The sequence below is a fragment of the Lethenteron reissneri genome, chromosome 26 (genome assembly GCF_015708825.2).
Source record: "Lethenteron reissneri isolate LAM-NWPU_2019-01 chromosome 26, ASM1570882v1, whole genome shotgun sequence".
Classification (NCBI taxonomy): Eukaryota; Metazoa; Chordata; class Hyperoartia; order Petromyzontiformes; family Petromyzontidae; genus Lethenteron; species Lethenteron reissneri.
Window position 1 is genome coordinate 686,491 of NC_083804.1, and position 120,429 is coordinate 806,919.

General features: G+C 50.4%; 1 protein-coding gene, 1 long non-coding RNA gene and 2 other non-coding genes across 9 annotated transcripts; 1 reads left to right on the plus strand and 3 right to left on the minus strand.

The window, feature by feature from the left end:
• Positions 1–270: 270 nt before the first annotated feature.
• Positions 271–6,356, minus strand: LOC133347439 (uncharacterized). Its single transcript, XR_009755718.1, has 3 exons — positions 6,270–6,356; positions 4,613–4,709; positions 271–2,749 (listed from the first exon to the last, which is right to left on the minus strand). It is a non-coding gene; the product is annotated as an uncharacterized LOC133347439 (long non-coding RNA).
• A 3,505-nt stretch (positions 6,357–9,861) lies between these two features.
• On the plus strand, positions 9,862–106,862 carry LOC133347438 (eyes absent homolog 1-like). 6 transcript variants are annotated; one of them, XM_061559683.1, is made up of 17 exons: positions 9,862–10,150; positions 32,188–32,305; positions 44,341–44,468; positions 55,667–55,733; positions 58,467–58,609; positions 60,956–61,096; positions 68,522–68,607; positions 70,366–70,546; positions 70,900–71,036; positions 71,700–71,783; positions 80,593–80,682; positions 95,405–95,463; positions 95,771–95,934; positions 97,176–97,290; positions 98,610–98,731; positions 99,854–100,146; positions 106,116–106,862. In XM_061559683.1, the coding sequence occupies exons 3-17, from the start codon at positions 44,345–44,347 to the stop codon at positions 106,194–106,196; spliced, it is 1,887 nt and encodes a 628-aa protein (XP_061415667.1). In that variant the 5' UTR covers positions 9,862–10,150; positions 32,188–32,305; positions 44,341–44,344; the 3' UTR covers positions 106,197–106,862. The 6 variants fall into 6 exon arrangements, with proteins under 6 accessions (XP_061415667.1, XP_061415666.1, XP_061415670.1 ...); XM_061559682.1 differs by lacking the exons at positions 9,862–10,150; positions 32,188–32,305 and adding an exon at positions 32,490–32,641; XM_061559686.1 differs by lacking the exons at positions 9,862–10,150; positions 32,188–32,305 and adding an exon at positions 32,491–32,641 and having other exon boundaries at positions 60,956–61,108; positions 99,854–99,954.
• Positions 106,863–113,017: 6,155 nt separating this feature from the next.
• Positions 113,018–113,090, minus strand: TRNAV-CAC (transfer RNA valine (anticodon CAC)). Its single transcript has one exon. It is a non-coding gene; the product is annotated as a tRNA-Val (tRNA).
• A 145-nt stretch (positions 113,091–113,235) lies between these two features.
• On the minus strand, positions 113,236–113,308 carry TRNAV-UAC (transfer RNA valine (anticodon UAC)). Its single transcript has one exon. It is a non-coding gene; the product is annotated as a tRNA-Val (tRNA).
• Positions 113,309–120,429: the final 7,121 nt, after the last annotated feature.

Genomic DNA, 120,429 nt, shown 5'->3' on the forward strand with positions numbered 1-120,429 from the left:
AAAGCCCAGTTCGCTATTTTGTATTCAAAGTGGTATCCCGCTCCAATGAGCACCGACGCAGCGCTTATTTACTGTTTTACAGCCCTGAGTCAGTGATGGAAATTCCTCATTCCTATGACAGGGCCGAGTCTACCCTTATAACTATTTTGTATTATACGCAGCGATATACGAATTCGTACGTGTATTTAATTCTACACATGTGCAAGTGAGGAAGCACTAATGAAATAACCTCGGTATTGCATTCACGTGAGTAAACAAACACAGCACGTGCACAGAAAATACTTGTATTGCATCCAAGTGAGTAAACAAACACCGCACGTGCACAGCTTCTACTCGTGGACGCGATGCGCAGGCTCGGTGTGCACACGACGCGAAACGTCGGCTGGACACGGGGAGGCTTTCGCGACCGATATCATCCGTATATATTGTGTGAGTGTAACGCGTATTGTAACGTGTGAGTGTAACGTGGAGTGTGTGAGTGTAACGTGGAGTGTGTGAGTGTAACGTGTGAGTGTGTGAGTGTGTGAGTGTAACGTGTATTGTAACGTGGAGTGTGTGAGTGTAACGTGTGAGTGAGTGAGTGTAACGTGGAGTGTGTGAGTGTAACGTGTGAGTATGTGAGTGTGTGAGTGTAACGTGGAGTGTGTGAATGTAACGTGGAGTGTGTGAGTGTAACGTGTGAGTGTGTGAGTGTAACGTGTGAGTGTGAGAGTGTGTGAGTGTAACGTGGAGTGTGTGAGTGTAACGTGTGAGTGTGTCAGTGTAACGGCACTTTGTCCTGCACATCGTTGCACCCTCCGCGGTTGCCGGGACAAGAGGAGGAGGCTCACGTCGCTGCGTAAGTGAAGTGCGTGAAACCGCGCGGGAGAACTGCGGGGAGGGGCAGGGGGGGAGGGGCAGGGGGGGAGGGGCAGGGGGGGCTGCAGACGAAGCGTCTGGGGAGAGAGAGAGATGGGAGATGGGAGAGAGTGTCTCTGCTGACAGCTCAAGCATCGGTGATGGATGACACATCAGCATGCGCGAGTTTTTCAACCTCTCCTTAGACTTGCACGCACGCACATTGTGTCAACACTGGCGCGCGCGACGGCCTGCCAGAGCAGAGAGGAGGCGAGTTGACCTCGATAATAATAATATTTTGTTTTTCGCGTCGGGGTCGCTCCCTGTCCATAGCCGCCTCTCGCGAGTAAACGGCGCTGACGAGTCTGGCGACCCACGCTGATCCCGTATTCGTCATCTGGTTCTGGAGGCACGGTTCTCAATCACCCGCTCGCTCGCTCGCTCGCAGGCTGACTGGCAGCCCGTCTTCATGCACTAATCGTGTCTGAACGTCACGCGCCTCGGTTTTAGTCGTTCTATTTCTAATGGACATTAGCGGCTGCCGACGTGCGCTTGTGCAGAAGCGTTTAAGCAAAAGACGACGCGTCAAGTGCGTGCGTGATGCGTCGCACCTGAAGTCGCGAGCCGCGTCTTCAGGCTCCGGCGGGTGTGGGCCAGTGCTCGTGCTTGCTGGCAGCCCGCAGCTTACGGAAATTCCACAGTCCAATGTGGAAATTCCACATTCCCATTGTGCGAGACAATATCTCTGCAGGACGCTTGGCTTCTCACAGAGTGGTACTCATTTGATCAACTCCAGGCAGATGATGGGCTGAGTCGACCCCCAAGTAGGATTTGAACTCCCAAAATTATCATTGTCATGCCCTTGTTAATCAATCGGTGCTCGCAGATTTGTTCAGGAGGACTGAACATTCATAGGACAGAATCAACCCCTGCTTACAGAGATGCCATTTCCAGAAAATTTCAGCGGAATAATGAATAGCCCTGTCAGTAGAGAATAACAGATATTTTCTCATGGACAATTACCATAGCAAAGTGCCCTTCTAAAAACACGTGAACCCATTGGCCCATTTCACTATTAAAGTGCGGTGGAGAGCAGAGGCACAGCGGTTAGCGCATGGCACCACAGGGAAGGCGACCGGGCTATGATCCCTGTCCATGGGCAGTGTGGCCAGGTGAAAGGTATCTGAACCCGTCTTGGGCATCTAACTCGGTGTGTGAACACAAGGCGCGGTGCTGCCCAAATTGCTGTGCGCCATGCTGCACATGTGCTCGCTCACAGCATCCGCACCTGAGCAGAGTGTCTTTGAGTGTGTGCGTGCATGCGTGTGTGACCAGGGCTGTGTGAATGTACAATCGTCTGTTTCCAGATGCTATAAATAAAGTGGTGGAAGGACAGGTGTGTTTGCGAACAAGACACACTTACAGTGTGTTACTCCGCGCTTCGTACTTGGAAACGAGCAGTGTTATGACAGCACCAGCACATTACAAACAGGATTTACCCGTATACTCCGACATACTCCTACTTGAAAGAACTGCATGTTTACCCTCAAGACCACCATATATTTCCGGCCCTTCCGTTTTTTTTCAAATAAAGTAGCATTCCCCGCAGGTATAGAGAGCGGCACACGACAGATTCCCAATGCACGCCTGGCCTTTTACAGAGCAGAACGATGAGGGGAGCTGAGAGGCCAGGGAGAGGTCACGGACAATGTCATTTTCTGAGCCGTCAAGAAGCTTGAATGACAGCCTGGGCCTGCGATTGGACAAATCTTCTGCAGCCAGAGGCTGGCTTGACCTCATCCACGCAGTCCGTCCACACGTTGCGCAAGAGCATCCGATACTTGCTCGCAGCCCTACTTGCCCTGGCAGAAGTCTCGGATTTAACGCCTCCGTACACCGCCGTCGCCATCCCCTGCAACACAAAAAACGCCCACCTCCTGGGAGACCAGGCCTCTTTGATTCCTGCGTTGGGAATCCCGCTCAGCTTGCCCATTGGTCGATGCTGTGGCGCCAAGCAGCGATGCGGTGCGATGGGGCTCTCCGTGAAGTGACCGGGAGGCACGGTCACCTCGTGTTGGCAGGCACGCACCTGGATAGCGCACTCATCGTGCTTGCGGGCCCTTTAGCCGTAGTGTTGGAGAGCTCCCGAGACATCGAGTGGGCTACACTCGCACATTACAGCAGCGCCAGGTGACCATGTCATCTCCCAACTTCCAAACAAACACATTTGACTGATTAGCAGGCACCTGTGTAAGAGTTTATCAAGCACTGTTTAAGGGCCAGAGAAGATGCCCGTTTTACTTTCTGAAACAACCATGAAAGTATAACCTACTTGTTCATCTGTAAGATTTGATTTTGGATTTATGGCAGTAGCGCATGTGCAAAGTGAAGTGGTTATTTGCCTGCATGGTACTCATCTTTCGTTCATAAATTAGATGAGAGCCAGCTATGACGGTGCTGAGCCAGTGGTGGCCAGCGTGCCCAGCTCTTCTGTTGCCACGGTGAGGTGGCCTGGCCTGTTCACGGGCGGGTTGAGAGCTTCTTGAGCCATCTGAACAGGTCGTCGCACTGTGATCAAAACGCTCGACTCACACAGAGTTGCAAGTTTAAATCCCAGTTGTGAATTGCCTCAGGCCATCTCCTGTATGGGGTCAATAAACTGTGTCGCTTAAAAAACCACATAGCCCACAGTCACGTGGTTCATACGCAATGACTTAGAGAACCGAACCCTGGAAAGACTTCCAATTAAAATTTGTGGTAATAGTTATCTGAATCATAATTATTACATTTTTTGTAAATGTCTTTCTGTCACGAGCAACCCTTGCAGCATTTAGTAACGTACCTGTTGTAGGGTTTATACGAGTCTCAGCATGTGCTTAGAATCAAATACGTTGACCCCTGCAAATTTGTCTGAGAAAAAAAATATAACGACGCCCTCAACAAACCGACGTAAAACGGTTACAACAATACGGTGTTAATTTGGGGCGACCGATTCAGGAAACCAGTTTTGCGTTAAAGCTGACGATGTGTGCGTGAGAAGAGTGCTCGCGGTTTCGTCTCGGAGAGGAGAAGTGAGTCGGGCTCGTAAACGGAGAAACCCTTCCGTGGCGACGTTGGCAGCGCGCGGCACGTGATGCTAACGCGATGAATTATTATCCACATGCGCAGTTTAGTGCTTTGGCTCAACACGTGCATTGTTTTTTCGAACACAAACGAGCCATTTTTTTTTCTGACGGCCAAAGGTTTTGAAAGAATGACTTTGCCTGGGGTCAGTGGACGCAATCCCCCGGCGTCTCAACCCGGTGGGCGGGCGGGCGGGCGGGCGGTTGTTTGCCTGCAGACACGTTCAGTGCGAACGACGGGGCCCAACATTGACACAACGACGACGGTGGTGCCGATAATGGTGGGCGATGATGGTGATAATGAGCTTCCTTGGGTAAGAATTTAATGGGGCACAGCCACATTTTTTAAAAGCCCCTCCTCCCCCATCGCACACGGGCCCCACGCTGCCACTGAGCGCGCTGGAGTGGCCGTGTTTGTGTTGTTTTATGCTGCCGTGGGTGGCGGCTGTGGGAGCGTAAGTGGGGTAGTTTTGTGTCCTTATCCCTGAGAGCTTTGGCGTTAGCCGCTGCCAAACACTTCCTCCCGCTAATGACCGTTCCCCAGCCTGCAGATAACATAATGATGGGCACTCCCACCCACAGGCAATTAAGATAAGCATCAGCTTCTGACGATGGCTTCCCAGCAGCTTAAACCACACATCTCTCCAACTTACCCACCGCTCTGCATGCAGAACTCCGCCAGCGCCATGTCTCTCAACCCTCTCAACCTTCACGTGTCCAGGCCATCTACTGCTGCTGTTGCTGCTGCTCCTGCGAAACAGAATTTTTTTTACTCAGAAGGAACTGCTCAACAATCTCAATGCACAATACTTTTGAAAGCACGTAGTCTAAAGATTACTTTTGTATTATTGAGTCGACTTTCATAATCTTCCGCTATTTTATCTCTTAGTGTAGGAAATGTTCATTCTGCTTTCTTATGACCCATGTCGAATGACCATGAGAGATTCGGCTGTAAGCGATTGAGCCATTCTTTCAACTCTCTCTCTCTGCGAGTTGGTGCACCCTCAGACCAACTTCGCATGTTTACTCGGGGCAGTGCATACTTGAGAGATTAATGTTCATTTTGTATTTCCTTTTGTTTTTATTTACTAATGATCCGCTCTGTTTGGTCAGAGAGGACCTTTACATATGACCAGGTAAGAGCCCCTTTTAAAGGGAGATTTGGGTTTACATAAGAACAGTGAAACAGAAACAATTGTTAATAACAAATACAGAAAGCATAATTTTAAATAATTTTTAACATAACTAAATTTAAATATTAATTACATTTTTACTTCTGAAAGTTACATTCGTAATTAATTGAAATCAAGACTGTGTATATATATAGGATGCTCATGAGCGCGGTGCTGGGCACCATTGTTGCTGCCCAGCGGGGCGAGGGCCGCTGGGCACCTCCCGCTCGCTGCTGGGGGGGGGGCTGCTGCTGCTGCCGGGGGGCTGCTACTGCTGCTGCTGCTGCTGCCGGGGGGCTGCTACTGCTGCTGCTGGGGGGCTGCTGCTGCTGCTGCCCGCTCGCTGCCGGGGGGCTGCTGCTACTGCTGCTGGGGGGCTGCTGCTGCTGCGCTGCCCTCTCGCTGCCGGGGGGCTGCTGCTACTGCTGCTGCTGCCCTCTCGCTGCCGGGGGGCTGCTGCTACTGCTGCTGCTGCTGCCCTCTCGCTGCCGGGGGGCTGCTGCTACTGCTGCTGCTGCCCTCTCGCTGCCGGGGGGCTGCTGCTGCTGCTGCTGCCCTCTCGCTGCCGGGGGGCTGCTGCTACTGCTGCTGCTGCCCTCTCGCTGCCGGGGGGCTGCTGCTACTGCTGCTGCTGCCCGCTCGCTGCCGGGGGGCTGCTGCTGCTGCTGCTGCCCTCTCGCTGCCGGGGGGCTGCTGCTACTGCTGCTGCTGCTGCCCTCTCGCTGCCGGGGGGCTGCTGCTACTGCTGCTGCTGCCCTCTCGCTGCCGGGGGGCTGCTGCTACTGCTGCTGCTGCTGCCCTCTCGCTGCCGGGGGGCTGCTGCTGCTGCTGCCCGCTCGCTCCGCGACGCCGCACCGCGCGCACGGCCGCTGGGGCGAGCAGCGTCGAGTTTCAGGCGCGCCGCCTCCCAGCCGCCCATTAAAGCGCCGGCCGCGGTGGCGAGCATATGGTGTCCCTGGAACATTTTGAAAAACGGGTCCGTGACAGAGGAGATGCTGTGCTCGGCTCGCTGCGGGGCTGTCACGGGGGGGGGGGGGGGGGGGGGGGGGCTCTGTGCTTTATTCGGGCCGACGCAAAGTGCAGAGCGGCGCAAGCCAAATTCCGGCCTGGCTCGCGAACGGATTCTCCTTCTCCCCACCTGAAAGAGGCCTCCGTGAAAGCCGCCTTTGTGGCGCTGCATTGTTCAAGGTGTAACCCGAGAGAGGCCGGCCGCTCCCCCTTCGCGTTTCCCTCGGCCGAGACGGGCCCTGCGCAGCACGTGTAGACGTGTAAACGTCACCATGGAGACATTTCGTGAAGGGACAGAAAAAAAGAGGCGGTCGCAGAGAGGAAAAAAACAGCAGCGGTGGGAAGTAAATTGCTGCGGCTGCCGGTCTCCTTACCTGGATGCACATAAGCTGCCCCTTTGTTCCCATTTGTTTTTAAACCTGGGCCCTCCTACATCGGACGCCGAATTGCACCCGCGGCAAAATGGCAAACTCTCGTCATGTCACTCACTCACGATGGTGGTGGTGGTGTTGGTGTTTAGCCTCCTCCACAAGTGGACACGAACACCGCACTGGCAGAGAAGAGGAAACGATGATTCTGCCTCGCTGTCACAAAGCGTCACGTTAAACGATGGCGTAGATCGTTACGTTATTTAAGCTCTTAAACGAATGCCACATATTATAATGATAATTATTATGATGGATATGTCTTGGTCATTGTGTTAAACAAAAAGTATTCGATGTGACCAAAAATGCGAAATTATATGATTTAGAATGACCACATTGGCACAGCTGTTAATGTTACTCATAATGTGACGTCTGTTTGAAAACCTGATGGCTACCGACGTGAGCGATGAGTAAAGCGGGTTTGTCTCGATCGGTGGCTTCTGACCCGTGGCCACTGGTGGTTGGCAGGGCCGTGGGAAGTCGTCCAAATAACTCTCGCAACTTCGATTTGTTTCCACAAAGCACCAGGTTTTGACTGCGTGCTACTCCGCAAACAATGTTGACGGTGACAGTGGCGCACGGGTCCAGCGAGGCCTCTCCGCTCAAGCTGCCGCGATCCGTCACGACGTGGCGTGCGTCTACGATGCCGTGCTGGGTGCTCACTCGGACACACGCCGGCTCGAGACAAGGTCCGCAAACAGAAGACGCCGGCACTTACAATGGTCAAAGAGTGCTTTTTCACTTTTCGGACACAGCTGAATATTTCAAAGTCACGGCGGGAATTTTGGCCAACTTTTTGTTTTATCAGAAGAAGAGAAAAAACGTCCGTAAGCAATGCGCACACAGGCAAGAGCCGTCAACCCACGGAACGTCTCGCTCCCAGTTCGTTTCGCTCGGCTGGTGAGAAGCGCCTCAAAGTCGGCACTCTCTCTCCCTTCTCTCTCTCCCTCTCGTTCTTTCTCAAAAAGCCACGTTTCGGAGGATTGAGTTACCCTTTTGCTTTAGCCAGTAAGAATTTTTTTAATGCCTAAAACTCCCCTCCCCCTTTGTTGTGGGTCCTCTCCAGAGTTGCTTTGCTGTTCCTTCTTGTTTGTTTTTTTAAAACTCCTTTAAAAAAAAACCTCTCTCAACATGACTGGTTTACAAAAATGCTGATTTTGTTTAAAGAGAGCACTTCAAAGCTCCGGCTTCTGGTGGCCCCGGCGAGGCCGCTCGCTGCGACGCCTGGGCGCAGAAATCCGCGTTGCTCCGTACAACAAGCCGCTCCGTACAACAAGCCGCTCCGTACAAGCCGCCGTGCCGATTTTGTCGTTGCCTCGCTCCTTCGCTTAATAAATGACACGCGCTTAAATCGGATTGTGGAAGAGCAACATTTCATTATTTTCTGCTGACACGACGACACGGCTTCCAGGAGGAAACGCGGCCCCCACGTCTGCTGAGCCATGTGACCACGAAGCACCGGAGGGAGAGACGTGGCCTGGGGCAGATCCCTTCACCTGGGTGCCGCTCCTCCACCTTCCGCTGGGGGCCCTGCTGGGGACCTGATGGCCTTCCATTCCACAGAAAATCACGGACTCGTCCACACGAGTTGCTCACAGCTGAAACTCTCAGGGTAACCGGCCCCCTGTAAGAGGAAAATGGCTCGCCACCGTAAACGAAGATAATTACCACCCAATGGTTGTGAGCAAAGAAACATGTTGGCTTGTTAAAGCCACTTTTGTGAAGATTAAGTGTGGGTCACAGTGTAAGGGGGGAGTGGTGGCGTAAAAGTGTTTAGTGCTGTGCACTATGAACCTGGAAACTTGAGTTTAATTCCTGGCCATGGCTAACATTAGTGGTGAGTAACATCTCAATTCAGTCCTCAGTCATCCCTTCACCAACCCACACTAACCGGTGTGGTGAAGGAAGGTCAAACAACCCCAAGGACTGTAAGTAGGCCCTCACTCAGCAGTGGCTGCACATTACAGTTCGTGCGTACACACATGAATACGCACATCCACTTATGAAACCACTACAAGCATTCACAAGTTTTCATTTGTGCTGGAGAAGGACTGACCCCCACCATAGGAGGGTGGAATTTACATCACTTGTTCAGGGCCACAAACAGAGGTGGGTACCATGGTGCCACGGTGGCGAGATGTTATCTCCATCGCCGGTATGCAGGAGGTCGTGGGTTCGATCCTGACGCCTGTATATTTGGAGTTTGCGTGTTCTCCACGTGGTCGCGTAGATTTTTATCCGGGTCCTCTGGGTTTTCCCTCCACATTTAGAAACGCGCGTTTAGAGTATTTGGCTGCAAAACATTTCCACGTGATGATAAGCCACTTCGTTGAGCTATCAATCGTGGCCAGGCCGCTTCTCAAAGAGGGCTATATAGCTCAGTGGGCCTTACCTAGTAAAATACTTTTTTTTATTTCCTTAATATTTCAGTCCAGAATGGAGCCACTGTTGTTATATGAGTGTTAAATAAAATATTTGCCACTGATTATTTTTATATTTGTCTCACTAACATCTGAACATACTATATATCCATGTATTTGGTACATTGTTAACGATTTGAAGATACTAGTGATGGGAATTAAATTGAGGTCCATGGCATATTGTGATGACAACAACAGGAGCCCAAATCCACCAACAGCCCTCAATAGGTTCCAGCATCCTCGCCAATGTCAGGCGTAATGTGGAACATTCTCATCGTTGTTGACAAAACATACAATCTCTTGCAATAAAAAACATATGCTTTATCTGAAAACACAGTTACATTAATAGTTTAACATGTTTTGGGGAAGTAAAAATCCATCAAAGATAATCCTTAATATAAAGAAGTGCGCAATGCCAACCGCGATTATCATTTGCAGCATCTGCGGAGAGAGATTATGTTCAGGAACCAGAGGCGCATTTCTATTGTCGCGAGTCCACGGTGCTGTGAGTGAGTGGGGTTTAATGCCCACTCCGTGGCAGCCTCTCTTGTTTTTCCACACAAGTGCAATTTTGCCACCTCGGTGTTTGTCAATGAGGCAATGAGGAGTGCGCCGTCGGTAGCTCCTCCAAGGGTCCTCTTGATAAGCACTGAGTGGCTCCAAGTGCCGCCGCCGCCGCTGCCGCTGCCGTGGACGCTTACGCAGCCACTCGTGACTACGATTGCTCCGGGAGGCTGCTGCTGTTGCATCGCCAGGAGGAATCTTAGAGACGGTGGGGGGGGAGGGGGGGCTGCCCTGTCTTGCAATGCATATTCATGCGCAAACGCCATGTAAGGAAGCCAGTGGGAGGCCCTTCGCCGAGCGATGCCAGGGTCGTCCGCCACACCCTCCTCTCGCCCTCCCGGCCGGCACTTCCAGTGTGGAAAGAATGGCATGAGGCTTGAAGTTCGTGAGAGACGCGTTGACGCTGCAGAGCATCCGAATACCGCATCTGGCGTGCGCGCGGGCCGACCTGAAATCCGCGGCAGGCTACTCGTGGTGTCGCCGTCTTTGGTGAAGGGTGAAAACCAACGAGTAGGAATACGTGGTGCATCTCGGTGATTTCTGCCACCCGCGGTGAAAAAAGAAGGAGCAAGAAATACCTGCAGTGCGGTGCCGTCGCCCACGTAAGTGAGAGCCCCCTCGGCCGCCTCTGCTTGACGGCTTCGCGTTCTGTCCCTTTGTAGGTGTATGCTCGCTGCCTTGCTGGTGGTGCTGGTGCCAGTCTGGTCATTGGCCAAACTAAATTATTTACGTTCGTGCGCGCGGTCTTGTAACGAATAGCCCACTGGCTTCTGGCCACACGCAGATGAAATTTCATATGGCTAAAAAAAAATGTTCAGAAAACGAGGGCCCCTCTGGTTTGTCTAGAAAGCTCCAGTGTCTGTTGACGCACGAGTCGGCGCTCCGTCTCGCTGGACACCGCTGCAATGGACTGTCTGAGCGTCACTTTGATGGCTCTCGCAGGATCGTCACGGCCTCGTTTGATATTCTAATGGTTAAAATAGAATGCAAAACACAAGCATCCCAGTCAAAGATGAAAGGCATTATGCATTCGTTGTTACGTCTCTCTTTTTTCATGTTACAACCTGAAATAGAGCTATTTAGCGAACCAGTTTAATACCTTTAATACCGTAGGGTTGTTTTCATTTGTCTAATGCATTTGCGTGCACAATCGATCATTACATAATCTCGTTATGTCTTCACTACATTCAAATGTATATGTTTTATTTAAATGTGTTGGTTACATTTGGATACACATTTTATTTGGAAATGAAAGTGAGGTTTTTCCGTTGTGTTTATTTTAATTTTGGGAATTTCTATGGCTGCTGTAATCAATCATTTCGTGGCTGTCAATGTTCATGCCTTTTTGACCTTGCCAAAGGTGCTTGCAACAAACACAGAGAGATGCGAGTTTCCCCTTCAGTGCAGATAATGCAAGACGCGTAGTCACGAGAATTATCAAGGAGTTGAGTCTACACTATCGTTAGACCATTGGATGTTTTCGTTGCTTTTGCTGTAAACAAATTGAAAAACTAAAAAAATATTTATGTCCCTATAATAATCATGTTTGTTTTATTGGTGTTATAATTCTACGAGTGTAGTTAATATTAGGATTTGTATACAAAAATACAGAGAATTTTTTTAAAATAAGATTTTAAGAAATATAAATGTTTCAATTGAAATTTAAATATTTTTAAGTTCATAAAATGTATATAAGGAAAAAGCAATTTTGTACGATTACATTTGACATCTCAAAATCAACTTCGTACAAAACCTTCCATACCGATGCAGTTTAGTTTAATTGTGGGGAGACATGGGAATGATTGTACAGTACTTCGAATGTTTATTTATTTTAAATGCCTTTCACTATTCTTATACACTGCATTTTATAGGTGTGTGAAATATTTTTAATAGTTTTATTTACATTATTAAAAAATATAATTATCTTAAAAATCTAATTATTATACATCCACACCAACGAGAGAGCGTAGAGAGTATTTTCATCAACTCTTTGGTTATTTCGGTAAAGTCACATATAAATAAATTAAATAATAATATAACACGACGTTTCGATTGCAACACAAGCAACCATCATCAGATACAAATGAATGAGAAAACAAACGTAGTAAACTTTGAAATATAATGCAATACAACGCTGAGAATCGGCCAACACAAAAGTCAACACCCCACCTGGTTGATTACGTTCTTCCAAAGATTGCTAAATTTGAGAGAGAGACAAAACATAGACACGGAGACACACAGAACAGACACACAAGCAGAGAGCGACTCACACAGAGACAAACAGAGAGAGACACACACATAGGCACACAACTTGGAGATTATTCGTGTTATATATTACAGCAATTAATTTTGTGGAACATTTAAATTTTGCTAAAATAATTAACATTTGTATTCATGCTCCTTGGAAAGGCAATACTCACAAAAATTCTCACCCAATTACGTGCTTGCTCAAACACGTTATTGCATTGAAACTGCAACAGACGCCGTAGTTGTTAACGGAAGGAGCATTGTTTTGTCTGGCTCTCCTCTGCACTGCCGCATGCCGCTGCACTTCAGTCAATATTACGCCGGAACGAATTGCCATTCTCTGTGGAGTAACAGAGCATTCATCGACAAATATAGTTTTGAATATTTACTCCCCGTTTAGTATTTAATACATTCATTGAGCATCAATCTTTAGCGACTCCAGGGTGCATCTTCGGCATCTCTCTCTGCGTGCTTCCCCCATTGATTAATTTGCGGTAATTATCCACACACCTATTTGCGTGCGTATTTGAGCGCCGACTTATCGGCGTATTTATTTAGTTGCAATTCGCTTGGGCTCTTTACTCCTCGGCCGCACGGAGTAAATTGGAGCCGGGCCTGCTGGTTTGCCGAGGACATTAGGGGCACGACGGTTGACAGCGGTGTGGCATTGTTGTGGGAGACCTCGGCTAAGTTGGTCCCAGCGGAAGGGAACGCGACTTGTTTATCCATGGCCCCCGAGGCTGCTGAGCGGCGTTAGCGGATTAGGCAGATCGGAAAAGCCAACAGCGGCCAGCGCGGCGGTGGTGGTGGTGGTGGCGGCTAATCGCGTTCCACGTGCGCCATCGCCGGGGCTGCCGCCGCAGCGCCGTGCCCCCACGGGCGCAGCGGCGCTCCTCGCGAGACGCGCCGCGTGAATCGCGCGGCTCGGGGCTGCGCGTCGCGCTCCGCTGCCATTCTAGAGCCTCGCGTGTCGCTCTCACCGCGGAGACGCGTGTCGCACGAGAGCCAAGCCGGTGGTAGTAGGCGGTGGTCGTAACGCGCACCACTCACACACCGCTCGGACATGGGGGAGTGGGTCGTGCACAGTTTTCTATCAATTTGAGTGTCACACTGTGTGGCAGGAAAATTAATAGTTTACTGATAATGGGGTTGGTTTATTTTTAGCACAAGACATGAAGCAATTACATATATTAATGCAACTTTGGGTCATACGTTTTGGGGGCTTAAATACATAAAATGTGCGTTGTGTATGTTTCTACTTACAAGCGGTGACGGCACAGTGGTTAACCCGGCAGGCCGAGTTCAATCCCCGGCCATGGCGAACATCGCTGGCGCGTGTTATCGGTGTGGCGTGACACCTCTGAACCGGTCTGCCCCCACTTCCCCTCAACCACTCACACTGACCAGCGTGGTGAAGTATGGTCATAAGTTATCATGGCCGACAGTGGGTTACCTTCATCAAACGGCTGAAAATTCTTATCGCGTCCCAAGATATACGTGACTATAAGTGTGTCAAATGTCAGCTTCCTAGCCCATTTGTACAATTATTAGAGTGTACATCAGTCTCTCATTAATCATGATAATTACCCATGTTCTATCCACTTCTGACTGAAGCCTTCCTCTTGTCATGATCATCCCTCACACTCATCTCATTCCTGCACGTGGCTAATCTCACCGCTGTTCTCTCTGCGGTGGTCTTCCTCTCAGGCACGTGTTGAGTTTGTTGTCCTTCCCCTGCACATTCGATTAGCACGGTTTGCTACGTGCGGTACGAAAGAAGTTCAACATGCACACTCCTCCTTTGTCATTCCATAACCAGCCTTGTCCTTCAGCCATGATGTCTTTGAGTGATGTCTTGCCCAAAGCCCACTTACTTTATCTTGACAGTCAATCTGATGTCCATGTGAATCCTGATGGTTTACAATCAGCCACGATCGCTCATTATTGCCTATGGACATCAGCTGCAATGTGTGTAACGAGATCAACGCTGGTGTGAAGCGACAAACTCGCTGACTGAAGGCTTTTCGCTAAATCTGTCATCTCCTCATTGAATTTTAGGTAAAATGCAACGACTCTTGTGTCCCTCTGTCTGCACACAACAACAACTGCTGCTGTTGGAGCGGTGTGGGGCTGCTTGCACGCAGCGACGCGGGCTGCTGCTGGGTCGGCAGTGCTGCGTCATTCACTCACGAGGATTGTTTACACTTCGCATTGGCTGCACGGCATCGTTATCAGCAGCAATGGTTCGATATTCAAGCAAACGTTGGAGCGGGTTCAACATCCAGCGTCTCATCAGCATAGTCAGCCTTGCTTGGACTCGTGTTGGACTGCCCAATGTTAGTAGGCAAATACCCTTTCTGTCAAGACTGAATCTGAGTTCTGTTCACGTTACTCTGGCGCCTTGTGCCGCTCTCTCAAACAAAAGTCCTGGTGTGCAGCTGGACTACTATTCACTCAGCCAAGTGAATGCACACAGCGATCAAGTGGAAACCAACGAAATTTGCAGCCTTGAGAAGTGCAGTTGTGCCCTGTCAATTGAAGCAAGGTGCAGGTAGCTGTGGATAGGGACTCGAATTCAGGCGTAATTCTTATCACCTGCCCACCTTTGTTTGCAAGCCTATCGTACAAATGTAAACACAACACTTCAGGCTCCCAACCATCCACTCATTCCCACAGAAACCTCCCCCCACCTATCCCTCCCATCTCCCAACAAGAGGCAGTCAAAGTGGTTTGAGATTAAGATAAAGTATTTCACCTAAGCACAGAACCATTCGCTGGTTTTAAACCTCGCTATCATTGTTAGCTAGTGAATTATCACATTACATTAACAATGATCACATCTCTCTACTATTAAGAAGGGTCGTTGCTCAAAACGTAACTTATTATATATCGTTCCCTTTTTAGGGCAGTATTATTGAGCAAAGTGTCGTGTTTTGTTATTCAACATTAGGAGACTTAAAAAAACCTCGATATCGCGTTGGTGATGCTTTCCGTCACCGTTTTCTAAGCGCACATCATCTTCTGCGTGCCTGCATCTGCCTATCCACCTCCTGAAGAAGGCCAGCCAGCCTCAACACCACGTTTTTATTTTCGGCATGAGAAAAAATATTGTTATTATGACTATTTATGAGGTATTATTTACGTCATATTTTACCATGATTATTGTATACTGAAGAGTATTTGAAACTAGGCATGATGACGAGGAAAACAAGATAACCCGATATATACAGTATTAATGTACCCTTTTCATATAATACATACACAATGTTGCTCGAGTGTTTCCGTCCGTACAATTACGTGCCATTTAATTCTGGATCATTTTTGATGACGTGCAATAATTAAACAACACTACTGCAGTGAGTTTAATACATTGTGCCATTCCCAGTAATGAGTGCGGATTGATTGGCGGCATTGTTTTAGCGAAGAGCCTCTACATTTCACATCCAGTGTCCACTCTAACACACGCAGCAGCAGCAGCAGCAGCAGAGCCATGCGCATTCTAGGATATAGGATGTGTCTGCCTGGGAGAGAGCAAGACCCTGATGTCTCAGCTGCCTGGGCTTCTTCAACCATTTGGCAAGCTAATCTTGAAGAAGGCCATTTGGCAAGGGATATAGAAATCTAACCCTACTTTCGTTGAGAGTAAAAACTCTGTTGTTCGTTTTAATTATTGTGATATTGCTTGTATTCGAACACTGAAGTAGCATCTCCATACTTGAACTTACTCAGGTAATTGCTATTAAAGTAGTGGGTTTTTTCTTTCAAGAATTTATATTTTTCCGTGGACTTTGGCAAGTATTGTGAATAATGCTTCACTGCTGTCAACATAAGCCTCCGTCAAAGGGAATTTTTTGTTTTGTGGAAGCTAGCCTGGTTATTCACTTCTTTAAATGATTAAGCAAATGTTTTATGTTTCTCTTACATGATTATCTTTTTATTACACGTCACAATATTTGTTTAGTTATTTTCTCTGCCTGCCTATTAATCACATATGACCTTAACTTATAAATAGGTGAGATGACATGAAGACTAAAACTCTCTTTTTCAATTGAGGCCTGGGTTAAGATTGCAGCGTATTTGATCAATCACAAAGCACCCAAACAATAATGCAACACAGCAGTGCGAAGAATGAAAACAATGATAATTTTTAAAGGTCAAATATAAAAATGTACAGATAAGTTGAACGTCTGAATATCTGTCTGTCTAAATGTGTGTGCGTATTTACTTACGAATGCAGCATGTGTGCAGATCAACAGCCGGAACGCTATTCGGGGAATTATCTGTGCCCGGCACATCCATCTTGCCTTATTTTGTCCTCAAGACACTTTATAAATATATTTTTTAATATATAAAAACCTGTTCATAGGGTTACAGGAATACAAAGGTACAATAATATAGGTATTATGGACAGGCGTTACGTTTCGCCTAGTGGTAGTGCCTTGTGCTGTCAACCCCGACTCTAAGCCAGTCCAAGCAGCGGTCCGGAGCATATCGAGTGAGAGATGAATCCCTGTGTCGATGTCCGCGCACGTGTGCATGTACGTTCACCCGTGCTGCACGGCAGCCAACATTGCTTCCTTCTCGGAACAAAAGTCTTCTCTGTGAAGCGACTACAGCGCAGGCTGCAGACTGCGTAACGCTGTAAGGGAGCCTCGGATGGCTTGGCAGCCGTGGGGAGTTTGATGTGGACACAACGCCGTGGCAGACCGACGTCTGTGTTGTGCGTCGGCTAGCAAGCACAAAGTGAACATATGCGTCTTCCGTTTCGGTGCTGTACGTGAGATTTGTAAGCGGATGTTCGAAATTAGATTTCCTCTCATATGTTGTCCATTACATTCCAGGCAGCTCTTGTACACGTGTGATGTAGTGCTGCTGAGAGAATATTCACAGCGCATCATAGACCACCTCATTAAATATATCAAATATACTTTCACATGCCACTGCCGAAGGACCTTAATATATGTCGTGAATATAGAATGTTACGTGTTAATTAAAATGTAGTTAGATATTTAATGTATTATGTGCAAACTATTGTTGTATGTTTGTGTTCGACAATTGCCATATATTTTATTTACGTTGTATTTACATTGGTTGATTTGGTCATGATGAACCCTTTATTTAGATGTCCTCGTTTCTCTACGTATGTCATATTTGTGCGACATTTCAGCTTTCAAGCCCATCTGTGACATCATTAGAATTCACATCTGTCACCCAATCAATCATCACCACCATCAACCATGGTCTATCCACTGTTAGATGAAGGCCTCTCCACTATGTATATGCATCTGTTTGTATGTATGTACATCTGTGTGTAAAATAATAATATTTAAAACAAGATCAGTACACCACTTTTAACACTGAACAATCTGATTGTGATGGACTGCTATGACTGATGATGGTTTTGTTTCATTACAACAGCAATAAGCACAAACATTATGATTAACAAACCCTAATGCTGACTGTGGTCGACACTGACGCATTCTTCCTTGTTCCAATGTGAACGCGCCCATCCACGTGGGTTGGTGTGCGCGTTCATTCTCGCGCTGGAAACCAGCGATAGGCCATCTTACGTCGCGTCTCAGATTCTGACTCCAGGCTACGATCAGTCACTGACAGATGACTCAATCTGCGGCCCAGTGGCTTAATGAAAATAATTTTGTGTCTCTTTAAAATTATGACCTTGGAGCCGTGTTTTCTCACTGCTGTTGGGACTTGAGAGGGAAATTCTACGTTGCGTATTTTGTTTTACCCTGAATTGTCCACAAAGAGTTGATAGTAGGAACTCACAGCAGCATGGGGTGTAAAATATCCGCATGACTAAATAAGTCATGCGTAATAAATAGTACACTTACAACTGTACCGTAATCTAAAAGCAATATTTATTTTATATGGGTTCCCAAAACATGGTACAAAAATAGATTTGTACTCACTCATGCCTCCATCATAGTTAAGCCTTTGCCCTCTGTTGGCTTTGCACGAGTCAAAATTGTGAAAATGACCCACACATCGCGCGCAAGAGTAATATTTGTCCTAACATAACGAGTCAACGAGTGTTGGCCAGATCAGCTGGAACCCCTTCCGAATGAGAGAGGATGTTTTAGTGGGCTCTGACCTGGCTAAATATAACATGTGATTTGACGAGTTTCTTCGTAGATTGTTTGAGTGACAACTCGGCATAAGATCTGTTGGGGAGTCACCCCGGGAACAACATCCCACAATGCACAGCGATCTCAGTCTGTGGGTTTCAATGGGGACCGACTCCTCATGCTTTACGAAGACGGACGGAGCGAGCGTTCTAAATGTGAGGGTACAGAGTCAATACTGGCACGGGTGTTTTTGTTGTTGTTGTTGCTTTGTTTTCTTGTTTTCCTTCAATGAAGCCATGTTTTTATTTACTTATTTACACATTCATTTTGGGGGGAAATTCTTTAAGAGGCAATAGACAAACATTGGCTTTAGGGCGCTGAATAGAAGGTGAGAGAGATTTGTATTATTGCACAGAGAGGGCCTTTCGATTGGCCCATTGTGCATGTGGTTAATAGGAAACAAAGGCCCTAATAGCTGCTCAATGTCCTGACGATGGACAAGGAAGTGCCTTTATTGCTGCCAGTGCTTAATTGATTCAAGCTGTCTTAGGAAAGAGATTTGCGCGAGATACCGGCCAGCGGCAGGGAGAGAGGCTGAGAGACGTCGAGAGGAGAGCGGAGCACAGAAAGAAAGAAAGATGGAGAGAGACGGGGGCGCTGATCCTTTTGTTTGCATTTCCACTGCTGAGAAGAGCCTCGAGTGTTGTTGTTTTTTTGCTGGCACGCCGGGTTCCTCCCAGCCCCCCCCCCCCCCCGCATCTCTCTCTCGATCCCGACAACTGCACGTCTGCAAAGCTGAGGGCTCTGGGAATGAGGCATCGAGTTGCGTGCAGCTGCGTGGATGATCGTTGGCGAAGGGAGCGCCTGCAAGAGCGGCCAAGGAGTTTCTCCGCCGTCCTTTATAGCCCCCCGATCCGCGTCTAAACGACGCCGTCTGTGCCACGCTCAGCCGCAGTGGAGCCGTTAAAAGGGACACAACGAGGGATCGCCTTCCCCGCGGAGAGCTTTCACATCGGATACAACTTTAAAAAATGTGCACGTACCGCGTGGTTTACCACTGTGGGGGAGACAGAAAAACGCAAGCTATTAAATGTGTTGACAGATATTACGAATGGCCAACTGCTCCAATGAGTTATACACATATATAAAAATATAAAAAAACTCAGCTTCATTAAAACGGTTGAACAAAGTCATACTTAAATAAAACTCGGTTTTATTTAAAACTCGGTTTTATTTAAGTGTATATGGTATACGTAAAATTATGTGCATTGACTTTCAGTCTAATTAAACACACAAAATATGCGTGATACATATATGTACTTCAAAACAATTATTCGCATTGCTTGCTGTGCAATATTTCTTCGAAACGGAATATGTGAAGAACACTGCTGGGGGCTGAACGCAAGCGTGTCCATTCTCCTTTTGAGTCCGCCGCTAAGGACGTGAAACTTCATCACGAGGCCAGACTCGGCGCGGATGATCGCGACTCCAGCAACAGCGGACATCGCGCACGAAGCGCCCGCGGCAACGTGCAACAAATGAGCGATGTTTTCACAAACGCTTTGGCTTACCCGATAGAATAAGGAGAGAAAAGACAAAAGCCCTTTCTGGGCACATTGGGTTCTAATGTGTTTGTTTGGGAAACCCAAACATTTGCACCCTGCAGAGAGAGAGAGGGAGCGGGCACAGGGAAGGAGGTGAAGCAGGGTGAGAGAGGGAGGGTGGGAGGGAGTGGTGGGTGGGTGGGAGTGGTGGGTGGGTGGGTGGGGGTGGGAGGGAGTGGTAGGTGGGTGGGAGTGGTGGGTGGGTGGGGGTGCGAGGCAGCCGAAACATACCGATTGCTTCCTAATTCATCCCGCGTGTCCAGATGCCCCACGCTCTCACGACAGAATCAGATTGTGAAGGCCATAGACGGTCGGAGGTTAATTTTTTCATCCTGCGAGTCTCCGCTCACCCACACCGCGTCGGGCTGCCTCTGCCACGACACAGTCCCGGCAACTTGTGCCGTGCCGCGGGGATTGGCGGCATCAACCACGCATCCCCTCCTCTCTCTCTCGTCGTGGATGGACGGCTGGAGAGGAATCCCAAGCCAAACGACACCAAATGTCCAAGGTTGTTGTTATAAATCAAGAACAAATGGCTTCATGTTCAGCATGAATGAATGTGCACGAACTATGCACAAAGCAGTAATGCCACATGAGTCAGAGTATCAGTCTAATGGCTATATCGTAGATATGTTGTATTGTGTGACTGTCACATAGACGTGTTGTTTAAAACGCACTCAACAATAGATCAAGCGTCTTGGATTCTTGTTCTCAAAATAGTTTTACAATCTTTCAAATACAGTCTATCTCTACAGCTGTGGATCTGTGAGAATACACAACAACAACATTCCCCGTGAATACTGCTTCATAATGAAAGAGGGGAGCGGTCACATGGTGGGTTGCGTGCTACGCTCTGAAACCGGCAACCTGAGTTTGATTCCCGACACGGTTTCGTTTTGAAAAGCACGCACGGCCACCGCGGTGTTCGAGTACAAGCGACGGAATGAAGCCACTCAAAAGGATCCACTGAGTCACCTTAAAGAGGTTCCAAAATTAAAACCGAGAGCGTGCGATACCGCGTTAGCCATGGTGCACAAGCAAACATCAGTAAAATTAAACACAATAGTCAAGAATACCACCCAAGCAAAAAATGCGTGTAAAGCTGACGTTTCAGGTAGTGGTCCTTCTCCTTAACAGCAGAGAGACAGTCTGTATGCTATTGAGGATAAGAAGAAGACGGTGGGCCAATGCTCGAAACGTCGCCTATCACATCGCTTACCTCACAGGGCAGTGTCTTTACAAATGTGTCGAGTTTACAGTACAGAGGCTGATCTCCCTTTGGAGAGAGTCCCGTTGAGTATGGTGGTGATAGTGGTGGTGAAGCTCCCTGTGCCACTGTGAGGAGTGATTCTGGTGAGTGTGGTGGTGGTGGTGGTGAAGCTGTCTGTATACCTACGAGGAGTGATTCTGGTGAGTGTGGTGGTGGTGGTGGAGCTGCCTGTATAACTGTGAGGAGTGATTCTGGTGAGTGTGGTGGTGGTGGTGGTGAAGCTGCCTGTATACCTACGAGGAGTGATTCTGGTGAGTGTGGTGGTGGTGGTGGAGCTGCCTGTATAACTGTGAGGAGTGATTCTGGTGAGTGTGATGGTGGTGGTGGAGCTGCCTGTATAACTACGAGGAGTGATTCTGGTAAGTGTGGTGGTGGTGGTGGTGAAGCTGCCTGTATACTACGAGGAGTGATGCTGGTGAGTGTGGTGGTTGTGGTGGTGGTGAAGCTGCATGTATAACTGTGAGGAGTGATTCTGGTGAGTGTGGTGGTGGTGAAGCTGCATGTATAACTGAAACGAAGCCTTGCTGTTAACCTTCTCGCACGAGAGGTCTGAGTAGTAACTAAGAGCCATTCCTCAAAATGTCACCTATTATATATATTTTTATATTTAAGGCAATGTTATTGTCGAATGTGTTGAGTTTTTGTTGTTGTTATTCATGCTTAGACATTTTCATTCCGAGGCCGCTCTTCGTTCTCACAGAGCCCATTAGGCCTATTGCACCTTGATGTGCAAATGAGTGTGAGAGATACTCAGGGGAGAGATACTCAGGGGAGAGATACTCAAGCCATCACGAGGCTTCCGATGTCACGAACACGCAGCTCTGACAATTTTCCAAAGGCTCCGCAGCGAACCAAATGAACCAAGCTGAAGAGGCTTCGTTAAAAAATCATGTGGACCCAATGTCAACATTTCCATACCCGGAGAGCGAGTAATGTATCCCGAGTGTCGTTTAGATCGCACGTGCTTTCAAGACAATTGTGTTTCTGCTATCTCCCGTGTTACGCGACGTCAACAGTGGTTGTATTGGGGAAACATTGACCCCGTCATAGGAATGTGGATTTTTCTGTTTTAGTTCCGGCCCGCAAATGGAGATGAGAGTCACCCACCACTCGCTTGAGAATGCAGACACCGTGGCATTTTACTTTGTTGACGTTACAAAATGAAAATACATTTTGCCATATAACCTCATGCAAATTACAAAAACAATGCAAGTGCTTAACACATTAGCCTTCAGAACCCTTATTGACATCAACTAAGGGCACGACGACTTTCAGAATCATAATCATAAGGGGAAGATGAACGAGAGCTTCAAGAAAACTCCATTGTGTGCATGTAGCTTGGGTGCATTAACTGTTTCAGCATTGCGCAGAAATTATAAATGACATTAACTGTGCAATGACCCAGCGACGGCAGTAGGTACACTCATGGCACCGGTGAACAATTCTTGTTTTCTCATTTCACGTAATGATCGCTTGGCTGCCACTCGCTGCATTCCGGGCCGTTGAGCATTTTACAGATAATTACATCGCGCAGAATCGCGAGGCGACTTGGCGGTGAGCTCTACAAGCTGACGGTGCCAAGGCCACTGGGCTGAAAGAACTGGAGGTGGGGTTTTTTTGTGTGTTTGGTTAAAATAAGTCTTGAACAAGTCAGCTGCTCTGGTGTCGGATGACTGGTGAAGGGACTGTAATTAAGATCGGTCGTGATAATCTTGGGAATGCGAGATGTGTGAAAAGTTCTTCATGCTGTGCTCACACAGGACGGGGAGGGGGTGTGGGGAGGGAGCGTTGGAGATTGGAGGGGGGGGGGCCTCTGCGTGTAAACTTGAATTTCCCCTCTCTTTGGGAATCATCGTGATTGATGTCTTCGATAGATTTGAATTTTCTTGCAGCTAGAATTCGAAAAAGGGTACGAGTCTATGACGATTTAAGTAAAAAAGTAGGGAGTTCTTGATTTAAAATTTTAGTTGGAGGTCAACTCAGCCCATCATTGTTGTATGGATGATAAAATGAGCGCCACCTTTGTGAGCTGACACGCTGACTATTGTCACTGTGTATAGATAGTATTGTAGTAAATTAAAATTGACAGTAGATGTAGATACGCAAGTAATAATACTCATTAATTGATATCTCTTTGTCAATATATTGGCGGGTGGTGGTGGTGCACGCTTGTAATCCAGAACGCGGAGGCAAAGCTTGGTGGATCGCACAAATGTTGCTAAACTCCCTGACTCGCCACGAAAAGGTGGTCAAGCAAAATGTGGACTAATATATCACATCGCTCTTGTGTGGGATACAGCGTTGCTCTCTCACATGCGTCGGATTTCTCCGGGTGCTCCGATTTCCTTCCACGTGCATGAATACTTATTAGCTGTCTGAAAACATCTCAATATATAGAAGAGCTCAGAGCGTAGCCAAATGTTGGCGTTGGCTAACTGCCTGGCTGCTGCCCTCAATCTTGCCTATGGTTCTTCAGCGTCTGTGAGATGCTATTTGCATGAACCACAGCGCGATATACCAAGCAATGTTATTCTTGGTGCCCGGCGTGTTGGTCAAGGGAGTGATTCTCGCGTACATGAGCACGTTGGTCCGTGCGAGTTGGTAAAGAGAGTGGGGTGCCAGATCAGTTCAGACACCACTCTCTTCTGACGTTAACCATGGTGCAGGCCATTTGGGTTCATGGTACAGTCTGCTAACCACTGTGTTATCCAGCCAGCCCAGGGGCTTTTGTGACTCCGTATATCACAACTGTGTGTGTGTGTGCACGCGCTCGTGGCTGGACAGCGGAATGCTGGGAAGCCCTTTCTTCTTAAGTAATTTAAACAGTGTCAGAATTTTGACGCTGGTAGCCACTTGCTAACATGTGTAAAGATTGAATGTAATAAGCCATTGGCTGTAAATCAGATGTTATAGAGTATGTGAAAACACATGTAAGAGTCGGCCATCATGCAATGATAAATTAATACTGTCTTTGCTCAGCTCTAGAGAGCTAACTTTAAACTGTAAAATCATCATATCAAAACTGAAGTTGTAGAGGGCTGCTTACAAATGATAAACACTTCAATACGGTTACGATCTAAAGAAAACAATGCTATTGAGATGTATGATGTAATGTTACATTGCAGAACTCAGAGATGGTGGCGATTTGGGGAGGGTTTCATCCAGCAGTGGATTGGTCAAGGCTGATGATGATGATTTACTTTAATGCTGATGTCAGTATATGTTAATTTCTCCGTGTGTATTTTGTCTGTGCTGTGCCAATATTAAAAAAGAGAAATGAAATCTACGTAACCTTGTAATGACTACATTGATTACATTACATAAATAAAATGTAAACAATTCAGTGAGTCCTAAATATGTTCACGAAAACATATATTTTTTGGAGTACACTAAATCTATCTCTTACAACAATTTTAATTTTTGAGAATGCTCAGAAAATATGAATGCGAAATAAGTTGTACTTATTGAAATGCAAAGTTACAGCAAAAAAACTGGTTCCGAAATATTTCAATGCCTTGTAATTGTATGCAAGGTAGATCACATTTCGCGTCGACTGCGTGTGCACATACTGTATAGACCCAAGGTGGCTGCCTGGGCAGCCATATCCAGTCCGACTTGCGCACGTAACTTTCCTTGTTGGGAGGAAAGGCAAGACGTGCTAGCACACACAGGAACATGTTACGAGTAATTGTTTCAGCAGCATGAAACAATTCCAAAAATTAATGTAATCACCAAATCGCCCTCTGCGGGTTTCACCATTAAAGAAATATCCTTTATACGACTGAGCTACTGTGAATTGATGTCATAGCCAAATTTCCACATTTGGAAAGGGCCTGTAACTAAATTGGGGGAAATAATAATAATGTAATAATGAATCTCCCTTACAAAATAGGTAATGGATCTGGGCGGGCTCGCTGCAGGTGAAGTAGAGGACGTTGGCTCATTGATCGTCTGACTCAGTGGCTCCTGGCGGGGCTTGCCTCAGAGGCCGCCGCCCGCCCGCCCGCTCTGCGCGCGTCTCGTGCCGCGTCTCGTGCCGCAGTTGGGCCGGCGACGGCAGCCCGTCTGGGCTCCGTGAACTTCTCTCTCCGTCTGCTGTGGATTCCCCTTCCTGGCCTGCCTCCTGGCTTTGTCTCCTCGCCAATCTTCTGTCCAGTCTCCTGACTCATCTTTAATCACACGTTCTAGCCTAACTCCTGGAACATCTTCTGACTAGTATTGTGCTTTCTCATCTGTTCCCACTCCTGGCCCTTCTTCTGATTAATCTGAGTCTCATGACCAATCGCTTGATCCATCTCCTGGTCTCTCTCCTGACCTATCTTCTAACCTGTCTCCTGACCCATTTAATGACCAATCTCTTCATGCATCTTCATGCATATTCTGGACAATCTCCTGGATCATCTCTGGTTGTAGTAATGGACCATCTGTGCATCGATCATTCCCTCCTCTGGAACCAAAATAAATTGACTTGAGGCGCACACACTCTCTCCACTTGTCCCTTTGATAAACTGGTTTGGCCAAATATTATTTTGTTATTATTTTATTCGATATAATATCAAATAATTTCCATTTGTATTTTTAGGAAAATAATTGATCCTTTATTTAGCATAAATTTGTTTGGCGTCAATTTTAAAACTACTCGGTCGGATGTATAAAATGGATTCGTTTTTATTATTTTAGAACTTCTCTATATATGTTGTATACATGTTTTTATATTTTGTGTCAATGGGTACGGCAAGTGAATTGTTATTTTTGCTCCAATAAAATATAAATTTGCTTAGCGTGCAATTTCGATACAGTATTTGGCGATTTTTGCTCGCGTGACAACAGTTGCCACACAACACTAATTCCATTTAGCGCCAGCACTGCCATCTGTAACATTTCACAAACAAAGAATATAGCTCACGGTCCCTTTGATTCCGAGCATCCTTTGTAGTTTTAATCAGAACGGTAATGTATAGCCACTTGTACAAATCAGTTCAGGTTACAATAGACATCATCAAATATTAAAGAGCCCAATTTCTGTGCGTGGCCCCAGGCCGTAACCTGCAGCAGGTTGCACGCCGGCCCCGCCGCTCTTTCACCGTGCCCCACACTCGGCCGGCCATCTATCAGCCCTGCCCGAGCCATCATGGCCCTGCTGCCTCCTCTTTCTTTCTCGCGCTCTCTTTCTTTCTTCCATTTCGTTGCTCCCTGGCTGTGAAATAGGGTGCTCATTGAGCTAGAACGGAGCTGTCGCTTTGATGTGCCTGGGAAAACAGATGACCGGCGTGCGTAGCATCACCCGCACAGCGCTCGGGGCTCCGCGTGCGTACGCTTTGTTTCTTTCTTTCTCTCTCCCCGTGTCGTCGTCTTCTCTGCAGAAGTACGTGTGCTTGTGTCGGCGCATGTCTTTGTGCGCGTGAGCGTGTGTGTGTGCGTGCGTGTGTGTGTGCGTGTGTGTGTGTGTGCGTGTGTGTGCGTGTGTGTGTGTGCGTGTGTGTGTGCGTGTGTGTGCGCGTGAGCGTGTGTGTGTGCGTGCGTGTGTGTGCGTGTGTGTGTGCGTGCGTGTGTGTGCGCGTGAGCGTGTGTGTGCGTGTGTGTGTGCGTGCGTGCGTGTGTGTGTGCGTGCGTGTGTGTGTGCGTGCGTGTGTGTGTGTGCGTGTGACAGTTCACTGGTAGCCACGGGCATTGGGGTACCGTGGAAAAGTCCTCTGCCAGTCACTCACCCTTCACCTAAACAATGCGATGCTTTTTTTAAAATAGACCATTGTGTGCGCCTGTTTCATTATATGGTTTAATGTACGCTATGTGTTGTAACATAACCAGAATTATGACATATTTCGAAATTCTATTCGGTGTTTAGGTATTCTTGGGTTTGTGCAGCGCCTCAACAGCAATACGACCCTTTTCCACAGACAGATTCACATCGAATTTGAAAGTTCTTTTGGAAACTTATTTGATGTGTATCATCATTTGCATTGACAGAAAACCTTTACTTTCACTGTAAAATATCTATGCGTTATAATTTTACAGCTATCACTCAGCTCCAAATGAAACTTTAGGTTATTTCTCAAAATATTTAGAAATGTTTAAAACCATTGCCAAGGATGGACCAGCTACAATGATATTACTAGTAGAAACTAACGATACATATCACGGACGTGAAAATACATCCACACCAGGGCAATACCATATAAACTAAAGAGGATATTTGCTAATATAAAACATATATATACATAAGTATAAATGTCGAAAGGGACAATTATCTCAGATTTGATTAGGGCATGCCCGTGATAACAACCAATGGAAATGAACTACAGAAAGTGATTGAAGAATTGAAAAAAGTCTATAAAGTTGGACTCAAGGTAAATATCAGCAAAACAAAAGTCAAACATAACCAGTTAATAAAACAAATGAGGAAACTTGTTGGAGAGACCCAACTGGGAAACACATCAGAGTATGTGTACCAAATGGAATTACTGAAGGCGGACCATGATGTTGTGTTATGAGACCTGTCAAGAATGGCGATGACTTGGGGAGGCTTTCATCCAGCAGTGAACAGAGCAGGGCCAATGTTGATGGTCAGTCATTTAAAACACTGGTAGACAGTTCTCAACGAGCTACAATTGATCACAACTCGCATTAGGGAATAAATGTTAGAAACTCAAGGGCATGGTTAATAGTCTTCTGCTGTTGCTTCCCATTAATCCCATTCACGACTCAAGTCATTTTAGCATCATGGTAGTGTAATGGCAGTGACACAGAACCGCAGCTTTTGTGAAGGTATATGTTTCGTACAGTTATATAATTTACATATTTCGTAGGTATATGAATATTCTTGCAGATGAGCATTGCAGCCAAAAGCATGATTTAAGGTAACATGCAAGTTGAAATGAACTTTCCTCAATCTCACTACATCGCAATTATCGGTTCATCGTCCACTTTACATTAATTCTGCTCCCGCTACAGCGAGCCTGAGCCTTGTTGCCTGATGCTGATCTGGCACAAACTCAGAATCTATTTAACAGCTGTGGAAAATGGGAAGAGGTGTAGCATTTCACAAAAATGTATACTTTAATTTTTATTCTGCATTGTGAAATGTAACGCAAGCATCTCCTGACCACAGGGTACTTTACTTGAATGCAGATGCTGGTTGGGGTGAGAGTCGCTGTCGGGTTCCGCCAATCATTCACGCAGGTGTCAAGGTGGTCCCTCAGTGGCGCCGACATCGTCCTATTACAGCACCAACCTCCCGACATTTTATTTCTTTTGCTGTCTTTCGCGTTGACAACACGGAAACGCAAAATGGCAGAAACTGAGAATGGGCCCGATGCATGGCTTTGTGCAAACTGCTATAACAATCTTTCTTTGGTTGTGGGTAAAATGACTAATTTCTTTGCAAAAATGCTTTCTTTACAAAGTTTGCAGATACCACTTTTATTTTAAGATATTTATTTCTGTTAACTTGTGATTGGGGTGGACTTAACTCAGAGTAGTGAATGCCATAGGACTCCGAGAAAGGTTGTGAAAGTTTCCATGGTGATATTTTTTATATATGTGCTGTGAATGTGACGTTGGCACTTGCTTTCTATAGTTTCCTGTTACAAGGCAGCAGGGTTGCTGAAGAAGGGGGTGGAATTTTTTTGCTTTATATTTCCATAGATGGTATTCTGCGTACTTCACATCGCATCTTATGAACACATACTTGAACGCATTTCCATTGTTGGTGAAATTTTCTGTGTCTACTCTTTGGTTCTTTCGGTAAAGTCACGTAGAAAATAAAATAATAATAGAATACGACGTTTTGGTTGCAACAAAAGCAGCCAGGGATTTGCTTAAAGATGGTTAGTCTCACCTCCCAGGTAAATGCAAAGGCTACGGAAGGCCTTGATTGACATTCAGCACTGGATTCATGCATTTGGAAGATCTTTGACCACTTTTTACGTAAGCTCGAGTTGTAGACGCAATATATAAGCAGTGTCTGGAGGCCCCAAAGCTGGTTCTAGTTCCCGCAGGGAGATACTAGGTCGCAGAGACCACCCTTGTAAGGAGGAATGGTGGAGTTTAACTCACGACTATCAGCATCTTACATGGAACGTTCCGAATGTTTAATCTCGCACCCGGCGGATTCATTTCAGCCGGGTCGGTCTGGGCCCGGAAAATATTTCCACACCCGGCACACCACATCCATGATGCGAGTGGTTGCTAATCCTGTGTCACCTACTCCAGTCTACCAATGATGTGGGAAATATTCAGTGGCTTAGAGTTAAACACTGCAGGTGGTCAGGCTCACCGTCAATGTATTTTAACACAGAATTAATGCGGTACTAATGAAAATACATTGCACCAGTATCATTCATTAGTTTGATATGCAATTACGTCATATTTTGGGCAGAGCATATTATGACTGTACATATTAAACTGTGCTATCAAATCAGATTGTGTAAATGTGTAAAATGGAATGTTTGTACTCATCACTTGTCATATCTCATTTGTATAGATTTGTTTTACCATTCTGCCACTATGGGAGGGCCCAGGACCACTGTGATATTTATATCAAAGGCCAAATTGAAGTGTCTCCCCACTGGACTAAATGTGGAATTGTGGTCATTTTTATTGGTGACTCTGAGCAAATTGTGAATATTCCACAATATTATGGTGGGGGCCAGTACATCCATATTACAATCACTGTGCACTCTTCCTTCAAATGTATATTTATGTAATTTTCCATATCACTGGGGCAGGCAGTGCCGCGGCCCAGTAGTGGCGCGCTCGCTGCTTGTTGCGTGTGAGGCTCGTGGTGCCGTGGTGTGTAACAGCAGTTAGCACACCACGTGCCGCCTGCTTCACAGTGGACACTGAAGGTCCCGTGACGTAATTCGCAGGAGTAGACAGTTCTGACAACGTTGTCTAGGCAAAATGGACGTCTTAATTCAAATCCAGATATGATCAAGAGAGCTAAGTGCTATTTGAAGGCGTAGAAACCGATAGGACGAGGGCTTCGAGTGTGCCAACTAAATTTTGACAACATAGTACACCACTGTAGTCTGCGCTCTCCTTCAATGGAGGAATAGCAAAACTGCACGAATCGTCTCCTGAGTAGCAGACCTCGATATTGGTGGTTAGCTCCTGAACATATTGCCATACACAAGAATAGAAGGAAAGGAATAGTCAAAATTTAACAAATTTGAACAATTACTTGCAAATGACCCAACAAAAATATACAGAACAACCATCGCCCCTGTCTGCGAAAACTTGGCAGGACCCTCCAGAAAGAGTATTGAGACTCACTGAGGCTTTCCTCGGTAAACAATAGTAATAATAATAATACCAGGCTGAGTCAAACCCAAACCGGTCTTGAACTCCGGGACCTTCTGCTGGTGAGTCAAACACTCACGCACAGCCCTGCCCCAGCAGATATTCTGTGGCGTTAACCCTGCCGCTGTGATGATAGCGCTGCTGCACCTGCCCTGTACCACCACGGCGCTAAGAATACCAATAACCCGGGGCAGTGCTCTGGCAAGCAGCAGCAGCTGGGTGCTTCTGCAGCCGTTTGATCCATTTAATGTGCTCTGTGATCTACCCTCGAATAAACTATAACCGATAAAAAACAAAGAGATAACACACAACACAGCCTTAGCATGTCATAGCAAAACCAGAATGAGTAATTGCTACAGCAGTTCTTGAAGTCGGTGGGTGTTTCTCAATTCAGGTCCCTCTGTAAGGCTTTCCGCGATTACCAACTATCAGGTGCGTGCAGCGTGTAGACGCTAAGTTTGCATATGAACAGCAAGAGTTTCTCATGGTAGGGTAGAGTTGTTTAAATCGATTTTTTTCGCATTGTGTTCAACCACATAAAAAACGGGGAAAAACAGAATTACCGGTTTGCCAGACATATAGAAAGGCTGCGCAATAAACATATATTGTGTAACAATACTGCCACCATCCTAGAATCTCCCCAGATCCGGAGAAACACTGCAAACGAACAGAGTGCAACAACGTGGACGTCCATCATAAACATCTCAGTCGAGACCCAAATAATGATCAACCGCATCAGAACATCAACAGGCCGAGGCCCACATCTTCTTCATAGATGCAAAGTCACAGGAGTGTCATTGTGGCCATGCAACCCAAACTATGGAACGGAGTAAATCGACCACCGTGGTCTGTACTCCTTCCATGGAGGAGCAGCAGCAAACCTCCGCCAACTCTCTCCTGAAGCCATCTCGTGGCGAGCAGACATCTCCACTGGTGTTTAGCTCCTGAGCGTATTGCCATACAAATAATACAATTCGTAAAACTCACTGGAAACGGTTACCTTGTTAATGACTTTCGCGACATCTATCCATTCTGAAAACGGTTAGGGGCCGTCCATAAATGACGTCACGCACCTAGGGGGGGGGGGGGGTCAGACATTTGTGACGATGTGTGACGGGGGGGGAGGGGTGAGAAATGTGACGTCACATCAAAATGCGCAACTTTAAATAAATATAGACAACACGTTCTACTTAATTAAATAGACTTTTTAATAAATGTTTCTCCTACAACATCAGAGTGCAGCGCCACATTAAATACGCACTACAATGACAATAGTTTAAAGCGATATGAAGCATGTTTTATTTTCAAAATGGAAATATGGTTTGGGGGGGAGGGGCAGAGCTTTGTGACGTCATATTTGAGGGGGGGGGGGTCTGACTTTTTGTGACGCCGTGTGACGAGGGGGGGGGGGGGTAAAAAATCGTCCAAAATCGCGTGACGTCATTTATGGACGGCCCCTTACCGGTTTAGCGGATACCGATAAAAGAAGACGCCCGATTGTGGCGAGGGGACCATGACAGCCTGGAGTGGAGGAACGGCGCTCTCTCACCGACTGCCCCTCCAGGTGCCTACGGAAGAGCGACTCAGTCAGCATACAGAGTGCACCATCCCCCCTCCCTCTCACGCGCGTGTGGATAAGAGAGTGGACACTGCCGGGAGGGACAGCTATCAAGAGTTGTGAAGAGCCACCACGAACCGAACAACATTCCTATCTTAGAGACAAAGTAGCTCGAACTAACACGGAGGCTTTCGCGACCAATATCATCATAATAAAGGTGTTTGGGTTAGATCGCGTAACCCCAACACCTTTATTATGGATTGACTCTAAACTGTCCGGCGAGTGGGCTGGAGGAGACGTCCTCACTATGATGGCCGGCGGTCGAGACTCGCTGCGGAGTGGCAGCCAAAGGCGGGAACGCGGCCTCGAGAACGTCCTCCACGGAGGTCTCGACATGATACCAGAGCCCGTGTGTGAATGCAAGATCGTTATGCTGCAGGACTGTCATAAATAGCGACCGCTTGTTAGAAGGCCTTCACCAAGCAGTGGACAGATCACCGCCTCGTGGTGGTGGTGATGATGACGACGAGTCTCTCACCTGTGCGCTGCTGGCGGTGCTTGTGTTGATTGACAGCTCCGAGGCCACGCCTCCTCCTCGCCTGCTCGGCCCACCCGCCCGCACTGCCCCCGCCCCCACCCCATCCATCCCGCCCCCTCGGCTCAGATGCGACCAATGGGAGACGAGGCCTGAGGTGAGTCACGCCCCCTTCTCCCCGAGCCCCCCCCCCCCCACTCTGCCCCCCCTCCCCCGCGTGCCGCGCGCGCGCTCTGCTGGGGGTCGCGTGGCGCTCGCCACTCGCTCAGAGCGCGAGCCGCTGCCGCTGCTGCTGCTGCCACTGCCTCTACCGCTGCTGCTGCTGCCACTGCTGCTGCCACTGCTGCTGCCACTGCTGCTGCCACTGTCGCTGCTGCTGCCACTGCCGCTGCTGCTGCTGCGGCTACCGCTGCCGCTGCTGCTGCTCCACGTGCGGCGCGGTGGGACTCACGGCGGCGGAGGCGCGCGCGCGGTCACAGCTGATCATGGTAAAGTAAGTAACTGTACCTCGTGCGGCGCTCCACGTGGGAACCGCGTGCGGTTGACACTCGAGCCCCCTCGCTTCATCATTCGAGGCTCGCCTCTGCCACACGCAGCCGCCGCTAGATTGTTTGAGACGTCGCGTTGGCAATGGCGAGTTAAGAAAGCTACGTTGCGGCTTGGACAGGGTCATCATCATCGCTCCATGGCTAGACGCGGTTGATGATGGTCGGTGGTCGAGACGAGCAACAGGAGAGAACGCGCACGAGAGGATGCCCGTCGCAGCGACGGAGCGATTGAATGAGAAGTTGTGCAGGATCCTGCACAGAAGAGACTCGCGCATTAGTTGAGAACCGCGCGCGTGTTGGTTTGGTATTGTGGTAGGGTCCGTCTTCATCCTCAGCGGCAGCAGCAGCAGCGGGTCAGATTGGAAGAGTGAGCCCCCGCCCATAGGAATGTGGAATTGACACCGCTGCGCTCAGCGCTGATAACGGACGTGAGCGTCGCACCTCTGCGCGTGCGAGCAGCGAGTGGCTGGCTGGGGGTGGGGCTGTGCTGCTGCTGATCCGTGCGCGCGCGGTGTTGTCAGCGCGATAAACGCGTGTTCCCTAGATGTGCAAGCATTTTTAGCCATACTTCGCCATGCTGGTCAATGCGGGTTGGTGAATGGGGTGCCCAAAACTGGTTCAGATGTCACCCGCTGCTGATGTTAGCCGTGGCCTGGAACCGAACTCAGATTAACGGGCGCATCGTGTAATGCGTTAACCACTGCGCCACCGCTCCTCCCAATGTATCACTGTCACGGTATGTTTGGAACAATGACGTACAGATGCAGTGTTGACTCATACTGCTAAGTATCAATACTGCATAGTAGACGTCGTATGCCTGCCCCTGCAATCTAAAATGAGGAAATTAAAGTGATTTGACACACTTCACCTCGAATTGTTTTGATACATTTCGCTGTTTGAGTCGTGCAGTTTTGAGTTATTTAGTTTTGCACGGGCAGTGTGTGTGCTTTATAATTGTTTATTGATTTATTTTCTCAGTTACTCCATGTATCACTGTGCTTGTGTTTTTTTTCGAACATACTCTCAACACAAAGATGTAAGTGTGGCGATTGCGTTGTTGAGCAAAGCTGTCAATACAGATCATGCTCAGCACATCACAGCGCAGTGCTGTCTCTAGCCAGCACACAGAATGCCCAACGCTCACAATCATCTCGATCCTACAATTGCCCAACTCCGATCCGTTTTATTTTCGTGTCATTTACTTGTGGCAAACGTTGCAATTTTCTTCATCAAGTTCTGCAATCATTCCGTGCAGTAAATTGCTCTATATAACGACTGCCATCAGCAAAGATTAGGTGGTTACTACACGTCTTTGTGTATGCTATTTCTGCTGTCCAATATTCATAAATACACATTTTCCCTTTGGATTGAGAATAACTTAGGCCAGAGCGATCTCCTTGGATTAACTCACTTTGTCAATACACTCTCAGTGCAGTTTCCCATCCTTAGAAAGGGTTTTATGTAGGCCTTGGCATTGCAGAGTTTTGGATGACTTAATGGGTTACCACTGAGTGAAATGCATTATTCTACCACCTCCGTGTATACTCTCCATCAGATAAGAGTATGAAACCAATGGATTTCAAATACCAGACATATATTACCTGTTGCATGACTATGTACTACACATATTGTAAACTTGTAAACTGTACTGTGTTAACTTGACGTTATGAACAGCATTGTGTCAACTAGACGTGAACACAATGCCGTTCATATACACAATATTTTGGAAATACAACAAACTTGTATACTCAGATGTGTACTTCAAAATGTAATTTTCATAGGTTTCATATAGTGCTTATATCACAGGCTATACTATTGCTATGAATGTAATTTTAAAATAGATAAATCACTCCGTTTGGAATTTTGGTTAGATGACGTGTACCCCAGATACGCTACTCGCGGATGGGTAGCATAGATACAGAATTGTGAATGTGATTGTTGTTGTTGTGGAGATCGCATTCGCCCTCTTCTTCAACACCATCTCTCGGCAGATGCACGTTATGCTCCTGGGGCCACGGCTTAGCATCGTCATTAACACATCCATTTAGCGCAGTGACCACTCACCCTCCGCTCGTATCGGCTTCCCCTCTTCTGCAAGATCGTGTCGAAGTGCTGTCGCATTTATTAATAGCAACTTGCAAAGCTGGTTTTAAAACTCTTTCCAATTGCTTGTTGCTTTCCCACATGCACCGTGAGTAATGTTACAGGAAGTGTTTCTATGGCAGTAGGTGCGTGAGTTCATGACAAAGTTATGTCCTGAGAGCACAACGCAATTGCTGATGTGAGGTTTACAGAGTTGGGTGACTTTATAATCTCGCATAACCCGCACAATGGACTGATTTTAATCGCGCCTTTATATAATTAGTTTCTTAATTTTAAAATAACGATTAAACCCCGCAAACTTACCGCCCAGTGGCATGGTGGTAAAATGCATAGCTTGCTTTGCGAAGGACTTCCGAAAGTACAGTCGTGTAAAATTGCAGTCGAGGTGATTATTTTTTCTGATGAGCGTCATCAGTCCAAAGTTTTTGGAAACTCATCACCGATTGAGGAATACATCCGCACAGGAGTGGTGGTCAGAATTTTTTTAGATTTCTTTTTTTAAAGACAAGTCTACCCTTGTTTATACGGTAAAGCATCATCATGGTCATATTGGGCCAAATCATGCCATGTGAGGAAATTCAGTGAATGTTTTGAAGGTATCGTGGCAATTGAAACAGAGCGATGAGTGTATGTGGCTGCCCTGTGTGTGTGTGTGGAGACAGGTATATGATGTGCATTTCAGCAGTCATACGCGGGTGACTTCGGCATAGGATTTCACTTCACCTGGCCTTTTAATCCACGGCTCTACAACCCACATAAAGGGAAGAATTATAATTAATCATCATAAGTTTTATTTTTATCCGTACCCATTTCCGTGAGTTAGACCACGAAGTAATGACGTAAATGAGCACATCAATGAGTTACACTTCACTTGCACTGAGGATTTAGGTATAGCTCAGGTTTTGGGAGTCACCCAAATATATCTGAAAATACAGATAATTTCCCAAAGTGACTCAGAGGCATAACTGTTCCTCAGAACCGGCGTGTATTGTTAATGCTGACTAACAAGACGTGAAGAGACGTCCCTCTGATGAAGTTGAGTCTTAACCACTGTACAAGTGTGTTGAAGTATGGCCAAACAACCAACAGGACCCGCACGCAATGGGGAGACCCTCATCCAGCGGTACTTTGACACAAGGGCTGTGCGTGTACACACGAGGGAGGGCATTGCTACAATGCAGGCACTATGGTGGTGGTCGTGGTGATGATGATGATGTGGTGGATGATTACAAGATGGGTGGGTGCCCGCCACTCACCTGGGGGGAGAGAGCACCTGGCTCACACTTGGGAAGTTGCAAGTTCAACACCCTGCGTTGGATGTGAGGGGGAGTCAGCCTGGTCGATCGGTTCTCTAGGGGTCGATTATTTTCGTACCACTTTGTGAGAAGTCAAGGGTGGCCGTCCTATAAATAGACCTGGGCCCCACCCTGAGAATGTGGAATTTCCACCATCATATTAATGCCACCAACGGAGATGAATGCCGTATAATTTCCCATTTTATTAGGCAGACACTCGCTTTTAAGTGACGGAGAGCAGTTACCTACAGTTTGTATTATTCAGTCCACCGAGGAAGCACTTGGAAAGTTTCTCCGATTACTTGTCTTTTATCAGCATTAACATTGCTTACTTAACGTAGTCCACTCTGTGAGTACGTGTTTACAAATGCATATTTCCTCTTACAGTATGACAATTCGTCATTTATCTTACACGATATTGAGCGTGAATGTCACGTAACGATGTGGAAGAGAGGGGCCGTGTGCACAGTGCTGTTAGTGTGGTGCGGATTAACAATTACCACCCCACCGCGGTGAGCGTGTTTGTAGAATGCATCAGCCCTCTCTTTCCTGCTTTCTTATTATAGTCATGATTACACAATGGGCAAAGACACCATTGTCTTTTGACCAAATAGAAAACCAGATAGTGTACAATATTTTGTGTGTGTACATGTCTTAGTCATCTGTTTCAGACACGGTAGAAACAGAACAGTTTTGTACGGAGTTAACTGCAAATGAGTTCATGTTAAATTCACGCAAACCACTTGAAAAATAATATGTCAATGTTCAGATTAGCTCGAGTGATGCTAAGAAATATTCCGTCGTAAGTCTTGCAGTAACAACCTCGTTCCTTCATGATAAGCGTGATATAAATAATTTAAATTATACGGTGCGTTTTTGATCTGTTCAAACATGCAGCAGCAGGAGCAGTTGCTGAAAGGATAATGCTTGCAAATTAAATTTGATTCATGTTGTGGGAAAAAAAGGATGTCATTCCAGTACTTCGCACACGTTTAAAGAGACCTGATGAGGCTTGGAATGAAGTGATTAACCCAAATTTTGAACTGCGAGTTTTGCGGTTCAGTGCAGCCGTAGAAGGTGGCTCTGTTCGAACCTCTCCTCTCTGCCGCTCACGCCGCCCGTGCCCCCGGGCCGTGGACGTGGTGGCACGCCGGGGGCGCCACCGTCGCTCGTTGCAGAGGTTCGCGGTTCGAATCCAAGACGCCGCCCTGGTTATTACTGCGGTCTGTGTATATAAACCCTAAAAATACTACGCGCCGTCTGCAACGCGGTGGACGTGAAAAGATCCCGTGACATCGTTGGCAAGAGTAGACCATTGTGTGCCGGTGTTGCGGTCCGAATTTGCAATTTTTGAAAAATATTAACCGGTAAATTTCTGAGTTGGAAACTGCATTGCAGTCATCGCCCACTACAAATAGTTGTAGACCCTCCTGAACAAGACTCATGGGACTCGGTGAGGCATTCCTGGGCAAACAATCGGAACAATAACAATAATAATAGCAACGTTCCTTACGTTAAGCATCGCAACCTCGATAACCGCACATTCTCTGCTGGCGACTCTGGCACGCACCGCAGCGCTTAAAATATGTGTACCAGCTTCTTCTTGGCGCTCATTAAGCGAGACCCTGTCACGTTTGGGCACGCGTTTTGCGCTGGATCTTATTGCGGTTTTCTTGCCAGCCTTACCCTGCTCGTCACGGCACAGGGCACACGGGGGGGGGAGGGGTGCTCAGAGGAATGGCGTGTTGGTGGTGGTGGTGGATGGCGGTAGCTGGATAATGTTGAAACCAGAGGAATATGTGCACAGCTGGGAGATGGAACCTGGCTTGGGATGGTGCGCTGTGGGGAGATGGAAAGAAGCTCGAGGCAAACGACGGCATTCGTAGAGCCCCCCCCCCCCCCAGAGCGATGTGCGAGGTGAGTGGGAGCACGACCGTTACCCGAGTCGGCGGCGCTTCTCCACGACAAGCGCGAACAAAACCAGTGGGACCGCGTGGGTCAGGAGAACACGCGCGCGCGTGTGCGCGTGTGTGTGGACGCGTGATTGTGTGCATGTGTGTTAAATTGTGTGCAGTTCCTGTGAGCCGTAGCGTTGTGGGGGTGGAGGGTGGGTGAGGCAGGTATTCGGTGTGTCGCGCTTGTCGGCAGGAAGGCAGAGTGTGCCTGTGTGTGTGTCTGTGTGTGTTTGTGTCTGTGTGTGTCTATGTGTGTCTGTGTGTGTCTGTGTGTGTGTGTGTCTGTGTGTGTCGGGCGTGGTGCTGGCCACCCACCCCCTCGTGTACCGTTCCGGCCTTCATAGGTGCTCGCTAACAGCACTTGCCCCTACAGTCTGTTCAGGCTATACGGGGGATCTTTGTCTTTGTGTGTCTGTGTGGGTGTGTGTGTGGGTGTGGGTGTGTGTCTTGTGTCTGTGTGTGTGTGTGTCTGTGTGTGTGTGTGTCTGTGTGTGTGTCTGTGTGTGTGTGTGTCTGTGCGTGTGTCTGTGTGTGTGTGTCTGTGTGTGTGTGTCTTGTGTCTGTGTGTGTGTCTGTGTGTGTGTCTGTGTGTGTGTGTGTGTCTGTGTGTGTGTCTGTATGTGTGTCTGTGTGTGTGTGTGTCTGTGTGTGTGTCTGTGTGTGTGTGTCTGTGTGTGTGTCTGTGTGTGTGTGTCTGTGTGTGTGTGTGCGAGCCGGTCGCAGCACTGACCCCGATGCCCCTACAGTGGCGAGCCGTGTGACTTGAGGGGCTCTGTGAGCCCCCCCCCACTCCATCCCTCCCTCTCTCCCCCCTCCCCCCACCACGCCACCCCCACACGCGCGCCGCACCAGCGCCGAGATGTGCAGCTGTCGTTTCGTGCAGAAGCTTCAGCGCCCGTGCCGTTCTCGATTGGAGCTGCGCTTTTTTATTTCCTCGTCCGCGAGTTCGCCGTCGGCTGCGAACATGTTTAGTGGTAAGTCCCCGCTACGTCGCTAAGGGTCCGAATGCTCTCGTGTCCACGTCGGGGGGGGGGGCATCTGCCATGGGGTTCTGCGGTTGCTGATGAGAGTGTCTTGCCGAAGGCTGCAACCACGGTTGTGTGTCACTTGTACGGACTTTGTTTCGGGCGATGATTTGTTGCGTCTGGGGGGAAGAGACTTTGTCACGTCCGTGTCTGCGATCCGCAGGTGACGGCGCATACACTGGTAATGTGATCGTCCGGAACTTCACGGAATTAGAGAACAGTTTGGTTAAGTTTAAGCGGCCGGCGAGGTAGCCCCATGTCTGGTAAAGTCATCAGCGCCGGCTAATAATACATCACGACGGCATGGCAAGGCTTGTCGTGAGACGTGCTTGTGTTTGCACGTGTTAATCTGTGGGGCCGTGTGTGTGTGTGCGGAGAGGGCTGAAGCGTGTCTTAAGGTTGTGGTTTTTCCGACGTGTTTTATTGTTTTATTAACTGCCAGGAACATTTTGATTTGTCGTTCACATTAAAACACCTTCCACGTTGAATAAGAACCGATTGCGCTGTATTTGCTGTGTGATCAGAGCTTGAGAGGAAGGCAACAATGTGAGTTCGCTTCGTTAATTTTTTGTTGCGAGTCTTAGTAAAGGTACGATGGGGTGTATTTTTAACATCCTTTCCTTAATTATATTACAGGAGCACAGAATGCAAAATGAGTTAGGCAGAAGAACCATATGTTCCAGATGTCTAATTCCATTCTCTGAAATTGTGATTTAATTTAAGAACAATAATCCATGGTGACCTAGAGAATGTACAGTTGTGATCAGTGTCTTTGGGGGGGGGTTGTGGCAGTGAATGGCCCTTCTAAATAAGCGGTTGTTGTGTGTTCTCCAGGCCCTCTGCTTTCTTCCCACTTGCAAAATGTACGGTAATAGCAATGACAGTCATTGCCTTATACCCAGGACACCCTTGCAAATGACATTTTCATCTCAAGGAAATGTCCAGGTAAACTATATGAAGACGTCAGTGAACTTAAAATAGCCTTAATTTACAGAGCATCTAAATGGGGAGTCGTGGTGCAGTGGTTAGCACGCTACATGATGGAACCAGTGATCTGGGTTCGAATCCGGGCCATGGCTAACATGAGTGGTGAGTAATATCTGATCCTGCGCAGGGTCCGCCACCCTTCATCAACCTGCAATGACCATTCTGTGTTGTATGGTCCGCAAACCCCATGACTGAAATTGCATGAAGAGACCTTATCCAGGGGTGATATTGACAAATGGCTGTAGATTTGTAAAGCAACTATAGCCGTGGCCGATTGTATTGGAGGCATTTATTGCTGAGGATAGTCTTGGGCAAGGGGATTGAGTCGGCAATCTTGGCATGGACACATCGCACCCACAGTGTGCGTCGTGTCCAGCCACTGGCGTCTGTAACAGTCTGGACGCTTATCGGCTTCTCCCAACGAGCGAATCGTGGTGAGTCTGAGTTGGTGTGGAGCGTGGTGAGTGTGAGTTGGTGTGGAGCGTGGTGAGGGTGAGTTGGTGTAGAGCGTGGTGAGTGTGAGTTGATGTGGAGCGTCGTGAGTGTGAGTTGGTGTGGAGCGTGGTGAGGGTGAGTTGGTGTGGAGCGTGGTGAGTGTGAGTTGGTGTGGAGCGTGGTGAGTGTGAGTTGGTGTGGAGCGTGGTGAGTGTGAGTTGGTGTGGAGCGTGGTGAGTGTGAGTTGATGTGGAGCGTGGTGAGTGTGAGTTGGTGTGGAGCGTGGTGAGTGTGAGTTGTTGTGGAGCGTGGTGAGTGTGAGTTGATGTGGAGCGTGGTGAGTGTGAGTTGTTGTGGAGCGTGGTGAGTGTGAGTTGGTGTGGAGCGTGGTGAGTGTGAGTTGTTGTGGAGCGTGGTGAGTGTGAGTTGATGTGGAGCGTGGTGAGTGTGAGTTGTTGTGGAGCGTGGTGAGTCTGAGTTGATGTGGAGCGTGGTGAGTGTGAGTTGATGTGGAGCGTGGTGAGTGTGAGTTGGTGTGGAGTGTGGTGAGTGTGAGTTGTTGTGGAGCGTGGTGAGTGTGAGTTGGTGTGGAGCGTGGTGAGTGTGAGTTGGTGTGGAGCGTGGTGAGTGTGAGTTGGTGTGGAGCGTGGTGAGTGTGAGTTGGTGTGGAGCGTGGTGAGTGTGAGTTGGTGTGAAGCGTGGTGAGTGTGAGTTGATATGAGGCGAGCTTGATGAAGGTCGCTGTGCACGCAGCGACAGAGCGGAGAGTGTTCGGGCCCTCTGCGAGTGCGAGGAGGGGTGCGACTTCGCACGGCCACCAAGGTTGGCTGGGATCTGGTGTAACCTCTCCAGCGCGGAACGCGGCGGTGACTCACCCAGGGGAGCGTGAGAGAGTTTACGAAGTCGGCCTCGGAGGTGGTTTTCTCTGGCCTGTGATGTGGCCTGCGATGTGGTCTCTGATGTGGTGGTGTGGCTGTTGAGGACAAAACAATAAAATGTGACGCCGCTGCGGTTCAATCGGCGTAAATTAAACGGCGTCTCTCTGATGCCTTGCTACAAAAGAAGTGTCCGCATTTTTGTGATGTTCCAGATCGGGGAATATCTAGCTTCCATTGTCACAGTGTCAAGTTACTCATACACCTTGGAATGTGTGGGTGACTGAGTTGGAATCTTTTTGATAAGTTCAGAAATAGAGAAAAGAGTGATTTTACAGCATTGAGGCGGTGCTCCTCTCCTGTTCACAGCCCCGAGCCAGTGGGGGAAATTCCACTTTCCTATGGCAGGGGCGAGTTCACCTGTAGACAACCACCGTCAATAATATGTTCAATTTTTTAAGGCATTTTACAATGTTTTTTTTTTATTCTTGTCGCACGGTTAGACAAACAGCTTGTTATAATTATTAAAGTGGTTGTGGAAGTGAGGCTACTTAACAAAAAAAAAGTTACACGTCATCTTCCACTGTGTTTAATGGCCATGCCCTTGACTTGTTTCCACTTAGTTTAGCTTGAAGAGATGCACGTTGGGCCGTCCCTCCCCGAGCATGGCAGGGCTGGCGAGGAGGAAATGTTTAAGATGGTGCGCAGCGAACGCCGAGCGCTGGGCTGTCTGGAGTCTAACCGCAGCGCGCCTCCCAGTACCCCACTCGCCCCCTTCGCCTGCCATGATTTCCTCCGCGAGTCGCTGTTGGGAGCTCTCGGGCAAGGCGCCGGGGCCCCTCAAATCCCCACCGCATTAGCTGCCCATCTGTCACGGCGGTGCCGCGAGGGTTAGCGGTTCAACGAGACTCCCCCGTCCCTTCACCCTTGCTAACCCGTCATTCCAACCCCCCCGCCCCCGTTCGTACGCTCGTACTACGCTCTTACATACGTACATACACGCGCGTAACCTCGCGCGCGGGGCGTACCGGCGCACGTACAAATGCACAGGCGCTCCCGCACGCGGCACAAGAGCATAGTTCTGCTTGCTCGCAAGTGGCACGTACTCTTGGCAAGCACAATGCAAGCATGTGCTCGCTTGTGAGCGTTCGACTTGTGTATCGCTCGCCCGCACGTGCTAGCCTGCCCTCGCGCTTAATCCACAACTACACCGCGGGCTTATTGACACGCGCGATGCCCGTATGAATTTACCACAAAACCTGGTCATGTGTGGTCATCCAAGAGCCATCCCCTGCATCAGTAAACCACTGTTATTTTTATTGTTTTTTTTATCAAAACAAGAACCTGTTTAAGGCAAACAAGTCTTTATTGTGAATATTTTGCACAAACTGTCCTGCCTAGAAACTCAACTGCCTCGACTCACTGTCTCAATTAAGTTGATCCACCTCTCGTGACACGTTGACACGTCAGTTTGGAGATTGCTTCAGCTGGCCACAAGTCCTCCTGTTTGGGCGCCGTCTGTTTTTGGTTTCGTCGCAGTGGACAATCCCAAGGTGGCCACGTTGAAGTCTCCAGAGAAGCGATCTGGGTGAACCGTGGTAATTCTTCCGTGGACACCATGTTGGGCAAGGCTTTAGTGGGAGGGCTTCACGATGTATGACTTAAGGACGGCAGTGAAGGATAGTACAACGATAACAATGCAGACTTTTCTATCTATTTGTGCGCATACTATAACATGGAGTGAAGTTCCACAGCAATCATTGGCCGTGATCTATCCACTGCTGGATCAGAGCGTCTCCACAGTTGTCGCCGCAGCTCACGGTTTTGTGCTGCCACAAGGCGTCTGGCCACGAGAGCGGATCACGTCGCTCCATCTCCACGGTGGCCGTACTCACAGTCTCGTCCATTGGGCATCGTCGCTGCCAGCGATTTGTGCTGCCCAAGCCCACTGACTTTTTGGGAGAATATCCGTAAAGTCTCTCACATTGTTTACCCCTTGGTGATACTGCTACAGGGAATATGTGGTACGCAATTGATTGGTATATTTTTGATGGATGCACGTTACGAGTGACATTAGTTTAAGATGTGGCTTTAACTTTATGCTAAACTAAAACTGTTACCTTTACATAAAAATGCCGCTGCTGAGCACAATCAGAAGTAGAGAGTTCCCGCCCCAGATATTTTCCCAGCGTGGTTTTGACTGCCGAGCCGCAGCGCACAGAGCCTGCACGGCCATCGTCAGGGCTTCGTCAGGTCCGCAGTCTGTGTGCACGGATGATAACAGTGGTGAGTTATCGAACTGATTGTGTAACATTACTGTGGTATCGTCTGATTGTGAGTTTCTCATAGGTGTGTTGACAAAATGGCTCCACTCTAAACAGCTTGCTGATTAGAACTTGAAAAGACCATGGTGCGACTTGGCTCTTTGTGAATCTGAACGAGCAGCCGGTTGTGAGTTTGCAGCGCCACGAGAGCCGTGGGCATCGTGAGGACTGCTCGTTAAGTGTGTCGCTTGCCTCTTCCCTCTGTCTTCACATCGCACGCATGCGCACACATACGCTATTCAAATACGTTCATGTACATGCACGCACCACACAAACAACAAACCAACACACTCACGCACACACGAGTACCAAATAAACACGTCACTGCGCTCACATACAAATGAACACCATGCCAACACACGAATGGTCACACAATCACCATACCATTATGTCCACGCACACGTACATACACACATATATATCATGCCAACACATTCATGCACACACACACTCGCACATCCTGAACACTAATGTGTAAACACACGCGCACATATCATTCCCATTATGTTCATGCGCACACACAATCTCCATACTTACACACATACACGGACACCAAACCATTTTGTACACACACACACACACATCCTGAATGTACACAAACAAACGCACGCACGCGCCCACGCACGCGCCACGACGACGACGCAGGTGCATGGAGATGCAGGAGTTGGGAAGCCCGACAGGTGCAGTGACGGGACAGCGAGACTCGCCCGACCGCTCTTCGCTTGACGGCGCGGGGGTCTACCTGGCCGCCTCCACACACGACACCAACGGCGGTGAGTGCGCGCGCGTGTGCGTGCGTGCGCTCCGTGTGTACGTGTGTACGTGTGTACGTGTGAGTGCGCCGTGCGTGCGTCGAGGGGAGCATCGGCTTGGCGGTTAGCGCCCTGCACTGTGAACCTGGTGAATCGAGTTCCATACCGGCTCATGGCCAATACCGGTGACGATGATCTCAAGCGGTCCTGGGCCCTCCCTCCTCAGATGAATCAGCCTTAAATGGGAACCTGGTGCGGTGTGTGAACATCGGCACTTTTGAGACAAAGGCGGTGAGGCGTGATGCTGGCCACCCCACTCTCTCATGCGCCACGATGGCCTTCATGGGTGCATTTCGCTAGCAGCACCTTCCCCACCAGCCTGCTGATGTCTAGACGGGGGATCTTTGTCGTTGTTCACAGTAGGAGCAGGGAAAGTGAGCGAAGGCTCGTTGGGGTCTCAGCCCGTGGCTGACGGAGCGAACCGCGGAGCGTGTATGTCGACAGCGAAGCAACGCACGCAGGTTGACTGCCGCTTCAGCGCTCCGACGTGCTTTCGGGTTTGTACCGTGACGTGTGTTGTCCTTCGAAGAAGCTGAAGCTCATGGAATGAACGGAACTGACAAATGCAACATAAGAGACAGTTTAAACGAGTCGGTTAAAAATTAAATGAGAAAAATATCTCGTTTAATTTCCTTGTAAGCCCGACAAGTCTTCAAATTTATCTGGGAATGAATAATTCTATTCTTTTTTTATGATCACGGTAATTGATTATCGTACATTAAAAAGCACAACTTATCATGAACATTATGGTATTTATGTCACACTGTGTACTGCTCAAGACGCTGGTGAATCCAGGCGCAGGAGGTGTCAATGTTGTAGCTGTGCTGCGTGACCACAGCACACCAGTGATAAAGAATTATCTCACTGCTGCAAAGACCCCATTGATTGAGCTCCGTGTGCCTCTCTCGCCCAGCGTCTGTGTGTGGGGAGCGGTAGTGTAGTGGTTAGCGCGCTGCGCTACGAACCTAGAGACCCGGGTTCGATTCCCGCTCACGGCCAACACCAGTGACGATTATATATCTGAACCGGTCCTGGGCCTCCCCTAGGTCGACTTAGCCTCAAATGAGTACCTGCTACGATGTGTAAACATCACCACGAGCGAGACAAAGGCGACCGGGCGTGGTGTTGGCCACCCACCCCCTCGTGTGCTGTGCCGGCCTTAATAGGTGCTCACTAACAGCACTTGCCCCAACAGTTTGTTAAGGCTATACAGGGGATCTTTGTCTTTGTGGCCCATCTCAATAGTGACTTGAGAACCATCAAGTATTACTCACCATTACCTACGTTTATGAGTTCAGGATTACATATTTCTCCCGCATGTTCATGCTTCACTTTGCAGGAATGTGTTTTAGTATTTTCAACAAAGCTTCCTGTACAAACTCTAACCAACAGGGCAAGGTGAATTCATAATATACGCTTCGTTATGTTGAGTTGCGTTGGTCTCGTATTGATAGATACAAATGGATGTGTGCAAATTGTACCAAGAGCATGTCGTACAAAACAGAGTACATATTCTTGGGTCTTTCGGTAAAGTCACGTAGATAGGTTCAAAGAAAATAACAAAAAAGAACGACGTTTCGATCGCAACACAAGCGGTCGCCAAAGTGGTCGCCTATCTACGTGACTTTACCAAAAGACCCAAGAATATGAATTCCTGCAGTCATGAAAGCTTTAAGTCAAGATTTAAAAGAGAGTACGTTTAGAACCTTTTCCACCAGTCTTTTTTTCCACCTCCCGGGTAATGTATGTCTGGTGTTTGTGGAGATACTGAATTGAATAGTAAACCTTCGGTGCTCTCGCACAGCCTCTCATATGCACAGTGAATTCACGAATGGCACTGCCGGGTGATTGCGTCGTGCGAGAGATTTTCCCCCCTGTGGTTGTGGTTTGTGGTTTCCCGCATTCACTCTGCACAGATCGTTTACTTCGTGGGCTTCTTCGTAGAGTCACATCTCCGCATCTCCACGGGCATGCCACTCACTTCACTTTGGCTTGGTTGGCTGCCACCACCGCCTCCACCACCTCCATGTCACCACCAACTCCACCACCTCCACCACATCACCACCACACCACCACCACATCACCTCCACCACCCCATCACAACCACATCACCACCACATCACCTCCACAACACCACCACCACATCACAACCACATCACCTCCACATCGCCTCCACCACACCTCCACCACCCCCACATCACCACCGCATCACCACCACCAACACCGCCACATCGCACAGACACTTAGCATTCCCCATGGGCGCTGAACCTCGTTCCTGGAAACAAACATTGGTTCTTGTTCTCCTGCCGGCAGTGTATTTTGGAACCGTGTTACGTAAGCCTCTGCTGTTGTGATGTTTGGTTGCGATATCCGCGCTCCGTAATTATTTTAGGGATTTCAGCTTTCTATCGATCACTTTCGTCCACCAAGATGCGTAAAGATTTTCTTGTGGGATGAAACTCAATAGGTCAGGACCAGCCACCTGATATGCCTCCATTTTTAAATAAATAATGCCCCTTAAAGATTCCGGGAAAACAGCACAGGGACTGCTAGTTAATGCCTTATTAATTAGACGGAAAGTTGGGAATGGCTGCTTGCCTGAACGCCGCACTGATCCCATTAATAAATCACATTTTACGGGAAGCCACCCTCATCAAATTTCAGCAGAGAATCGTTCAAACTACTTTTTAATTAAGCCTCAAAATCGCCAATGCAGCAAAGCAGCGGATAGTGCATCCACCGCTGCTGCATTGTGGGTATCCACAGCTTTCCAAAATACGTGACAAAAGATGTTGGCACACATTGGCGCTACGTGTTCTACAACCAGCACTGTGTGCGTTATACACTAAACTAACATTCACCTGCATGTCATCCTTGCGGTACATTTGTGCATCAAGAACGTTTTGCTCCGTGATATAAGAGTAATTCTGCCTGTAGGTTTAACCTCCTGCAGCAGAATCCGCGACCTCATAGCCAGGTCGAGGTGTAAGGCCCTGTGCTGCGTTGTGGGGGTGCACCACGTGCCGCTGCACGTGCTGGGAGCCTCTTCGGACGCTGAGCGCCGCGCAGACGAGAAATTCAGCTCCTGAAGACGCTCCCAGCGAAACGTCGGACATCGTGCCGAACAGCAACATGCGGCACGACCCCCGGAAACGCGGTCTAGAGATACGCGGCAGTTTGGCCGCGAGGACCGGCGCACTGCGGCGTGAGGTCCGAGCACGTGAGCGCCGGCCTCTGCGCTCTGTTGGTTCGTGTTGATCTGGTTTCACTGGGCCCAGCGACTCGAGGTCATGTTGGTCGTAATCAAGGTCGTGTATTTGGGTGACTCATTGTCAGGCCGTTCTTATGCCCCATACACTGTGTGGGCAGTTGTGAATGTTAATTTTGCAGATGTTTGAATGTAAATAACAGCAGTGTTTATTGTACTGAATGATTTGTTTAATTTATTTTTGTAACCACGGGTACTGTATAATGGCCAAAACAAAATCGAATGTTGTAAAAACCCTATCCTACAGCCACAGGATTTATCCAGATTATCGTTGTAAAATAGCACACGTCTGTTGTACGGCTTTATCTTTGGAGCAGCACGCCATGCGTGTGGGTGGCCTTCCTTAAACGGAGTAGCCAGGCCACGCATCTTTCACGAGGTGTCACTGAGGCAGGTGTTATTTATACATATACACCACATGTACTACTTTGCATTGTGTGGGTGTGTGTGTATTTTACTCTATTTATTTTCTGCAAACATCAATAGAACGAACAAAAGTGCCTGATAAATCGTCTTTGTCTGTGGCATTCGTATATATTCTGTGTACAGGTAACAGCCCTTTGTCTATCTACCGCTGTCTTCTGTGCAACCATTGTAAGAGAATGTTTCGTGCTGCTGCGAAGTCTGTTTGTGTGCCCACATGCACACGTGCATACACACTCCTTCATCTATAGAATTGACGTCAATGTGCCAGTCTGGCATACATTGCAATGTCGATTTCATTGTAAACTTATTTCGAGGAAAAACCTTCATGGATTCCAACAACAAGAGCCACACGTGGGCTTAGTGTTTGTCCAGTTATACTTTTTTAATATTAATATTTATACTTGGAACAGTTGCGATGTTTTACTTAACACAAAGTAATCATTCAATATTAACCAAATAAATAATGTCTGCTTCCCATATTTGTTTTTCTGCATAGAAAATAACGGTACAAAATGGGACCTTTTTGCCAGTATCAAAGTATGAAAAAAAAGAATATGTTTTACCCTTTTTGGCAATAAAACAGGTGTTAAGATGTTCAAACACCAAATAGAAACCTTTTACACACAAGTACGTGTGGATCATGCAGACTTGATTCCTTGAAAATGGTTTCTATTTACTGTTTGCACATCTTAAGACCTGTTTTATTACCAGGAAGGATACATCCTATTCTTATTTTTCTCATACAAAAATAAAGGTGTTTTTACCCAGCTCATCATCCTCTATGCATTTTCTGGGATAAAATGATCCAATGTAGGCGGCCACAGCTCCAGTAGCACGGCAGCGATATCCCTCCAGCGTCGTCCCAGAGTTATAGGGCGCCGGCGTCGTCGTCGTCGCCATCCTGCTACTTCCCATCCTCCTCCGCCACCGCCGCGTCCGTCCACTGGCCGTGAGCGGCGAGCGTGCCGTGAGCGGCCAGCGTGCCGTGAGCGGCGACCGTGCCGTGAGTGGCGAGCGTGCCGTGTTGGTCTTAGTCGGAGCGATCGCCGGGCGGCACACGTCACGTGCCGTGAGCACCTGCTGCCCCGGGGCCACTCGCAGGGCTGGCCGCTTCACGCACGCACGGCGCTTCTGGGAGCTTCGTGCGCGCTGTTCAAGGTCGCGCGGTCGCCGGGAAGGCCCGGGTGGCTCGCCATGCCGCTGACGAGGCGGAACCGGCCTCTGCCGTCCGCGTAGAGAAGGTTCACAGCCCCCGTCGCCTGCATTGCTACTTGCCGCGTCCTGAGACGCCACAGGTTATTTGTGATGCTGCATTAGCAGTGACGCACGGGCGCAAATAATACAAACTCGACACATTTGTCGATAACGCTGCCCTAAGAGGAAACAATTTTGCATGTGAAATATAAGAGGCGCTTCTTACGGTATAGGGGACGTGTTGTGAGCATTGGGGTCGGCTCCCATAGATGAATTAATGCATCGTTTCACGCTTGACTTCTATACCACAAATCTCGGATACACAAAGCCTTCAACCCGAACTAATTAGTTTGGTGAATTATGATCGAACAACTCCCATGACCGACTTGGTGTAGGAGGCCATCACCCAGCAGCAGATTCACATTCGCTGTTGAATAGGCTTCAGTAACTTGTGCTGCTGTTGAGCAGCTGTTTAGGCGAGTACACGGTATGTACAGGGTGGTGGTGGTGATGGTGACCACACCGAGTACTCACTTTGAGCTTCATCAATCTCGACTGGATTCTAGAGTAAGCGCAAGGCAGGCTTACACGCCAGTTATCATCGTGGTGTGCATCGTCCAGGTTCGCTTGGATAATTCCCAAGTGTTCTAAACTACTCCTGGTCCCGAGCCTCCACGCATGGTGTGTAAACATTCTGTGCTGGAGTTTTGTGAAATGAAAGGACTTGGCACTACGGTACTAATCGACAGAGTTGTTGCGAGTCCCAGGTCTCTTATCTTTTGTGTGGATTAGAGCCGATTCGAACTTGAGCGGATCGTCCATCGACGTTACTCGCTGCGTATCTGTATATGTGGTGCGTGTGCACCCACGGTGGGCGCGTGCTTGCGCGCGTGCTCGCGTGTGCTCGCGTGCGTGCTCGTGCATGTGCTTGCGCGCGTGCCGCGGTTTGATCTGCAGCCACTGGGCCGGTGAAACCACTGGCGAAGCGGAAAGAGTTGGGCCTCCGCTTGGTTTTATGTGCGTCCGCGAAAGACTCCAGAATGATTGCGTGCCGTTGCGACGGGACAGATTTACGCTCCTTGTCCCTGCCAGGTCGTGAGAGACTTCTCTCTCGACCCGAGTGCCGCTCCTCCCTAGCGTCCCCCCCTTTGCTCCGGGGGTCACGGGTTAAGACGGAATGTGAAAACCATCGAGCAGAAACAGCGCGACGGAGAAGAAAAAAAGAAGGCGTCCGTTTCCCTTCTTTCACGGTCGGCATCCCCCCCACCTCGCTCGCTCGCTCGCTCGCGCCTCGGCGTCGCCGGGGTGCAATGAAAGGACGCGCGTTTCTCTTTTCACTTAAGTGTGTTTATGTTATGTAAGTGTGTATATGTGTGTGTATGTTGTGTATGTATGTTGTGTATGTAAGTGTGTATATGTGTATGTAAGTGTGTATGTTGTGTATGTATGTTGTGTATGTAAGTGTGTATATGTGTATATGTGTATGCATGTTGTGTATGTGTGTTGTGTATGTAAGTATGTATGTGTGTTGTGTATGCAAGTATGTATGTGTGTTGTGTATGTAAGTGTGTATGTATGTTGTGTATGTAAGTGTGTATGTATGCATGTTGTGTATGTATGTTGTGTATGTAAGTGTGTATGTAAGTGTATGTAAGTGTGTATGTATGTTGTGTATGTAAGTGTGTATGTAAGTGTGTATGAAGTGTGTATGTGTGTATGCGAGTGCAGTCACTTGCGAGACTGGGAACATTTAAAATTGCCAGGTGCTTGAAGCCGGCTTGTGTTCTGGATAACACACACTGACTTTGCTGTTTGCACAGTAATCTTTTCTCTTACTGATAAACTGTCTGTGACTCATCCTTCAACGTAAATTGCAAAGTGCGGCAAAAAATGAATGTTATGCTCAAATAAATTAGTAAACAGGTCCGAGCGTTTATTCACGAGATTTTATTTTCCCACCAACAGTTGAATGGTACTCGTTGGTTCCAACTGGCGACGCAATGGATGGTGAAATATGAAAGGGTGACGAACAAAAATACAAGTCCCTCTTTTGTGCTACGGACCATTCATTTACTTCCGATGGGGCCCATCGGCAGACTCCGTGACCGGCTTGTATTCTTGCTCGACCTCGGTTTCACACCCTCCGTGCAGAACGCACTTCACGTCAGCGCCTTTGTGCAATCGCCGTAGCGGCGTAAAATAGGCAAGGCCGGCCCGCCACCGTTTTTGAGCGAGCCTCCACCGACGGCCGCGCCGGCGCTCTGCATTCTCCGCGCTGGCATCGGCGACGCGGACCGCGTCAGCCGCGTCAGTCGCCGGCAACGGGCGATGCTGACGGCACGCTCGGCGACGGAGCACTTAGCGGGCCGCCCGTATCGGGTGAGCCGTGCCGGCAGGGTCACCTGGAGCCAAGTGACGGACGTAAACATTACGTCAGCTCTCTTGCAGTGTTTCCCTCTTCCTTACCCACACACTTTTTGCCGTGACCGTCTTTGCTCCCCGTAAGATGAGCGGATCAAAAATACAAAGAAAAATAAAACAATGCAGTGGGCGCACCTGCAGAGACATTGTACGTCGCCATTGTGTGCCGCTGATCACCGCGGTGCGTCGCGTGGGCCCAAGACGGGGCTGTGCGGCGGACGTGGCAGCTCCGCTGGGCCGAGGCGTGTTGGAGCATCCTTACCCTGGAGCTGCTGAGCCAAACCCGCGTGAAACCAGAAGGTCGGCTGGCAGCAGATATATGAATTGAGTCTGCTGGCAGCAGGTCGAGCAGGTGATTTGGGTCTGGCCACCGTTCTGTCTACACTTGTTGGCTTGAGGCTGCCAGTGCGCTGGATGGATTGAGTGTGGCAGCGAGGCAGGATTCTATCATTGGGCCAGGTGTTCTATTCTGTAGATAGAAGGCACACACTTGGGTCTTCATTGGGTTGGCTCGTGAATGTTTTTCCTGGTAGTCGAGGTTGTTAGGTTTGTTAAACATGCCGTCAGGGTTATTTTGACAGGGCGAAAGTCCTTGCGTTGGGCTGTCACACAAAAGTGGTTCGCATATATGAAATGTCCGGTCTCCGTATGAATTGACTGATCGTTGGTGTGGATGTGAATGGTCACGGTGCGAGCACACTGCTTTGTGGGAGACGTTTCTCTGTCGTCGCCAGCAACTTCAACTTCCATTCGGTTCTACAAAGAATCGTCAGTTCTCGAGTAACCAGGTCAGGTGACGTGGTTAGTCTGACTTTCTGGATATTAATTCTGTCTTCCTGGATCTTCTCCTCATGATTTTTGCGTAGTTTTAAGCGAAACGTCGTATCTCAATACTAAATGTGGTTGTGAGAATTGTTCTTTGATATTCTTAGGTTTTTTCGGTAAAGTCACGTAGGTAAAAGATCAAAATTAATAAAAGTAAAATAATTTTTATTTTACTTTTACCGAAAAAACCTAAGAATATGAATACTTGCAGTCACGAAAGCTTCAAATCTAGAATTAATTGTTCTTTGACTTTATCGGTGACGTGCAGCAATGCCAGTCAGTGCGTTAGGTGCTCCAGTGAGTTGGACATTGATCTGTGGTAGCCGACCCAAGAAAAACCCCTCCCCCCCCCCCCCCCACGATTTTATCAAGTGTCATCATTCAGGGTGGTGATGCAATTCAAGACTATATATTTTTTTAAACATCGTGGCCCATTGTAGCATCTCTAGTGACTGCAGCGGTCACAGGAACTAATTGATTTATAACATATATACGAATGAAATTTTTTTATTTTTACACACACGATTTGTTCCTTGTTTTAGTGAGCGTAAGAATCATTTCCGCCCCTGGTTTTGACTCGTGTGACCTGAGCAGGTCTCCGAGCGAGGGTGGAGGTGAACTTACGTACGCACGTTGGTTGAACTTCTTTTCGCCACACGTCACGTGGGGGAATCACACGGCAGGAGCAGTGGAGCTGTGGCGGCTCTCGGCACTTGTGAGCAGGGCTGCCAGGCTGGGCGATGTTGTCTTTCTGTCTTTTTTAAGCTGTTGTGAAATTTGAGTCACATGAAAAAAAACTACTTTTCCCAAAATGTGTCCTCTAATTTCGGCTCCCCTCTGACACATTTAAAAAAAAAAAAACCTGGCATCCCTCATTGTCAGTGAGCTATGAACAAAGCTATGGCTGGTATTGCAATAGCACGCTCTATAATTTTGGTCTTTTTGGTTTTTTAAAGTTTTTATAAGCTGAGTAGGTGTCTTACCACAAAACATGAATACAGGATACAATTAGTGGGACAGTTAAAAGCGCATGTTACATTTAGACAACTTTCAGCCCACTATGCTAAAAATATAACTTGGGACAATACGATCCACGGTTTAGTGAATTACTTTAAAACGCCTCTGTCCTTCCCAGTATCGGAGCAGCGTGTCTAAGGCTGTCAAAGAAAAACGTGGCGATTTAGGCAGCGGCGTCTAATGGGATATTTTTTCCCGAACGGCGTGGCCGCTAAACCGCGAAAAGATGCGCGAGGCGAGCAGTTAAGTGTGCCGGGACATCTGCCGTTGACGGTAGCCTAAAAGGATTAAGGGGGCTGATCCTTTTCCCCTGAGGGCGCATGTTGGAGTATGTGCCACCGATTACCCCTCCCGAAAGCGGGGGCAATCTCTAACAAGCTGCTCAAAGCTCCGCGTTGAAGGCAGCCCACAGCTTCACGGATGGGAGGGCCCTTCGTGTCTTCCAAACACCCCCTGAAAACATCGGGGTGCACTTCTGTGGATTTTGTAGCTGTGAAACAGCCAGAGAATCCAACAGAAAAAAAACCCCCAAACCTTTAGATCTTTAGAATTTTTTTTAGAAGAAAGAAAGACTGGTCTTCTGCCAAAGCCGGTGGATTATTGTGTTATTTCGTCAGGACGCCTGCTCTCACACCGTAGAAAAATAGAACTTTCTTATTCTCATATCCGTAGAAGCCGTACGTTGCGGCGTGTTCTCAGCTGCCTCGTGCAATAACAGCGCGCTGCTCGGGCGCAAACGCCATTGGCAATTCCTGAAAATAGTGACGTCAAAAGTGGCTGTCTGGATGGCGCCTGGCCTCTTGTTCTTGGGTTTCGCGGCCACGTTAACACGTAGGGATTAAATTGTATTTAAACAGCAGTATTTGCAAGCGGTGTCCTGTTGCATTGTTAAAATTAAAAACCACCTGCAAATATGTGTTTTACCCGAAGCGGAAAACTTTAAGATGCCTCGATGCACGCGACATCTTGTGTGTTTTGTAACAAGATGATGCAGATCAATATTTGGGAGTTTGCTCTGAACAATGTCACAATAATTAGGTATCGGCAATCTTCGTATATTAATAAATATTCGTAATCATGCTTTGTCCGGAATTCAAGTTGTGTAAATTAGCAGGCCAGAGTCGTATATAGTGACAAAGAAAGGATGAGCGAGCTAAACATTCGTTTTTCAGGCCCTCATTTTCATTCGCCGCCGGTTTAGTCCACGTGCCAACTTTGACGTGGAAGGACGGATCGGTGGTGGTTGTCGTTCCTACCAGTTTGTGCACGAACACACACTTTAGTCAGTCCACTGCTGGATGAGAACCTGCACACACGGCTTGGGCCACGGTGGCGGGGGTGCTGTGCGTGTGGAGTGGTGGATTTCTCGGCCTGCAGCGTCACGAGTGGCAGCCGAGCTGACGAGTTGTTGCTTTTGTCGGCTGCGTGCCATGCGGGCCGATATGAATGATCTCAGCACTGCACTCCTCCTGCCGTAGCCAGGCTCTTCGAGGCACACCGCACAATGGCTTTGCTCATCACGTACGTGCACTGCCCTTTGTCAATCCGTTGCTGGATGAAGTATAAATAAGCAGAATATCATTTTAACGTCACATTCATTTTACACGCTAAAATAATTTCATTGTTTCGTAATTCTTTTTCAATGAAAACTATTTACATGCGTTTGTACTTGGTTTTATTGTTGTTTTATTCCTCTTGTTGAGCTGTTATTCTGTGCACGTGGTGCACGGAACAAGTTTGGCAGTGGCAGGCCTCTGCGCTGCGCGCGCTTGTGCCGTGTCTCTCATCACTTCCCCGCGACGTTTAGTTTGCCTCCACACTAGAGGTTTGGTTCAATTCTCCCCCGAAAGGAAAACAAAAAACAATGGCAGTTCAGCTGCTACAACTCAAAAATTGAGGAATTTGAGCGTTTGAAATCTGGTCTAGCTCGAGTTGAGAATTTTTAAATATTTCTGTACATTTGACGTTTAAAAAAATGAAATATCTTTTTCTTTTTCCTTCTGTCCAGCGATAACCGGTGGAAGTTACAGCCCAGTGGCGTCCCTGCAGTACTCGCCCCAGCTCTACCCCTCCAAGTGAGACACGGGCAAGCTGCCTCAGGCAGCAGATGCCACACACACACTGATAACCATGGCACTACCACTCCGCTCACAAGACAAGGACAAGATAAAGATTCCCCATATAGCCTTGAACAAACTCTTGGGGTAAGTGCTATTATCATCAGAATCTAAATTAGTGAGTACCTATGAAGGCTGGTCTGCACACAAGGGGGTGGTTGGCCAGCACTACGTCCAGCCACCGCTGTCTCCCCAGTGGCGGTGTCTACACATCCCACCAGGTGCTCATTTGAGGCTGAGTCAACCGAGGTCAGGACCAGGATGGGTTCAGATCATAGTCACAGGTGTTGGCCTTGAGTGGGAATCGAACTCGGGTTGCCGCGTTCGTAGCGGAGGGCATTAACCGCTGCGCCATCGCTCTCCGCACGAACACACACACAAAGACGCACACACTCCTCGCATCCTAGTTGGGTATATTAAAACAAGTGCCTTAGCAAAAAAAACACACACGTGCACGAGCACGCACTACTCCGTTGGCGTACAGCGCTCGCCAGCGGATGGCTCGTGACACCGTCGTGCTTAGCAGAGGCACTAACGTGCCGCCAAATGTCACTCCGACTTGCACGACAAACATTAGCGGCGGCACGTTTTTGTGGGCCACACAAAGCCCTAATGTACCGCGTGTTTATATTGGAGCCACATTTGGACATCGCGTGGTATTTTTGCTTCGCAATTATCCTCGCGAGTTTCCCCTGAAATAATATAAATGGCGCTGTAGCCGGCAGCTGCCTGAATGCGCCGAGGCGGAGCGTTCGTGTGCTACGTTCATGTGCCACGTTCATGTGCCACGGGTGCTTGCCGTCGAGATGCCAACTCACGCTCCGTAGCGTCTGTGGGTGTGTTTTCTTTTTTAAGTTTTGACTGAAAAATATAAGCTTTAGAATTTGATTGTAAATGGCCTCAGTCGTCTGACGGTAGCGCACCTTAGCTTATCGTGCACTGTCTTGCACGATAATCATCAACGTTGTCACAGTGGTGACCTAACTGTTTGATCGTTTTCGTCACGTTTTAATAATACGATGCATAATAGCCACTTATTTCGGAAATCATTATTGAGTCTTTTTTAGGAGAATCATGCAGTTGGAAGTTTGTTTACTCTGTTTCTAAACGACAGAAGCATCCAATATGCCCCTTACCATACTTGTCTCATCACATAAATACACAGCATGTGTGTTGAACACATCCAATCACCTTCACGGCTTCCAGGAGCACAACATCTCACCAGCATTGGTTCAATACATGCAAATTCTGGACCGATTTTGACCGTCATTGTCTCATCAGCAGGGTCAGGTTGACTTAAACTAATGCTGGTGACCTGCTAGATGTCTACGGGCAAGGACCCTCTCTGTCAGCTATGCGCCTTCGTGTGCCTTATTAATGTAAGTGTTAGCTAATTCAGTCCTGTGGTGAAGTGCGATCTGTTCCTCACACAACCGACCACTCCACTCGGTGCACCCACCCAGGAGGCACGGACGCTGCGCGTCGAGCTACTCGCGGTGCCGTGGATTGCTCAACACCCGGGGGTGACGTTCAGTCAGTCGCTTTATGAAATGGAGTTCTAAAGAAGGAATTCGATCGTAAGGTGGAAAAAAACGGAAAACAGTAATCGAATCTAAAGAGATCGTCATCGTTTAAACAGAAGCAAACCACGCTTGCCATTTGTTCAGTTTGTACTTGGACGCTACTGCTGATGCAAGCTCTCAAAGTTGGCAGTCGTGTTACGTGTTTTAATCTGGCTTTGATTTTGACTTCAGTTGTAATGCACTGTGAGAGCGACGGCATCTTACGTAGTGTGTGGCGAGGAAGGCAATGGTTTTGCTAGACAGGGGGCTTTGTTGTTGTTGTTTACATACTTCACCCGGCACTGACATCCGCCTCCCTCCCCACACTAGGGTTCACCTGTCACCCCACTCATCAACCTCCAGCAAGCGCACGCAGACACGCGGATATGTGCACGCACATGGACATACAACAACAATAACCGCCATTCGCTACTAAGTGGCAGCTACGGCGCTTGTGCAAGGCTACGTTAAGGCCACATGAAGTGTCGATCGCCCGCTGGCAAGAGGTCACGGGGCATACCCAGGTGCCATGGGTCGACTGACTGAGACGGACATACACGCACACGTACACAGACAGACGTGCACACATGCGGATACGCACACGTAGGGACACATGGACGCACGCACACATGTGGACATACACATGTGGACACATGATGAGGCAAGATCCCCTGCTTAGTCTTACAATCTGTAAAGGCAAGTACTGTTAGTGAGTGCCTCTTGAAACCAGTTCGGCAAGTGAGTGAGTTCTGTGACCAGCACCACTCCCAGTGCCACACCACAGTGCTGGTGTTTGTACCCTGCACCGAGTATTCGTCCAAGACCGAGTCAGCCTAGGGGAGGCCCAGGACAGGTTTAAATAGCACCTGTCACTCGTGTTATCCACAGCTGGGATTCGAACCCAGGTGACTTGAAACGAAGCAGAGTGCGCAAAAATCCACTGCACCACCGCTCCCCACACACACGCACACACACGCACACACATGGTTAGGGGTTCACTTTGAACACACACACACCGCGGGCGAGTCGCGCAAACACGTGCTATCCCAAGTACACAAACACAGCGATGGCGACGCAGCAGCAGCAGCAGCAGCCTCTCTCTCTCTGTGCGTGCCCCCCGTGCTTGCAGGTCGTACCCTCACATCCTGTCGGCCCCACCGGCCCAGGCCATGGCGGCGTACCCAGGTGCGGCGCAGTACTCGGCGGGCATGCAGCAAGCGGGCGCCTACGCGGGCTACGCGCAGCCCGCGCACTATGGCGTCTCCGACTACGGTGAGCCTCCGCGCGGCAAGCTTGGCGACACGCAGGGTACCTTCGTCGAGCTGTCAATCAAAATGTGCCCACAGCGTCGTCTTCGTAGTCCGCCATCTTCGTCGCCATCATCGTCGTCGTCGTGAGGCGTGATCTATTCACCGCTGGATGAAGGCCTCCCGACACCGTCCACACCACTCGCGGTTCAGTGATGCCGCCCGTTCATCTCGCTCTTGCACGTGAACTGGTCTCATCTCGCTCCTGCACGCGCGAACTGGTCTCGTTGATCCGTGTCCGCGGTGATCGTCCGCTTGGACACGTTCTCTCCTTTGGCTGCCACTTTGTCACCAGTCTCATCCGCCGTCCCCTCTTGCCGTGCCGTGTCCTGCCCAGGCTAGTTTACTTCTATTGTCAGTACGATGTGTCTGCTTTGTGTTCCCGGATTCACATGTTCCCTTCTCTTGTCTCTCGGTGCAATCCCGTGCCTGCGTCTCTCAGTGCTGCCTTGTGCACTTTTCAGCTTATGTATCGTTTGCTTTGGCAATGTCTATGTTCCTGATCCAGGCATCTCAGCTGGCTTCATGCATTGATTGAAAACGCTGCCATCCACAGCCATGGGATACATGGATTGTTTTGGATCTTGAGGCTTGAAAGTTCGAGGTCAAATTGTGTCACAGCACCTGGCTGTGTAAGGCTCAGGGCCGCCCGTACTGGAGAGCTGTGAAAAAGAGCGTCATAGCTCATCGGATTTCTCCAGAATAAATAAAGATTCTGATTCAGAGCCAGATGTGGAAATTCCACATTCTTAAGGTCAGTGTGGTGTGCTGAAGCAGGGTGCCAGTGACTGGTTTGGATATCACTCGCCACCCATGTTAGGCGTGGCCGGGAATTGAACTGGGTTGTCACCACGCTCAAATAGCGGTGAGCTAACCACTGCACCACCGCTCCACCCTCCTCCTCTTAGAAGGTGGTATTAGTGACGCAGATGGTGGTGGTATTGTATTAGTGGGGATTGGTTGTGTAGCGGTTAGCGCGCTGCGCTACGAACCTGGCTGCCAACACCAGTGACGATTATCTGATGCGGTCCTGGGCCTCCCCTAGGTCGACTCAGCCTCAAACGAGTCGTGTGTAAATATTGCTACTACGGAGACAAATGTGGCTGGGCGTGGTGCAGGCCACCCAACCTCCTCGTGTGCCGTGCCAGACTTCACGGGTGCTCGCAAACAGCACCTGCCCCAACATTCTGTTAAGGCTATACGGGGGATCTTTGTCTTTGGTGGTAGTGGTGGTGATAGAGCTGGTGGAGGTGGTAGAGGTGGTAGTGGTGGTAGGGGTGGAGGTGTAGGTGGTGTTGGTATGCTTCTAGCCCGTAATTTAATTGTGGCTCTGTATTTGCACGCCTTTGATACTGCGTCACATTTGGCCGTGTAAAATGTGCGCGCAACAATTACTTCTGTCCATGGCTATTGTGCAGAAACGGCATGCGGTTTTCCAGCCGTGGAAAAGCTTCACTGCAGACAGAAGGAAGGAAAAAAAAAGTAATGTAGCGGTCCTGCGAGTGAGCGCGTGGCCGGGCGGCGGCGACGCTCGCGACAGTAACCAGTACCGTCGGGCAGCCCTTTGTAAGTGCAAAGTGCTTGGCGGTTGGTGGTGCCTAAACTCGGGCGCACAGCACTGCCGCTATCGTAGATCAAACAGCGAAGCCCGGTCCATTAGCCACGTAATGGCTTTTGCCTTTTCCAGAGCAAATGTTCTCAAGCTCCTGATGTGTTGGGAATTGCTTTCAATAGGCCTCTTTGTGCATTTAAACCTCAAATAGAATTTTTATTTAATGTGTTTTGCCGATAAAGCCACATGTCCGATGGGTAATTTTGTTTCGGTGCTGCTTTTCCTCGGTTTAATACAGATTTATAGGCACACAGACAACCGCAGCATACTTGGAAAGCTTTTTGTAGAAGCTTAAGTAGATTTCCCTTTTTTCTGCTGCTAGTATTTTACATCTTGCAACCGCTAAAGCTGGACTGTTTGTTTAAAGTGAAGGTTTTAGTGCGGCAATAAAGCGTGGGGCAGAAGCGCACTGTGAATGAAACACTTGCGCAAACCTGGAGAGAGGCGATATTCCTAAAATCCTGCGTCGAAGCGGCTCTGCGCATAACCACGTACAGCGGAGGCCGTCCACACCGCAGCTGGACCTGCGGTATCGGGGAGACAAGGCCGTCTTGGCCGAGGCGGTGTCGGTCGTTTTGCGGGAATACCAATCGCGCTTCTCGTCTCGCCAGCGACACATCAAGTGCGTGAAGTCTCCGGCGTGAGCGAATCGATGTGGAGGTGACGGAGACGGCGTTGCCCGTGTTTGCCGTGAGGCAGGAGCCCTGCGGTACGGCATCAAGACGGAGAGCGGCCTGAGTCAGGCGCAGTCGCCCGTGCAGACGGGGCACCTCTCCTCGTATGGCTCCAGCTTCGGCACCTCGCAAACGGCACAGTCCGCGTACCCCTACCAGATGCAAGGTGAGGGCCTCGGTATGTTCCGCATGCCGCCGCCACCGGCACGGGCCACCACTGCGCGTCACCTTCTCTCGGCTTGCCCACCCTGGCTGCGGGTCGCGTTGTTTGGGCAACCTTCATGAGATCCCCTAATTGCTTTTGAAATATGATGATGACGATGATGGCAATGATTGTGTCTACACACCTTAACTCAAGCATTTGGCAGCTTCATTGATATCTAATTGAATCTTGTAACGAGTCCATATTTGCAGGTGGTGTGACTCACTCATTGAGGTCCTAGTTAACAAAATATTCATCACCGTGTCTGTGTTGCACGGTACATGGCACACTGCGCAAGTATACTGTTATGTATACATGCACATCTTGTTGCTGCCATAACGAGTGTTCGTAATAGCTTAGGGTACATGTTAAATTAATATACCATTTTCTGAATTAGCATTCAACGTATACGAGTACAGTAGGGGACTATGTGCTGTAAACAAGTGCTGCATGACGTTTGACACCAAGACTAGCCCTTAAACAATGGCATTGTCAAACGTGCAACGCATTCTCATTATTCCAAGCACTCTGCTATTATCTCCAGACTCCATCGAGGTGAATTGTCACCCTTTGTGCACCGCGTGTGTATTTACCTCTCACTGTTTACTGTTTGTGCTACTGTAGAACATTGTACCTCGAGGAGCTTTCCTGTAAACACGCATCTTTGTGCCTGGCTGAGGCTATAAAACGCCGGCCATAAACACGGTTCTGTGTGTGTGTGTACACAACACGGCATTTGTCTCTGGCAGCTGCAGCCCACTTTACTTGGGAAGTGTTGAGACCATCGTGAGCCAGCGCAGTGGATGTAATGCCGGGGAACCGAGTGAAGTCTCTTCAGATGAATATGGCAGTGAAGCAAAGCACCTACGATTTGAGTTGTTTATTCTAAAGCTGTTGCCACCGATTTTAATATTGAGGAAATGTGGAAGGTGGCATTGCCTTATCCATTATTATTTACCTGGATTACAAACTCTACACATTTGTCACCAACAGCTGCCCTAAACATATATAATACGTGACATCCGGGCAATGGCCCTGGAGAAGGCCTATTGCCTGAAACGTCACCTGCAGTATATAATATTATTACAAATTTTGAGCTGTGCTGTTGACAAATATTTTGTATTTTTATTAATTGTGCTTATACACCACTGCCAATGCTGTACCTTACTTTTCTTTTTAATATGTAACTTTATACTGATATGATTGCCTCTTGGAAATTGTAAGAAATATTATTCAAGAAATGCTCACGTTTACATATCATATCAATAGTCCAGAAAACCCTCACCAAATGGCAAGACTGAGAAGGGTCCTGAAATGGAATGCGTTTGCGAAATTCATCTTTGTGTGTTTATTGGGCGCTTAAATGCCTTGGCAACTCATAGCACCTTAAATAAAACAAATCCCCAAAGCTACGTGCAATACCAGGGCCAAATGTCAACAAAATCGGTGGGAAACGCCACACATTAAACATCGTTAGATTCACGGTCAACGAAAAGGATGGACAAAAAGTATGGGGAGGAGAAACTTATCATCAGCAGCAGCAGCAACCATGGTCAATCCGCTGCTGTATTAAGGCCTCCCCAAGATGCCACCACCTCTCACGGCTGACTGAGCGGGCAGAGAGGCGTGAGCTCAGTGGCTAAGCCCAAGCGGGGACCCACGCTAGGCAGGCACTTGGCGAGAGGTGAGACACGATGTCTTCCCTTTACTAACCTGGTGAAGTATGGTCAAACCGCACCCCCCCCCCTCCCCGCTCCGCCGATCACCCTCTGCTAAACCGATAGCTTGAAATTATCAAAAGCATTGTTCAGTAAATGGTCGTGGCCCTGCCGACACTAGAGGCACCTATAACGCACGTTTTTAAAATATAGCGCTGCTTATTTTCGCCTTAGCGCTGTCACTGCTGGATGACCCTGCGGTTCTTATTTTTTATTTATTTCTGCCAACAGCCATGACAGTCAGGGCAGTAATCTGTCCCTGCTGGGTAATGGCCCTATAATTGAACCCTCATCGCATTCCCGACAATCACCGTGATGGCCAGATCACCCGAAAGACTCGTTAACTTTAATGTCCGGTCTGTGTCTGCACTTGGATGACCTTTGGCGGTTAATGCACACGTGAACACGTACACGCGTGTACACGTGTATGTGTGCACGTAAACACGTGAACACGTACACGCGTGCACACATACACGTGTACACACATACACGTGTACACGCGTGTATGTGTGTACGTCTTCGTGGTTCTTTCGGTAAAGTCACGTAGTAGGGAAGTAATAAAATAATAAAAATAAACATAATAAAATAATTTTTATTATTTTATTACTTCCCTACTACGTGACTTTACCGAAAGAACCAAGAAGATGAATCCCTGCAGTCACGAAAGCTTTAAATCGAAATGTGTGTACGTGTTTACGTGCGCGCGGGAGAGCTGCGAGCAAGTGGCGGAGAGTGGGGCCAGTGGCGCAGTTGGAGTTTTATTTTAGTTTAGACTGTTTAAGGTCCGGCTTTAGTTTGTCAAAAAGTAAAATTTATTTGCTGCTCAAAGGAGCAATGTTTATCTCCTGTTTACAGCCCTGAGCCAGTGGTGGAAATTCCTCATTCCTACGGTGGGGGCGAGTCTATCCATAGAACAGCCGCTGTTGACTTCCCCACGAAGCAGGATGTATTTTATCGACCCCGGAGGGTTGATAGGCTGCGTCAACCCCGAACCAGGATGTAGAACTCGCAGCCTTCCCATTGCGAGCCGCCGGTTCTAGCGCCGAGTCACCTGACCGGATAAGGCGCCTAGCAAGCATCCCGACCCGCTGTTGCCATGTGTGTCTGCGCTGTTGTTGTTCACACGGCACAGGCGCTTGCACACAGGCAGTTGTTTGGCACTGTAAACTTCTGCGAACGGCTCGGTTTATACATCGCACTAAAATAATTTATGCGATCGCATATATGTGAAAATCTGTCGTATCTGTAACGCAGGATGCAGAGTTGCTAAAAAATAGTCGTCATCCGCTCAGAAAGTGGGAATTCCGATTGTAACTTTGTTTTAGCTCACAGCCGTTACCCGTTACGGATCCGGGAACAGAATGCACGGAGCAGCGCCATGTGGAAACACACTTGGTGCTTTGCGGAATGGTGTCACTTCTCATTATAAAATCCCGTTTACATGACCTCCATTTGTTTCCGTCATGCTATATCGCTGCCTGTGCTCCCGAATCCCTGGGATCATTCCTGACACCACATCTTTGCGGTGCATGAAAAATCAAACCTGTGTCTTGACACACCGCAAGGCTGTAATATTCCAGATTTGCCGCGCACCCAGCAAAACATGCCTTTCGCATTATGTGCGCTTATGGCAGCAGAAGTGAATGACAGAACAATCTCCCTGCAATTTGACGAAAAATAGCCAGGCTGCTTTGTACAATGATTTTTGTAAAAAAAAAAAGTAAAATTGTGGTCGCATTGCCCAGACCAACAAAACCAAAATCCCAAGCATCAAGCAACAAACAGCACTCGTAGGTAAAGTCACGAAAGAACCAAGAAGATGAATCCCTGCAGTCACGAAAGCTTTAAATCGAAACAGCACTCGTAGGGTTGTAACAGATACGAGTTGATGCAACTTCTTGAAGTGGACAAGGAAGTAAGGACATGAGAAGAAAGACGATGATGGGAAGAGGGGGGATGCTACAGTTGGGCAGTGTGAGGGAAGAAGCAGATAGATACATGTTGTGATCTCGAGTGTGGTCAGTGTGTGGGTGAGTGGGTGGGTGAGTGGGTGGGTGAGTGGGTGGGTGAGTGTGTGGGTGGGTGAGTGTGTGGGTGGGTGAGTGTGTGGGTGAGTGAGTGGGTGAGTGTGTGGGTAAGTGCATGCATGTGTGAGTGGGTGGGTGAGTGTGGGTGAGTGGGTAGGTGAGTGGGTGGGTGAGTGGGTGTGTGGGTGAGTGCATGCATGTGTGTGTGGGTGAGTGGGTGGGTGAGTGGGTGAGTGGGTGGGTGGGTGGAGTGGGTGGGGGAGTGGGTGTGTGGGTGAGTGCATGCATGTGTGAGTGGGTGGGTGGGTGAGTGTATGGGTGAGTGGGTGGGTGGATGGGTGGGTGGGTGAGTGGGTGGGTGTGTGAGTGGGTAGGTGAGTGGGTGGTGAGCGGGGGGTGGGTGAGTGGGTGGGTGTGTGAGTGGGTAGGTGAGTGGGTGGGTGAGGGGTGTGTGGGTGAGTGTGCATGTGTGAGTGGGTGGGTGAGTGTGGGTGAGTGGGTGAGTGGTGGGTGGGCGAGTGGGTGGGTGAGTGTGTGGGTGAGTGGGTGGGTGGGTGGTGGAGTGGGTGGGGAGTGGGTGTGGGTGAGTGATGCATGAGTGGTGGGTGGGGGTGAGTGTGTGGGTGAGTGGGTGGTGGGTGAGTGGGTGGGTGAGTGGGTGAGTGGGTGGTGTGGGGTGAGTGGTGAGTTTGGGTGAGTGTATGAGTGTGAGTGGGTGGTGAGTGGGTGGGTGTGGGTGTGAGTGGGTGGGTGAGTGGGTGGGTGGGTGGGTGAGTGTGTGTGAGTGAGTGAGTTTGTGGGTGAGGTATGAGTGTGTGAGTGGGTGGGTGAGTGGGTGGGTGGGTGGGTGTGTGTGTGAGTGGGTGAGTTTGTTGGGTGAGTGTATGAGTGAGTGGGTTGGTGGGTGGTGGTGGGTGGGTGAGTGAGGTGGGTGGGTGGTGGGTGGGTGGGTGGGTGGGTGAGTGAGTGGGTGGGTGAGTGGGTGGGTGAGTGGGTGGGTGGGTGTGTATGAGTGTGTGAGTGGGTGGTGAGTGGGTGGGTGGGTGGGTGGTGGGTGGGTGAGTGAGTGGGGGGTGAGTGGTGGGTGGGTGAGGAGTGGGTGGGTGAGTGGGTGGGTGGGTGGGTGAGTGGGTGGTGAGTGGTGGGTGGGTGGGTGTATGAGTGTGTGAGTGGGTGGGTGAGTGGGTGGGTGGGTGGGTGGGTGGGTGAGTGAGTGGGTGGGTGGAGTGGGTGTGTGGGTTGGTGAGTGGGTGGGTGGGGTGGGTGAGTGGGTGGGTGAGTGGGTGAGTGGGTGGGTGAGTGGGTGAGTGGGTGGGTGGGGTGGGTGAGTGGGTGGGTGAGTGGGTGGGTGGGTGGGTGAGTGTGTGAGTGGGTGGGTGAGTGGGTGGGTGAGGGGTGGGTGGGTGAGTGAGTGGGTGGGTGAGTGGGTGGGTGGGTGGGTGAGTGGGTGGGTGGGGGGTGAGTGTGGGTGAGTGGGTGAGTGGGTGGGTGAGTGGGGTGGGTGGGTGGGTGAGTGGGTGGGTGAGTGGGTGGTGGTGGGTGAGTGGGTGGGTGAGTGGGTGGGTGGGTGGTGTATGAGTGTGTGAGTGGGTGGGTGAGTGGGTGGGTGGGTGGTGGGTGGGTGGGTGAGTGAGTGGTGGGTGAGTGGGGGGTGGGTGGGTGAGTGAGTGGGTGGGTGGGTGAGTGAGTGGGTGGGTGGGTGGGTGGGTGGGTGTAGGTGGGTGAGTGGGTGGGTGAGTGGGTGGGTGAGTGTGGGTGGGTGAGTGGGTGGGTGGGTGGGTGGGTGAGTGGGTGGGTGGGTGGTGGGTGGTGTATGGTGTGTGAGTGGGTGGGTGAGTGGGTGGGAGTGGGTGGGTGGGTGGGTGAGTGAGTGGGTGGGTGGGTGAGTGGGTGGGTGGGTGGGTGGGTGGGTGGGTGAGTGGGTGAGTGGGTGGGTGAGTGAGTGGGTGGGTGAGTGGGTGGGTGGGTGGGTGAGTGGGTGGGTGGGTGGGTGAGTGGGTGGGTGAGTGGGTGGGTGGGTGGGTGAGTGTGTGTGAGTGAGTGTTGTGACCTGCAGTGACCCAGTCCTCAACATGAGTGCAGGAATCGCTGAGTGCGGTTCACAGGAACAGAGGCCGCCGCCGCCGCCGCCGCCGTAGCGCCAGCGTCAACACAGAGCCGTAGACAAACTGCGACACGGCTGGCGTCGACTCCAACACCGTTAATGTTACAACCACAGTGTCATGATGTTATATATTGAAGGTAAATGTATGTATGTATTTTTTTTTTATTGTGGAAAGGTATGTCTCCTTTCCTGTGGCTAAAATATGTTGTGATATATCATTGACCTTCTACCACATGGCATTCACCACTGGGATAACGTTGAAAACACCACACACATTTTCAACTTGGTAAAGTTAGTAAAGTTGCAACGTCTCTGTCATCAATCACCAGTCTTTTGTTTTATGCTAACCCTGTTCCTCAGCAGTTGCTCACAAAGAGCCAGGTTAGAGCAGATTGCCTTAACGATTACCAGTCGCCGTTGGGCAAAGTCGACTTACATGAAGGGGGCGATGCGGTGGACTGACATATGTAAAGGATACAACATAAGTCTCGACAAAGTCTTTTGTTAGCACGGCTCGCAAATTGAATTTATGATACTTTCTTTTTCCTTACTTGCGATAGAAAGACGTCATCTCTCTCGCCGATGATGAGTTTAGCTCGTGTGTGTGTGCATGTGTGTGTGCATGTGTGTGTGCCCGTGCATGCGTGTGTGCATGCGTGTGTGCATGTGTGTGTGCCCGACGCTTTGTTGCAGAGCCATCTCAATGTGCTGAGAGCATCAAGCCACAGTAGACAAGGGCCCCGCGCTGCAGACACTCGCACGCTCGCTCGCTCGCTCTCCCCAGCCAGACAATCGCGGCACAGGCCCCGACACCCTGTAGCTGCAATCCCCAGAGGACAGCGAAACTCTTCGCACGCGCAGCTCCAGCGTCTAGGACTCTGGGTTCTTGATTCATCCCGGTATCTGTAATTTGGCCCACGTGCTACAACTCGCAAAATCGGCAGTTAACCAAAAAATGGAAACACTGTCCTGCTCTGCGCTTAGGTTATGGACAAGAGGCATAGCTCAATTAATGTATCGTCTACTCCACAAGATTGTGTGTGAGGAGTTTGTATCATGGATTGTCGATGCAAACTCTGCTTTTCCGTGTTTTCACTTATCCATGATGGATCCCCCCATTGCAATGTGGGTATATTGTTTCACAGCATTCATGGCTTTTAAAATAATTATTCATCACCAGTTACTATCTTGTCTTCTTCCTGCAAGCTCACAAGATCAGGATTGTTGTTTTATTGATGTGATTGTAGGTAAACTCTGTTTTCTCTGTACGATTTGACCTCATCCACTGTAAACTTGGCGGCAGTATGCTTGACCCCTGTATAACGTCACCATCATCTTCATCATCAGCAGCTGTGGTCATTCCACCGCTGGATGAAGGCCTCCGCAATCTGACGCCACCTCTCAGCATCCCACCGACATCACACACGAGTATAATCTAACATTCGTTACCCATCGCGCACTGCGCGAGACGTCGTGAGGGCGATTGTCCGTCGCACCGTGTGACCATGGCGGTGGCTGTGCGCTGGTGTTTTGCTGCCAGGCGGTGGCTTCTCGTCGGCCGCGGGAATCTACGCCAGCTCCAACTCGGGGGGCAGCTCGTCTGGCTTCACCAGCGCCTCGCAGCAGGTACCCCGCGGCACGGCCCTCGCTAGCGCCGTGACCCTGCCCCTTGCCAGCGCCGTGACCCTGCCCTTCGCTAGCGCCGTGACCCTGCCCCTCGCTAGCGCCGTGACCCTCGCTCGCGCCGTGACCCTGCCCCTCGCCAGCGCCGTGACCCTGCCCCTCGCTAGTGCCGTGACCCTGCCCCTCGCCAGCGCCATGACCCTGACCCTCGCTAGCGCCGTGACCCTGCCCCTCGCCAGCGCCATGACCCTGCCCCTCGCTAGGGCCGTGACCCTCGCTCGCGCCGTGACCCTGCCCCTCGCCAGCGCCATGACCCTGCCCCTCGCTAGGGCCGTGACCCTCGCTCGCGCCGTGACCCTGCCCCTCGCCAGCGCCGTGACCCTGCCCCTCGCCAGCGCCATGACCCTGACCCTCGCTAGTGCCGTGACCCTGCCCCTCGCCAGCGCCATGACCCTGCCCCTCGCTAGGGCCGTGACCCTCGCTCGCGCCGTGACCCTGCCCCTCGCCAGCGCCATGACCCTGCCCCTCGCTAGGGCCGTGACCCTCGCTCGCGCCGTGACCCTGCCCCTCGCCAGCGCCGTGACCCTGCCCCTCGCCAGCGCCATGACCCTGACCCTCGCTAGTGCCGTGACCCTGCCCCTCGCCAGCGCCATGACCCTGCCCCTCGCTAGGGCCGTGACCCTCGCTCGCGCCGTGACCCTGCCCCTCGCTAGCGCCGTGACCCTGCCCCTCGCTAGCGCCGTGACCCTGCCCCTGGGGGTTGATGTTTGACATCCACTCAGTGGTCGTCCTCTTCCCCTGAGAGCATCATCCAATGCAGCTGGTCAGCATGCTTTATTATCGCAGCGAATGGAAGCTCAAATAATTATAATCTGTAAATATTTACCTTTGTCTTTTCCTAATCCTAAAATGCAACACTAACCTGACCTTGTGTGTTTTATAATAATGCCACGCCCTTCGACAAAGGCGTACGCTTGATAATTTTCGCACCTCTCCGCCTCTTAGATCTCGCCCGCTCTGTAGCCGCAGGCAGCTTCTAATGCACCCTTTAATTGACACGTGTGTTTGTGTGTGCTTTCACGCACGGTCACGCATTCATGAAAATAAGATCGGCAAAGGAAAGCAGGAGGGCTTTGACAGGAGTGCTTGGCAGTGGATGTTTTTCTAATCAAAAGGTCTAGCGAACAGGAAACAAGCAGAGGCTCAGGGTGACTGGGGGAGTATTGGGTGATAATTGAACCACGGCGAGTCAGAATGAGCTGCGGCCTCTACTCGAGGGACTGGGTGAGTGAAAGGGGTCATTGGGAGATTTTGTTTGCAAGCCTCACGGAAAAACAAGACCCCCACAGCACTCGACGCCAGAAACACGCGCAGATTGCGGCTCGCTCGCTGAAACTAAACACACGGAACATAATTTTGGAGCCAATCGCAATGTTTCGCATTGCTGGCTATTTGACGTTCACTTAGCTGCGTGCCACACATCTGTAACGTTCTGGTTGAGATTAATGAAAAAAAACCACGCGGTTTTAATTTTCAGAAGTTTAGAGGGAGAGGAAGAGCGAGCGCGTTGGCGATCGCTGTCCGCAATGATGGGGTTCCTCTTCCAGAAGCACAGCCTCATGCGAGACTTCACGCTTCCCCACCGAGCGCCGTCCATTTTGCGGTTGTGCACCTCCTCTGTGACTTGTTATTCGACTTCTGCGTTGTCCACCTCCTCCGTGAACTGTCCCCTCTCTACGTTGTCGACCCCCGCGCTCGCAGGACTTCTCGGCGTACGCGAGCTTCAACCAGGGCCAGTACGCGGCGTACTACCCGGCGACGGCGGCGTACGGCTCGTACGTGACGGCGGCCAGCGTGTCGGGCTGCTCGTCGCCAACCGCCTCCAGCACCACCTACCAGCTGCAGGAGCCGCCACCGCCACCTCTGCCTGCCACGCAAGCAGGTGCCGGTCGCCTCCACCACCGTCACCGCCACGGCCACTACTACCGCCACCACAATCATCACCACAACGATCACCACCACCGCTACCGCCACCACCGCTACCGCCACCACCCCAACTACATCTACCATCACCGCACACCACCAGCTGCTATATAAAAGGGTCATTCCACGAAAATTTATTGGGATATTTGGAAACATCATTACTCGATATTGCGTTTTAAGTATTCCTGTTAAACTCCTACCAACATCTCGGAGGGTGTCTGCAGTCCGCCGCGTGCGCTCGATGCGTGCCACTACGACGTCGCCACGGCGACAGCGCCCACGCTCGCGGTCCGCGTGCGTTGCCCTCCGCAGGGGACTTTGGCGCGGGCACCTGCCCAAGCACGCCCGTCAAGGAGCTGGACGAGCGGGCGCGGCGCGGCTCCGAGACCAAGTCCCGCAGCCGGAACCGCAAGAGCAACCCCTCCCCCCCGCCGGGGAACGACCTGGAGGTACGGCTGCACGCCTCGCCGCGGCAGCGAGCCGCCATGCCGTGACCTCGTCGGGCTTCGTGGGTCCACGCTGGGCCTCGTGGGGCCTCGTGGGGCCTCGTGGGGCCTGGCGCAGCCACGGGGATCCAAGCTGCCGTGGCCTCTTCTGCTGCCGTATGAGCGGGGGTATCGCGTTCCGTTGTTGTTGTCAGCCGGCAAGGTCCCACTGCTGGGCAGAGGCCTCCCCCATTTTCTTCCATTTCTTCCACATTTTGATGACCCTTGTCAAATGCCCTCCATCGTCAACTCGGCTCATTTGCGCAGATGTGGCCGGTGCACCGTGTCTGGATTGGCTGGTTAATGCGTGGAGCTTGCATGCCGGTTTTCTGTCTGTGGCGGTAGCGTGCGGCGTGGCAGCTTCCACGGCGACATCACGAATTGTCACGATTCAGGGTCGCCTGATCCTCTCTACTGTTCGCCACCCCACGTCAACCGCATCACTATTTTTACGTCGCTCGTATGGTTTAGTTGCTCCTCCAGCTTATGTTGTAACAAAGCAGCGAATGACCCCGTTCACCGAACAATAGCAACTCGTTGTTAGAGTGACACGGGGGCAGTTGTTGAAGATGGGGGGTTGTCTTCCCTCCGACTGAGCATCCCTCCCTGTCGTGTCGCCGTCCGCAGCGAGTGTTCGTCTGGGACTTGGACGAGACCATCATCGTGTTCCACTCCCTGCTCACCGGCTCCTACGCCACTCGCTATGGAAAGGTGAGAGCCTTGTCAATCTCTCGCGAGCTTCCATGGGGACCATTGACATTAAATCCGCTCGGAGTCAATTAACCGACATCCAAACAAACTTTCACATTGTTGAGGTTAAGTGTGGTGATTGTCAGTCAGGAGTGTTATGGGAATATTTGTGGCTACGACTTTGTTGCATATTTCTATAAAAAAATAAAAAGTAATAATGATTAAATGCCCCCCCCCCCCGAAAATGTACTGAGCTTAGCTCAAGTGCAGGAGCTAACTGCGTTTTTTACATAAAGACACCGTTTCAGGAGACCTTCATCCAGCAACAGAGAGACGGGTAGCTCAGATATATATATATATATTTATATTACACAATCTCTTCCTGTCGGCCCATCGCTGGACGATCGGGCCCTAGAGGGTGCCGGTGTGCGTTGGTGAGCGCCTCTCCCCCGAATTCACGCCAAACGCAGCAGGAGACCGTGCGGGGCAGTTGTGGCCGTGCCGTTCCCACCGCCGTGTCAAACCCGTCACGTTGGCTCCATCACATCACGCACGAGGCCTCTCCCGCACGAGGCCTCTCGCGCACGCGGGAGGATCAGCCCACCCGGCGTTCCCCGCGGTCGCAGCTGCATTCACGCAGCAAATTAAAACGTCGCCGACGCGGCGTCGAGAACGATGCGCCGGCTGTCGTGCTCGCGGCCACGCGACTGTCGGTGACTCTGGCGGGATTCTCTCCCACCGCAGGGCTCACTTCGAGTCCGTTGGTTTAACTTTCACTTCAGCGTTGGATTCTAGAATGTTACATTAGATACGCGGTTGTGCCTTGAGAGCCACTGTTTTGCCTGTTACAAAGACAAGAGAGTGCATGATCGTCTTCATCGTCAGCCATGGTTAATCCACTGCTGGATGAAGGTCTCCCCAAGCTGCTGCCATTTCCCATGATTTTTGAGAATAGGCTGCTCAAGTGGAAACGTTTGTTGGAGTGATAGGTGGCTCAGAAATAGTGCATTCATCTGCAGATGTTCAGCTTCAACAACAAGACCACCACCCCCACTCACACTGGTGTTGGCTCACAGCTAGAAATCCACTAAACAATTTTTAACAAGGGCAGGCCAATGTTTGTTAGCGTTTCACCAACTTTACAGAACAAGGATAAAGTTCCCGTTGCATCACTGTAAATAGAATAGAGTTATTGCGGAAAAAAATCATTCGGCAAGTCGCCAACGCAAGCCGGGCGCCTCACCTCGCGTGCAACCACGCGAGGTGAGGCGCTTGCCAAGCCGCCCCACGACGTCTCACCGACGGGGTGAGCGAGACCACGTGGGCATCCACCGCCGTCGCTACGCTTGGGCAGCAGCGTCGAGCGCTCATTAACAAAGTACACTTCTGCCTTGACTTTTACGCGGTGTGCTCAGCGACAAAGTCACTGCCCGGGTTGCTGAGTGGCCGGCAGCGTGTAGCACTGTTGCGGTTGCCATAGATACAGAGTCAAATGCGTTTATTGAAATGAGCATGGTTGTTATAGTAACTGGGGAAAAGAGACGATGATGGTTTGAGGGAATTCCAAAGTAGAGCAGTGCGTGAGAAGAAGCACAACGAGACTTGTTGGGACCTGCAGTGTGGTGCGTAAGCGAGTGGGTGAGTTAGTGAGTAGGTTAGTGGGTGGGTGAGTGGGAAAGTGAGTGGGAAAGTGAGTGGGTGAGTGAGTGGGTGAGTGGAAGGATGAGTGGGTGGGTTGTTCGGACCTGCAGCGTGGTGCTTGAGTGAGTGGGTGAGTGGGTAGGTGGGTGAGTGGGTGGGTGAGTGGGTGAGTGAGTGGGTGGTTCAGTGAGTGAGTGGGTGAGTGGGTAGGTGGGTGAGTGAGTGGGTGAGTGGGTGAGTGAGTGGGTGAGTGGGTGAGTGAGTGGGTTGTTGGAACCTACAGTGTGATGGGTGGACACTGTGGATGAGATGTGACTGTCCGTCTGATGAACGGCATCCTCAGGCGAGGTGGACTGACACGTACGATTGATGTCACGTACATCACGTAGATTCACGTTTAGTTTGTTCTTCCCTCGCACCTCTGATGAGCACGGTTGGCTACGCACGGTGCGAAGGAAGTTCAACATACAGACATAAAGTCCCAAAAAACTCCTCGTGTAAAGTATCTCTCCGCACTGTACAGTGCACGCAAAACATTTTCACAGCGACGACACGGTGTACGTACGCCCGCGCGCACGTACCCCGTGTGTACGCGGACGTGGCTCGAGCCGTTGGGTGGAATGTGCTGGGGAGTGCTGGATATTTTTAGGGGCTCCCATTCTGAACGTCGCCCTCGTTGCATCTGTCACTGCCGCGAATGACAGCTGTAGCCGGGCAATGCCCCCAGCCCGGAGAGGGCCTCCCATTAGCTCACTCGTCAAGCGCCAGGGTCCCGCGCGAAAAGGCGCTCTTCTTAAACACGCGGCTATCGACGGCGCGATTGCGGTGCGCCCGTGCTGGAGCAGGCCTCCGCAGGCGCTCACTCGTGTTAGTTCACACGTTGCCCCGTTGCTGGGTGACCTTCTTACCCGTTTTGTACTCTCTCCTCTTTCTCCTCTCGCTTCTCTTCTCTTCTCTTTCCTCTGCTTCTCTTTTTGGACTGGGATCACAAGTAATCGAGCCCTGCTGTGAAAACTTGGCAGGATCCTCCTGAAAACGAGTCACAAGACTCAGTGAAGCTTTCCTGGGTATACAAGCGTAAATGATAAGTAGTGAAATGATTTCGTTACAATTTGAATAATCATTATGGGTAGCACTGTGGTGCTTGATCAGTTGGGTGTTTAGCCGATTGTTTATCTGTGATTGTTGAAAGACGTACCACTTTCGAGAAAAGTAAGATGGTAATGGTTCCTATCAGAGGAATGTGGATTTTTAAAACACTGACTCACTCACTTTACTATTTCTTCATCTTATCATGAAGCTGGTATCGCGTTACTGTAATATTGAAATAGATTATTCAGAGCAATCATGCTGATCATCTGCCTTTCTCTATCCACTGTTGGATGTTGACCTCCCTAAGCTGCCACCATCTCATACGGTCCCCGATCGAACATATCACAGCAATAGTTTATAATGTTTTATGAACACATGTAGGCCGTATTGCCGTGTAATAATAGCAACTGATTATATGAAGATTGTCGGGGCGAGGGAGGGAGCTCCAATGGTGACTGCCGCTCGGACGTCGCCAGTGTGGTTGAGATACATCACGTTCAAACACTCTTTTAATCTGACATTTTATCAATAATGATCCTATGGATATTGTTTTATCGCTTTCCTTATTTAAAAGCGCTTGCATATTCGATCGATGATTGTTTTGTTTTCTATTGTCTTGCTTCATCTTATTCCGAGAGGCTCAGGGCGAGAGAAGTCTGAACCAGTCCTGGGCCTTCCCTCTTTACCAACACGTGCTGAGCAGTACGGTGAAGTACGGTCAAACAATCCTGACAACCACCACACCTTAGGTGACAGAGGGTTGAAACTTTAGAATGTCGTGTTGTAGCAAAAATCCGGTGTGAAAATTTTGAGGTGGCCCCCACTAAAGGCACTCTATGAGAACAATGTTGTTATTATTATTACTACTACGGCGAGCGAGACCCTGGAAACAACCCACCTGCCACTCCCCTTAGAAGCCATCGGCTGGGCGGTGCCTTCATCTCGACTGTGAACTCACATCCTGCCCCGCAGGATGCTGAACGGGGCCGGCCACCGAGTGGCCCTTGTTTTCGGCCGTGAGAGGCAGAGCGGCTCATGAATCATTCGCCCCTCGGGTTGGAACTCTTGGTCAGAACCTTCGAAAACGTGTCGAGCACTCTTCCATACATTATCTTCTCAACTGGTTGCTTGTAGTATCAGTATTTTTGTTTAGTTTCGTCGTCAGCATCATCAGTCGTGTTCCATCCACTGCTAGATGACAGCCTCCCCGAGCTGCCGCCACCTCTCTCGATGCTGCACCTGCACACAAACCGATTTCATCGCTCCATATCCACGATGCATGTCCGCTCGGACATTGTTTGTTCCTTGGCTAGCACGGGGTTATTATTCACGATGATCGATCATCGTCCGTTTGAGTGACACGGCCTGCCTAAATGGGCTGCGTCGATGGAAGGGAAACCCCCCCCCCCCCCCCCCCGCTAAGCTTCTGGGCGAGTCTGGCCGCTCAGCTGGCTCATCCTCGCCGACGTTCCCCGCTGACTCCGCGACCCCACTCAGCCGAAGGTCGCGGTAGCAGCGCTGCAGGTGTGCCACTCTCCCTCCTCCTTCTCCTCCTTAGGGATTTTCTTCTGAATAGTTTTTCACTTTTACTTCTCACAGCTTACCATATTTTGCATGTTATAAAGAGCGTTCTGTTTGAATTAGTTTCAACGTTTAAGAGGCAACGTAATTGCCAAGAGTTTTGTGTATACGTCTCCAATTTAAAAAGCACAAAAAGTTGAATTATAAATGGCTCCGGTCATGCAATTTAAACATTTCCATAAATTACATTTTTCGGGTGTAAATTCCTTTCACAGCATAAAACCTCACGAATGCAACACAAAGCGGCGAGCCGCTCACACAGAGGCCGAGTGTTCCTTGCACCGTAAAGCGCGGTATGTGCCGCCAATAATGGGCAGCACGTGCTTTCTCACAATGGCCCCTGCAGGGCGTACAGGTGCGGCGGCGATTGCTCAACTCGCTCGCTGTCACTGCTCTTGCAAGTCACACTTGTCGCGGTCATCTCCTGCTGCCCACACGAGCATTGAGGTGTTGGTGCTGATCTCACATTCACAGCCCTCAGCCACTGGCGGGAATTCCAAATTCCTGTGGCAGAGAGAGGTATCTCCATAGGACAACCACTCTTGGACTTTGTCACAAAGTGGTGCTCAATTTATCGCCCCTTTCGCGATGATGGGCTTATTCAACCCCCAGCCTGGATGTGAACTTGCAACCCTCTGATTGCCAACCGCTCGCTCTTCCGCTGAGCTACCTGGACGGTTAAACGGAACTTCCTGAGCGCTTATATCTGGTTTTAATTACCTGCAAACTATAATCATGAGTTTCACTTTAGACCTATGCTTTTGACATTTTCACATTTTTCCTTTCCGAGAAATGACAAGGATTAATATGAATTGTGACATTTACATTTTCCAATTGGAATCCAATTTGAAAATGCAAATACGAAAAGCCATCATAATGTTTTGAATGGATATGAAATATTATAGTAACTAAGGATGCCAGCCAATTAGCTAAAATATTAATTGGTTATGCGTTATTATTGCTCCATTAACTATAATTAATTACTCTCAAATCTCTGTTGTGTTCAACGAACACATCCAGTGATAAACAACCAATGATAAACAATACTTATAGAACTCACGCAATGGAGGATTTAAGTTAATTGGGCATGGCTGATGATGAACAAATGTTAAAACTGCTGTAGCTGGAGAACGTAATTAATGAGAAATTGCACATTGGCTGTGTCGCTCTAACAAATGCAGCATGTCCCCCCTAGCGTGACTCGGCGCTGATCACGCGTCTGGGCGATCTGCTCTTTGCGAAGCTGAAGACTCACAGTGGGGAGCGACCGTGCACCCCTCTGGCCACGTGACGCATGGTTCAGCATTATCAGGCGCCATGCGAAGCGTTTCTGTTGACCTCAAGTTCCATGGAAAAATCAAACGACACGAATTCCAGCAGAAAAACTCATGCCCAGTTTGTTCGGTTTGCTCATGTACAAAGACAAATATCCCCTGTATAGCCTTGAAGAGACTGTTGGGGCAAGTGCTGTTAGCGAGCACCTATGAAGGACGGCACAGCGCGTGAAGGGGTAGGTGGCGAGCACCACGCCCGGCCGCCTTTGTCTCCCCAGTGGCGATGTTTAAACACTGCACCAGGTACTCGTTTGAGGCTGAGTCGACCTAGGGGAGGCCCAGAAACGGTTCAGATAATCGTCACTGGTGTTGGCTGTGAGTGGGAATCGAACTCGGATCGCCGGGCCCATAGCACAGCACGCCTACCTCCTTGTTCATGTTTTTGCACCCGAGTCAAGAGCGTTATTATACCTCATACATGAAACTGAAAATGAAACTGAGACACTACCGCTCCCACACAACAACAATCGCCATTCGCCACTAAGTGGCAGTGACATCACCACGACGCTTGTGCCAGGCTATGTGCACGTTGAGGTCACGTGAAGTGTCGAACGCCCGCTGGCAGGAGGTCACGGGGCAGACCCAGGTGCCACGGGTCTACTGACCGAGATGACCGAGATGACTGGCTGATGCACCACCTGTGCCCCCTACTGTACCAACTTGCTGTGCTTTAGCCACCCGGCGCTCAGCTCGTTGTTGTGAGCGTCGCTCCTCCGCCCTCCGTTGTTGTTGAAGGGCGACTGCCTCCAACTGCCCAGTAGCGTCCTTCACGAGCCTCCTCCACAGAGGCTGATCTTGACACCACTGGTACCAGTCATCGGCTAGTCCACTCAGCTCCACATCCTCCTGTACCACATCACTCCATCTCTTTAGCCCGTGGCGTGCCCATTTAGTCCCCTCGATCCGGCTGAACAAAAGCTGTTTAGGCATGCGGTGGCTGGGCATGCGGGTTACGTGACCCAGCCAACGCAGCCTTGCCTGCCGGAGGAGCTCACCGATGGGACTTTGTCCAGGTCTTTCAAGGATATGCGAGCTCCCCCACACACAGACAAAGATAAAGATCCCCCGTATAGCCTTAACAGACTGTAGGGGCAAGTGCTGTTAGCGAGCACCTATTAAGGCCAGCACGGCACACGAGGGGGTGGGTGGCCAGCACCACGCATACACACACGCGCGGCCCCTTCCTTTCCTGGATGCTTTCACCTTTGTAGAGTTTTCGCACTTCACTGGATTGATTTTAGCCGGCATGTCGTCAGGACAGATTCTGATATTACTTGATACAGATGTTAACCACGGCCAAGAATCAAACCGAGGTTTTTAAGTTTGTATCACTGTCCCACACACGTTAATATGCGTGCATACATATGCACAGGCATGTGTGCAGCCCACACACTTACATTTAGCTTTCAAGTGAATATATTGTGTATCTTTAAAACGTGCGAGCCCATGTGCACAAAGTAAGATGCACGTGATTGGACCGTTACCACGCAAACCACACAAACGTGTGCACCCACACGGTTGCTTTGCCTGTTCCGACACGCACACACATGGCTGTAAAGTCAGAGCGTGGATATTCGTGTGCGTACGCCACCCGTGCCACCCTGCTAACTTAAGTCCACGCAACTCGCGCGTGCTCAGGGTTTGCGTAAGTGCTGTCGCGTGACGCGCCGTTAATGCGCTTGGAATTTTGGCTTCAGGTTATTCGCTGGCGGAAAAAAAACCCCATCACGCTGGAGTAACAGCCCAATCGTCTTTCCTGCTGCGAACGCGTGTCCTCGACGGAGCGGCACGTACACCGCGGCGGCTCGCCGGTTATGATTCACCCTCTGAGTCATGGGGCAAATATTGTCCGTGGAATGCACAGAATTTGAACGATACTCAAAACGGCGCGCACGCATGCAAAGCCAAGCAATCCCGCTAAATTCATGTCTGGCATTATTATAAAAACCCGCCAACATTCGTGCAACGAGGCTGTTATTATTTACCGCCGACTTTGATGATTCCCTGCGATGTTTGCAAACGCGGACACGGGATATACCGGACGGATGCTTCGCGTTTCGCAGGCCGTGTTTGTCAAGCTCTAGAGTTTTATTTGTACTGTCTCGTTCATGTTGTAGCTTACATCGGCTTGGAGCTGTCCTCTTATAGGGATGCAGCTGCAATCCACACCGCAGGTTAGAAACCTGGGGCAAAAGAACACATTGGTTCACGTTGGGTAGAAATGTTTTGCACGGCCCTTTGTGCACGCTGGTGCCGTTGTGAGTGAAACATATTGCAATGACAAGGTATTGTTAATAATGTTACGCGCTCCCTGACATAACTTAGAGATTTGTTTAAAAAAAAAACAGTTATTAAAAGAGAAGGATTGGTTGCTGCAAGCTAGAGTTGTACATTGACTTATGCACCCCTCACTCTCTCTGTTATTTGGAATGTTGTTGCCTTTAGTTTGGCCCGGCGCTCTTGAAGCAGAACCTCATTTTTGACCCTTAGGGTTGACCGGTGACAGATTTACACTCTCCAACGGCAGGGATGTTTTTTAGGTGTTTTGCATGGGCTGGCCAGAGGCCTCCAACCTGCGGGTTTAATTAGAAATGTCAGCCCTTCCCGTAAATTCCCACGTGTTTATTTGGTTGTGACCAGCCATGCGATGCTTCCGAGGACACCGTAAATATGCTCTGCTCTCACCGATTATTTTCCGTTTTTTCCGTTATTCCCCCACCCGGCGTTTGTCAAACTCATTTGGTTTGCATCCGAACGAGCATCTTCCCGCACGGCCACGAGCAAATCGCAAATACTCGTCCTCCTCGCAGACCAATGAGACTAGTGCCCTTGACGAGGACTTGCCGTTTAACCATGCATCAGGTAAAACACGTGTTTTACATACGTGATGCATTCGCCAAATCGTGTGCACGATTAGTTTTAAAATATATGCAACGGACACGCTAATGTAAACTTTCGGCTCACGGAGTGAACAAAACTATTACAAAGGAGCCTGAAATAACGAGGGGACATCGAAACGAGATGGCGAAAACGACACAAAATGATACATCGACGATGGCGTCTCCCAGGGTGCCCCCGGGCAGTGGGGCCACTCGCGTCTCCCGGGGGGCCTGCCCCGTCTGCACTGCGCACGGGAGCCGCCCCGCCCCGGGTGACTCACGTACCGCTTGCGTTCGTTCCAGGACCCTCCGACGTCCGTCTCCCTCGGGCTCAGGATGGAGGAGATGATCTTCAACCTGGCCGACACACACTTGTTCTTCAACGACCTTGAGGTCAGTGCCGGTACTGGAAAGTCGGCGACGGAAAAGTCGGCCGAAAGAAAGGTTAGCCGAAGCAAAGTCAGTCGAAGAAAAGTCAGTCGAAGAAAAGTCAGTCAAAGGAAAGTCAGGCACGGGAAAGTCCTCCACGAAGGACAATGACGTCACATTGACGTGACCCCGAGTATCTGGCGAGTGGTTGCAGAGACACCAGTACCCACGTGTGAGACTTAAGTGAGAATGATTGGAGAGCGCAAATTAAATTAAGATGTCACGATGAAAGTTGCGGTACAAGCTTGTGGATATTTACTCAGCGGTTCACAAAACGTGAAGGTTTTCTGGAGAATTAGGAACAGCTGTGTAGTCTGGTGGTAATTTTCTGACAGTTAAGTTGCCGAGTGCAGTTGTATTCCCTGGATTAGTGGATTAAGAATGATCTTTTAATGAAATTTTAATTTGCCAAAAAAGTTCAAAATAAGCAATGCTACTCTCATAAACTCAATAGCCCTGGGTGAATAAGTGGTAAATATTTTACCGGCCCCGACCAGGATATGATTATTGCAACCATGAGGTTGTGAGCTGACCACTTTGCCAACTTAATGAAATGCACGTATGAATGCATATATACAACGACGTAGTCTGACACAAAGACAAACATCTCTTGTGTAGCCGACACAGGACGGCACGGCGCACGAGGTGATGGTGTAGCCAGCACCACGCCCGGCTGCATCTGTGTCCTCCAGCCATAATGTTTACACGACAAATAATGCACTCATTTAAGGCTGAGTTGACTTATGGGAGGACCAGAATCAGTTCAGATATTTCCCACTGATGTTGGCGGCGGGCGAGAATCGAACTTGGGTCGTTGGGTTCGCTGCGCAGAGCGCTGTCCGCTACTCTGCTGCACTGCACTCTCTCTCAAGAACGCACGAGCACACGCACGTACGCACGAGCACACACACGCACGTACGCACAAACACACACACGCACGTACGCACGAGCACACACGCACGTACGCACGAGCACACACACGCACGTACGCACAAGCACACACGCACGTACGCACAAGCACACACACGCACGTACGCACGAGTACACACGCACAGCGGTGTGACGTGGGTTATGAATTTCTCAGCGGAGCAGTCCCTGGAGTTCGTAAAGAATGGGACCCGGGTAAACGGCGAGGCACGCGGCACGGGCAATCCATCTTGGCTCTCTCGCCGGAGAGGCGTGCGCACTCCGTGGTGTCAGCGGTCCTCATACAGCGCGCACACTCCATGAAACTGCAACATATCATCGGATAATTGCCTCCTGTGGACGCAGAAAAAAATTCTATTCTTGCGTATGAGTGAACTACAGAAAGAGCATAATTCTTAAGTAAAAACATGGCAAAAGGATATAATAGTTTAATAATTTAATGATTTTTTTTTAAATAGCATGGCAATAAGTTAGAATAGTTTTTGGGCAGAAGAGCGGCGCCAATAATCGCCACGCTGAGTGTTGATCACGACGCTGAGTGTTGATCACGACGCTAGGTGTTTATTCACGACGCTGAGTGTTGATCACGACGCTGAGTGTTGATCACGACGTTCAGCTCCTCGTCAACGCCGTGTTGCGGGCGGTCCAGAAGCTGGGCGCCGAACGGTCGACTCGCTCGCTCACGATGATGACGCGCGCTCCAGAGCCGCTCCATAATTTACACGGCTCTCTGCGGGTCGGCGCGCGTGAAGTATTCGCCGGCTCGTTATGATTTATTTAACGCGAGCCGAACGCCACTTTAAGCTGTAAGTGCCCGTGTTGTTTTGGGCACCGGTCCATATTTCTTTGCTCTTCATTACTACCGCGGAGGAAAAACAAACGTGACCCGAGTATAATTCCTGTCCTTGCTCAAAGCACGGATCAGTTCATTCTACGGTTGGGGCCACGTAAGCTGTCACCTGTGTGAAATACGCTGTTTGCCTTTAGAAACCCCATCCGTGCGTAACTTATCAATGGAGATCACACGGAGGGGCGCGCCCGCGCGGTGTCCCGCAAGCGCCCGCCGGTGCCGCCTGTCCGGCGGTGTGCGCGGTCTGAGGTTTCGCAGGCCCCGGTAGGAGAAGCGTAAATTTCCCACCGCTCCTGCTCGCTCTGCTTTCTCGTGAACTCGCTCCACTCCCCCGCTGGGGTTGCCCGGCCTGGCACGGCTCTCGGAGCTCTTTGTGCTCCGCCCGCGTCGTCGTTTCTCCTTCCCGCGACGAGGTGAACGCCGCGGGGTTCGCGTGCTATAGTTTAGGCCACCGACTCCACGAGAGTTGAAAATGTGGCCGTCCCAAAACTACCGGTGGAAGGGCCTCCACTCGAAGCAGTTCTCGAGGAGCCCCTGCGAGAGTGCATATTGGCCTACTCTTCTACGTTGGCCATACATCTTGGATTGGGCGGTAATACCCGCACTTTACCCCATGGCTCAACCTACTGATTGACTAACCGGCGGTATGCCCATCTCCACTGCTCAGTGGACAGCGACGGAGGGGTTGAAAGGATTGCTCCATCGTGCCATTTGCTGCGCGGCGAGGTAAAATTGACCGCTGATCTCTGAGATTGCGCACGCCCGGCACGCCGAGCATCACGGCGGCATCGTGACGGCAGCGCTTGCGGTCTGTTGCAGCACCGCCACTTGAGCGGGAGGTAGCGCTCTGCAGGGCGTGCAGAGGGGGACGGCGTTGCTGTTGCAGAGGCGAGGGGAAGTCGAAAAAATAACAGCGGGGGGCTGAGTCAGCAGGACGGAGTGCGAGTGCAGCTTGAGCCAGCGGTGGTCTCTCGGCGTCGAGCCGCGTGGCTCCGAGGAGAGAGGTGGGCACAGCGAGGCACCTCGGATCAGAGGCATCGTCTTACAAATTAACAAAACCCGCGCATTGATAGCAAACTGCAGCGGGCTGCTTGATTCGCATTTAAACTCAATTAAAATCCTTTGTAGCGCAGTCGTTGGCTTTTGACTCGTAATTGAAGGAGACCCTGCACTACTTTAACCAGGGCCATTTTAAATTGCGCCTCAAGCCGGATTACTTAACTGTTCCTTGGTGGCCTCGCTGTGTACCTCGGTGACCTCAATTAAGTTCCAGCGAAGGGCGCTCTCCAATCGGCGTGACAATCTGCTAAGAAGCGAGCCGCTCCTCGGCGCTCACCTTCACCTTCACCTCTTTCACCATCCCCCGAGCGGAGGTGGGACGCGGCTTCTCTCCGGGGAGCCGGAGCCCAGCTCCCCCCCCCCCCCCGCCACGAGAAGAGGCACCGTGTGCAACGCACCTCGTCGGCGTCGTCGCGTCGTCGTCGTCGTCACGGCGGCGTTGTGACCGTGTGCGGGGTCGCGGCGAGGTCGCCGCGCGGCTCGGCTGCGGGGGGAGGGCAGGGCGCCCAGGGGGGCCGTGGAAGGGGCCGTGGAGGGGGTCGTGGGCTCGGGGTAAGAATGCTGTGATGCTGTGATGTTTTTAACCCTTGGGGAGAGAGGGACCAGGCCACCCTTGACCCAGGATGTAATGAGCACCAACTAGGGGGAGTCTGGGAATTGTAGCCAGGCTAGAGCACGCAATACGTAAAGAACATTTATGCCGCCGCCTTTTTTAATCGGATGCTTTTTTTTGCGCTGCTTGCGATTTGTTATGGGTTTACTGACAAAGCGCAGACTTAGCCTTGAGAAAACAACCAAGAACGCCGAAGCTCGGAAGAATAATTCATCACGGTGGCCTGCAGCGCTGCTCAATGCGAACACCGCGCGCGCGTAAATCGGTTCGTCACACTTTCATGTTTCATTATCTCTGCGCTGATTCCTCCGACTTTACAGAATGTTCGAGTTGAGCCAGTCGTGTTTATCGTTGGAGACCTGAGTCGTGAATCTCATCATGTTAAACCTTGAGACGTTGCAAACGTTTGCCTCTTTGGAACTGGCAGTCATCCCGTCACGTGCAACGGTGATAATCTTGCTTGAGAAAGGTGACTCCACAACATCTGGAAAGTGGCCACAGCATTTCTCTTCAAATGTCTACGTTCCGTACGGTTTAAAATGTGGGTATGCCCACATCTTCCAATATGTGAAAGAGTAGACCAAACACCCTTAGGAGTTTTCTCGAGTGGAAGTCCTGCTACGAGTGGCGTGAGAAATTGCAGCGCTGCACCTTTGCCTTTTGTCACCTCAATACAAGCTGAACTTGTGACCTCTAATTAAAGTGCGCCGTCCACGACGATGCAGAGTGATATCCCTTTGTTTTCTCATTCTCCAAACATCTCTCTCGTTAAGGGACGACGGAAGGAGCGGAGTGTTGTGTGCGCTCTAAATATTCCCAGACCCTGAAAGGTGCTGAAAGAGAAACCACGCGTTTCACGCCCCAAACAAACGTCCCAGGCTCATTACGACCCCGCGAGCTCCGCCATGCTGGCACACACGGCGGAGGTGACTGTGCCCGGGTCACTATCCCGGATTGTTGGCTATTACTACAGTTTTTTTTTTACAGCATCGCCATGCATTTATGTATTCGTTTCCAAGATATGTTGTTTATTCACTGCGCTGTTGCACACAGCAGTTTCCACGTACTGGCAGAACATGAATAACCACGCGCTGACAATCGGCCAAACGCAAAACTACGCTCTGCCGTTGTAGCCAAAATGGGCAGGGATACATTTTGAGATGGAGGGACTAAAAAAGTTTGAAGGAAGAAAATAATCATACCGATCAATACATTGCAGGTGGCTCTCAGCGGTAGAGCAAGCAGCTCGTAATCAGAAGGTAGCGAGTTCACATCCTGGTTCAGGGTTGACACGGCCTGTCAACCCTCCGGGAGCACTTTGTGTGTGTGTCCTATGGATAAACTCACCCCTGCCATAGGAATGTGGAATTTCGACCAGAGGCTCAGGGCTGTTAGTAGGAGATGAGCACTGTATCGATGGTCATTTGAGTAGGAAATTACTTTCCTTCCTTCGAAAAGGGTTAGTAATTCTCAATGTGATTTCACAAACATAAATAAAAGTCTTCGAGCAGAACGGGTTTCCATTCCCGTTCCCCTTCACCGAGGATGGGGACGGAGCTGCCGCTGTTCCGACATCCCCTTGCCCCGTCACCAGCGCAGCACGCGCTCCGGCCCAAGGCGTCCGCGTTGGCGGGGGAGCCGTCGCTCGCGAAGGGCGCTTGCGCCCCACCATGGGGCTGGCCATCAACCAGCGACTGGAAGCTCGCTGGTCCTTGACGCTTCCCAAACAACTTAAGCCCCGGATGACGGAGCCCTCTTGGTGGAATGCGAGCGTCGTAGACTCGTGCGTCGATGTTTCCACATCGCCGTTTCTCCGGCGCATGGGTCACGGCGCCGGTCGGCGCTATTTAGACTTGGGATGCTTCTTCGTGCAATGTTGTTATTTTTTATTTGCTCGTGCTTTAAAAGGTTCGTGCGACCGGTGCTTACAGAGAGCATCCACTTAGGGCTTTGTTAAGTGGAGACTATTTATGCTTCAGGGATGGCAGATCTCCCAGGTCAGGAAAGGAATTTTCTTATATCCTCCCCAAACCTCCCTGAATATTTCAGGAGGCAACATTAGAAATGCCTTTTGTTGCAGCTCAGCACCTTGCTCTGAATCTGTGTCACAGTTTCCACGTTCTGGTAGGCCAATGCTGTGTGATGCGGGGTTAACAGCATTGGATACAGTCATCAAGAGGTGAAATTGAGGGTTAGAGAGGCGGTGAGAGCATATTTGCCGCTCCACGGGAGGTCCACATTGAGCAGGTACAGCAGAGGCACCATAGCTCCGGGATGTGTAGCGAGCACTCCCGCCGCTCCACTCAATGAAATGCCACTAGTCTGGGTCAGAATTTGAATTAAATTATATTCTATCTAATTTTTGCGTCTTCTTTGCTTTGCTCGTCCCGTACGATCAGTCTCGTTTGTTCCCTCGCGCCCTTTCCATTCATCTGAAAGCAACAATTTATAAATATTCGGTGCACGTATTACGAGCGTGAGATTGAGTTTAATTACAAAATAATTATAGAGAAGCCACACCATCCTTCCTGCGGTTTGTGAGCGGCACTCCTCCGCGTGTCGTCGTTCCTCCTCCTGCGATGCGAATTGCTCCGCTCGTCGTAGTCGCACGCTCGCCCTGGCGGGAAGTTCGTTCTCTGCGGTTGTGCTGTTGAGGGCGGTGTTCGATAACGCGTGCGCTTTATTGCCCACTTAATCCAGTGTCTCAATCCACTGTGTATCGCTTTGGTTCAGCGTTTTAATCATTGCTGGCAATTCTATTGGCGTACTCATGGATTACTCTCTTAATCTTCGTATCGGTCATGTTTGCCTCAGAGAGAGATATAAGCGTGAATATCGTGGCTCCAGTTCATGCGCTGCACGTGTGGTGTGTGCCTGTGTTCGATTAAAAGAGTTCACGTATCAAACATTGTAATGGTTAAGGAAATGAATGTGGCGCGTTTCGTTCATGGTGTAGCGTTTACGAATATCGCACAATCTCAGAAATAGCTTTGTTTAAGTCTGAGGCTTATCTCGATGTCTGTATGAGCAGTGGCTGGGCAGTTGCGCAGTACGCAGATAAATCAAAAGTGCACAACATGACAATAGGGCAGAGAATATCCACACTCGGGGCTCTCTTTATAAAAATAACCACTCACCCCAGCCAAAAGGGGTTTGGCGCGCTTCGGCATGCGTCGGAATGTCGTTCCATTTCTGTACCACAGGTAGCGTTTTTTTTTTTGTCTGAAACAACAAAAACTTTTCATTTGCCGAATTAATGGCCCACATCTTGCGCTGTGCGCAAAAATACAACTCGAGGAGTGGAGCGGCCCCGGGTCAGCGCTGGCGGAGCCACGCGTCATCTCCAGCGGGGTTTGCGCCAGAGACCCGAGAGCCCATGGGATGGGGGGGGGGGCGGTGTTTTCTTCTCATTAAACGCACGTGGTGCGGTCAATCACAGCGGTGGCGGCGCGGTGCCGGTGGCGGCGCGGTTCAGGCCGGGCCACTCGCGGCTCGGCTCACCCACGCGGCCCGCGGACCACGAGGGCCACAGGAGGCTTTACGATCGCCGTCCACCCCCCCCCCACTGTCACCCCCCCCCACCTCCACCCCCCCACTGTCACCCCCTCCCACCTCCACCCCCTACCGCCCCCACCACCACCCCCTCCTCAAAATCTGCTCTGCCCTTCAACTTTATGCGCATTCTAGTTTGCAGCGCAGCAATGCACAGCATTTGATTTGTATTCTTGTACGGAGTCAAAATTCTAAATGACTCTCGGGGTGCTGGACAGAGCTATTAGGGGCAAGGAATGTGCAGTTAATTCGTAGAGTATGAAAGACACGATCGGATTAAAATGTAAATGAGTTACGTGGAGAAGATACAGGAAAATGAATTATAGTGAAGAAAAGAGGAAACCCTCGTATGAGAAAATTCTAAAAGCAGCAGCAAAGTTGTCATGGGCAGTGAGAGCACGTAGAGTTTAAGGTGGCAGGGAGAACGTGAAGGTGTGTGGCTGAAGGGCTTGAAGGCCAGGCAGGAGCGCTTGTGGTGGAGTCCTGAGTTGGGCAGTTTTCTAACATTGACGACAGTGTTGAGTTTTTTAAGAATATTGTTTATGCAAGTTTTTAGGCAAGAAATTTGATAACTAATGAATCATGCAGTGAGATTATTTTAATCTGAGAAATTGTTCTCAATGTATCACCATTGTTGTCATCTTACAACTCCATAGGCGAGATTTGCAAATATCTGAATTTGATTATAAACTGGACCTGGTGGACTCAGCTCATCATCCAATCTATCCATGCTCCGTAAAAAGGCAACCATTTTGTGAGAAGTTAGCAGTGGAAGTTTATGGATATCATTCCTCTGTCATAGCAATTTTAAATTTCCACTACGAACATTAGGGATGAGCATTTTTTCTCCATTCGAAAGGAGACGCTGTGGCTGTGACTTGCTATGATGGCGAGATGTTAACTACCTCACCTGGTATACAGGGCGTTGTGGGTTCGATCCCAATCCTGGCACATGTATATGTAGAGTTTGCATGTCTCTCTCCCCGTGGTCACGCGGATTTTTCTCCAGGTCCTCCGGTTTTTCCCTCAACATTTAGAAACATGCGTTTGGAGTATTTGGCTGCTATACAGGTCCACGTGATAAACCACATCGTTGAGCTGTCACTTGTCACCAGGTCGTGTCTGAAAAAGGGTTGTATAGCTCAGTGGGCCTTACCTGGTAAAATAAAACAAATTTGGTTTAGTTTCAAAAGTTAGTTTTTGAATCTGGGGAATGTGGTGAAGCCGTGAGTGGTTTGTGTGGAGACGCGTGAGTCATCCCAAGACAAATGCTGCTGCTGCTGCTGCTGCCGCCGCCGCTGCTACCCGTTTGCAACGATCGTCCTCGGCGGGCCGGGAATATTTAGCGCGGCTCGCTCGCTCCCTGAACCCCGCGCGCCCTCACGGCGCTGTCCAGCCGGCATGCGCTCGCTCCCTGAACCCCGCGCGCCCTCACGGCGCTGTCCAGCCGACATGCGCTCGCTCCCTGAACCCCGCGCTCTCACGGCGCTGTCCAGCCGGCATGCGCTCGCTCCCTGAACCCCGCGCTCTCACGGCGCTGTCCAGCCGGCATGCGCTCGCTCCCTGAACCCCGCGCCCTCACGGCGCTGTCCAGCCGGCATGCGCTCGCTCCCTGAACCCCGCGCTCTCACGGCGCTGTCCAGCCCGCCTCGGGGAGCCGTGTCACTAGCAGCGGCACTGAGTGACGTAAACAGTTTACTGGCGCCCCGTGGGGGCTCAATCGCTTTGACTTACGTGGCACAGCGGTTGAACCTTTATTTTGTTTTTGCCATCGAACTGATGAAGTTAATAGAAGCCTCCTGACGTCAGTGGATCGTCGTCGCAGCCTGCGAGTGTGTGTGCTCGCGCGCATGTTTGTTCGGAGGTCTCGTTAAAGAGATAATTGCCACGGTTATGGATCGTTATTTGATTAGGACGGATGACTCATTTGAGGCTGGATTTGCTCTGCGAGCACGGGAATTAAACGTTGAGACACAACTGAGGTTAGCGAAGAACCTCGGACTTCAGCATTGCCAACTGAGCAAACCTTGAACGCAGCTGACTCAAGTGCTGCAGTAAATCTAGTGGCACAGTTTCACACGCAGTGGCACCAACATCAGAATTCTGTCATTGAGCAGTGGATAGAGAGAGACCGATGATGGCATTACGTAAGTATGACTATAAGTGTAATTACTTTTATTATTTAATTCATGATATATGATATGCTTCTTGAGCATATATTACGTAAACGCACTGTATTACAGTAATCAAATCTGTAAATGTTGAAGAAAGCCCATCGTGACAGCAAAACAGTACAGGCCGGAACAAATACGAATTCATCAGCATTCCCATTACAATGAGGATGGAAGAGGTCCAATGTTGTCCATCTCTGCATCACTGCTGCTGTCTTTCAGTCACCAGAGGACCACAATGCAGTTCTTCTCCTCCTGAGCTCTCGAATGTAAATCCACGCTAATATCACTATGTAACACAATTTTTGTTCCTGGGTAGTCAGTTTAATTTCGTAATTGCTTATGCCTAAAAAGTATATAAAATGGCTATTATTCCCCACAAACTTTGCTTTTGTGACCAGGACAGTGCTATTTAGAAATGTACCTATTTTCAATGAGAAAATGGGTGATTTTGTGTCTTTTCGTTCACATAAAGTCAGAAAAAAACAACATTTGAATCAAAATGAACATGTATTTATACTAAAGTAATACAAAAATGACTACAAAAGATTTAGAAGTGAGTAGTTTTTCGAGATGTACGATTATACTGTAAATCACTTTTACGAATCAGCCCCCAAATGTAGTCTCCCATCATGTTCTCGTTATACTGTCCTTGGTAGCGGCGTTCAAAGTCCAGTATACCCTGGTGGAAGCGCTCGCCTTGCTCCTCCGAGTATGCTCCCATGTTCTCCTTGAATTTATCAAGATGAGCATCAAGGATATGGACTTTGAGGGACATCCTACAGCCCATTGTGCCGTAGTTCTTCACCAGTCTCAACCAGCTCCACATAGTTGTCGACCTTGTGATTGCCCAGGAAGCCCCGAACCACTGCGACAAAGCTGTCCCAAGCCGCTTTCTCCTTACTCGTGAGCTTCTTGGGGAATTAATTGCACTCCAGGACCTTCTTCATCTGTGGTCCGATGAAGACACCGGCTTTGACCTTTGCCTCAGAGAGCTTAGGGAAGAAGTCTTGAAGGTACTTGAAGGCTGCCGACTTCTTATCTACAGCTCTGACAAATTGTTTCATAAGGCCCAATTTGATGTGCAGTGGTGGCATCAGCACCTTCCGGGGGTCCACCAGTGGCTCCCACTTGACGTTGTTCCTCCCCACAGGAAACTCGGTCCGCTGTGGCCAGTTCTGCCTGTGGTAGTGCGCCTTGGTGTCCCTGCTGTCCCAAAGGCAAAGATAGCAGGGAAACTTGGTAAAACCGCCTTGGAGACCCATCAGGAATGCCACCATTTTGAAGTATCCGATGACCTCCCAGCCATACTCATCATACTTCAAGGCGTCCAGCAAGGTCTTGATGCTGTTGTAATCCTCTTTGAGGTACACCGAGTGAGCCAGAGGAATAGATGGGTACTTGTTACCATTATGGAGCAGCACGGCTTTGAGGCTCCTGGATGAGCTGTCAATGAAGAGGCGCCACTCATTTTGGTTACAGGCGATTCCGATTGCCTCGAACAGACTGGTCACATTGTGGCAGAAGCAGAGCCCATCTTGACAGGTGAAAAAGCTGCAAAAAGGTTGGTGACGCTTCCTCTGATCTGTGACTTGCACACTTTCATACAACAAGTTACACTGCTTGAGCCTAGTCGTCAAAAGCTTGGCATTGGACTTGGTGAGACCAAGATCTCTGATCAAGTCGTTGAGGTCTTTTTGGTTGGGGTAGTATGGGTTTTCTCCTCAGCTCCACCTCTGAAATTGTCATCGGATCTACAACGTCTTCCTCGCTCTCTGACTTGCTGCTCTCTTCTAAAGACGGCTGCTCTCTCTCCAGAGGAGTAGGTACGGGGAACTCATGGCAGTGTGGCATCGGGGTGATAGCAGGTGCATTCTTGCCAGTCCGACGTTTGGAAGGGTCCACCATGCATAAGTAGCAGTTGCTTGAGTGGTCAGTGGGTTCCCGCCAAATTCTTGGGATAGTGAACTTCATGGCTCTCTTTTCCCCTCTGTACCATCCTACAAAAATATATTTATTTCAACCATGACTAATGTGCAAGAGATTCTCGCAACATTTTTCATATATGATATATTTTTTCAATTACAGTACATTGAAAATTGTAAAACATAAAAAAATTGAAAACTTTTACAATTTTATAAGTTTTAACAAATTTTATAACATAAAATTCCGAGCAACAATTGTCCATCTTTCCTTACAGAGTTTGTTTGCATTGCTCGCAGGTAAATGAGGTGTCCATGGTTTGTCTTGATCCCCAACAGGCATGCCGAAATATGCCTTGTAGGCCTCACACATCTTAGCAGATGCTTCCACAGAGTACTTTTTCGCTCTTGTCTTGATAAATTGGCCGCAGACATAGCAAAATGCGTCCACTGGATGCTTGCAGCCTCTTGATGCCATCTCAGAAAAATGCAGATATCTATCCACTTAGGCAGCTGGAACTAAAGTGAACTGGTGGGCTTAAGGCCCTTGTATTTATACTGCTATTTATATTACTGGGAAGTTCTAGAATGTTCTAGAAGTTACTCCAAGTTTACTCAGCACTGTATCTATCTGGGATGTTCTGGAAAATAGGTAAATTTCAAAATATCACTCTCCTGGTCACAAAAGCAAAGTTTGTTGGGAATAATAGCCATTTTCTGTACTTTTGAGGCATAAGCAATTAGGAAATAACACTTACTACCCAGGAACAAAAAACATTTGTTACACAGTGTATGACCAATGTATTCTGTAATCGTATTTAAAAATCCTTTTGAATGGCACGAGGCGTACAGCAGTCATTTTACTAATGCAGTAATGTCTCTGCAGCATTACAACATTTTAAACTGTAATTTAAATTTCAAAAGCAACCCAGCTGCGCTTTTTATTGTTTTGCACCAAGAAAAACTCCCAGAGCAGTGAGATATTATTTTATTCCTTCATATTTTTAATAAAGTATCTTGGCATGCGGACGCTTGCCTGAGCTGTGCGCATGTCCCCCGGTGGCCCTGCCGCTGGGCAGGGTTTGGCCGGGGGGCTGCAGGCCCCCCCCCCCCGCCATCAACTGCTTGAGGCACTTTGGGCGATGTTTGTTTCTATTGTTGCGTGCCACCACCATCATCGCCACCATCATCACCCTCTGTGCCGTCACCATTGAAACCATCAGTTGCCTCGCAAATCAAGTGCACACAGCATGTTACTGCTGCTGTGTTATAATTTCGCCACCTTCACAAGAGATACATACAGAAGTAAAACGTCTGCATTGGTAGTTGCAATAGTGCATTGATTTGGCACTGATGGACAACACAAGCACAAATCAAATAAACCTACCATTGTAACTTCACCTTAAATAAGACGATGTTTCTGGCACTGGCAGACGGAAGGGACATCGCCTAAAATGGACAGACTTAAGCCGCTCTATAGGTCCCCGTTTTCATGCAGGGATAACCACAGGTTCCCGAATTTGTTCACAAAGTATAGTTTTTAAAAACAAAGCGTGGCGGAGAAAACAGAGAAGTAGCGACAAGGGTGGTGCAGGCGGTGAGAGATTTCTTCATGAGCCAGGGAGGCATGACGGGAAAGGGCAAAGGGCAAGCTTTTAAACTGCTGGTGAGAAACAGCTGTGGGCTGGCTGCGGGGCCCCGGGGCCCAGGGAGCGGCGTGGCTCGCGCTGCGCCGGCTGTGCTGCCGCACTGTACGCGGCCGCTGGCCACCGCGGCCCTCGCTGCTGTGGGGGCCGCGGTGCCATCGTCGTGATGCAGAGGCTGGTCCCTGCCATCGGAGTGTGGGATATCCATTAGTGGCTCAGGGCCACCACAGGCTTTGGCCTGCCTTATGTGATGGCGAACGTCCATTTTTGGATGATTACTTTTTTCAACACAAAGTCAAAGTCTCCGCCACCAAAGATGGGTAAATCGGCAAGGTGATTCGTTTCATCCGTTTTGTCAACATGTGGATCTGGCGCTGACTGTAATAATGTCCCTATAATTACCCCTCCATGAAACACGATAGGGTGGCAATTTACATCTCGAGCCAGTCGGCTATCGCCAGTAATTCCCGCTGTTAAGTGATCGTGTGTAGAATCTTGGTGACGCCGCGCACGGATGTCGAGCGCACGCGCCGTCCGCAAGGAGTTGTGCACGCAGTGACGTGCCGAACGTGGTGGTGGCGGTGGTGGCAGACGTCACGGTGTCGCGTCGTGACTCTGCCATCGTGTAACCGGATATGGCAGTGGTGCTGGGCTCAGACCGCCGGGTCGGGCTACTCCTCGGAGTGCGTGCTCGCACTGCTGTCGCACGCACTTGCGGATGTTAAAGATCCGATGACGCGCTTTACAGGGAGAACGCCGTTGTGTGGTGTACCGTATCCAAACAAACAACCCGCTCGTGAGCTGTAGTATCCATAGCCAATACCACAGCCTAGAATGCAGGGGGTAATTGCAATGGTCGAGCTGAGATGCGGTGTGAGGTGCCGCTGAGTTGCGGCGAGGCATTTAAGCAAGCGGCAAATCGCGATCACTTCCTCGGTCGGTCCAAATCACCTGCCGCGACGTGGACCGTTAACGTGAACTATGATGAAGTACACCAGACAGGAGCCGCATGCGATAGTGCACTCGGGCTACGGTGCCCAGGTGAATTAATTAGCGTCGTTCCAGAGAGCGGCAGACAGGATCGATGGGCGCCGACTCGCGATGAGCATCCTCGCCGGTGCGTCGCGAGTCGCGCCGGCAGACCTCCACGTGACCTCTCAGGCCCGCGGGTTCGTGGCGTCCACAGCAGGTGTCTGCTTGCATGGGCATGAGACGCCTGCAGGGCATTGGCCAAACCCGTTCCCATTGCGAATAAAATATTTGCGGTATTCAATTGTTGAAGTTGTATTATTTATTTATTGCTCGTCAAACTCCTGTCTGTCAGAGAACTGCGCAGTAGAACACGTTCTTCCCCACTGCTGCTCATTCGGCACGCACCGGTTCAGGCAGGGCCGTGTCACATTGAGACGTTGAGAAGGTGACAAATGTCTGGAGCGAGAGCGGAGTTTCACCGCAGCCTCTTGTCGACGTGGGAACGCGAGGCGCTCGGCCTCACTCGCTGCTGCCCCAAGAGCCGTGTGAGCACTGGCAGAGTGAACGCTCGCTCTGCACTGGCAGAGTGAACGCAGTGCTCGCTCCATTCTGGCGAAGCGTCGTAATTCCTCATCATCATCATCATCTCCTGGCATCCCCCACCCTCCTTTATTCTTGATGGTGACGTCTCAAATGATTGTTTGTGTAAGCCACGCTTTGTCTTTATTCCTCTTTGAGTTATTTGAAGCATCAATCACGAGTGGTTATTGCCTCTGGCATTGACGTATGAATGTGAAACTTGGCAATCATTTTTTTGTGGAGAATGTAAAATGTACACAAACATGTTGCAGTTTACCTCAAGGAGCAGATCCATTGATGAGAGACAGGTGGGAAGGAATTGAGATGGAACATTTCCATGATGGAGAACCGTGAGATGTTTTTGTAATGAGCCTTTATTCGTGTTTATCCTACAGGAATGTGATCAAGTTCACATCGATGACGTTTCCTCGGATGATAACGGACAAGACTTGAGGTGAGAGGCAGTTGTCTTCGAGTAAAAGCCAACGCGGTCGTTAGCTTAGTGCTGTTGTTAATTACGACAAGTAAGCGCCGACGATCGCGTGCACGACGTTGGCATCGCGGAACTAAAACGCGAGCGCAAGGGCTGCCACCAGACGTGCCGGGCAACGAATAGCGGAGAACGTCCCCAAGCGCTTTACACAACGCCGCACGCCGTTGGGCACGAAGTCCGACGTTTCGCTTCACAACGTGCGTGGGGCTCCATCTCCGCCGCCGAGTCCGTAACCCCCCCGCTACCCCCCCCCCCCCCCGTGGCGCAGCACGTACGACTTTGGCACGGACGGGTTCCACGCGGCGGCCGCGTCGAGCACGAACCTGTGCCTGCCCACGGGCGTGCGTGGCGGCGTGGACTGGATGCGCAAGCTCGCCTTCCGCTACCGGCGCGTCAAGGAGATGTACACCAGCTACAAGAACAACGTGGGAGGCGAGTGCAGCCACCCTCCCACCACCGCCCCTCTCCCCCCACCTCCCCCTCCGGCCTCTCAAGGCCGCCCCGCTTCTCTCTCGCTCGCTCGTCGGCTCAATCACAGCGGAGCCGCTCGCAGTGTTTGGCGCACAGCTGTCTCGTGTCTATGCGTATGGCTGACTGTGTGGTGGTCTGTGTATGTCTACGTCTGTGTGTGCGTTGTACTATGGATAGACTTTCCTTGCCATAAGAATGTGGAATTCTGACTACTGGCTCTGAGCTCTCAGCAGGCAATGGGCACAATGTTCATTTGAGGAGGAAATGGCTTTGCTTCAAAAAAATTACGTGATGCATGTTTTTCATTCCTTGACACACGCATTTCTATCCCTCCTCGCTCGTCCAAGCCCCTCTATTCCCTGGTGTTCCCCATCTCCCCCATCACCCCCATCCCCCCCATTCTGCAACATTCCACCGTGTGCCTTGACGTTTAAACCCAGAGGCATCCGAATTGTCAACAGTTTCATCCTTGCCCAGCGTGGTCCTTGAACGGTCTGCGAGGCGTCTCGCTGGCGCTCTCGTCGAGGTCCCCTGTGTAGAGGTTCCCTGTGTAGAGGTCCCCTGTGTAGAGGTTCCCTGTGTAGAGGTTCCCTGTGTAGAGGTCCCCTGTGTAGAGGTTCCCTGTGTAGAGGTCCCTGTGTAGAGGTTCCCTGTGTAGAGGTCCCTGTGTAGAGGTCCCCTGTGTAGAGGTCCCCTGTGTAGAGGTTCCTGTGTAGAGGTTCCCTGTGTAGAGGTCCCCTGTGTAGAGGTCCCTGTGTAGAGGTCCCCTGTGTAGAGGTTCCCTGTGTAGAGGTTCCCTGTGTAGAGGTCCCCTGTGTAGAGGTTCCCTGTGTAGAGGTCCCCTGTGTAGAGGTTCCCTGTGTAGAGGTCCCTGTGTAGAGGTTCCCTGTGTAGAGGTCCCCTGTGTAGAGGTTCCTGTGTAGGGTTCCCTGTGTAGAGGTCCCTGTGTAGAGGTCCCCTGTGTAGAGGTTCCTGTGTAGAGGTCCCCTGTGTAGAGGTTCCTGTGTAGAGGTTCCCTGTGTAGAGGTCCCCTGTGTAGAGGTCCCTGTGTAGAGGTCCCCTGTGTAGAGGTCCCCTGTGTAGAGGTTCCCTGTGTAGAGGTTCCCCTGTGTAGGGGTCGCCCCGATTGTCCCGGTGTTCGTCGTTGTGAATAACGACGTGTTCCTCCGCGCCGTTTCCCTCCGCCGTCGCTCCACGCTCAGGCCTCCTGGGCCCTGCCAAGAGGGAGGCGTGGCTCCAGCTCCGGGCGGAGATCGAGGCCCTCACGGACTCGTGGCTCACCCTGGCTCTCAAGTCGCTCTCCTTGATATACTCGCGGTGAGCCCACACACCGCCTCCGCCCGCCCGCCGGCGCTCGGAGAGAGGAAGGGGGCTCGTTCGGGGATTCTGCCCGGAGGGGGTTGGCGGCACCGGAGGATGGCTGCTGCTGCTGCTGCTGGCGCTCGTGGTCTCAGCGTGGTCTGCCACTTGACTTGAGACCCCACCGCCCGCGTTTGCCACACCCCTCCCCCCGCAATGCAAAACACGTGTCCGCTCCACAAGCCTCCTCGCCACTTTATGATATCGCTCGGTCAATGTCGTCGTTTTGGGATCGGAAAGAATTCTCGTGGGATTTCTAGCGGGATGGTGGAAGCGCGTTTCAAATTCCTGGCAGCACAATTTCCAATTCTGTTTGGAACGAATTCTGTTGTGACTACAGAGCCATGATGGGCAACGCTTCTCATCTTTACTTCGTAATCATAATGTACGTTGTTAGATTTAGCTACACAGAATCGACAACAACAACTTATATTTTTTTTATTTAGTGAGGCGCCAAATACTGAATCCTTGCGCTTTGAGACTTCGCGAATTTAAAAATGACGCAGTCACGCTCTCTCTGCTCCAAAACAAACCAAACGTGGTTTTGTTTTGTTCTAATGTGTCAGAGCGAGATTGACACTCTTTCTGGTGCCAGAATTGTTTATTCTGCACCTATAGCTGTTGGAATCCACTTTGAGCTCCAGCGCCGGCATGGAGACTTTTGGTCGCTATCGCGAAGCCAACGGGGATGACTGCTGGCGCGGGGCAGGCCAGCAGGGACGAGCGCGTGGCGCTCGGAGACAATTTTACATCTCAATGTTGTTGTTGTTTTATTAAACTCCATTGTGTCGCACGTGTGTGGGTGTTTCCACAGGTTCTGCTGAAGTGAGGCAGATTAGCACGTTTGTTATTCGAGACATTCCTGTCGTGCTACTGTGTAGGAAGGCGCTATGTTTCACAGACGTAGCCTGCGCTAGATTTGAAGTAGGGGAAGGTGTCGCTGCTGTGTGACCCCGATCGAGTAATTTGTGGGCAAATGTTCTGATTTTGGAAAATTTGGAGCGTGACGCCAACACACAAATGGCCTGCTCGCTTCAAATGATGTAACACGATCTTTAACATCCACTGTGAAGCAGACTACGCGTGGTTTTTTATGGTTTATATGAAAAGCGGCCCAATTGGTGTGGAAGAAGAGCATAATTTGGCCATGACTAAAGCCCACAGTCTGTTACTGCCATTGCCCTTTGAAAAGTACACCGTATCAATATACGGCAACATAGCGCACGAGCAGCGTTGCATCACGTCTCCCGTGCGTGCCGTGTCTCCCGCGCCCCCAGGGGGAACTGCGTGAACGTGCTGGTGACGACCACGCAGCTCGTGCCGGCGTTGGCCAAGGTGCTGCTCTACGGCCTTGGCGGCGTCTTCCCCATCGAGAACATCTACAGCGCCACCAAGATCGGTGCGCATCCCACACCCCCCCCACAGCCTTCGCACGCACGCGCAAGCACGCGGAGGGGCATACGGATGCAGTGACGCGGGCGCATGCTTGGACGCAAACGCGGACACACGCAAGCGTAGATCCATACACGTGCAGGCAGACACATACACATAAAGTTCCCCCGAATAGCCTTAATAGACTGTTGGGGCGAGTGCTGTTAGCGGGAAGCGCCTCTGAATGCTGGCACAGCGCACGTGCACAGACGCACACGCGTTTGTGTGCATCTCTGGATGTAAAGCTTGATTTTTGGATTGGAAAATGGTCATTGCCTCAAACGATCGGCAGCTTTCTGTGTTTCTGCTATCATGCGGTCATTGTGCACCGCTGCGAACACAGTTTATATTAATCCATCTCTGAAGACGACTGCTTAAGTTGCGATCGAAACATCGGAGTTTTTTGTTATTTTTTGTTATTTACTTTGAACCTATCTTCGTGACTTTACCGAAAGACCCAAGAATATTAATTCCTGCAGTCACGAAAGCTTTAAGTCAGGTTTTAATCTATCTCATCGCAGCAGTGTGTATTGTGTGCTGTGAAATAGGGAAGTTAATTCATTGCAGTATAGAGAATTCTGTAAATTCAGAGATTCACTATGATAGATCTACATGACACGGTACTGTGGGATTTCATAGATTCACGACAGAATTGATGAGTTGGCAGCAGGGATCATTATCCTGGGTGATTGCCCCACGCTGCATTCCACAGAAACTGACTTCCTGCTCAATCGTTAAGGCATTGGTGCTCAACTCCTCTTTAAAGCCCTGAGCCAGTGGTGGAAATTTCGCATGCCCATGATGGGAGAGAGACTATCCATAGAGCCACCACTGTTGACTTACCTCCAAATTGGTACTAATTTTGATCGATCCCAGAGGATAATGACAATGGACCGTGTCAATCCCACAAACAGGACACGAACTCGTAACCTGACGGTCGCTCCGCCGCCGAGTGGCAAGGGGCTCGATGCGATGCCGGGGGGGGGGGGGGGGCACCACCCGCGTTGTCTTCGCGTGTCAGTGGCCCCGCGAGCAGTCCCGGCGCGTGCCGTAACCGTGCGCCGGGGATGCCGCCCGACGTTTCTTCCAGGCAAGGAGAACTGTTTTGAGCAGATCTTGGCGCGCTTCGGCCGCAAGGTCACGTACGTCGTGGTCGGGGACGGGCGCGACGAGGAGCAGGCCGCCACGCAGGTAACACGAGGGGCCGGAGAGCCCCGGGGGGGGGGGCGCCCACTCAGCGTCCGCTCTCTCTCTCCCCCTTTTTATCTCCTCTATTTTCCAGGGAAGGAAAGCTCCTTCGAGCGAATAATTGCCAGGTTTGGTAGGAAAGTAGTGTATGTTGTAATTGGCGATGGGGTAGAAGAGGAGCAGTCAGCCTTGAAGGTAAATGCTACCGCGCCGTGACACCACGTGCCCTCTCTGCTGCACGCGCGCCGCCCTCTCCCCGCCCTCTCCCCGCCCTCTCCCCGCTCGCTGTGCTGCCGTGTGCGGCGTGCGACGCGCTGCCAGCGACGCTTGTTTCTCTGCCGCGTCGCGGTGTCGGCGCGCCGTGGGGACGCTGGTGTCTCGCTCTCTGCTGCGATTGGTCGTGGAGTCAGGTGCCCACACTTTGTATCTACATTCTTTCGGCTGACTCGTTATCGAGATTACTTACGATAAAATAATCATCTCAAGCGGTTATTCTACAGGGATTAATGACGTGAGGGTTTAAAGCCACCGTGCTGTGAAGCACAAGCAAGCTAGGTCTTAAGACTTGACACTTCCTCATCATCATTGGCCATGAGCAATCCACTACTATATAATGACTGCAACTCCATAAATATTAAAGCATCTAATGTACAATTGTATAATTATTGTAAAGCGCTGTGGACTAATGGGCTCTATACATCTATATAAGATAAGATAACTTCAGGGGATATTTCACGGCTTACCGCTGCCGTCTGCGTAGCGCCGTACCGACCGCGGCGGTGCTGCAGTGCGGGCGCTGCCAGCGAGTTCCTCATGAACCGTCGCACGGGAGCCACCACGTACAGACAGCCGCCACCGCGTACAGACAGCGGCCACCACGTACAGACAGCCGCCACCTCGTACAGACAGCGGCCACCACGTACAGACAGCCGCCACCACGTACAGACAGCCGCCACCGCGTACAGACAGCCGCCACCGCCCAGCGGCGCCTGCCAGTCGGACCGCAGCCACACGGCGCTCGGCTCGTTCAGGTCAACGTAGACAGAAAACTCAGAGCAGCGGAGACGGCGCTCGCACGATGCACCGGCTATGAAGCGGACCTTGTAACGTCGCTCTCCTCGGGCACTGCTCGCTGTGCCCGGCGCTACCGCGGTGGTGGCTCCGCGTGGCTCCGCATGGCTCTCGCTTTGCTTTTGCTGCCGCGCATCAGGGGAGCCGCCGTCTCCCTCCGCGGCCTCCGATTGGCCGAGACCGCCGCGGAGCGCCGAGCGTCGGCGGCCTCCGCGGCGGTGCCGGTGGCACCAGCGTCGCCGGCCGCCTCGATGGCCGCTCTCTCGGCTACCCGAGGCCCCGGGCCCCCCGCAGCGAGCAATCTCGCAACGCTTCTGTGCTTCTCCCCTCTGCAACACAACATGGAAACGCTTTCTTATGAACAAGTTTACACAGACGCGCCTACGGGTTACGTGTAAATGCCCGCCGCGCGTGCGGGACTTGTGTTTGTGTAAAGTAAAAGGGTTGGCAACATGTCTGCAGAATGTCGTACACTTCATTGTCTTCATCAGCCATGATCAATCTACTGCTGGATGATGAAAGCCTCCCCAAGGCATCCTAACCTCTAGCAATCCTGTGGTGTAACAATCCGCCCGGCATCTGCTGCACAGGAGCCGATTTCATCTCTCCGTCTCCAACGCATTCCATCCCTAGGCATGACGTTTACTGTGCTCTCAATGGATGCACAACTTTGTTAAACGTTTTATAGATATGTAAAAACTAGTCGTAAATAAATTAAGTATAATAATGCGTGGCTTACTTGAAGTCCAACTACTATCCATCGTGTAATATAACAATGGCTCTAGTATGCAGGCTTGCATTGTTGTAACTTGCTTACATCTGTAAAAAGAGCTTATTAGCTCATTGGATTCCTCCTGCGGCGGTTGAGATGCGGCGACGCTGCCCACAATCCAACCCTCCGCTCCTTGTTGCCTATGTCAAGGGCCAGATAAGCAAAAACGTGATTGCAATGGTTATTAAGTTACAGTTTGTTAATGTTAGAGGTTTGACTTAAGAATCGATTCTGTGTCATATTTAAGTAATCTTGTTTGTACTAAATGTTCCGTGTGTTCTGTCATGTTTTGTATTATCCATACTATTACTGCTGAATGCACATTAGCATGCGATTTGCATAACTATAGTTCTGCCGTCAATAATTTGGCCAAGGGAAGAACTTGTCATGTCAGCACCGGGTATCTCCTATCAGCAAGTTGAACAGGTATCATTGTCGCTCACGCGGGAGCCCGAGGGCTCGGCGGGGTAGGTGGGGTTAGTGGTGTTGGTGGGGGTTGGTGGGGTTAGTGGTGTTGGTGGGGGTTGGTGGTGTTGGTGGGGGTTGGTGGGGTTGGTGGTGTTGGTGGGGGTAGGTGGTGTTGGTGGGTGTTGGTGGGGGTTGGTGGGGTAGGTGGTGTTGGTGGTGTTGGTGGGGTTGGTGGGGTAGGTGGTGTTGGTGGGGTAGGTGGGGTTGGTGGTGTTGGTGGGGGTAGGTGTGTTGGTGGGGGTAGGTGGTGTTGGTGGGGTAGGTGGTGTTGGTGGTGTAGGTGGTGTTGGTGGTGTTGGTGGTGTTGGTGGGGGTTGGTGGGGTTGGTGGTGTTGGTGGTGCTGGTGGTGTTGGTGGTGGGGTTGGTGGTGTTGGTGGGGTTGGTGGTGTTGGTGGGGTAGGTGGTGTTGGTGGTGTTGGTGGTGGGGTTGGTGGTGTAGGTGGTGTGGGTGGTGTTGGTGGTGGGGTTGGTGGTGCTGGTGGGGCTGGTGAGCTTGTCGGGGTCGCTGGGCTCATGAGCGGCAGCACGCAGCTGACTTCCGCCCGGGGCCTCGCCACACCCCTCGGTGACGCGGCCACGGGGCCCGGACGGTGACGCGGCCTGGCGGTGGTCACAGCAACAACGCAAACAAGAGCGCTCGCGGGGATGCCCGGCGTTGGGCGAGCGAGTGTTGCTAAAACATTTTGTGTGTGGAGGGACAAATAGAGATAAAGGCGGGCGGGCGATTAGATCCGGAGGCGGTTTCCTGCACCGCTCGCTCGCTCGCGTGTGAGGAAAGGCGCCGGGTGATGAAACCAGCTGCACGCTGCACTCCGGTGTGTGCGACTATCCTGTGCATTCGTTTCGATGCACGTTCAGACGCGCATAAATCAAGGAAATCAAATAGAAATGTCAAATACAACAAACAAGACACCTGACGCAGAACATATTTCGGATATTGCTCGTACAGATGTCCGCTGGCATTTTCTCGAAGTCTCCGAGTGGTGTTTAAGGTTCTACAAAAAGGCTTCTTAAAATGTTCGCCTTATGTTATTGTTATTTTAGGGTAGAGTGCATACAGATGGTAAAGTGGAAAGAGGGGGGGAGGGAGGGTGGGAGAGAGGAATGCGGCGAGGCCGCTGGGTCTGCAGAGGTGAGCTGCCTCCGTGGGTCCAGGCGTCTCGGCCAGGGAGCCGCGTGCCACGAGACGGACATCGCCATCCGATTCGCGGTGGAAGTTGCTTCTCCCCTCTGGTGAACACGCCTTCCTTTAACTACAATCGGCAGTGGAGTAACCCGAGACCCGCGCAAGCAATCGATGAGAAACCCCACGACGATCCAAGAGGGGAAAGAAGCCTGTTTACGGTGACGTCTCAGCGTGCCGGCAGCTCGGGTTGGGTCAGTGGACATACGCCAGCAATGGCCTTGACGCGCCGATTCGTTATTGTTAGAAGAGTGGTGCTGCTCGCGCCGCTGACAGAGCTGCTGGGACTGCGTCGAGGATTGTGCCGCAAGAGGCTGAGAGAGTGGAGGTCTTGGGGAGCCGTTGTCTGTTCCTCTGTAGGGACTTGCCATTCCGCGGATGTGATGTTAATCGCGTCTCGGTTCAATGCAGACATTGCGAGGGGAATAAAAGCATGATGACATTTCACCAGCGTTGCTCACGTGAAATCAGGCCACGTGCCGTAGACGCTCACGCAGACTGCGATGTTCAGCTGGGCGCCGTGTCCTGCTCATTGGAAGTGAGGTCCGGGAGAACGTCAACTGTGACACGAGGCTGCCCGAGTGACGATACGGGATAGACGTGCGTGGTTTGTGTATTTAAAAGAAATCTGGCGAATATTTTGACAAATTAACTCGGCCCGCTATTTTAGTAATAGGTGAGCAACCCGCGTCTCTCAAGGCGCACGCTGCGACAACCCCAGCGGTGACGTGATTGACTGCACAGGCAGACAAAACAATGGGATTATTTTGGAGTTCTCATTAAATTGGGGGCAGTTATTGGGGTGAGGGAAGCCAAGGCACGAATGTGCACGAGGGGTTCTCCCCTGGGGATCCTAAACCCCGGCTCTCTGTCTGGCCCCGCCGACGCCTGCGACTGTGTACACAGCTGTCTACGATTCGGCACGGCCCGCGCGCCGATAGCCGATACAGCCCCGCGGCAGACGGGGGCAGCAGCAGCGCCGAGACCGCTCACAGAACCCAACGCCCCCTCGGAGTGCCCAACGCCCCCCCTAACTGATGTACCCATTAATACGGGGCAGACAGAGGCGGGGAGGATTTTAATAAACCTGCTCAATCGTTTTACCCGCTGAGCTGAGGGATGGGACCGAACTGCCGAGCCCTGGATTGCAAGTCCAGCGTGATCACCACAGTGCCGACGGCAGCGTCCCCCCGCGCTCGAGAGCGACGTGGTTTTCTTATCCACGCCCTGGTGACACTGCCCGCCACTCACTCTCTCACCACCCTCGCTCACCGCCCACCACCCTCGCCCACCACCCCGCGTGGGTTTCTTCCCTCCGGGCTCCGCGCCGCATCAGCGCGTACCGAAGGGAGCAGATGCACGCGTCGCCGTGAGGATCTCCCTCCGCGGCGATGGCAGAACTTGACTTGGAAAGGGAAAGCGTTGAGGGTGCCAAGCCGGAGGGAGTTTGGCTGTGGGTCGGCGCGGGGGCGTCAAGGCGGGGTCACCGCGCCGGCCCTCGCCGCGTGTTTACAGCAGAGGGATTTCTTCTGACCAAGTGGACAATTAAAAAAAACATTCCAGGGTGACGATGTTAATGGCTACAGATAAAGTGCCCTCTCTTTGGAAGAAAAAACAAAGGCGGAGGTCACTTGGCAGGTGTGCTCCCCCCCTTCCTTTGCCGGCGCGGCGTCGAGCATCCCCATGGCTGTCCGCTCGCCGCCGCACGCCGACGATTTGTCCCCTCGTTGCTTTATTCCAAAGTCAAAGTGGTTTCCTGCTCAACTGAGCATCGAGGCAGTGCTCATCGCCTCTCAACAGCCCTGCATCTGTGGTGGGTGCGAGTCTATCCCGAGGGCAGCCACTGTTGCCTTCCCGACAAAGTAGTACTGTACTTATTGACCACAGAGGAATGATGGGCCAAGTAAAATTCCATGCTTTTGGGAAAATGGACGCTCATCAAAATAGTTTTTAAGCACATGCTGTCTTATTCCTAAATTTCCATGACTGGACTGTCTTTATGTTTTGTTTACGTATTTTATCAATTTAATGTGAAATTTTGAACGAGGTATGTGTGTGGTAAAATTATCTGATATGTGTGGCTCCCTCTGTGCCCTTCTGCATGCGCTATGAGTACATGCGCATGGACAGACGCAGCGAGTGGAAAGACTGAATTTAAACACGACGTGCCAATCTACAGCGGGCGGATTGTTCATGTTTTCCATTGTGATTTATCATATTTATCATATTACGGTATTGCATAATGCAATATAAATGTAGGTGTTATACTCATTCGTGCTGTCGTATGATAATGTTATGCATTGTAAAACTATATTACAGTATTTGCAATGTATATATTTAATATATTTCATTCTACAGTGGTATAATTCATTGTAAATGTATTGTTATATTGTAATAGATTATAATGAATGTATTACCATATTTAATGTATTGCATGGCATAGTCTGTCAATGTGTTCTGTATTTGTTGTGGTGCTGCGTAGTGTATTCTATTATTGTTCGATACGTTGTGACGACAGCCCGCGTCGCCGTGCGTCGCGAGACATTGGCGCTCGGTGGGTGGCCGTCGAGACGACTCACTAACGCCGTGCCCCGGCCGTGCCCCTGCCGTGCCCTTGCCGTGCCCCTGCCGTGCCCCTGCCATGCCTCTGCCGTGCCCCTGCCGTGCAGCACAACATGCCCTTCTGGAGGATCTCGGGCCACTCGGACCTGATGGCCCTGCACCACGCACTGGAGCTCGAGTACCTCTAAGGCCGCCGCCCGGCGGCCCACGCGGGCGCCCACCACCCCGGCCGGGCCGCGTGGACGACTGCGCGCCAGGGACGCTCCGTCCCTCGGCGACCCCCGGCCTTCCTCGAAACCGCCCAACCCCGGCGAGACCCACGGCTCCGGACTTGACACGAACGCCGCGGCGGTCGGTCCCTCCGCCGCGCGCCCCTCTGTGCGGCGGCGGCAGCCGGAGGCGCCGGCGCGGCGTGCCGGAGCGCGCAAGCTTGCGGCAACGGAGCGGACAACCTGGACGACGATGGTTTTTGCTCGACTGTTTGGTGTTAGCTGTGCAGCACGTGGGCCGTTGGATTTGGAGCGTTGCACTTTGTTGATTTCTTCCATTTTCCGCAGACCGAAAGCAGTCGAAAACGCTTACACCTCCAGAGCGTTGCTTGGAACTTTTTTGCCGATCACCGCACCCCGTGTTTTAATTTATTTTACCGACGCTTTCCTCGATGCTCAACCCAATGGACCTGCGACGATGGCGGCACCGTTGTGAGCGAAGTGCCGCCCGTGTTGGAGTAACATCTCTACCGGACTGGAGTGACAGCTCTACCGGACTGGGGTGGCATCTATCCCGGACTGGAGTTAGATCTCTACCAGACTGGGGTGATATATCTACCGGACTGGAGTGAGATTTCTACTGGACTGGAGTGAGATCTCTACCGGACTGGAGTAGCATCTCTACCGGACTGGAGTGAGATCTCTACCGGACTGGAGTGACATCTCTACCAGACTGGAGTTAGATCTATACCAGACTGGAGTGAGATCTATCCAGACTGGAGTGAGATCTCTACCGGACTGGAGTGGCATCTCTACCAGACTGGAGTGAGATCTCTACCGGACTGGAGTGAGATCTCTACCGGACTGGAGTGAGATCTCTACCGGACTGGAGTAGCATCTCTACCGGACTGGAGTGAGATCTCTACCGGACTGGAGTGAGATCTCTACCGGACTGGAGTGAGATCTCTACCGGACTGGATTGAGATCTCTACTGGACTGGACTGAGATCTCTACCAGACTGGAGTGAGATCTCTACCGGACTGGAGTAGCATCTCTACCGGACTGGAGTGAGATCTCTACCGGACTGGAGTGAGATCTCTACCGGACTGGAGTAGCATCTCTACCGGACTGGAGTGAGATCTCTACCGGACTGGGGTGATATATCTACCGGATTGGATTGAGATCTCTACTGGACTGGAGTGAGATCTCTACCAGACTGGAGTGAGATCTCTACCGGACTGGAGTGAGATCTCTACCGGACTGGAGTGAGATCTCTACCGGACTGGAGTGAGATCTCTACCGGACTGGATTGAGATCTCTACCGGACTGGAGTGAGATCTCTACCGGACTGGGGTGAGATCTCTACCGGACTGGAGTGAGATCTCTACCGGACTGGAGTGAGATCTCTACCGGACTGGAGTGAGATCTCTACCGGACTGGAGTGAGATCTCTACTGGACTGGAGTGAGATCTCTACCGGACTGGAGTGAGATCTCTACCGGACTGGAGTGAGATCTCTACCAGACTGGAGTGAGATCTCTACCGGACTGGAGTGAGATCTCTACCGGACTGGAGTGAGATCTCTACCGGACTGGAGTGAGATCTCTACCGGACTGGAGTGAGATCTCTACCAGACTGGGGTGAGATCTTTACCGGACTGGAGTGAGATCTCTACCGGACTGGAGTGAGATCTCTACCGGACTGGAGTGAGATCTCTACCAGACTGGGGTGAGATCTCTACCAGACTGGGGTGAGATCTCTACCGGACTGGAGTGAGATCTCTACCGGACTGGGGTGAGATCTCTACCGGACTGGAGTGAGCTCTCTACCGGACTGGAGTGAGATCTCTACCGGACTGGAGTGAGATCTCTACCGGACTGGAGTGAGATCTCTACCAGACTGGGGTGAGATCTCTACCGGACTGGAGTGAGATCTCTACCGGACTGGGGTGAGATCTCTACCAGACTGGAGTGAGATCTCTACCGGACTGGAGTGAGATCTCTACCAGACTGGAGTGAGATCTCTACCAGACTGGGGTGAGATCTCTACCAGACTGGAGTGAGATCTCTACCGGACTGGAGTGAGATCTCTACCGGACTGGAGTGAGATCTCTACCGGACTGGGGTGAGATCTCTACCGGACTGGAGTGAGCTCTCTACCGGACTGGAGTGAGATCTCTACCGGACTGGAGTGAGATCTCTACCAGACTGGAGTGAGATCTATCCGGACTGGAGTGAGATCTCTCCGGATTGGAGTGAGATCTCTACCGGACTGGAGTAACATGTCTACCGGACTGGAGTGAGATCTCTACCGTTCTGGAGCAATAGATTCCGAGTTGCATTGACAATCACATGAAACATTACATCGAGTGGAAGAAAAATAATTACCGTAATTAGGATTGAAATAAAGAAGTGTCCCTATACGATCCACTTGATGATTACTTGTAGTGACGTAAGGAGACGCGTAAACATTGCATGGTGTTTAATCGACACACTCAAAACGGACATTGTATGGCACGCCTGAAACAGTGTTGCACTGTGCCTTACAGTAATGTGTATACTTTGTTACATAGTGTTCCTGCTTAAACAATACATGGTGATGCAATGTTAAGATTGTTACGAAGTGCGTGTTGTTTGACAAATTTCAGCGTTTCTTTTAACAAAAAAAATCGTAATTTTTCCGAATCATCTCCGCGAAATCTACGAAAGGTTACGTCTGAAAATTAGCAAGTAACGGGACTTAAATCGTTACAACATTTTGATTTGTCAGTTGTGTTGATTTAGTGTATATTTACTGAGTGTTAGTGTTACTGTAGCATTCAAGTATATAAACTCTCCCCGTCCTTTCCTAAAAAAAATGCTTTCCAAATACTGTAAGAGTAGATTGCGCCAAATGGATTATTGGTGCGGTCTTTGTGGAGTCTTAAATTGCGTGGAAGCTCCAGAGATGCTTCGTTGGGCTGTACCGAAGGGCAGTGGATTTGAGCGTGCAAGAGGGATGACGCGTGATGGACAGTTGTTGCAGTGTAGCCCAAGTCCCCCTGGACGTTGGCACGACTCGAGGTCGCGTTGACGATGTAAAGGACCACGAGGGTTGTTTGCTGTACATTATTGCTACCGTCTTAAAGCTAATCAACAGGTTGTTCCACCCACCCTCCCCCATCCCTTTCTCAGTGCCTCTGTTTCATTGAGTAACGAGCCACACACACACAGACACACAGACACATAGACAGACACACATACACAGACACACAGACAGACACACACAGACAGACACACACACAGACACGCACACACAGACACACACATACAGACACACACACGGACAGACACACAGACACACACGCAGACACACACACGCAGACACACACGCAGACACACACACAGACACACACACGCAGACACACACGCAGACACACACGCAGACACACACGCAGACACAGACACACAGACACACACAGACAGACACACACAGACACACACAGACATACACACACAGACACACAGATTTACATACAGACACACACACAGACACACAGACGACGCGCGCGTCTCCGGGAGTTGACAAGCAGCTCTCTCCGCGGAGTGAGAGCGGGGAAGCCCAGTCGAGAAACAACCACCACCACCACACGACAATGTGCTGCTCAGTCGTGTTTTGAATGAACGGATGTGATGCCACCTGGTGGAAAATCAATCAACTTGCCCTTGCATCGCTTTCTTTTAACTTTTATTTATTAGACAATCATTTCTTGCAAAGAGTAATAAACCCAACGTCAGATTCTGATGCATTACGCTCACGGGTTCGTTCTTTATTATTATGGTCGGTTCACTGCACGCGCGCGCGCGTGTGTGTGTCTGTCTTTGTGTATATTGTATATAAGCTCGCATTTCCATGAATGACAATTAGCGACATTTAGTGACACGACACGAGACTCTCGATCGGAAGAGTGCGAATTCAATTCCCGTTGGAGGCTTGGCTCAACCAATCGTGTGTCTAGTAAATCAAGTCACGCGAGTACGATGTTGTGAGTAGTCCGCACTGGTCCTCTGGGGGAACTCGCCCCCAGCATAGGGATGTGGAATGTCTGCCGCTGTTGATTAGCATGGCCCTACAGTTGAGTAGCATGGCCCTACACAGACTTTTTTGACTTGACTAGGATTCAAATACCGCGCTTAGCTGTCAGGTGAGAAAATCTCCCTTATCAAAGACTGCTGTGGAATGTTAATCTCCGAGGTAGACAAAATCCTCACCCCCCTCCCCACTGGCTGGGGTAAATAAATCTCCCCCCCTTTACTCGAAATCTCCCAACTCCACCACGGGGTTCACTGGAGCTGCCGACCCAATGAGAGCCTTTCTGTCAGAGGGCGCCTTTCTCCAAGACGCTTGGCCTGGCAATGTCCCGGCATGCGGACTCCCCAGCGCACGGCGCGCCTGCCTCGCGAGGCTTGGCAACGACCCGGAAGCCCCCTCATTGCACACCTGACGAGCAATGCTGTGACCCCGATATTACCCAACTGCCTGTCACAGAGTCGCCAGATAAACAATCTTATTATCGCACACATGTTGACATGTTACAAGATCACACATGTTGACATGTTACAAGATCACAGGGAGGGTGTAACGTTTATCCTCATTAGCCATGGTCAGTCCACTGCTGGATGAAAGCCGACCCAAGCCACCACCACCTCTCTTGTTCCTGCTGTGTAAGAATCCATTTAGAACCCGCACACAAACTGTTTTCATCGCTCCATCTCTCAATTGCTGACGTCCTCTTGGCTAAGTTCCATTCATTGGCCGTGATTATTCGTGCCCATCGAGTGAGATCTCTGTGCGGATCAATACCAGAACGTGAGCAACGATTGCAGTGTTGGCATGCAGTGTCATTTGAGTAGAAATGCGATCCGCTGGGAAACTAGCGTTATATCAATTACGATCGGACAGAATGTGGATTTTTTTGTGCCGTCAGAACAAAACACATGAAACTAATATGGTGTTTCCATATGAATAAACAACCCCAATAGTTATTCAAGTATAACCTGTAGAGATACATTACCGTTATTGCGCTGAGCCCGGGGGCACATTGCACAAGAGAAGTCGGCTGTCACGCTGCCCTCTCGACACGAGCGCACAGGAGTCGTGGTGGCCCACCGAGCGTGGTGTGCTGTCACGTCAAACTATCTCGCGCGCAAATGGCACAGATTAAAAAACACGAGCAGGCAACCGGCACCTCCGAGTAGCGCGGTTGGCTACGTACGGTGCGAAAGAAGTTCAACATACATACGTACAGGAGTCGATTTGTACAACGAATATTTTTAACCTTTGTGCGAATGTCACCTGAAATTATTGTGCTATATTTTAAGTGTGAATCATGGTCAAATATCCCCTTAACAAGGATGACTTGGGAAGGTCTTTAATCGAGGTCTGGGTGTCACTGTGTGTGTGTCCGGCCGAGTCCCTCGCAGTCGGAAGGTGGCGAGTTCTCATCTTGGTTGGTGGTTGACTCGGCCGATCATCGCTTCGGGGTCAATAAAATAACTACCACTTTTTTTGAAATTCAAAAGTGGTTGAACGGTACTGTGAATGGACGAGCCGCCGTCATAGGAATGTGGAATTGCAGCGACTGACTTGGCTGTGAATATGAAATGGACACCTAAGTGCGCCCATGGGCAAGAAATCACTTTGACGGCTTTTTTGTATCGCTTGCTCAAGAGGATGATTGCCTTTTACGAACACCGCCAAATGCATCGAGCTCACCACAACAGCTCAGACTGTCTGTCCGTGGCTGCTATGTTCACGTTGTGTTCACGCGGGACGTCGTTACAGCATATAGCTCTGGTTCCCACCTTTCTCTCGCTCGCTCTCTCTCGCAGGCCGGGTAGGACGCGCGTTTAGTGAAAGAGCTTTAAAGGGAAATTCCTTCCGGATTACCCGCGCCTTTGATTACATTCAGATGTGAAATGGGGAAATTATAGTGAACAGAGGGAATGCATGTACAGTGGTATTTGAGAAACGTTCATTGTTTTTGACGGGCGTTTGCGGAATAACTAGTCTTTAACATTCGGAGGAAAATGTATTTTCATCGGGACGTAATTTCATTCAATGAGAGTGGAGCCGCGGTAGTTCTATAAGTGAATGGGGAAGAGACGTTTCTACATGGTTACGACATCGGTACTGACTCAAGAAACATTAATTAATTGTCAAACAGCATAATTTTGTGAAATGATTCAATGCGCAATGTATTTACAAGCTCTATGTTATATATTTATGAGTATAAATTATCAAGTATATCCATTCTTCAACCAGCATTTTTAGTTCATTATCTCAGATAAAAAAAAATTCCAATTCGTTGCAGCAGAGAAAATTAGACACTGAAATTTTTTCATCTGAAGACTACACAGCAAATGTATATATTTGTATATGTGACTCTAATGCATCAAACACAACGCTGTCAGAGTGGTGAAATAGCTCGCGCATTGCACTCCCAATCCAGAGTTCCACGGTCCGAGTCCATCTCCTGGCGCCGCAGTTTAAACATTGGGACAGATGTTTCAAATCACATCGCCTCTGTCTACTCAGAGGTATACATGGGTGTGAGTACGCCCACTACTTCAAATACGTGGAAGAGTAGGGCAGCATACGCCATAGAGGGTCCCTCTAGACGACGCCTCTGCCCTGCTGCACGGCAAGGCCGCGTGCGGGCGCACCATTCGTGTGCAGGGGAGTTGTGGCGCAGGGGCGAGACCGGCAGTGCTACAAACAGGCCTCCCCTAGGTCGACTTAGTCTCAAATGAGTACGTAAACTGTTTCCGCCCGCTTTCGAACCGGGGACCTTTCGCGTGTGAGGCGAACGTGATAACCACTGCACTACGGAAACTGCTTGTCCACCCTGTTAAGTTACAACACACTTCACTGGTATAGACCTATGCCAACAGTGAAGAATTATGAATTAATCACCTTCATGAGGGCACATTTTACGTGCACTTTCAATAAAACACGAATTTCTTTGGTTATACAGAAAATGTTTCTGCCCGGTTTCAAACCGGGGACCTTTCGCGTGTAAAGCGAACGTGATAACCACTGCACTACGGAAACTGCTTGTCTTACTTGCTAAGTTGCAACACTCTTCCCTGGTATAGACCTATGCCAACAATGAAGAATGATGAAATCATCAAGTTCATGAAGGCACATTTTACGTGCAATTCAAATAAAGCACGATTTTTTAACGTAAAATGTTTCCGCCCGGTTTCGAAGATATACAAATAGCTACTAGGTAGATAAAGGTGGCTGGGCGTGGTGCTACCGATCCCTCTCACGAGGCGCGCGTGCCCCGATGGTCTTCACGGGGATGTGTGTCGTGCAGTGTCGACGGGCAAAGTCACTGACTGGCAGTGGCGTCTCGTGACATGCCCACTAGGTGGGGCTGTTGTGAGTGACCTGGAAAGATGGTGTTCTCGTGTTCTCGTTAAGAAGAACCTCCTCATGCTATTGGCTTTCCCGTGAAAGTAATATAACTTGTCTTATCTACCAACGGTAGGCATTTATAAACACTCAAATGCTCAAGTCGGTTGATCAAGACCCAGATTCTTGAAATTCAACTTCTCCTGTACATTTATTCTTTCAAGGTGGATATTTACGAGTGACTCCACAGAGTTCGTTGCAAATTCTTCGTTTGCTGCACACGCTGCCAGGGGAGCGTGTCGGCCGTGAGCTGCTGCTCGATCTGCACGGTGCAGCCTCGCGTTGTGACTTCGTCTCTCGTCGCAGCCACGGGCGCCTTCTCCACCGAATGTGTCTCAAGCGGCGTGGCGACAACGCGAGAAGCGAATCGCAACGAAGGGAGGAAATCTCTCACTTCACAGCCACCCCGAGGCACTAACTCAGACTGTGGTGTTGCAGAGGTTTCTAATGTGAACAACGTATAATGTTATCTTCATTAGGCAATTCACGTTTAAAAAATCATTATATAAAAAAAACAAAAACAATTTATAGAAAAGTATTTTAATAGAAAAATAATTTCTCATCTCCAGCTGCTTGATGGGGCGACGCGCCTGCGTCTTGGGTTTCCAATTCACTTTGTTCAGATCGATCATGTGCGTGGAAAGTAAACAATTGCGTGGGTAACTATAGACATAACGTAAAGCCCATTGTCAGTCCACTGCTGGATGAAGGCCTCCTCACACTTGACCAGACTTTAACACGCTGCTCTGTTGATGGTAGCCGTGGCTGGAAATCAAACTCAGATCGCCAAGTTCATAGCACAGTGCGCTGAGCCAATGTGAATGTACTGACAAAAGAAGATCCGGACCATCTTCATGTTACGATTCACGAAGTAACGAAATGCAACCTCATCTCAATTGGGGCAGACATTGATGAGAATCATGTGAAGAAGACGGGTTTAAAAAAAAACACATTTATACTCCAAGAGATTAAGTGAGCTGTTGAATTCTGCAGGGCCGAGTTGGGAAGGAAGAGAGATTGATACAGGTGTCGATGAAGCCATTTATAGACATTAAATGACATTCATAGACAATCAATGACATTCATAGCGAGAGTCGCGCAGGCAGAGGAGACCACCCTGGACCTGGAAAGGACGAGGCAATCACTGAGGACGCAGTGAATGCGGGATAAGAATTAAGCTACACGTGACAACATCCATTCAATAAATCACAGATGGCTATAATTGGGACGCTACTGAAAACAGTACATAAATCATCACAGCGCATTGACACTAAGTAGGCTGATCAGAGGAGCTTATATATTTTTTTAATACAATTTAAGTTACTCGGCTTACACGAATATAAACCTCACGGCAACTTTAATGAGAATGGGTTGAGGTTTGGCTGTGTCTCCAACTACTTCTGAGTGTAAACGAATCGTTGGTGGCAGGGCCTCTCTTTTGAGGCGTAACTGAGAGCGCGAGGAGTGATTCCGAGTCTCGCGGGACGCGAGGGGGTTAAGGGCAGCAGTCGCTGGGAACTTTTGGCGGTATCCCCAAAGTTGATGTTTCTAGGCGGGGCGACCTTCATGATTCTGTCTTGGTGTTCCTTTTTCTTACGTTTGATAACCGTGGGATTTCACGACGAAAGCCAGAGATATTCGCTGAAATCCTGGGCATGCCTCCAACTTACAGTGGACGGTGTCTTATTAATTCTCGGCTGGGTTTTTTTTCTGTAATAAAGATTGAAAGCAGAATGGGGGTGCACTCTGGATCGCCTAGCGTTAGAGAACAGCGTGTACGGTATGAGTACCACACTCTCTGGACGCGCGAAGGCGTGAATTGGCGTTTCTCTGCAGCCTGCCGCGTGTCGCCTGCTCGCATCCCTCGCCTCTGTGAGATTTTCCATCGCCGCCTTCATAACCACTCGAATCGCCCCCAAAGTCTTCACTCCTCCGCTGCTGCCGTCGTGACTGCGGCTCTCTCTCTCTCTGGACCCGGCACATTTCCGAATTCACCCAAACCGCGATGATCCCGAGCGCTCCTCCCGAGTTCTAGCGAAGGCTCCACGCCACAGAGACAAATATCACAATTCCCTGTTTTGACCAATTCACGCGACTTTACGCAAGTCGGGGGTGGGGGGGGGGGGCTCTTAGACATTGGTGAAGAAAGTAGATAGTGTAGAACCAGCTCGGTGGGTGTCTCGCGAGATCGGGGCTGGGCACACGCCGCGGCTTGCTGCGTGTGGATTCTGCTGCAGGGCTCGGCACGTCGCACATCGCGCACATCGCCGTGATGTATCAGTTCATGGCTGCGAGCGAAGGAGGAGACGCTTGCAACGTGCTTTGAACCCTTTTGCCAAGGGTTTTGAAACAGTTACTCCGAACATCAGAGGCCACCGATGCATTGGCCGCTTTCTTCCCTCCGCTACTGCTAATAAATGGCCCACAGGTGTCATGCCTCTGTGTGCTCCAGCCGCCTTCAAAGGCTGTGGCCGCCACGTGAAACACGCGCCACGAAAGGTGTCACGCGCACATAACAAAGACAAAGGTCCCCCGCATAGAGGCAGCGGACCGTTGGGGCAAGTGCTGTTAGCGAGCACCCATGAAGGCCGGCACTGTGGCACACGAGGGGGTGGGTGGCCAGCACCACGTCCGGCCGCCTTTGTCTCCCCAGTGGCGATGTTTTTTACACACCGCACCAGGTACTCATTTGAGGCTGAGTCGACCTAGGGGAAGCCCAGGACCGATTCAGATAATCGTCACTGGTGTTGGCCATGAGCAGGAATCGAACTCGGGTGGCCGTGTTCGTAGCGTCAACGCACGCACACCACGTGGTGTATGTGAGCACACACGTGGTGGTGTGTGGTGTGTGTGAGCACACACGTGGTGGTGTGTGGTGTGTGTGAGCACACACGTGGTGGTGTGTGGTGTGTGTGAGCACACACGTGGTGGTGCGTGTGAGCACACGTGGTGGTGTGTGTGTGAGCACACACGTGGTGGTGTGTGGTGTGTGTGAGTACACACGTGGTGGTGTGTGTGTGTGTGCTCACACGCATTGCGAAGAGCGCTTCCCACGTGTAAGATTACCTGCTCAGCAAACCGCGATTCTGTTAGAAACCCTCCACTTGAAATCAAAGGACATTCCGACTTATTTTACTTTATGGGTGGAGATTACACCCACCAGCAATGACCGGCGTGGGGAAGTTTGGTTAAAGCAATCCTCACGGACCGCATAGCGTAGTAATTTGACAAAGGGGATGTACATACTCGTACCTATCTAAAATATCAGTATTTTACAGTGCGCGTTGTTACGCATTTAGTGGCCCGGCGATGGGAATGTGGAAGGTCCAGCACTGGCTCAGGTCGGGCAACAGACGTGAGGGCAGGGAGACGTTTTGACTTCAGAGGAGAAGTCTTCACGGGTGGAGCGGTGGCGCAGTGGTGAGCGCATTCACGGTGAGCCCGAGCGACCTGGGTTCGACTCCCACAGAGTCACGGCTAACATCAGTGGCGGGTAATGTCTGAAGCGGCCCTCTGCCTCCTTTCCGTCCCTTCACAAACCTGAACTGACCAGCGTGGTGAAGTATGGTCAAACAATCCCCATGGCCGACACGACACAGAGAGGCCTTCATCCAGCAGTGGATTGACAAAGCGCTGTGCGTATAGCGGGGTGGGGGGGGTGTAACAGCTCGGTAGATCCGCGCAGACTGAACCACGTGGCCGTGCTGCCATCTCGTGGCCACACGGAGCCTCTCACACGGAAGGGACCTGAAACAAACCAAACAGCCCCCCCCCCCCCCCCCGTGGTCTCCCTGTGCGTCGTCTTGCGCGGGGCGGGAGGGACGGCGACGCGAACTGAAGCCCCCTCCCTCCCTCCCTCGTCGTGGCCAGCAGCAGACATTGCCATCGAGCTCCTGAGCGTCTTAAACTAAAACTGCTAATTATTTTGTTTATTTTATTTTACCAGGTAAGACCCGCTGCGCTACACAGCTCTTTACTCGGAAGCGACCTGGTCGCAAATGAGAGCTCAACGCAGAAGCGTATCGTCGTGTGAAGTTTATAGCAGCCAAATACCACGGGGAGAGAGACGCGCACATTCGGAATATTGAGCAGCAGGCGTCAGGGTCGTGGTCGAACCCACGACCTCCTGTAGACCAGGCGAGGTAGTTAACATCGGGTTGCCATTCTGTGAGAGAATAGACAATCCCTTCTTGACGCTTTGTTTACAAATATTGGTGCGGCTTATAATCCGGTGTTTAGTATTAATTGTACTGACACTGTGGGGCACGAGTGTGGAGTGCGTCTTACAATCCGGACGTCTTCCTCTCCGCAGCGTCCGGGGAGCAGCAGCGCCACCACGTGGTCACCCGCGGTGGCTGCACTCGGGACGGCGCCCGGGGGGGTCCCACACGGACCTCGTCCTCCTCGTCACTCGGCGTCTCATCGGCGTGCTCCATCACCATCACCACCACCATCACCACCACCATCACCACCACCACCATCACCACCACCATCACCACCACCATCACCACCAGCACCACCACCATCTCCACCATCACCACCACCATCACCACCACCATCACCATCATCACCATCACCACCACCATCACCACCACCATCACCACCACCATCACCACCACCACCACACGTGTGGTTGTGTTGACGTGTTGTTGTGTGGTTGTGTTGACGTGTTGTTGTGTTGTTGTGTTGACGTGTTGTTGTGTTGACTGAGTCGGGCTCTCTTCCTGCGAGCTGAATCACTGCGCTGTCCGCACTCACCCCGAGCGACACGTCGCCACGCTGCGGAGAGGCTCAAGAACGTGGCCCTCTGTGCTCGGGACCTTCAGACATCTGCAGGCAGCTCTCCCCTGTGGAGGACCGGGTTCCTACTCACCAGCCAGTTGGCCCCAAGGGGCCGTCCATAAATGACGTCACGCGATTTTTGACGATTTTTGACCCCCCCCCCCCCTCGTCACACGGCATCACAAAAAGTCCGGCCCCACCTCAAATATGACGTCACAAAGCTCTGCCCCCCCCCTCCCCAAAACCATATTTCCATTTTGAAAATAAAACACGCTTCAAATCGCTTTAAACTATTGTCATTGTAGTGCGTATTTAATGTGGCGCTACACTCTGATGCTGTAGGAGTGTTGTTTTAACAATTCTATATTTATTTAAAGTTGCGCATCTTGATGTGACGTCACATTTCTCAACCCCCCCCCCTAAGTGCGTGACGTCATTTATGGACGGCCCCCAACAATCCGATGCAACCGGCCCGCGATGGGGTTTCGGAGTTGCTTGAGGTGCATCCTTACACCTCAGCAGTACTGTTCTGTCCCCCGGCGACTATACCTCCCCCACCTTCACGAAACCCGCATTGACCAGCGTGGTGAAGTATGGTCAAATACCCCCCACTACCCGGACAGCGTGGGGAGGCCGTCACCCAGTGACGCGTTCACAACCAAGTCTGATCACGTGACTCAGGGCAGCGCAGCGAGAGACGTCTCACTGGGCGGAGCGTTCAGTGTGGGGGGGGGTGCCCCCTCGTGTGGGGGGGGGTACCCCGTTGTGTGTGTGGGGGGGGGGAGTACCCCCTCGTGTGTGGGGGGGGGGTTCTCCGGTTTCTTGCCGGGCTCTGGCATGAAGAGCAACTCACGAACTGCAGGGGCCTTCATCGAAACATCGCCACGAGACTCGCTGACGAGCGTCTGGTTAAAGGGCACGGAAGAGTGTATTTACATTCCGAGTGGCCAGTGTTGAGAACATTCATTCATGTGCCGCTAACAGAGTCATCGATGTGCCGCTAACAGAGTCATCGATGTGCCGCCAACAGAGTCATCGATGTGCCGCTAACAGAGTCATCGATGTGCCGCCAACAGAGTCATCGATGTGCCGCTAACAGAGTCATCGATGTGCCGCTAACAGAGTCATCGATGTGCCGCTAACAGAGTCATCGATGTGCCGCTAACAGAGTCATCGATGTGCCGCTAACAGAGTCATCGATGTGCCGCTAACAGAGTCATCGATGTGCCGCTAACAGAGTCATTGTTCCAAAGATGAGCGGAGGGGCTCACGTGCAGAGTTCGACTCGGCTCACATCAGCTACGAGTGATATCGCACTGACCAGCTTGGTGAAGTATGGTCAAACAAGCCCCCACGACCAATACAGACGTTGATTGGCACCGGGCGGTGCGCGCGTTGTTTCGAAGCGTTCCGTATTGAAGGTTGCCCTGTGCATACATTGGCACCTGCTTTACGAATGTGGGATTTCCGGGGCCGACAAGAATTGGCATTTAATCAAGAAAACTGCACCGAGTCTCAAGACCCCTTTTCAAGAGGGTCCTGCACTGTGATGTGACGGAGGGAAGTCAGCAGGCGCAGACAGGGTGGGCTCACGGGCCACGATCCGCCACCCACCTCGAGGCAGCCCAGCGAGCGGACTTGGGAGCCTCACAAATCTCTGTGTGACCCACCAACCCTCCTGGGTGGCTCCGTGTGAAGTGACGGGGCTGAAGTAAACACGCGGCCTGCGGCGGTAAACACGCGGCCCGCGGTGGCCGCGCCTCTGCCGGACCCCCCCCCCGCCCCCATCTATGGGCACGCGCGCGCCGGCCGGGGGAGAGGGCGCGCGCGTGCCACCCGTAAATCTGTCGCACGCTGTGTGTGTACACTGTGTGTGTACACGCTGTATGTGTGTGTGTCTACACAGTGTGTGTGTGTACACTGTGTGTGTACACTGTGAGTGTGTGTATACTGTGTGTGTACACTGTGTGTGT

Excerpts from the sequence above, each read along its gene's own strand:
- LOC133347438 (XM_061559682.1), top strand. Across the intron at positions 70,547-70,899 it reads TCTGCCTGCCACGCAAGCAG|GGGACTTTGGCGCGGGCACC; the intron begins GTGCCGGTCGCC and ends TGCCCTCCGCAG. Across the intron at positions 100,147-106,115 it reads AGGAGCAGTCAGCCTTGAAG|CACAACATGCCCTTCTGGAG; the intron begins GTAAATGCTACC and ends CCTGCCGTGCAG.